General features: G+C 38.7%; 1 protein-coding gene across 5 annotated transcripts; it reads left to right on the top strand.

Moving 5' to 3' along the window:
- Nucleotides 1–56094: 56094 nt before the first annotated feature.
- elfn1a (extracellular leucine-rich repeat and fibronectin type III domain containing 1a) lies at nt 56095–125735 on the top strand. 5 transcript variants are annotated; one of them, XM_026929459.3, is made up of 3 exons: nt 56095–56692; nt 95276–95364; nt 121320–125735. In XM_026929459.3, the coding sequence occupies exon 3, from the start codon at nt 121691–121693 to the stop codon at nt 124079–124081; it is 2391 nt and encodes a 796-aa protein (XP_026785260.2). In that variant the 5' UTR covers nt 56095–56692; nt 95276–95364; nt 121320–121690; the 3' UTR covers nt 124082–125735. The 5 variants fall into 5 exon arrangements, with proteins under 5 accessions (XP_026785260.2, XP_034154247.2, XP_026785262.2 ...); XM_034298356.2 differs by having other exon boundaries at nt 56095–57299; XM_026929461.3 differs by lacking the exon at nt 95276–95364.
- Nucleotides 125736–144179: the final 18444 nt, after the last annotated feature.

Raw genomic sequence — 144179 nt, 5'->3', positions numbered from 1 at the left:
CACTCCAATGAGTAGAGCTAATTCTGGCACGCCAAATCAGGTTGTTCTGTCTTCCTTATGAATGTAATTATAGATCCATTTATAATTTCCAATTATTTTCCAAACTGCTAGAAGGAGTGGGTGCCTTTCAATTACCATCCTACCTTGTCACAACAATTTCCATTATCATTTCTATTCTGATGTCCATCCTTCATAAAGGAGAGAGACAGCTCTTGTAGGTTAGTAATGATCTCCTACACTCTGCTGTTTCTGGTGCTCTCAATATTTTCATTCTGCAAGACCTTAGTGCTGTATCAAGTGTTAAGAAGGCTCTTGTCTTCTACTGGTATTTCTGGCACATTACTTACTTAGTTTTCTGCCCTTCACTCAAGATTTGGATAAATAACTCAGCAATAGTCGTAGCCTTCCCCAACTGACACTTAGATCCATGTCCACCAGTGCTTGAACCTGTGTAGAAGAACTCGAGTGTCCTGCACAGAGCCCTGACCTCAACCCCACTGAACACCTTTGGGATGAACTGGAACACCGACTGCACCCCAGACCTCCTCACCTAACATCAGCGCCTGATCTCACTAAAGCTCTTGTAGCTGAATGAACACAAATCCCTATAACCACGCTCCAAAATCTAGGGGGTTATTATAACAGCAAAAGGGGACTTCATCTGGAATGGGATGTTCAATCACATATGGGTCTGATGGTCAGGTGTCCACAAACTTTTGGCATATTTAAAGCACTTTTAAAGTCCCTCACAGAGATATTCTGTACTTACACCCCGGCTCACACACTCAAACCCAATGTGCGAATGTGTGTTTGGTTGATGGAGATAATTCCATCTAGGGTGTATTCCTGCCTCATGACCAGTGACTAGGATAAAACGATTACTGAAGATGAATGAAAGAATATTGAAATGCCTACTTTCCAGTTTTTCTATCTGGCAATCTGAACGGCTGTCTAAAACTGCATACTGCCATATTAGATAGTATCTCAAAGTAGTGCTGGTGTATTTTGACATACCATTAGCGTATTATGGGGTGTTGAATATGCTGTAACTGGAAATGGCATCTTTTTCCATGGGGCACTTCATGCCAGTGAGCTGTCTACCCACCTAATAAACAGCAAAGAATGAACACATTCATGAGTTCATGTTTATGAGCGTGACTTGTGAAAATGGGCTATCGTTTTTTAATATCTGTTTTATGGTAGAAAGGTAGAAAGGTATGTGCCGTTTGGAGACATTTTCTGCTCTCACAACAGGGAGATAAGGCCAACTGGCAGGCAGGATTTAATTAAAAATACATTTCATCCTCAGTGTTGGTGCTGTGCTCCACCACCTACCTCCCTTCTTTGTTCCAGTTCATCTTAAAGGCGAGTGGCTTAGCTCACTCGTTTTTCTAATGAGGAGAGGGACAGTACAAAGGTGCAATGGAGGTGGCAAAATTCGCTCCTTTATGGTCAGAAACTGGCAAATGAAAGCATTTTGTCCCATTGTTCACATTAAAGAGACATGAGTATAGGGTGTTTGAAATTAAAAGGAACCCTTTTGCAACTGCCTTGTACAGTTTTTTTTTTTTTTAGTTTTATCACATTATGGTAACCTAACATTTATTCTGTGTAAAGGCTCAGCAGCTGTTTTAGCATGTGATATATGTGAGCTATAGACAAGCTCATAGTCATGAGCTATGTGAGCTATGTGAGCTTGCCCTATGTGAGCTCAGGGCAAGCCTCGGATCACTAGCAAAAAGACATCTAGAGGTCAATAGTCGAAGCTCTATGGCGTGTTCGCCTAATAGACTGCACAGAACTAAACACATAACACACATCACCCCTGCAAACAGACATCTTTCACTGAGACTCAGTGAAATGGGCATGAATGAGGGTGTTGTGAGTCCTGTATATATACCGAAAGTAATTATACAACAATTCTAAAAAGTTCCTTCCTTCCTAAATTTCTGTGCCATCATGAAGGTCTGTGATGCCCATTTGTGCCTGTTTATGCCATAAGAAATAGATCATCAGTGTCTTTGATACAATTTGAATGCACTTTTATATCTATTACGTCTCTCAGATAAATTGTGTCTCGGTCCCATAAGATGAGAAGCTTATTGATTTGTAAGACTAGATTCATGACTTAAGTGGAGCTCAACAATACAAGTAATGAAAATTGCTCGTCTGCCATCTGGATGCTACTGTCAGGCATTCATTCAAGATATAAGCGTAACTGCCTGTCTATAAAAGCACATGCCTACGCAAAACCACACATGGAAGCACACACGCACGGGCAAACACACACACACACGCACGGACACAAACACACAAACACACACGCGTGCACACACACACACACACACACAAAAGGAAACCTTTGGGCTCTTTCAGTTTTTTTTAATAAAAGCAGCAAAAAAAACCAAAAAAAAAAAACAAAAAAACTGTTTTCCTTAGCGGAGACCAGCCAAGTCCCCACAAGGTAAAACCTGTCAAGTATTCCTATCTTAACATACCCCCCCCCCCACACACACACACACACACACACATATAGGAAACCTTTTGGCTCTTTTAAGGAGCTAGGAAGGAGTTTTCCTCAGTAGGGACCAGCCGAGTCTAAGGTAAAAACTGTCAAATATTCTTATCCTAACATGGCCACACAGACACACACACACACACACACACACACACATTCCTCTAGTGACCACTAGAGTGCCATGCAGTATTGCAGATAGGACCCTCATGTATCTGTTCATTAAGACACTGTTTTTATTTTTTTTTGGTTTTTTTTATTATTTTTTTCTTTCTTTCTTTCTTTTTTTTTTTTTTTACAGACGTCCTCAAAAACAGTTTGTCCAACAATAGGTCTAGGTGTTACACTGTACACAAAACCTCCCCAGCTCATCCCTTGAAATGAATGTTGTTTGTGTGTGTATGTATATATATATATATATAAAAAGGTAATGCATTTGAAATGGTGTGTGGAATTCTTGCGTTTATGTTCAAAGTCTGCTGTAAGGCTGTTGTTGTTGGTATAGGCGGAGCTTCATTTATTATTCAAGATAGCTATAGGCCGAGTCAGCTTCAGGGAGTTAGGGAGTAGATTACACAAACTCTTCCAAATCATCCCTTAAATATGGATATGGATGCCATTGCGTGGCCCCAGGATCATGATAAACACAGTTGGAAAGGTGCCCAGCTGTGGAGCAGAGAATGCAAATCAAACTAATTATAAAAAAAAAAAAAATGCCAGCATTCTATATTGCATGAGCGTCTGGGGCTGCTCATGGAAAAATACAATTAAGCATGATGTTCAGAGACTGTTCCAGAAGTATTGCGTGATGCAATGTCAGTGTGACTGTTCTAACCTTGCTAACACAAAGGCAGTGCCTGGTTCAGTGAGTTAGTCGGAGCTCTGTCAGTCTGATGGAGAGCAGGGCGAATGGAGGTGGCTGTAAACCCACTGAGAGGTGTGCATGATGAAGAGCCTCTGCAAAGGGGGGGGGGGAGAAAGAGAAAGAGAAAGATGGAGCAACAGAGTGCACAACAGGCTGCTCCTACAGTCCTCTCTTCATGCTACAGGCTGACCTTGCAAAATCCAGCTCCAGGATGCTGGGGCTTGGCGCTCTCACTGTGGAATGAACATGCTGGCTACACAAGCCATGCCAAAACATGGCTTCCTGTACTTTTAAAATGAAATGCCTCCACCGTTAGAAGCACAAATGCAGCATTTAGTGTCATATGGTCCACAAATGCTTCGCACCAAAGGGAGTACACAGGAATCCAAGGGACTGCATCATCTATACCAAAGCTTTGTTTTGCTCTTATGAGAACATCAGCTTTATTATCTATTCGATGACTTAAAATAAACAGCCGGATTGATTTTTGTGCAGCATCCAGTGCTGGTGGTTTTGGGGTTGGTAGATGTGACAGCTCGGCTGATTAGTTTTGTGGGTCAGTCTGTGTACGAGTGGGAACCAGTGGAGCTGCATAATCAAAGCCTGTTCCCCTGCGTGCTCTCTGTCAGCACACCCCCTCATTACTGGCAAACAGCACCACCAGTGGTGTCACTATTCCCTCATCTTCTCCGCCTGCTTCTCTTGAGTGCTTGCGAGCAAAAGAGGACTGAAACACCCATGAAGTGATGAGCACTGCTTATTGCACACCTTCCATTCGGCTGGATTGGAAGAATTTCCCATGCTGCCTCTCTACACTTTCTGTCCGACTCTGTCTCTCTTATTGCACTAATTGCATGGTTACACACGGCTATTATTAGACCTGTTCTTTGTTTACTTTGTCTCTGGCTCTGCTGGCCTTAGTACATTGCAACAATGGCAGGGCCATAGGTCTCCTTGACAGTAATAGTAAGAGCACTTCCCTTGTGGACTGGAGAGAAAATTTATTAAAAGAAATAAAACACGGTGCTTAGTCTCCAAAGATACAAACTCCAATAAACAATGATGATCCTCTAAATTAAAGTGAAGCTGATTAACATTTGACAGCCTGCTGGATTTAATTCAAATGATTTCTTCAATTGTTTTGTTTTTTTAATAACATATAATATCATTAGCCACAAGAAAGGATTCACACAGGCATATTTTATTATTGATTGATAATAGTGAATTAATCCAGGACATTAATTATTTGTATGCTGAATGGACAGATTCATCATCAGAGATGGCTGGGGAGAGACATTAAGTAAGTGCAGCAGTTACGTTATTATTGTGGTTGCAAACCTGAGCTAATTAAAAAGTGCACAAGAGAGAGGAAAAACTGTATTCATCTTTATTGACTTGACAGCATACAGGATGTGTGTATTCGATGTGAAAGGATTGTGTTAAGCTCATAGGTGGCTGTTGTTGCAGATTACTCGAGCCACAGTGGCACATCTCGGAGAATCCGAGCAGGATATCGATTTAAACTGATCATGCATGACTTAAAGTACTAGAGACTTCTGTGTGAGCTCAATAACCTGTTATCTAATGCAATCTAGACTCATGTGCTAGATTCCTGCTGTCATCTGAGCCTTCACACATACACACACACACACACACACACATGCTATTATCATAGCATTAGCATTAGTGATGAGGAATGATGTGCAGATGAGCTAATCTGAATTTTGTTGATGATAAGCCTCCAGAAAAGGTGAAAAGTGAGAATTCTTTCAGTGGATGAAAGCAGAAATGATGAATCTCGCTCCTTAATTTCATAGATATAAAGATATTTTTTGCAGTGCAATATTAAAGAAAGTAGTGTGGATGCATACATTTGGCAATGGTTAATTAAACAATGTATTACACATTTTATTACTTTGAGTTACTTTAAAATTTACTGTGATCCATTCTGGGTTGACCTATAAATGGGTTACACTTTAAACCACCTACAGTATGCAATCGAATGGGAGTAAATTCTTCGTATAATAAATTGAATGTAATTCTTCTGTAAAACTACAGAAATCACATTATTTTATTTCACATTTACCTCTTGTGGCACATGTATGAATGTACTTACGCAGAATAACTACTAACCACACCAGACTCAAGTAAACAAAATGTCTCCTTGATTTTTTACACGTTGTTGAATTACATGGAAGATGCTGTATATTTACTTAAAGCAGGGTTTAAATTAGAAGGGAGCTCCCTCACCTTTTGGGTGATATAAATGACAAGTGGCACTGAGCTCTAGTACTATAATTTAATGCAAATGGAAATCATAGAACGGCATAATGGTGATGATAATGATAATGATGATGTAAGACATTGTCACACGGCTTTCCTGTGCCTCATAAATTCCCTTTTAACTCCTGACTTAAAGTACTCGACAAGTCAATTTGATTATCAGACAAGCCCTTTTGGAGAAAAGGTAAACAAATGTGCAGAAGGCTTTGCAATATATTTTATACAATCACACATGCATATATTAGTGGACTTTTTTGAAATCACTCAATAAATCTGCTACTACTTTTATCCTACATGTGAATTTCGTAAAGGCAAAGTAACAAGTACGCATAAATTATATGTTTGTTTCTTATTTTAGATTTTACATGGTAGTGCCACAGAAAGTGAAGAACATTGGGCAGGAAGCATGTGTGAATCCATGAACACATAATCTGTTTGCCATTTAGAAAGAGTCGGTTTACCATTTATCTGGTCCGGTGACTAGATATTTGTGAGCTCAAATTCAAACAGTGGAAGATGTTGGCTGGAGTGAGTCCGGAGCAGAAGTGGCCCGTGACCTTAGATTTTCATAACAACAGAGTAAAAAAAAAATAAAAAATTAAATCACAATGCTATCACACTTCACTTGTGATATAGATAACTATCTAAGGTTACTTAGGTTAGTAAAAAAAAATGAATTTTTAGACTAACCTTATGATAGGGGGTAGAGAGTCAACAATGACCTTAAACACACTAACTACTGTACGTACATCAATTTTCCAATTTGTCAAGAAATTTAGCTTTTAGATGCTTTATTGAAATAAGACGTTGTACAAGACTTTGTAAATTTATAAGCAATTGGAGCAGTTGTGATGTTTTCTCATTGCTGATAATTGCACTCCAATGACCCATTAACAACCTAGCTATTTACACAGCTAACTAAATAACAGTGTATATTAAACTAGCTAATCACATCTTTTCTAATCAGGAAAAGGACTGAAATCTATGGACTAAAAAGATCAAAGTGTTCATTTTGATAAATGAGATGAAGATGAAGAGGTAATATCATTAATGGTCCTATCCACTACTGCCCTCACACATAAACAAAATGCACATAATAGAGAGATTCCTGCACCAATGGGCCTCTCTTAGCATTTTTTATAGCTCCCATATTTGCCTACAAGGTTCAATAATAACTCTACGGAGTTCAGAAATGATTAGTCACTCAGAAGAGGTAATTAGCATTTCAATGGAATTGAAAGTCTGTGAGGTTGTGAATGAGGACTTTATGAGGATTAACATTTGCTGAATGGATATACAGTATATGCTTGGGCTCTGCCCCACCTGCCCCCATGGACCAGCAGCCTCAGGTCTGGAGGGTTGCACTAGTGCCACTTTCATGTCTTTAGGCAAAGTCCTTAACCCCGAACTGCTCAAGAGCCCAAAAGGCTGACACGAGTCATCACTTACCAATCGTGGGAAACTGTGAGAGGGCAGTTAATGCTTTTTCTGAATGTGTTTAGCTGTCATGTAGCATGAGCAACAGATAAGGTGTGGTACCAGGCTTCACGTGTCTTGGAGAATGTGAAGAGACAAATGCTTTAGCTCAGAATGTGTTGGTGCATGATTGGCCAAATCTAAAGTTTTTAGCTGCTACTACTGCTGTGGATGACACTACAATGCATCTGAGAAACAATGTATTTAATGTGTCTAACGTGTGTTGATATGCCCATTCTGAAGGACCCTCTGTTCCCATCAGACCTGACCTGCAATCCCAGATAAACAGGTCAGTGTTGCACAGCAGACCACACACTTTGAAATTATGCATCTGGCCTCTGGGAGCAACCCCAACATACTGACATGTTTGCAAAGGGTCAGAGTGTGCATGCTCTGTGTATGCCTGGTTGGATGCAGGCAAGTGGAAAGTTTTCTCACTATGATGCAAAACACTGGGCATAAATCCCTTATTTTGAAGCATGAATGATATTTTGGAGTCTTCTGCAGAGTTGTCTAGAAGCATCTCCTTCTAGGTCTAAAAATGTCATGCTGTGGCCTAACCCAGCAATCCTGCCAAAGATACTGATGATACAGTATATTAATAAACCTCTCCACCTATCTGAATTCACAGATGAGAATGTTTCCTGGCCAGTCCTGGAATCCAGTGAGGGCTTTCAAGCACAATGTGGACGAGCTGTTTGTTTGCTTTTTGGGAGCTCCATAAAGGGGCTCTGTTGTCTAATGACAGTTTGGACCATTAGGTAAAGGAACTGATTGCGGAAGCATATTTTTAACAGAGGTCAAGCGGTGCCTTGATCAATTAGATGCCATTTTGAGAATGCTATTGATACCCCCTAGAGGCAAGAAGACGAGTGTCTCTTGTGGACATTTGTGAAGCAGTGACATGGAGCACATCTCCTACCTTAGACAGTTTTTACAGAATCTAATGTTGCTTTATGGTAGCCCATGTACTCTGTGATTCTCACCCTCAATAGAGAGCAGTATCAGTATGGTCAGTGATTCTTATCCTTAGTAGCAAACAATATTAGAAAATTAAGTAATTCTTATGTTCAATAAAGGCCAATAGCACCTTGAGTGAAGGTTATCTTGAACAGAGAAGAATATCATTTTGAGCGTTTTTTTTTTAAATCTGCAACAAAGAACAGTGTCAGAACTTGTGAATCAAATCCTCAGTGAAGGATAGTATCAGCCCTTGAGTGATTCTCATCCTCAATATGAAGCATTATTTATACTGTAAGTGATTCTCGTCCTCAATAAAATATGGATATTGTCATGTTTTTTGAGTGCTGTCTGATGGAGCGGGGCCCTTCTATAGGCTACCCCTTTGGGGTAACGGTCACAAGGTAATGACTTTGCTATTTGCACTTGGCCAGGAAATAAGTAAATGGGAATACTCCACTAGTTCTGAAGCTCTCAACCCTGCTCTCTATCCATTATCTTGCTTCATATCAGCACTTTTTTAGGTGCTTTATGCTCATTATAGTGCTGCATTGGAGTGATGCCAGGTTGGCAGTCAGGCAAAAGAATTATATTACCAGTAATACTCTGAAACCCTTAATGAAACCTGCAGAAGAAAGGTCATGTGTGTCATCACAGTGTTTCTGGGTACACATCTTGACACACCTCCTCACATCAACCAATCAGGGTTTGCCTCAAGCGACAGATCAGCACCAGTCCCTGCCATTGTATCATAAACTAAAATTTTGTCCCTGCCCTTAAACACTGTGCCTACAGAGCCATGTTAACCCATCAGTGTTCCTCTGGATGTCATACTTACACATAAAGCTCCTCTCTACGTTATGACATAAATACACAAAGAGGTATCAATGCTGAAATATAAAGGAGTCTTTCAATTTTTGAAGCGATGCAGGCAAAACAGTTCTGAAATAAATCTGAATATTTCTCATGACCAGCCCTTCATATTTCATGCCATATAAAAGATCAGAACAGATAAGAAAAAAGAACATGGCCCAGAGCCTCCAAATCAGACGATGCTATTAAGTTGTTTTTTTCTCTATGAAGAACGCATTTCATCAATTAAAAAGACTGAAGTGCGTTTTTAGCTTTTAAGGCCAGGAAGTCATTCGAGATCCTCAGCCAACACATGCAGAGGCCTAAAATCAATCAATGAATAATAAAACAACACTGCTGGCTCCTCTCTGGATGGATGCTTTTAATTTTCTCCTTCAAACTAGCAGCCACACTCTCTTCAATTTTTCAGCAGTCTTTCTGAAAACTAAGCGCTTAGCAGGAGTCTCTCTTGAGAACAACTGCTGTCTGTCTCACCCGTTCTGCTGTCTATTAAGAAAGCGGCTGGATAGGTGGCTCAGAAGATGCCTGAGAAAAAAAAGGCCTCTATTAATTACCGGTGTGGTCTCAGAGCAGGGACATGACAGCAGGTAAATGAGATTCAGAAAGAACAGCTGCAGCTTCTCATCTCTGGCGCCTGCTATTCTTAGAGGGTAAGGCACGGGCCGCACGGCAAGTTCACTGAATGGGGCAAAGAAATTAGCAGTTCTGGACTGTATGTCCTTCATTAATGGACTTTTTAACCAATGGATTGGCTTTATCAATGATCTTGTGCGGGTGTGAGGTCTGTTAATAGAACAAGAATATAAATAACCAGGAAGGATTCCACATCTACAGCCCCTAAATGTGGTCAGTTTCACTTAATCTTCCTAACACAAGAGCTCATTCTAAGATTTTCAACTTTGCAGTTCCTTAGCTGAGGTTTCATCAATTATTCATAAGCTTACTTTAGTCCTTGTTGGAGATTGATTTGGTGCATATTAGAATTCAACCTGAGATGAATCAAATATTCTGAAAAGATTAAACTCCAAAGTAAAATACTGCCATTTTGAAGATGCATGGACTGAGACCTGTCTGTTCCAATAATACAGATGTATGTATATTGTGTTTATATTGTTTCATCAAATATCCTATATCCATTCACAATGATAATGCTTATTGTGCTACGTCAGTGCTCGAACATTAAAATATCCTCCATCCATCAGCTTCCCTTGATGAATCCAGTGGAAAATCTTGGCTTTATTTGGGAGGGGGGGGCGATAATGGTTTCCATATTTTGTGGAACCAGAGAGATGTTTTTGTGGGCGAAAGGTGGCGAATTTGGACATCAATCTCCCCTTCCTATGTTGATGACTGGGTGGTGTGGGGTTGGTGCTGAGCACAGGTGAACTGACAGGTCCTAGATTCTGCTGCAGCATTATTTACCGTGCCGGGAGACACACACATACATTACACACATCTGGGTAAAGGTCATAGAGAAAAATGGAGAGCTGCAGCAAATTGCCTCTCCATCACATTATTGAGTTTTCATGTAGCCAAGTCGGTCACAGCAGTTAACCAAAGGCCCAGGCAATGACTGAATATTTGACAAGTCATCTTTATTAATCGTAATAGCTGAGAGTCATAATTGCTGGCAGATGTCTTGAATTTGTAGTGCACACTCACTAATGTTAACGTCTTTCATTTCACCATCTCAGAAGCTTACTGTATGTTTAGTTTATTAGCCTATAGATCTTAAAGAAAAGAAAAATATTGACTTTGCCAGATATAGACTATAGAATATATCAATATTAGCATAGTATGCTTCACCCATTATTAACATTTTAGCATTATTAATATTTCTAGCATCACTCTTTTAGGGCTGAATCAAAAACACCACCATGCTGTCTATATATAGTGTGCTTTGGATTTTACTTCCTTTGTAGTGCATTATATCAAACATGAAGCCAAAGTGTTCTCTGTTGCTGGTCTACTTCCTGTCTTCTACACCTGGGTTTCATCATGGACTAATCAGAACATTATATTTTATTTTGAGCATCTGCACTTTGTAAATTCTTGTTTGTTTCTAATACTTTCTTGCCTTGACTTTCTGCTTTGCCCTTTTGTGTCATTATTTTTCCATGATTTTATATTCTGTCAAAATCCTGTACCATGAGAATATGTTTGTTACACAAGCATACCAAAGACTGTACCTGAAATAATATATATCACTGCATACTTTTGAAGATTGACAACATCAATTGAAAATCTGATGGAGCAAGTGCCTGGCCTGGGAGCCATACCAACATAGCTAACAGAAGATTTATCACCCGTAGCTTTTATGTATATTGTTTACAAAGGTGGGGGTTATGATTGAAAAAAGTGCAGAGACTGTTTTTTTTTTTTTTTTTTTAAATATGAGTTATTCTGTCCTCATTTACACTCAACCTTAGTGACTTGAGGCCCACCACATTATAGACACGATGTACATACGTAACAGTCTGTACTTCTCAAAGAAACTCATGTTCCTCAACTCATGCTCGTGTTTCCAGTTCCAACACTGTAATAAACCTGGCACTTCTAGGAAGAAGATTGCAATTTATTTCTTTTAAAACACTTTGATCTTTACTTCCTTAAGTTGTGTGTCTTTGATTAACCTGGTAATTGAAAAGTTTAAAGTCCATTTTCAGTCATTACCCTTTTTAAATGAATTAAATGAGTAGCTGAGTCGGATGGTTCTGTTAATATTCATGAAATCTCTAGATTTAATATCTGAGAAATACTACCTTTGGCCCACTTTGTGTCTTTGATTATAGCTATGTAAGTACTTGATGTAATTTCATCATCCCTCTCATGGACAGAGATGTTGGAGTGAAGTTACTGTATGATGTTCTGGATTTGATTGGCCTGTCTTTATGTATTAGTGAATTGTTAAGAGTCAAGTCTATTGAAATTCCGTAGCGAAGCAGGGTTTCTATACCTGGGTGTTGTGAATTTGTATCTTTGTGAATCTTCCCTGCTGGGACACACTGAATTTGTGTTACATTGCACACTGAGTGCTTTTTTCTGTGATGCTCCATTTGCAACAGTGGTTGAAGTTACAAAACTATCAGACCATCAGTGTATGAGTGTGATATACTGTTGCTCAGAGATCTGTGTGGCAGTCCCTTGCTGTGTTTGCTTTAGTCCTGGGTCTGTTTTGAAGAGATTCTCCGCTAAGCTGAACACGCTGCCGATCCACAGTTTTCTTGAGTGTATTGAGTGTCCTGAGCATGTCTGACAGAAGGAGGGTAAATCTGTCAATTTAATGTGCCCACTGAGCAGGAACATCATGTTTGATTTCACCTGTTTGTAGCTGTCCTAAAGTGCCATCGTGATTTTCCATGCACTAATTTACTCCCTCCCAAAATGGCACCAATGTAATTAAATTAGTCAAATGAACCAACTTGGAGAAGGTAAGTTCTAATTATTGATATTAAAATTAGTTCCATTAATGCTTTTCTGTGCTGCTAAACAAGCAATGCTTATAGCAGTATGGTCAAAATGGCTGGAAATCAATATGACCTAACCCTTAAACAGTGATTGGTCATTTGTTAGAGACGGTCCTTCTCATATTGATCCTGGAACATGCCTCACTTGGCAATATCAGGACATGCATAATATTATACTTTCAAATACAGTGTAATATTAACTGTTATGTCATCATATTCAGTGGTTATATTTGGAATTCCTTAAGAAGCACAGCCACACTTTTATAATGAACAGGATTAAAAGTGTCAGCTTTGATGGCAAGATCTATTGACCTCTCATGGCTTCAGCACAAACAAGATACAATCCTTGTCCTTCCAGGTCATTTTTTCTACCTACTTAGAATATCCCCATGTTCTCTTTAGCGTATGCAGTTGCATAATTCATGTAGTTGACAATGCTGTGCTGAAAACCTCTTCAGTGAATGATTCCAAAGCCCTGATATGTGTTTTGCCGGTGATAAATTAGGGGACGGTGTAGCTCAGACTTGCGTCTCTCATGTGCTCTTCATCATGGCTCTTACGAGCCAGCAAACTCAAGAGCTGAATCTAATTTATCATAACATTTCTAACAAGATTTCCTTAGATCTATTGCATTCTGAGGTTTTCCACTGCAAAACTGCATTTAACCTAAATAAACACACCTGGGCGAAAAAAAAAAAAGGACCAAGCCCCAAATGGCAAATATTAAGCTTTCAGTAACAGCAAATTATTAGTCCGGAAATTAGCAGGAATTAAACAAATGCACTCCTGAGAGCTCCCATGGCACCACTTGCTCGTTTCCTTTTGTTCGTTTAACTGTTTGGGGAAAAGCTAGAAACAAGGAAATTCACTTATATAGTCTTCTTGTACGCAAAGGTAAAATCATGATAATGATTAAAATGTTTGATGTAAAATTCAAACCAACTCATGTCTGGGTCTACAAAATTTTCCCAAAATATCATCTGGGATGTTTTTTTCCTAAAAGATTAGTCGTAAGAAGACTATATACGTGAATTTCCCTGTTTCTAGCTTTTCCACAAACAGTTCACTGCAGCAAAAGTAAACAAGCAAATGGTAGCACAGGAGATCTCAGGAGTGCATTCGTTTAATTCTCGCTAATTTCCTGACCAATCATTTGTTATTAAGACCGTTAAAAGCTTAATATTTTTGCCATTTTAGGCTTGGATCTTTTTTTTTTTTTTTTTTGCCCAGTAGTGTATAACTTTCATCGCTCATTGTACGAGTGCCTAATTAAAGTCATTTAGACCCAAACATCATTTATCTGTATTATGCGATGTGATAGATTTCATGAGAAATTCTTCAGTGTATGTAGATGAGCGATCCTACTACATCATACTGAAAATTACAACGTCATTTTATACATTTTATAACAAATTTTGAGTAAATGTTTGAGTTAAAATCCTATGAGACCTTTGCATGAGTTAAAGAACTGTAGCTATTTTTCCAGCTCTCTGTAATCCTTCATGCTGTTTGATAAGGCTGCTGTGCAGCTTCCTTATGAAGTTACAACTGTCTCCTTTAACTTTTAATTACAGAATTCCAACAATCATGTGATTATAATCAATAATTCCCTTGCACTATATTATACTTACCATCACTATATATAAAAAAAAGACAGCATGGCTATGAACATCAGCTGACAACATTAATTTATTATATTTATTAGTCTCTGTGTATCTCCTACGTATCTCCACCCTCTAATAAAAGGTGTCTATTGGTAATGAATTACTGTTCCTCCTGCAGGCTCAGGAGACTAATGCGTTTGCATGAAGTGACTTGTCAGTACAAATCAACCAGACAGGTTGGAACTTGTGTATCGAGTGCATCCTTGAAGACAGGCACTCATGGAACGGCTTGAGAGCAATGATGTTTTTTTCTTTTCTAGAAAATAGAAAAACTTTTATAGAACTACTTAGATTACTGTATCGATCCTGTAAATGAAAAGATACAGCCTTTAGCAAAGTGGGATTGCTGTGTTGAAAGCCATAATATGGCCATTTTAGGCAAATTAATTAATGAATCACTTGTATATAGGACGTGTTAACTGCTTAATTTGTATTAGCCTGGTCATGTACAATATACTGTCACCATTATTCATTATTATCTCTACTAGGCAATGCCTAGTGCTAAATGTCTATGTATGTAAATATCACTGTCCACTTGAAATGATATAAATGTGTGCTTGCAGTAGAGAATAATAATAATAATAATCCTTTTTTTAATAAATGGAAATGTCTCATTCAATTAAGCCTGCTCAGACAAATAAGCAGAGGCCAAGGACCACCGGTATGCTTCAGTTTTAATATCTGCAGTAAGGTTTTAAACTGTCACTGTGTGTGATGGAGCAGGGTGTTCAGCTAACATGGTCAATTGTGATTGATCAAACTTGTTTAGAGTTTAAAAAAATAGCAGCAAAGGTCAAAAGATATTGGTTCCAGAAACCCAAAATACATGCAGAACTTAAAATTCGGATTTTTTTCCACAGTAGTTTTTATGTTTCCACGATTCCGCAGTCTAAAAACTTTTTTTTTTCTTCTTCACTCCCTGCCTCACCTTTTCCACCTACCTCCCCCACCTGACTCCACCCCTTCGTCTCTCCACCTCCAATCACGAAAAACATTAATAAACAATCTATATCATATAATATAATAATGAATATAAACACTATAATATAAATAATAATGTAAAATAAGAGCATTCATATTAACAAATCATTAAAGTCCAACATAACATGATATACTCCACCTCTTTTTATACAAACCTAATTTTAAAACATTAAAAAAAAACAGTGTTTTTAAAAGAGCTCTGTCTGATTGATACCTGTAACTAGAATTCAGGAATCATCTTTGTCATCAGTTCATGTAACAGAAATAGCTTCACCCAGACAGCTCCACTTCCACTGATGACACAAAGCCTATATGAAATATTCATCAAACCTCTCAATTTTCACATCATGTATTTGCATAAATCCGAGGATGCCTTGATACCTTATTCATTAACTGATTGATTTAAATGTCAAAAAGAAAAGGAACTGTGGAAATAAATGCATTATTAAAAATGCTAATTAAACACATATTTACTGTTTAAAGACACCTATTTTTTGAGCCACTTTGTGTCTTTTCAGTTTTTGCATACTTCCTGTCGTTGTATTGGGAAGTACTAGTTTGCATATAATGAGGTTTCCAAATGGTGCTCAGTAATCAGCTGACATTCACTGATTCACTTTTCTATTTATCAAACAATGAACAGGTGTCATGGAGTCTCCATCCTGGGAGACTTCTTATCAGCTCGTTTGCTTGTGATTGGTCTATTCTTTCTCCAGTTTCTCCCCCTCCTCATCAACTGCACCTGTTCACAATTCAAGAGTTGCTAGGTATACTCATCTGTTTCCAATATTGTTCTCTGCCATCCCTCAGCTCCTACTAGTGTTACTGAGCTGGATTCCTGTTTCTAGTGTTTTCTGGTTATTGCCTGAGGCATTGCGGGTGTCATGACATAGAAGCAAACTCATCACTCCGTTGAAGAAATACACAGGATTTATTTTATTGGGATAGTTTATACACTGCAGTCTAAAATGCATTTGCATTCGTTAACATAAAGATTCATCATTTACTTGTATCCAGAGTCAACGTCAAGACGCAAGGGTATATTTCTTGTTCAAGTGCAAGACCGTGAGCATTACAAAACCCACTATTTTTGACATTAAAGTGTGTGAATGTGTTGTGATATTATGTATAAGTACATAAACCGGAGGCGATCATAGCTATCATAACTATTAGGCTAGCTTGCAACATCATTGCTTCCTTATGCTATACTCTTGTTGTTTTTGAAATAGAAGTCTTTACATTGTAAGCTTTAACAATACTGAAAGATAAAATGAATGAATATTTAAAAAAAAAGTACATGGTACATGCATTTATAGGGTTTTAAAGCCTGCAAGCCAACAGAACAATTTAAGAGAATTATTGGGAGCACATTAACTTGTCAACATCTCCATTCCTTAGCTGAAAGGCTGAAGTAACATGTTATTAAAATGAGGGGAAGATGAGCACTTTGGGTGAGAGGTAGACATGGCGAGATAAGAGTAACATGGGAACTGCATTAAAGCCTGGCTCTGTTCTCTCTAAATAGCCTTGTTGATGCTTCAGTGTGGTTTTCATCTGACGTCTATTTGTTAACTGAGCACGCAGAGTTTCCCTTTTACTCGTCTGTTCTGCTCGAATGACTTGTAAATGATGTCAATGTGTAAGTTAATGATTCGGAGAACACACACTAGAGAGTAATCAATAACACACACTCATACTTGATGGATTCACATACAGACACCGCACAGAGGAACCCTTACATAATGCCTCATTGATTTAAAGGTCTACCAAGTTTTCCCGGTCGAATATATTATTGGTCCAAATTTAAATTAAGCATGATTTGATCTGCTTTTGTGAGCTCTGAAATTGTCATGCTGAAAATATTAAAACCCAAAGGAAAAGCTGATATTCCGAGTCTTCAGCTGGAGCTGTTCCAGTGCATTCTGTTAGTGATCTAGGAAATGATCTTATTATTAGGCCTTGACTAATGAAAAACACCCCCTGAATCCCACTGAGACATGCTTGCGCTCTGTAAATATCAGTGAAAGGTTTAAAATAACATTGTGTTCACACCTTTGAGCAGCAGCTCCAGAGGTTAATGCGTATAGATTGTGTGTGCGCCCTCTGTGTCGTATCATTTCTGCTGACCACACTTCATCTCTCCAGTAGCAACTTTATCTTGCTGTTTAATTAGGTTTCCTCAATAAGAACTCAATAACCTAACATTAATTAGTAAGCATAACTTGGGAATGTGTCTTAACACATGCAAATTTGACAGTAATCCCAGATCCTAATTTATTTTAGGTGTCTCTAATACCTGTAGAGATTATATGTATCTGTTTAATGCTACAAATATTTGGATTTATGCTGCGTTCGACTTACCTCGGAACTCGGAATGACGTCATTTTTAACCTCATGAGTTCGAGCTCCAAAGTGGAAAAACACCATGGATGCCTCCATGTACATCTTTTGTTACTGTGCAGCCAGTGTTATAGATTTAACAAGCAAATATATCTGTATGTTGATTGATCTAAAACAAACACTAGCATATACAATATTTCATTTAAAGATAAGAAGTGCTACAGTATTTACTCTTCCGGCTGTGAGCAGCCATGTTGATTTGATGTCACTTGCTGAACTTAGGGTTGAGGAGACCATCCCGAGTTTCTGAGTAGGAATTCCAAGTTGAAGGGTGTTTTATTTGTTTTTCTTAGTTAGAGCTCAGAAATTATGAGTTATGACTGCAGTATTAACCACAAAGTGGGTGTGGCCTAAATGAGAATGTCCTTGAAACACTGCAAAAAATAAAGGTAGAAATGCCAACATTGTCAGAATAATCTGTGAATTCTGTAACAGTTCCTCAACCTCAGCTTCAGAATTGGTCTCAACCAGAGATATGTGTGTGTGTGTGTGTGTGTGTGTGTGTTTTAAAATCCCACTAACACAGTTTTATTATTGTTTGTACCTTGCCGCAATATTTTCTTCCTTTGTCCTGTGAGCTTCTTGTGAAAAAATGAATGGGCCTCATATTTAAATCTGTGTTTCTATTCGTTTAGAAGACATTATCTGTTCATTCCAAATAATGCATTTGTATTTGGTTATATCCATAATATAGAAGTTGTTTACATAAATTGTACATGCAACTATAATGTAACTACTGAGGATTTATACTCTGTTACAGTTGGATTACAATAATACATATTTAAATACACTTTAGTTTTGGCATGTACAGTAAATCATGACTGTCAGGATATTGTAAAGGAGGTGGATGCAAGTGCAGATTTTTTATTTTAATGAAAAAATAAACGATACAGACAGCGCAAACTTAGACACCAAAGCATGAACTATGGTTTCAAGGCAACAAAGGCATACGTGCACTAGAGAGTGAAATGTGACATCGAAAGACAAAAGCTAGACAATGTGTGCTGTGCAAGACGTGACTTAAATGACTTAAATGACTTAAATTGAAATTAAATCAAAACATGAGTCATGTGATGGGATCCAGCGGGGTGCAGAGGATGATGGGAACCGTAGTCCTGCACCGAAGTCAGCGTAACCATGACAATGACAATTGTGACAGCACTTTCTCTCTCAGGTTCAGTAGCTACATGTATAAGAGGTTGTGGCTTATTATATTTGTATGACCTGCTGATTCTCGAATATGTTTCTTCCTGTAGCAGGGTGTGCATAATCATATTTTCATTTATTTATTTTTTATCCAGAATTTCTTACGATTGGGCTGAACACTTAAGGGGTAGGGATTTTGCTCAAGGGCCCAGCAGTGGATTTCTGACAGTTCTGAGATTTGAACTCTAATCACTAGCACAGAATTAAAATCACTGTGATATATGATGAAAGTGTTTACCCTGCAACTGCCAAGGGAACCTCAGCTGACCTACAACCTCTCTAACTGTGTAACATGATAACCAGACAAAAATAATTATCACATATACAATTTTACAGTACCTACATACTGAATACATTATGTACAACCTATTAGTTACAACTCACAAAGACACATGTTATGCAACTTCATACAGTACAATAGTGCAGGAACTGAACAGGTCCGTATGTGTTTGGTGTGTAAGTACTGTCAAATTACATTGGTTTAGATCTTTTGGTTGTGTTACTCTGTTCCACAAACAGTACAGCTAGCTAAGTGTTAGGTAAGTTGACATTTCCAGGGCAGTTGAAATGTAAATACCCTCATTACTAGGGTAATTATGCACATCCTGTAACAAACAAGACATCTTATTGGAAAAACAGCAGCTCATACAAATGTAATTACCCTCAACCTGTGTAATTACCTGATAGAGAATGTTCTGCTGCTGGTAAAATACACCTGTTTGCTTACACGAGCCAAAACTGAAGTTGAAACACGTGTGTGTTTACATAAGATACTAATTAGGTACTGTAATTCGTATGCAAACGTGTGCACAATTGTTCTATTATAATTGCCTGTACAATTTGTGTGAAACCAGAAACTGCAAAGGTTTTAAAGATAGTAACACAAAGTGGCCACTTCGCTTATCATCAGCTCCATTGTATCAGGCAGTGAAGTGCTATTCTGAATCGCATCCATCAAAACACTGGCTGAAAAGTTGAAGACTCATCATGCAGCTGAAAGGAAGCATGAGGTGGAAGTTTCCTTTAATAGATTTTTTTTTTCTCCCCACGCACCTGCTATAAACGCCACAGGTATGCAAATGCACTCTGCATCCTCCCTAACAAATCAGCTGTGAATTGAGGCATCTCTGCTTTGAAGTCAGCGTGGAGGAGCTGTTCCCTTGGTGATACAATCGCTGGTGGAAACGGAGACCACTAGAAAATTGTCCTTGCAGGACAAAATTATCTGGCCTAAACGAAAAGTGTCACTGAATGAAGGGCTTTGCCGTAGACAGGAAAATTAGATAGCGGGGGCTATCCATTCATGACGAGGGAATACTAGGCAAAATGGCTGCTTAAAAAACATGAAAGTGCCGCCCCAGTGGAACCGGACATGTCACTGAGGTTTCAGTCAGGTACCATGCATATAGCAGGACCGTAGTTTTATCCCCGATGTCCTGCTTGAATGCGGACGGTGTCATATTTCATTTCATCAAATGACTGATCACTGATCATTAGTGTTAGAGAATCTTATGGTTCTTTGTTTACACGTCAGAATGTTAATGTGGAATGGAAATCAACTTATTGGACATTTTCAATCAGTATAAACAAACTGCAAGTCACTGCAAGTCTGTTATAAGATTAGTCAGGGCACTGTTGGGTTTCTGTGTGTAGAGTATCGTGACTTTGTGTTTAGCTACTGGTGAGCAGGGCGATGGGAAAGGGGAGGGGTGTGAGCCCTCAAACAATTCACCCCTCTCCACAATAACATTGGAACAGAGATAAAACAGACAGCACAACTAAAGCTTTTTTGATAGTAAAACACTTTACACAATTGCCACAATAAAATTATGACATGTAAACATTGGTAAAAAAAAGAAATACTGCAAATTCTTAAAGCCCTGAGTGTCTGCTTTCATATGAGCCATTAACTACTACTGTGGAGTGTCACATCACAAATAAATTCAATGCTGAACACGGGTACGCCCAAAACAGGTTTTAATAAAATAGACTATAAAAACTTTGAATAACGTTTATTCATATGGGAGATTGGGGAGGTTAAAACAAATGAAGTGATTTTAATACTGAAATGAGCAAAATGACCAAAACTCCAGATTGTAAAGCTCAAAGTAAGCCACAGAAAACTCTGTTGCTCTTGTTCTTCAATCCTGCTGGAAAATGAAACCACCCCATGTCTTCTCATCAGCTAGTGAAGGAGCTGGAACATTTGCTACTTACCACGTTTTGACCCAAGTCTCAAAACCATTAAGTAACAAAATGGAGCAATCCATGGATGTTACAAGTAATTCATTTTCACATTTTCCACTGCTTGCACTCTCACTCACTCTCATTCTTTCTTGCACACACACACACACACACACACACACGTTTTTTTTTTATGATCATTTGCCAGCTGTTCACTAGAGTTCACTACATTTTCTATTGCCATTTAATAAAATGTTCCACTGCGTAATCTTTATTTTGTTTGGATGATCATATCTGACTTTAAAATGAATCTCTCTTTTTCTATACCTTAATTATCATAACTGCGTAAACAATCAAGCGCAAAAACAAAATGATCACAGTCAGACAGTCTGACCCGTCCCGTAATATAATTACAACTGGCAATTAGAATTATCATTATCATTTTCTACATTTCCACCAATCAGCCTCTGCATGTACATAATTAATTACATTATTTACATTAATTCCATCCATCCATTCATTGCAACTCAGGAAATATTTACAGCTTGCGACGGCATGCTAAATCCATTACGGGACTCCCTCAGGGACAGAGGAGCGAGCTTAACGAAGCTGAGGAACAACAGAGGATCCTGCTGTCATGGTTGAGGAGGCGACTGATGCATGGTATGGTGTCTGGGTGTTTTTTTTACAGTAATGGCAGTGAGTGCTCACGCCATGCCATCCTGCTCTGTCACTCTTTAATTGGGATTTATGCAACGCCAAACCAAAGAGGATGTTATATAGCTGTGAGTAAACTAGAGATGACAAGATTTACTTAGCGCCAATCTTGCATTTCCTTGTCTGATTTCTCTTGAATGGATGATCGGCGTTCAGAAATAGTGAGAGCCTGTTAATGCATGACTTAATGCATCCTAAAAAAAAGAGGATTTTTAAAAAATAAAAATCAGCTGTCAGTGAGATGGCAGGTTTGTTTTTTTTTTTTTTTTTTGGTTGCTATATTTACATGCTGTTCTGCAAACATAGTTGTCCCTATCTGTCCATTTTGGTTGATGCTAGATTTGAAGCATACTGACTGCTGTTTCATGAAGTTTACATGTGCTTGTTTGATGTGCTTTCCGACAGAGTCCTCAGTGAACTGTGGATGACTTTGCGTGTGAGTCATATCCATTGGCAAGCCTTCCCCAAATCCCTCTAACTGAAACCAAATCAATTTTTAGGACAGTTACAGTAGTCACTAAACCAGCTTAACTATTTGCTTGACGGTCACTGAACATAATCAGAAGCAAAAGTAGACAGAGGGATTTTTTTTATTATTTTATTTTACTTTATGATAGTCACTTGCTCAAGAAGGAGGAAAAAAAGTTAATCTTCTAATCTCAAAGCAGCATGTGGTTCAAAGTAGGGGATTTAATCCTGACAGGTGGAAATTAAATTAAGTTGAAGCTTGAATCAAAGCTCCAAAAATGTCTCTTCTTATATGTTTTCTGATTTTCATTATTGTGTAGAAAGAGAGAGAGAGAGAGAGAAGGGGGGAGAGAGAGGGAGAACGAGAGATAAAGTATGAGTCAGAAAAAGGCATAACATAGTTAAAGGTGTAAATATTTTAAAGGTGTAAATTTTGTCCACATTTGGGGAAAAAAAAGCTCATTTTAACCTCATAGGCCAATGAAACGGATCCATAAACGTGATCATAAATCAGACACATACACTGAAACCATGGAAATATAAGTTTGTATTTGACAATTCAGTGATTTTAAGATGTTGAACCAAATCATTCATTCGTCTTCCTTCCAGTTTTCTTGGTGGGGGTCGTGCTGGACACAGTCTGAGAAGGTCAGCTCAGACTTCTAGCTGTTCTTTGAAGCTGTTGTTACTAAAACAAGAAGTCTGTAAGCTTAAACCTGCTCAGGAGCAGGTCTATTCGATAAAAAAAAAAAAAAAAAAAAAGATTTTCATTTAACACTCAATAACGTTAAATCAGAATCAACTGTTCAACTTCATTCATTCATTCATTCATTATTTATAACCTTCTAACCAAAATATCAGATAGAAACTAATTCTATTTGATCCTGACATGACTATTTCATGATTCTCTGCATTGTGTTTCCATGTATATATTTGCTTCATTGTCTAATTACAAGTGTTGGGCCTAATAAACAATGATAATGAGTTATCTAAAGGGGTGTCCTGGTGGTGTAGCCAGTAGTGTAACAGCTCCAGGCAACCTGGATTGATCTGAATGGGTTTCCTCCAGGTTCTCCAGTTTCCTCCCAGGATCATGCCAGTAGGTAGATTGACTAGTCTAAATTGCCCCAGGACTGAATGGGTGTGTGAATGTGTGTTTGCATGGTGCCCTGTGATGCACTGGGTGCAAAACCAATTAGATACACTACATGGCCAAAGGTTTGTGGACACCTGATGTTCACGCTCGTATGTGCTTTTTGAACATCCCAGTCCAGATTTAGTCCCAATAATATAGTAAGGCCTGGAGTCCAGTAAGTCAGAGGTTCCAGTTCATCTCAAAGGTGTTCAGTGGGGTTGAGGTCAGGGCTCTGTGCAGGACACTCGAGTTCTTCCACTCCTACCTTCACACACCATGTCTTCATGGAGCTCGCTTTGTGCACAGGGGCATTGTCATGCTGGAACAGGTTTGAGCCTCTTAGTTCCAGTGAAGGGAAACTGTAAAGCTACAGCACACAAAGACATTCTATACAATTGTGTGCTTCCAACTTTGTGGCACCAGTTTAGGGAAGAACCACATATGGATGTGATGGTCAGGTGTCCACAAACTTTTGGCCATATAGTGTAACTCTGCTCACTGATCAGTGCGAAGATATTCAAAAATTACATCATCTTAAGTCCTTAAATTCACACGACCCATCATCCAGCGCAGACTTAGATTCTTCACTCTTTTCCTATTCCACAAACCCTTGCTATTTGTTTCACTGATAGTGAAAAGTTTGTCGTAAGGATAAACACAGATTGGGGAAAACACGAAACATTTTTTGACTAAAGCCAGAACATCTGAAGCAAAACCTGAGGTAATAAGATAAGCTTATTTTGTTATTTAATTAACAAAATCAGGACTGATTCTCTGTTTCTCTGATTCTCCTTATCAGTAGAGTGTAAATGCTCCTGGAATTTTAACACAGCTATAATTAGACCTTTTTTTTAGGTTATAGATCCTAATCTTCTTTCGGCATTTTCATTAGAGCAGTCAACAATTACATGACTGCAGACTGTGATCATCAAAGACAAGATATGGCACCACATAGTCTGTTTGCACCTTGTAACATAAGCTGACATTGTCGACGCACTTCCATATATAAATACACAATTACCACTCATCTTCATGTGTTAAGTCTCTTGAGAGGAATAAATGAAAATGAGTTGATATCAGTGCTCATATACTATACAATTCTGATGAAATCAAGACATGATGATGGCCTTCTGACATCATCATGAAGGTACCACATGCTTTTACAGTTCAAAGTGTTATGTATTATCCAGGCTAACGTGTAGTACAAGCTCTGAAATACTGGTTAGTTAATGTGGTAGCTACATTTTACTGAAATACCATATCTGACAGATTATGTGTATTATGATGGAATGATATTTGGAACGTATTTGAATGATAGTAAAAAGGTGGTATGTACTGTAGGAACATACTCTCAATATTACGGTAATATTAAATATTAAATATTTAAATATTTCTTGACAAGTGTTTGCGCTATCATCCGGAGATCATGAGTTCGAATCCCTACAATGCCGTGGCCAGGATTCCAAGAGAGAGCAAAATTGGCCGTGTTCTCAGGGACGGAGGGGCGGCGTACTCTCCCTCCCCTGTCAATCACAGCGACACTAGCCAGAATGGGTGTCTGTGAGCTCATGTATGAGGACGAGGTTGGATGGCGCTTTACACCGCTCCCTGATGTTGCATGAAAAGATGTGGTTGGTTAAGTAAGCCCATGATAGCCTTCGCCCTTTCTGATGGGGAGAACTAACTGGAGGGTGGGAATTGGCCATGCCTAAAATTAGGGAGAAAATTTTGGAGGGAATAATGCTATGTGAGTATGAAAACCGAACCACTGCCATGGTGACGACCACTTTTTCCTTTTACAGCACAAATTCACTGTAAATTTTAATGCTGTATGTCCAAACTGTAGCCATTACTAATTACAAGCTTTAAAAATTAGTATTTCTAAAATAAATTCTTAAAATAAACAAATTTATCTGCCGCAATTTAAAGCTGGACATTAGTAAAAAAAATGCCTACAAATAGGTTTAATAATCTTATATTTGGTGTATTGGTGTCTTATAATAGGAAATACTAGACAGATTTGACAATATTAAAGATAATTTCGCATGCTAAGATCATTTTTTGGCTAATGTGCAATTTCCAGACATAACATGCTGAAATTCACTTTCACTTGTTTTTCTGAAGATGACCTGAATACTAACCTAATCACATGCGAAAAGCATATGAACGTAATGTGAAATGTATATGATTTTTCTGCAAGGGATCTCTTAGTAAAGTGGTGCAAAGTGTTTTCCTACCTGTGCTAGAAGGCTCCATTACATGTCGATGCACCGCAACATGCTTTTTAATGGAGCAGACTGCTTAGTGCGCTCTCTCAGCAAAGTACGGCGCAATTTCTCTAGCTGTAATGTATCTGACTGTTTATGCACTCTAACAGTGGAATAGAGAAAAAGACATCAGTGGTTATGAGGACTGATAAAAACGTACCACTTGTTTTTGCACTGCGGTGTTCTTTAGATTCAACGAATACGTTCAGACCTATCATCCAACCATGGCGAATAGATTTCTAAGGACCTCAAGTATTGTCGAGATGTCTGAGTGTGAGAAAGTGCCACAGCCATTAGACAGCTATAGTTCCAAACCTGCATTTATTCCAAGTGCGTACACACAGACAGATCATTTTATTCCATAAATTCATATACTCAGTGGTAACAGGCATTTCAACACTGTAGCAGGAATAAATGTACCTGATTATGTAGATATCCTCAGAGGAATGTTGTGAAGGAACTGTTCGGCAGGAGAGGAAATGCATGTTCTTGGATGCTGGTTGTGTCGTCTCTCATTAAGTCAGAGCTCTGTGAACGCTGTGCTTCTCTGCCTGACTACTCATCAGGGCTAACGAGGAGGAAGGAGCGAGGCTTTTCCTGAATATAGAATGAGAGGATGTGTTGAAGCCGTAGATGGGTCTAAACTGAGATGTCGAAAATTTCATTGCACAAACCTGTTGACACATGCTCAGTGGGAATCGTCACTTGATATCGATTCACAGCAATTCAGTTAAAATATGTGTGAAATAACAGCTCTTTGGTCCATAAATAGACTAACATGACATGACATTGGCCATCATTCAGCTATTTCAGTAGGAACCGGTTCTAAAACCTCGTATCTATTCTACATTTCAAGGTAAACGCCAGAGTTCTGGCTCTTTTTTTATTTTCAGGTCTATTTTTCTAAAGCAGTGACTCACTATTCCTCTGTTCAAGAAATGTCCTGTTGTAGATTTAATAAGCCATGGATGCATGATGAAGGGCAGTCTTAAGTGAGACGTCTCTTGATTAGGACATATGGCTGACTCCTGTGAGAAGGGGAGGAGATGAATGGAGCCCTGTGTGTGGTGTGCACAGCTCTTGCTGCGTGGCAAAAAGACGATGCACAATTAAAGCTTGTACAGCAGCCAGCAGCAAATCTCAAAACCCTAATAATGTAAATTCCCAGCCTAATTGGCAGCACACCATCTGTTTCTAGCTAAAATAATGAGTATGATTGTACTGGCTTTTTGAAGAGCCATATTTCAAGGACAACATGATATTTGGTTATTCCCATCAGCATGTGTTTGTATCATATCTATATTAGTATTTCTGTCAATGATCTGAGCGCGAGCGACAGTTTCATAGTGTTTCTGAAGCCGTCTTTGAAAAGTGGATCGGTGCTGTTATTCTCTGCGCTTCGTGGACTGATTGATTAATTTCTCGCCTGGCTGTTCCAATAGTGTCGACTCTTCATCAGTCCTGCGGCTTGTCCTCATCCTCTCGTGTCTTAATGGCTGGCTGCTCCATTTGATTGTATGCAGATGAGGAGAGCTGATGAAGTCATTATGTGCGCACACATAGACACATAACTGCGGGCTTTCTGTTCTGCCACTTGAGCTCCACTTATTAATGATGTGTAGGAGAGAGTCTTCACTTAACATGCTGAGAGATATCAAGTCTAATAAACAGCCCTGAAAAGGCTCGATTCGGATTGATTCTCCTTTTTCACTATATTTCGGTATGTATTAGCATACTTGTGCTGCGTTCGACTAGAGGTTGTAACTTGTAATTCCCAACCTCCAACCTTTTGGAAAAGCCAAAAGAAAATGCCCCCTCAACTTGAAATACCTGTGTATCAGATCAACATGGCTGCTCACAGCATCAGAAGTAAACAAAGTAGCATATTTACTTATCAAATCTATAACACTGACTATACAGATCGCTGTTTGAGGAGGAATATATACAGTATACATCACTCATCACAGTCAGCTGGCTAGCTTGTTGTTAAGAAAAGCTGAACATGGACGAGGCGTCTATGTTTTTTTTTTTTTCCACTGCGTATATAAAACGCACCAGGGTTCGAAAATGACGTCACTCCGACCTGCGAATGAGCAAGTTGAATGCAGCATTCCATTACATGTAGTACTTTGCTCCTGCTAATTAACTCCAAGCCCAAATTAAAACAATAACTGCACCAACTTTGCGATCATAATTACATGAATATCATTATTATGTTTCATATTACATAACATGATTACATGAAAATATCATACTGGGGTGCTTTCTAGGATTTTCACTGATAGTTCAGGGAAGGAGTGGGGGGTTGTAGGCATGTGAATTACTGCGTATAATAACCAATATTTATTAGCTATATAATTGTAAAGCAGTATAATGGCAATAATAAGCAAAAAAAAAGTATAATATATTACATAAATTCGGAATAAATAGAAAAATCTTGAATAAAAATTCTGATCACAATATACACCCTTTTAAGCCACTGTATTCTCCTATCATACAATAAACTGCTCTCTCTCTCTCTCTCTTTCTCTCTCTCTTTCTCTCTTTTTCTGTCAAGCTGTATGTGTACTCCAGCAGCCTGATGTGATGCCAGTGTAAGATCCTGACCGGCTTCACCCGCTGTGACTCTTCTCACCCTGCAGACCTGCCCGATGCTCTGCTCCTGCTCCCTTCTTTCTGCTTCTTCATTTGGAGTTTCTACACATATGACTCGTCTCCTGCTGCTTTGGATACTCAAAGACTTACACTTCACCAAAACAGTATACATTATGCCTAAAACTCATCTTCCTGCTTTAGTGGATAATCTGATCTGGATACAGCTAGAGACATGCACCTCCTAAAAAACTACAGCTGTAATCATAATATTCAAAATATGATCATGCATTTAGTACTTAGTACATTTCAAACGAAACATTACTGATCACTATTTTGAAACCTACAGTAGTTCAGTCTCTTGAAATTTACTTTCTTTCACACTCAAAGTGACAATGTTTACTGGTAATGTTCAGACTTTGCCTTCAAATGCTATTTTACATGGATGCACACGTTCACATTTGCCACTACATAGGATGCGACATCTATCAGATCAAAGGATTTGGTGGAATTCATATTTCTTGAGTCTTATTTATTTACCGGCTGCGTCTTCTCTCTGCTTACTCAGCATTATTGACTCTGCTGGTGATTCACTCATGAATAACGAATCCTGTACTGTGCCAACTGCTCATTCATTTCCGACTCACTCTGGGGATTCGTTCTGGTCTTTTTTATGTTAACTTTAGGCATTTCCAAGTATTATAGTAGGTTTGCTGCATCAGTCACCCCTGGCCTGCTATCCTTCAATTTTAATTGCTTTTACATAGCTATATCATTAAACTAATTAAATGAAAAAAAAAATAAATTAACAGTAAGCAAGAACTCTGTGGGAAGGACAATAAAAATACTGGGGATTAATAATACATTTAAAATGTTCTTTGAAAACTTATATTCAGCACATAATGAACCAGATTCAGAAGATCCTCGATGTCTTTCTCAATAATTTAAATCTACCAAATTTAGCAAATTTAAATCTAACAAATTGAACTTGAAGAGCAAACAAACACACTGAACAAATGAATAGCACCGAATGAGATCTATCATGCCCTTAAATAAATGCCCAATAATAAAGCACCAGAGCCTTACAATCTTATTTCTAGCCATAAAATCTTATTGATCTTATTTTAAGAATAAAATACTATGCAAGAGCAGATCGTGTAAGATTATTACGATTGTTTTAAGATTATTTATCTTTTTTTCTTCCTTAGTTAGCAAAGCTTAAAGATAGTTATTTTACCTGCAAATTAAGCTTATTTACCATCACAGGCATCATCTGAGGCCAGCCTTGTATCTTTTAAGACTTTGTTTTAGCTGTAATAACTGGTTTTAAGTTTGCCCAGTAAAAAAAAATGCTCAATAATCACACTTAGGACTTGTTCATTAGTCTTACTTATTCCAACTGCTTGTTTTATGTCAACACCAACACATTTATTTACAACCTAACAACAAATTATAAGACTCTGCAGTATTAAGTCACCACACTCTTTCCAATTATCCAGTATGGTTTTTAATTTGCAGTTTTAAGTTCAATGACATCTTCCAGATTATATTTTGCCAATGCTTACACACTGTTTTTGAAACTGACTGGATAATATGATATAGGATTGAGGAGTTTTTCAGTATCTATAAACTCTGTTGCCTGGTATTTTGAGAAGCAGCAAGGAATAATTTTGCTTTGTTTTTGCACGGTAACTAACTGTGTGTTACAAGAGTCTTCATTTGAATAAATAATTGTTGACATATGCGTGATGTATGCGTGATCTTGATTTTAATAGTCTTGTTTTAAGTTTAAATGCTTTGTCTCATTTTAAGTCAGAATATATAATGATGACAATTCTTAAATTAAGAGGAATTATCTTGTTTAGTAGCTGTGGTTTTAAGATATTTTCGGTTATTTTTTGCAGTGTATTTAATAGACTAATAGATGAAATTAAGATAATATGAGACTAACTACAGAAATGAATACTCTCACTCTCTCAGTTCAGCTAAAATACAGTACAGATCCCACCATACTCATCATTATCACTCATCAACATGGACACAAAAATTATAAGCAAGACCCCAGATACCAGAATGGAAATCATTATGAAAGGCAGACACTCAACTACTAAGACACGTAGAATAACCTGATATATTATACAACAATAAAATCAGTCATATTTGATGCAAAGAAGATCTTTGACAATGTCAGCTGTAAAATATAAATTGACACATTAAATAAATTAAGCTGTTGAGAATCATTTTTCAATATACGTCTATACACTTCGCCTATAGCCACAGTAAATAGTAAAAAAAAACCCAGAAAGTTTCAGACAGGGATGCCTATTCTGATTGTTCTTATTTTCCGTTTATCGAAGCATTAACTGCAGCTATATGCCAAAATATAAACAGGAGCAGTATCCAGATATCTGGATATCATACAACCCAAAATCTGCTACAACATAAAATTACTCTAGAAACTGGTCCAAATCCATTATCCTCCTACTCATCATGAACTTGTAGTCCAGACGTTACCTGTCCCCATAAGCACTAACCACATACATATCTAAGCATTAAAATATCTTCCTATCAATTAAAGCTACCCAAACTTGACTTACATCCATTACTCAAAACTATAACCAACCTCCAACGTTGGATAAACTGTCCACTCTCTCTCAGTAACAGTTCGTAACAGTTCGTTAATTAATACTTGTTTCTCAAAATTTTACTTGACAAGCAAACCACCTGGAATCAAATTCACCACCCTACAAATATCTAAGACTATATATATATATATATATATTTATTTATTTATTACCTTGTCAACCAACTTCAATACATCAAACAGATAAAGATGACCTGTGGATAGAAACTGAACAAACAGTGTGTAAGGAGTGTAGAATTTCAGATCTACTATCCATCAGCCCAGTGCTCAGACACCACCTTTGTTCAAAAGCCCTATCAAGACTTGATAGCAGCTTGGGGGAAATTTCACAACTCACTCACTCACACTCAGCAACCAAGTACACTCCCATATGGCATATGCCACAACTGTGATTTCCCATTCAGTAAAAATATTGAAATATATCCACAAGGGTAGAAAAAGGCATCATTTAGAACAACACTTTTATATCATTCTTGCATCTGACCCAGAATCATGGATATGAGAATTACTTGTTTATTGAATTGAACTCAGATCCATCATATGCTCATCGAAAAGAATATACATTTGACTTTCCACACCAGTATCAGATCTCATTATCTCCCATTATAACTATTATTATTATTATTATTATTATTATTTCCTCTTCCAAAATGTATAGTACAATATCCAAATCCAATCCTACAATATTCATACCAGATTTTACTGCCAGTGCTGACGTCTGGTCGCAAATATTAAAGAACACTTTCTTCATGACTAATAAATCAAATCCAGTCTTAAACAATATAAAGAAATCCAGAATATACTATTTAGGGCAAAAATGGTTAAAATGGACTTTCTGGACACTGAAATCTGTACACATTGCACACCAAACACTCCAGACAGCTACATACATGGCATATGGTACTGCCCACCCATTTTGCATTTTTGCCAACCAGTCACTATTCAATTATCCCTCCTGCTGAACCACCGCATCCCACTATCCTCAACACTATGTTTGCTTGGAGATGCAGAAATTAATCTAAGAAAAGCAGCAGAGTACTTCTAACAGTACTAACCTTTGCCAAAAAAACAACTATTGGGAGGAATTGGAAATCAAAGAATACTATCAATCTCACTCACTGAAAAAAAATGTAATCATTGACTATATGTCAGTGAAAAAGTCTATGTATCTCCATTAAAAACCAAAACCACTGAAGTTGATTCTGTCTGGGCACCTATTTAAATCACTTAAATCAGCAACCTTCTAATCTTCACTACAATAAAAAGAACAGCAAGTACAGCGAGACCAGTCTGCTATAGCTACACCACCACAGCCACATTATTATTATTATTATTATTATTATTATTATTATTATTAAGGTCCCTGGAAGACTAGTGGTTAGGCCACAGCACTCTCACTGCCACGGGGTTGCACACGACAGCGCGCTCCCAGTGCTGGTCCCAAGCCTGGATAAAATTGGGGAGGATTGGGTCAGGAAGGGCATCCGGTGTAAAAACTGTGCCAAATCAAATATGCGGACCGATGATCCACTGTGGTGACCCCTCATGGGAGCAGCCGAAAGAAAAACAATAACAACATTATTGTTGTTGTTCTACTAGCTAAGGAGAGCACTCTATGGGTGTGAACTGTCCCAAAGTGTGTGATCCAACAAGTCCTAGTGCTCCAATGACAACTACAATCGTTGTTCTATTGCTCTCTATTTCCAGGTCTTTGTACTCAGAGAGCTTCTCACTGACTTTAGTAGAGGTGTTGTGGTCAGATTGAAGTGATATATCGATGAGCCTGCACATCAACATTTTCTTGTCTTTAATGATGATGTCAGGTCTGTTGGCTTTTTGGTGTTTGTTCTTGATGTTGTAGCTCCTGGAGATGTTCCAATGCAGGTACACCACTACCTAGTTGTGCTGCTGGATGTATTCAGACTTTGCAAGTTCTATTATTATTATTATTATTAGTAGTAGTAGTACTGTGTTTGTGGGGATTTTTTGTGTTTTTTTTAAATTATTTATTTATTTATTTACTTATTTATTTATCTATCTTTGTTGTGTCATATGTCTGCTACACTTCTTCCATTTGTTTTCTTGCTGTTGGTGTTGCATTAGTCTTCACTTTATTATTAATATTTATGGGACCTCTTTACTTCGTGAAGTAAAGAAAATTCAAAGCTTAAAAAAAAACGAATAAAAATAATTGCAGTTAAATTCCCATAAAAAAAATGAAGGGGATCATTTATGCATATTACCAAATATGTAAACAAATACCTTAGCACAGGGGATTAAAGACTACACATAGAGAGAAAAGCACCCTTCCATAGCTTCTTAAATCTGAATGAAATCGGAGATGTTCGTTATGTTCCAGCATGCAGATTTACTACACTCTAGTAGGCTGTTCATTGTTTTAGGTGCTGAATTCCAAGGTTTATGTGGATCTGGGGAGACCTTTATCACAGGAGCACAACATCAGCTGCAGCACCAGAGGCAAACGAGCTCAACAATGAAACACAGTTGCTGGCATATGGGCAAGATTTTCACAGTAATTATTTCCAGGTCCATGCTAATAAATGCTTATGCTTTATGGTGTTATGCACAGTATTTTAGGCACAGTACATCTTCGAAACAGATAATGCCTGTGCTTTGCAGAACTGCCATCTGGTTTTTAATCAGGAAAATGACTTTACAGTGACCAGGGTGAGAAAATGATGTGAAAACAAAGGTCTCCATGCCTACTGGTGGATTATTTCATTAGAATATACCACAGCAGATTGTCCTTGTTTATGATAACTTCAGATCATGGCAGATTAGTCTCTGATAATACAATGCATAAACATTTATATTCATTTTATACATAAATATGAATGTCTAAAATAATATTTCCTCCATGTGTAGTGGAACATGAAAAATATTCAGCATAAACGTTGAGGATGAAATTGCAGTCATTTCCAGACTGACAGGATGAAGCAGGGTGCATCATTTGCCCTTGACAGTCATGATACCCTAACCAAATGAGTACTCGGTAACATTGTATTAGGTGTAGAGCGAGCTGCAAAATAAACAGCTGCATGCAATATTCAGTATAAGGATCAACTCATGCAATATTCAGTATACGGTTCAAAACATGTCTACCTGCTGGGCCTTATTGGGAAAAGCATGGAAGTAGAACTATTGCTATTGGCCCTTGGCCATTATAAATGATCATCCTTTAACATCAGACTGACATATAGGTATTGTTTCACGCTCTGCCTTCTCCTTGCAGACCCCCTGGCCTTTGCTTTCAATCAGAGAGACCACCGAATAAGCCTCCATTGTGGCCAAATGATATGTCTCTCAAGTGGGATGAGTTCTTTTACTGTTTCTGATTGAGTCCACACAGCAATCCCACCCTGTCTCCTGTCTTTGTATAGCTCAAAGGTGGCAGAAAAAAAGCCCGGCAAACAATCTTGAGAAGACACTGACCTTTAGCTCCCGGCCAGGGCTGCAACCAGAATCGGAATTTTAGTGAGGTCCACATAGCAGAACTGGGTTATAAACCAGGTGCTAACACTTTTTAATGCTTACCTAAACTGCTCTGACCCAAATTAGACTGTTTCATTGTATTGAGTTAAATATTTTGGTGTATCTCTCTCTCTCTTTCTCTGTGAATGTTCATCCTCCTTTTCTCTCTTGCTTCTGTAACAGGTTTTAAAGTGACCTTATTTGAAAAAATATGAATTATAATAATATGGAGCTCGTTTTGTGCACAGGGGCATTGTCATGCTGGAGCAGGTTTGGGCCTCTTCGTTCCAGGGAAGGGAAATTGTAAAGCTACAGCATACAAATACATTCTATACAATTGTGTGCTTCCAACTTTGTGGCAACAGTTTGGGGAAGGAATACATATGGGTGTGATGGTCAGATGTCCTCATACTTTCGGCCATATGGTGTAAAACTTGGATATTGAATGTACAGCAGAGGGAAATGCAGGGACAGACATGCAAAGTGGTTTTTTTTTGTCCAAAAAGCATTGTGAAACTGATGAATAGACAGAACAGCAAGAAAGAATTTAACAAACTATTAAGATTTAAGCATTCACATGATCCAGACTTTGTTCAGAAACTAAATAGCAATAGCAACACACACCTGCTGACTGGCTGATGCTCAACTTTTCACTTATTGGCTGTAGATGTTGTAAATAGTAAAAAGCTTGTCGATGGCAACTAATTACCACTGACAGAAAAACTGTACTGCTGCCCTCTTAAGACAGACATTACACAGAGTAGATGCCCTTTTCATCTGAGCACCTTCCCACTCAAGACTGTTACCAGTACAGTGACTCTACTATCCCAGGGTAACAGAAAGCAATAAACAAATCAATACTTTGTGTCTCACTCTTGCCTGGCTGACACTGACACTGATCCTGACACTGATGCTGACTTTTAGCTTAGCATAATTCGTGATAAATACTGTGATAAAACTCAGACCTGGAGAATTTGTGCTGACAGACACTGCTCCAATTCTGCATTGTATTGATCTCCTAGTTACAAATTTTATAATATCTATGGTTATTTTCTATAAATATTTATACACACATGTAATTAGCTATGGAATCCATCAGAAGCTGTTCAGTAGCTCGACATCTGGACACAAATTCAGTTGTATTCATTGTGGGCCAGGACATGTTGGCGTGTTACCTTTGTATCCACTGGGTCTCTTTCACCACACATTGGTAGCTTTCTTTTCAGCTCATGTGGTGTATAGTACACCTTGGAATGCGGTGCTTGAAAGAGAAGTGTGAGGTTGTGGATGCTGTTAAAAGATGATAAAAAGATGTCATCCATTAGAACAAGCTTGAGATAAACCTTGGTCATGTGTCAGTTTGTTATTTCACTTGACATCTACCTTAAGAAATAAATCTTGAAATCAAATCAGAGCATAGAACAACATACATTTTTCTCTGATAAGCTAAATATTTTGTGTATTTTCCAGCGTTCAGAGATTTACATATCTTGATGTTTTAATTGGCGAAAAGGATGGTTTGACCCTGCACCCCTGACAGATTCCTCTTGATAGATTCTGTTACATGTCTAGCCCACTTAATTTTGTACTCTGCTTTTTTTTTTTGTATTATGAGTCATCTTCTGCAGTATTATTTTCCAAAGTGAGACACGTACTGTTTTTATGTCAAATGCAAATACTGTTTTCATGGCAAATTTCATACAGCTGGACGATGATGGTTTGTAATAGAACCCATTACACATAAACCTCATTATAATGTTATACCTATAACACAACCAGCTTCCGATGTAAATGAGAATACATTCTCGGTACATATTTTCTGGTGAAATACCCTCCGCCCCTCCCTTTCATGTTAATCAGCAGCATTGTCTCTTGATGCAAATGTTAGTTGAAGGCCAGAGCATGTCTCTAGCAGCACACCAGAGGTGACTGTGTCAAAACATGGGGCTACATTACTGTGCAAATGAAATGCAGAGAAATTAAAGATACAATCATGTTCACAGGCGAGACAAAAGCACCGCCTCAACTTGGCGTGACATTAGACAGCCATGCCTGGCAGTAGAGTTTGTCCCATACAATTAAAACGAGTGCATCTCCAAGTGGTAGTGTGCTTCCAAGCCATTCTCTCAAAGGCCAGATCATTCTGTGAGATGACACAAAAACCCGCCTGATACACATCTAATTAGCACATGGCTGTGGTTTTGCTTGTTTGAACGCCTGCCTCTAGGCATCTCGACCTACACTGCTGGGAGAATCACAGGAACATCATACTTGATCAAGTCAATAGCTTTAAAGTTTGCGAACTAAATGCCACATGTCCGGGCGACATGCAATTATCAATATCAGAGGCTAGAGCATCAAAAGTTTCTCAGTATGTTGTTGCCTCATTACGTTATTAGACTTCAGGGCTTGATAATTAGCTGCTCCCTGATTTAACTTTGCTGTAAAACACTCTGGGGCAAATAGCTGGAGCAGTTGCATCATCTATAGGCCAGAAGATGTTACTTGCCTGTGCCAGTGGTGGTGCCAGTGGTGGGGCCAGGAATATTTTAGAGTAGTTGGTTTGGGATAGAATTACCTAGAGTATGGCCTAATGCACGTAGAGTAGATGTAAAAAAAGTCTAAACACCGCTGTTAAAATGGCAGGTTTGTTTGGGATGGAATTATCTAGAGTAGGGCTTAATGCACATACAGAAGACGTAAAAAAAAGGCGACACACCCCTGTTAAAATGGCAGGTTTTTTGTGATTTAAAAAATAAAACCAAGATAAATTATGTCAGACGTTTTTCCACCTTTAATGCAATAGAGCAACCAACACAATTCAAGTGAAAAACAAATAGATACATTTTAGGGCAAATAAAATTAAAAGGAAAACGTATAATAACCTGGTTGCATAAGTGTGCGCACCCTGTTATAATGGGGCATGTGACTGTGCTCCGAATGAATCACATTCAAACTCATGTTCAGTTGTAATTATCATACAGATGTCATCAATGAAGTGATTCTGATTAACTCCAAATAAAGATAAAGATCCCACAGAAATAAACTGTTTCTGTGGGATTTTTCTGATGAAGCCGTGGTCTGCCAAGAGCTTACAAAGCATGTACAGGATCTCGCTGCTGAAAGGTATCAATCAGGAGAGGAGTACAAAAGAATTTGCAAAAAAAATTTCATGTACCATGGAACACTGTGAAGGCCATGATCAACAATTGGAGAAAATCAGGCACCACAGTGACATAACTAAGAAAATTGGCAAAAGAACAAGACAAAACTTATCAAGGAGGCTGCCAAGGACCTACAGCAACATTTAAATAGCTGCAGGGATATTTGGCAAGTAATGGTCACTACCAATACCCATACCAGTACAATACCAACACCAATACAAATCTATTTTGGCAGAAATCCTGTGGACTTCTTTTAGACAGCTGAAGATGAAGAAAAATGTCAACTTCCAGCAAGAATCCAAGTCAACAAAGGAACAAAGCACAAATCCAAGTCAACAAAGGAACGGCTTCAGAAGAAGAAGATTTTGGGAATGTTTTGGAACGGCCCAGATCTAAATCCCATCGAAAACCTGTCAAGTGACTTGAAGAGGGCTGTGCACAAGAGATCTCCTCACAATTTGATAGATCTGGAGAAATTTTGCAAAGGAAGAGTGGAATAAATTTGCCAAAGTGACGTGCTAAATTGGTAGACACTTACCCCAAAACACTGAGTGCTGCATTACAAGCAAAAGGTGCTTTAACAAAGTCTTAGTTAAGGGTTTGTTTTTTCCCCTAAAACATTTCGATTTGTTTTGTACTTGAATTTTGTTGGTTGCTATACCACATTAAAGGTAGAAAAAAAGATCTGACATGATTTATCTTGGTGTCATTTTTTTTTTACATCACAAAAACCTCCAATTTTAACAGGGGTGTGTAGACTTTTTAAATCCACTGTACTTTATTAATGTGAACCACATTTAGAAAAATGGCGACCTAAATGGTAACTTAGTAATGATAATCTACAAACCTGCAATCTCTGACAAAAGCCTCTTCCACAGTCTGCTTGATCTGATATGCTGCTGGGATCCTGTATTCATAATTTTATAATGGCAGAAAATCATTCAGCCATGGATTTCTATTTCATTCTATTTCTATTTCTATATCTTAAACCAGATTTATGCTATTTATTTAATTTATTTAGCTTTATTAGTTGCAGGACTTAACTAATCACGAGGGTTTTTGGCCTCACGCTTGCTCTCTTTGAGTGCAGATAAGGCTGGAGTGAAACTGTAGATGGTGTTGAATTTGAGAAAATAACTAGGTCTGGTCCTTTGCAACACAGCCAGTTGTTTGATAGCTAGATAGATAGATAGATAGATAAAATCCAAATGATAAGAAAATCTATAATAGGTATATAAAAATAAATATATGTGTAAGTAAGTATTAGTAACGAATATGTATTAGTAAAAAATATATGTACAAGATATGTACACTATAGATATATAGTGAGAGAGAGAGAGAGAGAGAGAGAGTAAATAAATAAAAAACAAGGCTATGGGCAATAAATATATACAGTACCTTATTGAGCAGATAACAGTATTAATGGTATTACACTAGGTTATAATAGAAAAACTATAATAGGTATATAAATCTAAATATATGCAAGTATTAGTAAAAAACATATGTACAAGATACATACACTGTATATACAACAGTACCCAGATTATCCATATAGTATAGTATATATAATAATGTATATAATACAGATAATACACAATGTATATACATAATATATGGAACAGTATGTAAAGATAACCTAGAATATATACTGTGAATGTTATCTTTATATACTATTCCATGCTGTATATTATTTATATATTATAATATATATTCACTGGTTATATTTAGGCCTCTCTCTGTAGTGGGAGGTACTATTTAGCTTAGCCTTCATTTTAGTGGTGTAGTTTATTCTGAGATGGTGCGTATACTGTAACTAAATTCATGTTGAGATGTTAGTATACAAGAATAGTGTGGTTAAAAATGAATACATTGCAGATACATGTGTTAGGCTGCTATGGTCTCTTTGATTTTTTGAACATGCAGTCAGTCAGTCAGTGCCTCCGTCATGGACCACTCCTTCCCTTGCACAAAATGGGCTGACAGACTAACCATGTTTCAGTCAGGACATGAAATGAAATGAACATACAAGCGGAACAGAGCTGCAGAGCGGAGAAACCGGGTACGACATGGTGTGCATATTCCAAGGCTGCTGTTTAAATTTGGCTCAAATTGGATGATACAACAGATTTAATTTTAAACCCTGTAATCTGATTCCAGAATCAAAGGTGCACAAGGTTTCTAGCGTGAGGTAATGAGCAATTAGACAACTTATACAGACAATAAAGTTAGGATTAGACATATACATTGATTATCTCATTGATTAGGATGCAGGATGCATTATGGGAAGATGGCAGTGTGATGCTCTGGGTAATGTACTGCTGAGAAACCTTGAGTCCTAGCATTCATATGGATGTTACTTTGACACTTTACAGCTACCTAAACATTGTTGCAGACCAAGTACACTCCTTCATGGCAACAGTATTCCCTAATGGCAGTGGCCTCTTTCAGCCGGATAATGCGCCCTGCCACGGTGCAAAAATTGTTCAGGAATGTTTGAGGAACATGATAAAGAGTTTAAGGTGTTGATTTGGCCTCCAATTTCCCCAGATGTCAATCCGATTGAGCGTCTGTGGGATGTGCTGGACAAACAAGTCCGATCCATGGAGGCCCCACCTCGTAACTTACAGGACTTAAAGGATCTGCTGCTAAAGACTTGGTGCCAGATACCACAGCACACCTTTAAAAGTCTTGTGCGTTCCATGCCTTGAAGGGTCAAAGCTGTTTTGGCGGCACAACGGGGACCTACACAATATTAGGCAGGTGGTTTTAATGTTATGGCTGATTGGTGTATCTATAATAGTGGATTGAAGAGATGGCCGCGAGCTTGTTTTAGTCCGGCAAATCCACAAGTGTCTTTATAATGGATTATTTAAAATGACCAAAACCAGACTGACAAGGAGAAGATTACATTCTTATTCATGCATATAAAGGAACAAATAAGCCCTGCTCCATCTTGTTTGCATCAAGTGATAATGGATCTGGGCTGATTTCCTTGAGATTTGGGATTCTGAGGTTTCCTTTATGCACTGAGAAAAACACTTGGTATGTGTGTTTTTCCTGTTTTTATATAATCATCTAGCACACACACCCATGTGACAAAAGATAAGAAATTTGGTTTATCGGCGAAATAAGATGCATCAGACAGCTTACCAAAAAATTCGTACTTGTGTACTCACCTCAGACAGAGGAACAATTCACCTGTTGTGCTCACAGTGACAGTGACATTGACAAAGTGACAAATTGTTTTGTTTTGTAAAAAATGTAGCTACAAGTCACAATTGCAACAAAATTAGGAAGTTAATCGATATGACGTAGGCCTTGCAATAAAGTAAACCGATTAAATGATTACAGACACATTATGTCTGAGTGAGACTATCACATTAAGTATGTTTTATTTTTTTTAGTACAGTTTGCCAGTATTATGCCAATTTTAACAGCATTTTTAGTGATGCTATAGTGTAGCTACAGTATATTCTAGTTGTCTTTTAGCACCGCCAGTTATCGAAATGTGTTCTCCGAGCAGAACCTGATGGGTCGCCTGACTGAACCAATCACGATAATTTCTGCCCTGAGAGATTCAATAACGAAAACTCCGGTGTGCCTGCCAGTGTGTAGTGCTGCTGGAGAATGGAGTAAAACCAAGAATAACTATAATCATGAAAAAGATCTGCTTTGCCAATTGATGTCACACTTTGTGAAGGGTAACTCGATTTTTTTTGTCCATTTCAATGAACGCTGAAAAGTATTATTTTCTCACTCTAGAGTGGAGATCCCAGCCAATCCTCCTGTTTTTTTTTTTTTTTAAAAAAGCATGAGGTTATATATACTTACATTATATTTTTAATAGAGTAGTGTGCAGTAATTATCTCTACTCTCATACGCTTATAAAGATTTTCAATGTTTTCTGTGTCCAAGTAATTTTATACATTTATTGAAATGCTATGCTTGTATTCTTGTGAACAAGGCACAGTGGTTATTTTCTTTTTAATCGTTTTTATCTGTATCTTCTTAGAGGAGATTTTCCTGTCACATAGAGGCCATGTCGTTAAAGCTATACCCTTAAACCATTGAGATTGTATTGACATCATTTGAAGTACATCCATCCTTGAATTTATCACATAGCATAGACAAACATCTGTCATTTACTATAAATGGGCTGATTCTCTTTGTGGAATAAGCCCTGGTGCTCAAAACACCACAGCATTATTCTGAATTACTTCTGAGTTACTTAAGAAAAATATTTAGAGCTATATAATTTAAGGGAATCATACAGGATTACCATAAGTTAGTTAATAATTAATTAACAGTTAATTAACATAGGTGATTGAAATGTTGGCTCTTATGTGTACATGTGTATATACATACATGCAAATAAACATATAATTACATAAATTCACATAAATAGAAACATGTATACAGTACATAGACATATTTATCTGATTTGTTTTTAGCAGTACTGTTATAAGATATTGAGGAGATCATACTTGGAAAGCTGCCAGTGAGTATCAGCTGTGTGGGCTATTGTTGATTAAAAACTTTAGTGTTTAGGCTACTAGACCCCCGGCCATTGTAATTAAATTTTACATTAGAGACTCCAGACGTATCAGCTGCAATGGAGAAATCAAGTCACGTCAGGGACCAACTGACTTGCAGTGATTCCATTGTTTGTGAGTATTTGTGTGTGATTACACTCTTTAATGTTGGAAACCCTGAAAAGCTGGAGTTTGGGCAGAAAAAATAACATGTAATCATGCCTACTTTTGTGGTGCTAAGGAAGATGATACAGTGAGATCTGAAACATGACGTAGGGGATGACATGATGAGAAGGGAATAGTCTTTATTAAACTCAGGTAATCACATGGCTGCAAAACTGTGCAAAAGAAATTTCCTGTCTGTAAATATATGTATTTTCTCTCAAAGGATGATGAGTCTGAGTCCCTGGGCTCTCACTTCATCCATAATGATGCCCTCTGGATCCCAACTATTGTCTCAAGATGATGAATACGCCACAGAAAAAAAGCCAAAATAAAATTAAATGTAGCAGCGAGTGTCCAAGCACTGTTTGCGAGTAGAACCTTCTTTAGAGAGACTTTGCTAAGTTGCACAGAAGACTAAAGAGACCACAGATCAATGGACTGTTCAGGTTTCATGATGACAGCTCAATTATAGCCCAGTTATATATGAATCCATCTTTAGAAATCATTTACAGATTAGGAAAAAGATGCAGAATATCAAACTTACCAAATCAGGAGGAAAAAAAAAAAGAAAGATTGAAGTACCATTCAAGTTTCATGATGAATTAATGTGTGTGTCTGGTGCCCTGGCATCCCATCCGGAGTGTATTCCCAATTTGTGCGCAGTGTTTCTCAGGATATGCTCCGGAATCACCCAGAGACCCTGACCAGGATAAAGAGGGTATTAAAGATGAATGAATGAAAAATTAGCACAAAGATATAGCAGTGTATCAAATGTCCTAAGAAATAGTTATATCAGACTTTGCACACATCCTCAGAATCGTGTTGTGTGAATGTATTGTGTGAATCCATACAACTAAACATGGGTTTCTCAACAGGTTTCGGATAATTATTAAGTTTCAGATGCTACAGAATAATTCAACTCTAATTTTGCCCAAAATCCCAGAACTAGTTCACAAATGTATTTGCATATTTGTCAGGTCAACTCCGGTGTCCGCCGAGAACTCCCAGAACACACTGCAGCCTGCAAACATGGCCCCCCCGGCCTACACTTCCCAAAGCACACAAACTCTGTCGTTTCACAGTGACCGGACTTTTAACCATGCACACATGTTGCCAATCACACCCAACATATAAACAGGACTCACCAAACATCCATGCTTTGCAAAGTAACACTCGGTGTGTGTTTACCTGACCTTACCAAGCCGTTCATTAAGTGTACTGATATTCTGGATTTTGGTGTGTTTTGGTGTGTTTGTGTGGTTTTGCTTATCGCCTGTTCATTGCCTGTTTTCTGATTACGCCTTCTTCCTTACAATTTGGATTTGTCTGCCAGTTCTTACAATAAACTCTAACTGCATTTGCATCTGCTTCAGCCTACCCTTCATGACAATATTATGCTAAATAGCACAAAAACAAGCGACCTAATGTTCCAAATTGTGTGTTGTTTCAAAATTAGCCAAGGAATCAAAGAAAGAAAACTATTTTTTGTAGGGCTTATGGTTCACGAGTTATGGGCTAAATTGTAAAGCGCTGCACTACAGCGCCACCATCAGGTCGATCTGGTACATTTTGCTTGCTTGAGTAGCAGGTGCGAATACAAACTATTGACCAAGTTTCATGTCTGTACAAGAAAGTCCTAATGAAAACAAGATGCAATGAGAAAATACACCAGATGCAGACTTCTAATGTGTACCATAGTAGATGGTGGAAAAAACACATTTCCTAAAAAAAAAAAAGAATTAACTCTAATTTTCTGTCCTCACAGAGCTCTTTCAAAGACATGTGGTAAATATTGCATTAACATTCAAGTAATATTTGATTGTGCTTACACAGCAGATGTTTTTTTTTGAGTCCTGATTGAACAGATTTGTTAATTCCTAAGATTATTCATGCATAAATGTATTTATATGATAGATGTAGCATTGAGTCACAATTCTGAACAGAGGTCTGAGCTTACCTGCAGCTTCCTTTTGTGCAATCATAAAACTTTAAGAGATTATGCTTTTAGAGTTTCTAAAGACTCACCCATCATTAAGCCTTTGCCTATATTCAGCGCTATACAAAGACTGGCAATGTTCCCTTTTCTCTGAGTCATAACTGACCTCAGGTGAACTCTGTCACAGAGTATAGATTATTTTTGTCTGTTCATCAATCCTACATGCTTGGATCAAGTGCATCACGACACAATAATAACTGTTGCTACTAATAAGTATAGACTCTTATTAATAAGCATCTTTCTATCCAATGCTGTACATAGACACATTAAACAAACACTGTGTAGAAAAATAACAAAAGAAGCAAAAAAATGATATATTATGTATAGTATATTTCAATGTTTATCCCTATAACGTCCTCACTATTTTGAACTCTCTTTAAGCATGACAAACCAAAAGACATTTGTATTATCTACAGTCTGTGTGATGGTTTATTGTGTATTTAATTGTGTGTGTAATCGCTGTAGATAGAGGCGAGACATGTCAGATCTAAAACTAGCAGTGGAGACAAATTGCTGTCTGTCTGTGACATAAGTTATGAACCGAGTGAGTATAATAAGAGTAAAGCGAGTCATTTTTAAGTAGCATGTAATGCCACACTGTGTAAAAGGTGGCGTTAGGTTCCAGCAGGATAAGTAAGCTTAGCAAAGTCTTGGTAAAGATTGGTGTTAAGGATTACCGTAAACTTTCTTGACCAGGTCACTGGAGACAATGTGTTCTTTTAGCTGGGTCGCTAACGCACACTCGGATAATTTGCTAAGTAAGTGGGAGATAAAAATAAGTCTCTAATGCTAAGGTCCTCAGGGTCAAACCCTGGCTTTTTGGACTGATTGCAGCCAGTTTCAAGCAAAGCTAGAAAGAAAAATAATAAAGATTAGTTGTGAAAGGACTGAAAGAGAAAATACATGGCTTGAAGTAGGTATAAGACTTAGGTGAAGTGTAGTAGCTTTGAAAGCCTTGAAAATTTTATCTAGTACCCTTATATGTTACTGGATCAGTGTTCAACTAACATTTCTAATAATGGCTTGCTTACAAAGGTCTGCATAAGCAGCTGACATGACCGAATGGCGACAAAAGCTACTTTCTAATGTTTAACCATTAATGATCCGCTTAAAGTGGGTATGTTTTGTTTGTAGTGGCACTTCAAGTTACTACTTTTGACTTGGACATGGATAGTTTTGAATTTGAATATGATGGGTGGAGAATAAATGCATACTTCTCTGTCCATTCATCTTTAGACATTCTGAATTTGTTGTCAACTTAAAAAAAGCCATGGTGTCAGTTTGCAGACCAGAGAGGGTAAATAAAATAGAAATTTTTGGAAACTCTCCCCTTTCTGACCTAACGTGTCCCAGCTCTGTGACTAGCCTCTGGTCCGATGTGCTGCCTTCAGCTAAATCATTTACATAAACACACATGATTGGATAAACCACAACAGAGGATCCGCTACAGATGCAGAGCTGGTTCATGGTTAGAAAACTAGAATCACGGAGATATAGACAGTTTGTTTTCATATGTTTATCTGGGTTCATGTTCAGACCACAGTCTGCCAGCTGATGACTCCTGCACTGATGAAACCCTTAAAAGTTCTTTCTACAAAACAGTTCAGAAGTCTAAGAGCCCTTCACTATCCAAAGAACCCCTAAGGAACTTTTTCTTTCTAATAGCATGCAAGCGTACTTTCTTTGGCATTTTAAAAGGAGTTAAATGTCTGTTGATGGGAGGTGGCAGTATTCTGAAGAAGCAGTTAGAGGAAAGCTGTTAGCAGATCTTAACAATTTATTGACAACAGAGTAAAGAGCTCTAGGGTCTCCCTGACACCACTAATCACAGTGGTTTTGCCCTTTATATGTGGTGTAGGACATCTTGGCTCTCTTACAAGAAGTAGGGCATAATCTCTGTAGGCGGGTGCATGCAGTGTCAGACCAGTTTTCTCACTGAGACGCTCTTGCAGATGGCCGGCAGCTTTCATACGGTGCAGCTTAAACCAAAGGGCACAGTGAGAGAACGTCCAATCATGTGATTTAAGAGGAATGGGTTGATTTAGGGTAGCTGGAAAAGTGTTATGATAGTGGCAGAGCAAGGCCTTTGGAGATGATTATACCCTCAGACATGAGAAACTGGTCAAGCATGTTCATTACAGCAGGAAAATATACAGTATACACATAAGACAGTATTTCCAACAGAGCAAAACACCATTATGGTTTCAGCTCTGTTTAATGTTTCAAGGAAATTTCATCAAATAAAAATTGCAGAACTACAGAAGAAATTCATCTCTCAAGAATGCAAACAGTTCTCGCTAATAGGGATCAGTTAGCATGTTCTCATTTACACATTACACATGTACATCTTGCTTTCTTATGAATATTGTCAGTTTCTTAACATTATCGAGTATCTACGTGAGTCTGTGACTAAGCATTGCTGACACATTTTGAGTGCCGTATTATTAAGCGAGTTCATATTTCCAAGCATGAAGTTTGAGTAAAAAATGTGCGAAATGCACTCGTGTGACGAAATGTGTTTGCAGCACATTGTGCAATGGCACATGAGGAACATAAGTCCCTCAGGCAATGGCATGAACATCTGCTAAGCTAAATATATCATTTGATCTCACAGCAGGTACATTCTCAACAACATCTTCCTTTGTGTCGCACCAGCGACTCTTTTCTGCAAATATGCTACGGGATGTTGAGCCCACAAAAAGATGATCAAGTCAGAATATTACTACTCTGACGAAAGCAAAAAAGAAGACTCCCGAATGGCTGAAAACATGACAACAAGTTGTGCACACACTAGAGTAGCACACTGCGAAAACAAAAGGATGGCAAAATGAAGTGAAAATATCTTGAATGTAGTCAAATGTATCTATTATTTGCTATTATAAGATAACCAAACGTTAGATTATTACACATAATTCAAGAATTTTTTTTAAAACTAATTACATTCTTTTCTATTAGCAGATAATTTTGCTAATTTTAAGCATTTATTTCTAGACAGAAGCAAAATGATCTGCCAATAGAATAAGAATATTTCAAGTTTGAAATTAGCAAAAATGTCTAGAAATAAGTTTAGGAATTTAATATTTGGTGTATCTTATAATAGGAAATACTAGATAAATTCTACCATATTTAAGATCATTTCATTTGCTAAGATGTCGTTTATTGCAGTGCAAAAGTTGTTACTCTTGAGTATCTATAAAAAATATTACTGTAAGAGAAGTACTATATATGTATGCATAAATTACGCTATTATAAAAGTAACTAACTCCTAGATTAATACTTAGCAATGTTTTGTGAATGTAACTAAAATAACCTTATCTTAAAAGTTATATATTTATAATTAAAACTCAGCTGATCAAAACCAATCTCTCTCCATCTCTTCCCACAACATGTACAAACATTTCATACCAAAAATAGCTCAAGGTGGGTAAACACTGAAAAATCAACCCAGATATTGCTTCATCTGAGACAGAGTATACAGTGAAGAGTTTTGCCCTTGAATAAAGATTCACAGCGATCAGTGTATTAATGAGTGTACAAAATATTGAGAAGTGTAGTACTTCCTCATCGTAGTCTGGCCATAAGAAACGTAAAGAATGTGACAAGCCTGCCAAGAAGAAAGAACAGCAAAGCCACCTGCTAAGCATTCCCTGTGGAGATTGGATATATGTTTTAAGATGTGAAAGTCCCAGTTGGGGATAAGCTCATGCAGGACGTGGTGTGTGACTACAGAAGTGCTTGTTCTGCTTCAAATCAACTCAGACGGATGCAGTTCAAGAACAGAAATGCCAGTTTCAGTGGTAATGATGTGCTTCTGTGCGATCTAGCCACCATGGCAGTGGATAAAAGTTTGATAGGAGTTTGACTCCTCTTCCGGAGATCAGATAGTTTAGCAAAAAAGAGACAAGGTTCAGAGACAGAGACACACACACACAGAAAGAGAGAGAGAGAGGCTGATGGTAGGTAAAGTTGACCACGCACCACTTTATCTGCTCTGCAATCTGACAGGCCAGATGTGATATGAGAAGGCCTGTCACGAAACACCTTCCATCCCTTCAAGTCAGCATCAGTCATTTTTCACTACAGTTCCTCATTAACAGGGCGGATGTCAAAAAAATCTCTGCCTTTGTGAGATTCTTTTTCCTTTTGCAAGACTGCTAATAAGACGGTGTCTCAATGGCCATTCCTGAGGCGATTTGAGAAAATGGTATCTTTTCACTTCCAGTGCAGACATTTGATCTCTATAAGATCCTGGCTTTCCAGTAGATGTTTTACTGCCTGTAATCATCCTGCAGTTCTATTCTATACTGTATATCTTTTATTATCTCGATATAAGTGTAGATTCATACTATATATCCTAGGTCATACTTATATATCTGTATATTATCTGTATAAACATTGTATATTATCCATGGATAATCTGGGTACTGTTATATATACACTGTACATATCTTACATGTATTTATGACTAATACTTATATATTATATTCTTTATACCTATTTAGAGTTTTTATATTATAGTGTAATTTACCATTCATTCTGTTATCTACTCAATAGCTACTGCACAATTTCACTGCCCACAGCCTTGTTATTTATTTATTTATTTATTTACTATATATATATGTGTGTGTGTGTGTGTTTGTGTGTGTGTATGAAACCTGTACTTTACTATGTATAAAACCTGTACTTTGTTAACAATGCTACTATTTGCACTTCTTGTACATGCTAAACTGCAGTTCGTTGCTGAGTACCTGTACTGTGCAATGAAAATAAAGTTCTTTCTATCTATCTATCTATCTATCTATCTATCTATCTAGATAGATAGATAGCTGTCATGGCTAGCTATCTAGCTGTCGTGGCTTCCCAGTAGATACTTTTTCATTAAGGTGGAATTATTTATGGTATGAGCTATGCTTTATGCATGCATTTAATTCATAAAACAACACAATTTTGCACCCTTATTAAGAAAAAGAGGGAAATGTTTCATTAATTCTAATTCACTCCGTCTTTTAGCACCAAACAAATCTGCAGAGAGGGAATTCACAAAGGAGAGTTTTAATTTCAGCACATACATAATGGCACTGACCTATTAGTACGCTGACAGTTTCCAAATGAGTGCAAACAATTATTTTTTAAAACCCAGCACCCAACAGGCCCCCATGAATCAATTTGTTCTTTAATGAAGCTTGGTTAGCGTGTCAGGCTAATCTGCTTAGGAGGAGGTTAATGGACACATCCAATCTTGATTAAACTCCCGCCTCAGTCAGAGTAACACCCTCTGTTAATTAACAACCCCCAAAACAAAAGTACGACACTTTTCTGAGATTTCAAATGCAGTGTGTGTGCTTGGGTGAGGGAAAAGGGGATGCTGCAGGTAGCTTGGCTGGAGAGCTGTCATTATGCTGCCAGTGGTCACACAGCCACTTCTGTAGGTGTAGACGAGAGAAGCCGACAATCTCGGCAAATTGAGAGCATAAGCCAGCTGCTCAGCGTGATCCTCGGTTCTGAAACTAAACCTGTCATTTCAGTCTCCACTGAACTGCCAAAGTTACTCGGCTGCACAGTTCTGCAATTTAAAATGGGGAGCGTTCAAGGTCCGCAGAACGCAATTTGGTGTCATCAAGCCAGTACGAATCAATCCAGGCAAAGTCCAGTGGAAGGCCTTCTGCCCAAAACAATTATTGCACAGCAAATCTGGGATTTATTTTAAGACACTTCATCATTCCAAAGGCTTAACAGTTCTTAAAAATTCACCCTCTGCAGCAGCATCTAAAACATCTAGTCTGAAGAGGACAAATACCAAAAGTAGTTGCTTTGAGTGTCCTCTTTTGGATCTACTGTATTTCTAGCATGGCTAATTGGTAGAATAAAAATGCAGATGAGGATTTAGGTATCTGTTTTTGTGTTCACTCCCGAACGAACACTTTTCAATCTGTTGTTCGGCTGTGCGTCGTGAGCTAGGAATCACTTTGACGCTGATGTGTGGGCGGTTTGTGCCTGTTTGCTCTCATCAAGCTTGTGCAGTGTCATATAGTGTTCTGGAACCTGTTTCATGGCTGAGGACGGAGAATGAGAAGCAGGGGATGGTGGAGGAAGAAGCGGGTGGATGGTTTTGGGAGGGGGGGAGTTGGTGGGGGTGGGATCCTGGCAGGTTGTGCACAGACAGCTGCAGACTAGCGGGCATCCTGATGGGAAGGGGCCTAAAATCATCCCAGCACAGAGGAGATACCACTGAGCTGGAGCTGGAGTGGAACTTAAAACTGTTTTCCTCCTCCTCCTCCTTCTCCTTCTCCTTTTCTCTCTCTCTCCTTCTTTCTCCCTCTTTTATAGCTTTCTTTCTCTGTAATAATCTCCTGTAATAATCTGCAGGCATTAAAGAATAGCATACATTAAAAAAGTACACATTAACATATTCCATCAATGCTTGTTTGCACAGAGATGCATTTATTGCTCTTGTGCTTTGTTGCTTGTATCACATCATATGACCAAACCACACACCCACACACACAACCACCCACACATACACACACACATACACACAATGCCTACAGTTTGGTGTACCTTACTCTCCCCCATGTTTCTTAACCGAACACAGTGAATATCTCATGAACAACAAAAGACATTACACTATCCAGAGCACATTAACATGATGTTAATGCAGAGTGTCAAACCTGCTAAAATATTTACCACTGGTGTGTCTGACATAGAGATGTCCCATGCCAGCAATGCAGCAACAATGAATGAGCTCTTTAGCTGCAGCTTGCCAACAAAGTATCCTCTAGGTCCTGCAGGTAGTACACAGGGCAGCACCGTGCTAAAACACAGGTGAGAAGATTGTTGACTATATAAATGGGGGCTCTGGCAGGATGTCAGAAGCTTGGATGGTTCAGCAGATCTTCTGCCAGCCTGGCAATTGAATGCTTTATATCCCCGTAGCATTCATATGCATTCTGTCCTCACAATTGTGTGATCAGAATTCACCCCCTCCCTTCTTTCATACATGTCTCTCCTTCTTTTTGAAGCCTGTGATTCGCCATTGTCCCATGCACAATAGCGCTGAGCGCTGACCAGACAGCGGGAGTGATCACAAGCACACCATCGGTCTCCCTATAAGCCGCTAGAGTGAAAGGAGCCAGCCGGCAGATCGTTGACAAGGCTGACAGTAGGCTCAAAGGCAGCAGTGCAGCAGTCAGCATTACACACTCAATCAAGACTGAACCTCATATTCCTTTCCTTGTTCTCCAGGCTCCCATTCCCTTTACTTACCATTAAGCCTTAAAAATGAATGCGCTGAGGTTGGAGCATAAGAGAAACAGCCAGGTGAGCATTTTTTTTTACCATCTCAATTCTTGATGCTTGATGGAGAGAGAAATAAGTGAACAACAGACACAGGCTTGGCACACTTGCACTTAGCCAGGTTAAATTATGCATGTTCAGCATCTGCTGTGAAAATAACTGCCTTCCTTCTGCCCCTAGTAAGTGTATCAGTCTGAGGTCAACTAACATGGTCTCAAACCTGCACATTTGTAAGAATTTGCTCTTGGCATCTTGTATAGAAACATACAAAAGATTAACACTCAGAGGTCTGTACATACTTTTGCTCATTTTTAATACATAGGCTGAATCTACATAATATCAGAGTGAACCATTACTACTACTGAGCTGTCAGGGATGGACACCTGAATAACTGGACTTCTGAATGGTGTAATAGAATAATAAAGCACATGATTGGTCAAAAAAGTATTGTTTCCATGTGGAAACAATTTGTGGCTGTTATTGTGGGCTGTTTATACGTAGTACAATTAAATTTTTGCTTTGAAAATTGAATAAATAAAAACACAAATGCTTTTAAAATCTGGACAAAATAACAAAAAAATCTTTCACTGCTAACCTGTGAAGCTATGAGCTAACTTTTCAGCCATAATTTTTTTTTCTCCACTGAAATTCACAGGTCTCTGCGAAAAGACACAGCTTAAAATAAATATTTACCCCAAATACTCTGTAAATTATTAAGCAACATGTAAGACATGATCTTTCCACAGATTTCGATAGGGTTGATGGTGTGTTAGCAGTTGGACCATTTTTAAATGAGTTTATTCGTAATTAGCCCGACAAAATAGCTCACTCCTCACTGTAATTCCTATTAATTTTGCCAGGCGCAAGGCAGCGCGTCCTGGGAGAGTCCATTTTAGGTCTGGCCTACAGAAGAGTGAAAGGGGCACCTGCTGTTGAAAGCCTGCATGTCATGGCTTTTCAGTCAGGTTCATTGTGGACAGGGATAAAGGGGCTTCGTTCAGTAGCCAAGGCTAAGCTGGGGCACATCGTCCCTGCTGGAGCTCTTTTGTGGATATTTTTAGTAGCAGTGGTGTGTTTATCCAGACAGTCAGGACAGAGTATGTGTGCTTGGGCACCTGCACCCTTGACTGGCAGTTGTCTTTCTTTCCTGCTGAGCTGTAACTCTTATGGCTGGCTCTCTGAAGTAAAGATATTAAAATCTTGCACTCGGGTACTTGTAGGGGTTTTGTGGTGGGGTTTCTTTTTGTTATATTGGTTTAGATGTTCTTAAAATGTCAGCACACTAAGAATTTAAATGCACTTCAATATCCACGCCACGGAAAACTGCATATCGTAGTGTTCAATTTCACTTCAGTATAGAGATGGATGCGGATCAGCCTCTGAGCGGAAACACAGTCTCCACCCACTCCAGACAGTGTCCCTGCATATTCAAATCTATGCAAATGGAACGCCTACGTAATGAACTGCTGCCTCTCAGATGGTGAACCCAGTCCGGCGTTGCTCACAACCAAACATGTGTTTATGTAAATTATTGAATCACTCAAACCTCAAAAGACCACTTTGGAAAGTTTGCTTTGCCTGTGTTTTGTGAAAAATGTGCTCATTTAGAGTGCAAACGCTTTGTCTGTTCTGTCGTTTGCTAGAGGCAGATTTGTTACTCAAGCTTTTGCATTGCATCTGCATTTCTGACAGACCAGTGCAGTGGTTCTGACTGCCAACACTCTGCACAAGCCTGATAGTAAAAGCCTTAACTCTTTCAATTACTTTCAATTTCTTTTTTGAGGTCACTAAATTCTGCTTATGCTTATGTAATGAAACTGTGCAATGCATAAATGTCTATGGAGAATTATTTATACTCACTCTTAATGCTTACTGCTGTTATGCTTGTTGCCCTAATGCTGACCTATTTTCAGAAATCCAAAGAGAGGGCTATAAAATATTTATGACAATCTGTATATATATATATATATATATATATATATATATATATATATATATATATATATATATATATATATGTGTGTGTGTGTGTGTGTGTGTGTACTTAGCCTCAGGGAATACTGCTTTCTGTAACATACAGTAAGGTCCCAGACATACACACACACACACACAAAGCACAATATTCTGTTTTTTACAACATAAAGCCATTTCAAAGAAATTTCTATTCCTAGAATATAATTTGGATGCCAGGGCTTAGCAACAATCCTCTAAACATGGCTTTGCCTCATCCAATTATGGTCAAAATACCATGGAAAATGTAATAAATAATAGTAATTGTTGATAATAATACAGCTATTTCCATGCTTTATATATTTTATTATATTTTCAGACGAGACATGGAATTACAAATAAGAAACAACACAATAGATCTAATCTCAAACACAAAAATCATTAAACACTGCAGAACATTATCAGAGTTAAAAAGCCACCTGGTTTACAGGATAAATGCTGAGGTAGTGACATATCATGCTGCTGAATTGCCCTGTTCATGTGTCAGCCAACAGCCGTGTACCTGATTGAGTGTGCTTCTGACATGGATTCATCAAAAGCAAGCAGGCAGTCGACCAGTGCCGAGATGTAAATAAAGACTGTAAATACTCAAAAAAAAAAAAATCCCCCTGAAACAATACAAATGAAATATTATACATCTCTGATACCTTGACATGCAGCGTGCTACTTAATTTATGCTTTAGTGTCACTATTAAATAGCCCCATTTGCCAGTATAAGAAAACTATCTCACAGAGTTCTGCAACAGAGTCAGTGAAAAATAGAAAATCAATGAAGTAGCCATTTTAATTTACCAAATGGTGGCGTTTTTGAAGCACACTCATATTTCAGGCTTGGCCATGACCAGGATAAGGACGCATGCCTTAATTGAACAATATCCGCCTAAATATCCTGAGAGCATCCTGTGATAAATGTATGAGGTTGGTGAAGAATCAATTCTTTTCAAAAATAAAAAATAAAATTATAAACAAAATCACCCACAGTTTAAGTGAGTGTGTGGATGATTGCCATTTATTACACTCATGGCGAGTTTTTAACCCTGCTACTTCACTTCACATCAGCTTCCCAACTATAATTAGGAAATTTGCTGCACTGAGGCCCAGTGTGCCCTGAGTATGCCTCCTCCCATACATCACCTAGAAGAAAGTGCTGCCTGTGGCTAATGCTCCAGAGCCCCTGTCCTGTTCTCTGGGCCAGTGCCCACTCGGTGCCCACACACTGTACTGTGGAGCAGCAGGGCGGCAGGGTGGCAGGGTGGCACAGCCTCCATCACATGTTTCCTCCCTGTCAGAAATGGCTGCTGCTGCACCTTGCCGCTGGCTCTCAGCCCCAGCCAGCATTACGGGGGAACGACAGCGGCCATAAATCAGGCCCAGGAGAAGAGAAGTGTATTGTGTATGAGGACAGCGCAGGGATGACTGCCAGCGCAACCCCAACCCCCTATAAAAGTTTACCAACCTGTAACTGTGATGGAGTACAGGTGGAGGATGGGGGCCGGTCTGTCGGCTTGAAGCGTGTAGCTGTGCAAATACAAAGCAATGCTCAGGGCGACTGGCCATCACTCTCAAAACACTCTCAATGCTGATGTGTCCAGTTAATTTTGTGTTACTTTTCACACAGCCAGTATGTTATCATACAGTTTTTAACACACGCCATGTGGTCAGATTTTTTAAAAATACAAATACAGTGGGGTCCAAAAGTCTTAGAGAATATTGAAAATCAGTTTTTTTTTTCTTTAAAATTGGAAATAAACAGAATGTTTTGGAATTTTGAAATATTTAAAACAAAGAAATGTTCAATATTTTGAAACTTTCTGTTTAGAAATAGTGCAGAATCTTTAATATTTAATACTCAATATGTGTGATATTGATCATCTTAACTTCTTTGTAGAAAAGTTCAGATTTTCCTCATGTCTAATCTCTTCTATTGAAGTGTGTGTTCAGATGACACTCCGATGGATCTGATCTAAAATGGATCATCAGGTTTTACACAAACGTATGGAGTCCATGCCAGCTCGAGTGCGCACTGTCATTAAAGCAAAAAGGGGACGAATCTAATACTAAGAAACTCTGAAATTCATGTGAATATTTCATAGATTCTACTTTTCACTCAAGATGTTGTCAGTAATATCTGTAATGAAAAGTGTGTTAAATTAGAAAAAGACCTCATACAGCAAATATAGTCCATTAGCAAAGGCCACTTTAATATTTGCAAAACACTGACCTAACCTCAACTCATGCAAACAAACAAACAAACAAACAGAAAAAAAAACAGTAATGTGATTTAACACATGATGTGCAGCTATAATTTTTTTTCCATTTCTTTTTACACAATATGACACAAAAATGTGTTAAAATAGTTAAAGGAGAACATGATAGTTGGATATGTCACCAAATTTCATTTTTAAATTTTAGAATTTCAACATACAGTATGTGTCCAGATGCAAATATGAATGAAGGTAATCTCTGTGAAGCATCAAATGATAGTTTAACAGTTTGCAAATATTATTGTTTCTGTGATTGTTGAATAAATTGAGAAATTTCAGGACTTAATCCAGAATGTTTTTTTTTTATTGAACACACCCCAGGACTAAGATGCCCTTTGTGATATGTGAGGTAAAGTGCTCAGCCACTCTGAGTGCACTCTTCTACTATAATCTTGTTTACACCAAGAATCTTGTTCATAATAAGATTATATTGCAAGTTTCATCTCTTTCATTTTCTACTTCTAGACATTTCAATGGCCAGTGTGAGGGAAAACCTTCATAACACCTAATGCGTTTAGTGTTTTTTTATTCCCTCTCTCTCTCCCTCTCTTGGGATGGACAGAGAGGTCTAAGCACGCAGCGAACGAGGGATTTTCAATTACCCTCTGATGAATCCGGGGCGTTTATAGCCCTGCGGCCACGCACAAGCTTCTTATGAGCTTTACTTCGGCCCCAGGTGGACCTGTGGCTCAGTGAAAGAGTGCTCTGAAGTAAATAAGAAAGCGCTGGGAATGGTTAACCCGTGCTTTGTGACATGCAGAAGCGCGCGCGGTGACGGACAAACCCTGCCTCGCGCTCGCCTCGCCTCGCCACGGGGAATACTTAAAGGTGCGCAGTGAGAGCGCGCGCCACGAGCGGCTCGAGACTGCAAACCCTCGCGCGATCTTTTAACGGAGCTCAGAGAGACAGACAGACAGACAGTGTGTGAGTGTGTGTGTGTGTGAGTGTGAGAGAGAGAGAGAGAGAGAGAGAGAGGGAGGGAGTTGCATGGATTGTGGAGCCCGCCGCCTCCACGTCGGGGTTTCATGGTGACCTAGCGAGCTTCTCTGAGACTTCACGGGTTCTCCTGCTCCGCTCCGGTAAGTAGCCGATATGCAAGCACTAATGCTCCGGAATGCAGCGCCGGAACGGCACGCGCTACGGCGAAACATCCGTGAAGCGCGAGCGTGCTGTAATAGACCTGTTCGTCTCGCGCGTTTCGTGCACCATCGTACTTGCCACAAATAGCACGAGGTCTCGCTTCTTCAGGACTTCAAAACATCTGTTGTTTCCTGGGGGGCGCGAGCTGATAACCAGATGCTGATAAACTTGTATTTTTCCCTTAAATTCCCTCAATTTTAATAAAATTGCCGCGTGCAAATGGAAAAACACGTTTCACGCGCAATTTGCGTTTAGCTGATAGGTAGGTAGGTATGTGGGGATGGGGTCATCACCATATTGCACTGAACTGCTTTACTTTTTTTTTTTTTTTTTTTTTTTAACTTGCTGGTTTTGTACAGAGAGAGAGAGAGAGAGAGAGAGAGAGACAGAGAGAGAGAGAGAGAGAGAGAGAACGTTTCAGCACGTCGGTCAGCAGACTGTTAACCGCTAGAGTTCGCCTTCAACCATTAAAAGCCGGCGCAGTGCGACTGATCCTTTCCTTCCTCTGTCTCTGGGATTTCGGTGAGCTGAGCTGAGCTGAGCTGCGTGAGTATGCTGTGCGTCTCCTTTGTAGGCATGGTAATGAAATGCTGATTAAATAGCCTATAGAGCAGAATCGAGCTGTGTGCTTCTCTCTTGTAAGTTTTGTCACTCCACTTCTATCCTTATGTACTTGTATGTGATCGCACTAGAGCATGATCGCTGCTGTGCACTGTATGCTGCTCTTCTATCACTGATCTGCAGACGTCTGATGGATTTAGACAGATAAGATGCAAACAGACAGAACATTTCAGCTCTACACTCAAACCAGGTTTGTCGTAAGAGAGAGAGAGAGAGAGAGAGAGAGAGAGATGTGTGTAACTAATACAGGAGCTGGGAGTTAAAATGAAGCCCCTCTATCTTAGACTATGTCAGAGCCGAAAATGACTAGCTCTCATATCTACTAATACAGTGTTACTATGTTAACTCATGCAAATGAAGTGAAATCTGCTTCACTCTATAGCTATTATATCACGCGTGCATAAGATCCTGTACATATAACTGATATGTATGTGGTTGAAATAGAGCATGAAAAAAAAAACTTTACCTCTCTGTCCATGACTGAGGTTCAGTCTGAAGAGCTGACCGTAGTGGAGAGAGAGACTGCTTAAGGGAGACTGGGGTTTGGATTGTTGTTCGCAGGATTTTCTCTTGATCTTTTGCTAAGTGTGAAAACACATAAGAGCTGCACACACCAGCTGCCAGTGCTAAAAAGGCGCCTGTGTGTCTCCTTCGATTGAGGCATTTATTAAGGCATGGTGTGACCCACGCAGTTCATAGCGCTGTAATGATGTGTTAAGGGTGCCTCTGAATGATAATCAGCAGCAAGCATTAAGATACAAGAGGCTGCAATCCTAGCCACAATGTCACTCATGGCTTGTCAGTCTTCCCATACAGGCTATTTTGCTGACAGGCCTTTATTATTTATTTTTCCGCTGCTAAATGCCATCTTATGTGCTCACTGCCTCTCCTACTCTATTGATATTCATTTTGCGTGGTGGCTCATCTGTGCAAATCCATAGAGACAGAAATACAAGGAAGCTATACAATGTTATAACCTGCTTTCACCTGTTCATCTAATGTAAAAAAAGTACGCATCTTAATTAACTGTTTGGCAAAGTGTAAGAATGCTGCTCGGTGATTTTCCGGAGGGTTAGGAAATGAAATATATCCTTTAACTTGTGCATTCACATCTTTTTTTAAATACTAATTTAAAAAAAAAAAGTGTAACAAAACAGCTATGTGCTTTTCCTTTTGGCAACGGATCCAACCGACGGTCAAGCTCAGGTGCGTCTCCTCGCGCTCTCGTGTTGGCATTCAGACAGTGGCTTCTGGCCAAACAGTGCTTCACACCTTAAAAAGAGAGACGGGTTGGTTTGTAAATCTCCCAGCATTTGTTCGGTGCTTGTGCATTTTAGTGTCCTCGTCTTTTCTCTTTCCATCTCTAATCGTGATTATGCAGGTTGAAGATAGACTAAGCTAGTTTGAATGCACTCTGCCTGAGCCAGGCTCTTTGTCGCGGGGAGACGGAGAGAGCGTTCCAGACTCGCAAGATGGGTGAGATGGCGTGAGGTAGATGGATTTCATGAGAGCAGTGGGACACTTGCATTAACATTTTCTCCTTAAAAATAACCCTGTCAGTTAAAGTAATGCTTAATGTGTAATAAATAAATAACTGTACAACCGGTGGCTAATTTTTGGTGTGCTGTTTTGCAGGGTGTGACTCCCACTGAAAAGTTTACGAAGCAAATAACTTACTATAGATGATAAGAAGATGCTACATTGACATTTAGTACATTAAACCTAAAATATGTGTATTAGAACGGGGGGGAGGCAGTCACTCATCACGGCACACTTTATATACACGGGCCAACAAATTTAGAGTGAAAGATTGTAACATCAGTAGACCAGTTTATAGACCTCATATTCTATAGACTTCATATTCTTAAGTAGGTTCATATTCCTTTTACCCTCATAATTCATGGACAATGACAATTATTGCCCCTTAATAGCTTTTTTAATACAAGTAGCCCACTGAGTAGCTATCTAGTAAGCACGATGGCTAAATTACCAGGCTTACTTCGATACCACAGTTATAATTAGCAGTAATACTTGATTTGCAGGATTATAATTTATGCCTGTAAAAATTAAGTTGTTTTTAACATTTTAAAACCTTAAAAAAATGAATAAATTTTTGGAGCATCCGGGGGCTGTATGCAAGATCTAAAATGTTTAATAAATGTTAGAAATGTTAGTGTGCGATTGTCCGTGCTTTACATTTTTAGGTTGATAATCAAGAATAGAGATAAGAGATACAGATTTCAGATTTTGTCAGACAGCTGATTAATTTTTATAGCCAATGTAAAAAAAAAAAATACTTAACCGTTTAAACAAGTGAAGCAATTGAACAGATTTATAGATGTGTCTTTTCATAGATGGGTATAAACTGGCTTAAAAGCTTGCAACTTATCCCTCTACTGCACACATTCATCTTCATTAAGCACATTATTCTGGTGAGGGTTGCAGTGGATCTGAAATCAAACCCGGTAACACTGGGCACAAAGCGGGTGACTTCACCCATCACAGGGCACCACACACACACTCATTCACATACTCTTTATATTCTTTAATTTAGCGTAACCAGTCCACCTACATGCATGATTTTGGACAGTGGGAGACGGGAGAACACAGTGGAAACCCACACGAACATGGGGAGAGCATGGGAAACTCAGCACAGACAGTAAACCAAGCTCAGGATCAAACCCAGCACCCTGGAGCAGAGATGCAGCAATACAAATAATGTTTATTTATTCAATTTTTTTTAATTTTATGGGGTATTTTGAGGTGCGTTGCCATATGGCAACATTGTGTCATATTGGAAAAAGGCCTATTGAACATTCATTGTTTTTTTGCAGTGTTTAACAGGTTTTGCACTTTTCTTTTGTTAAGTTGAATTACTTAATGCTTATTTTCTTTCAAAATCAGTTCCTCCATCTCATTGAGATATGAGAGAGTTATTTTTTTAAATTAGAGGTACAATTATGTACTTCATCTAAGTACATAATTGGTGCAACTAAAATCCACCTACTATGAAAAGTAGAATAGGTTTTCTTTAAATGCTCCAAAAAAAAAAAAAATCCAGATAAATGGCATGTTGCCAATTGGCAACAGTGTGCAGTAGAGGGTTAATGTGGACTTCTATCAGAGAGCCTAGCTAATTAGCACTAAATGGTTTCATTTAAACAACACTTTCTTTTTCACTCCAGTTGGATATGTGTGCTTCATCATGATCTTCCCATAGCACATCTCTAATACTGGTAGCTTTGAAGTTTCATTTCTAGTCCTTTTCAGACCATAAGAGCTTTCTCTGTCTCCAGAACCATACTCGTCACTTACAGCACCTGCTTATATACTACTTATAGCAAGAAATGGTCCTACATCACACAGTGACAAAAATATTGTGTTGTCTGAAAATAAACATCTAACCCTTGAACTTTATAATAAAAATTAGCACATTTTGGTCTTTGTTCATTGTCCTGCTCTGGTTACTGATGCCTGGTCAAGCAGTGAGAGCAAAGAGCCAAACAAATTCTCGTTTAAGTAACAGAACAAGAAGTTATTCTAACACAGTAAAATGCATGAAATTTGGGGTTGTTGTTGTTGTTGTTGTTGTTGTTGTAGTATATTGCTATATCACTAACTGTTTGATTGACAGCTCTGGACTGAACATGTGTGCACGTATTTAAAACAGAATTTGCCTTATTAAAGTTTGTTTTTAATATCAGAAACATGAGTTTGGCCACCGTAACAATAAAAGGACTTCAGGGGCACAGTATATAGTCTATAATTTGCTTACACAAAGTGGTAATGAACAGTATAGGTAAATGCGTCTTGTTTAGCGTGTGACATTTCATAAAAGAAAATTGCCGTAATTTAATTTAATTTAAACATTCAGGTACGTTGGATTCAATTTCGATTTGTGTTTCCTGAAATTTAGCCTTAGTCACACATTTTAATTTCAGTTTATTGACTATAAAGGGACCCCAAACATCATAAACTGTCCTTGTATCTTTCTCATTTTTATTCACAATCAAGTAATACTTTCAGATCATACAAAATATTTTTGTGAGAAAAAAAAAAATCTGATTTTGGAGTAACTTAATGGGATGAGATGCATCAGCAAATAGCTGGCAAAAGCTGACTAAGCCTGGAAAGAAAGTGTCAGAATTCAGTGACATTTACATGTCTATTTATTTGTAAATGTATTAAGCATTTGCAGAAGCTTTTATCCAAAGTGACTTAGTGTAGCAGAATAGAGCCTCAGCATAGAGCAATTAAAGAAGCTGACAGCATAGTGCAAGTGCCACAAGACACAGTTTCCACCAATTGACATTTGGTGGTTCAGTAGATAATTAACCTTGGCGGACATTTTATCCCAGCTTTTACAAAAGGGCCCAAACAGAACACAAAGATGGTGATTATTAATATATTTTAAAATTCCCTTGGTTTTTCTCATTGACCGTACATGCTTTGACAGTTGTTCTAAAATATATTTTTACATATAGAAACCAAACTGAAAGTGCATTTTATTGCTTTGGAATCTGAAATCTCCATGTAGGATAGCTTAATTTACACTAAAGGTGCTTGTCATGTCTACTATATGTCTATTTATTTAATGGTTTAGTTCATAATTGATCATCATCATCATTTTTGAATGAGTTAAACAATTATATTGTATTTAGTGGCATATACCTGTGCACATTAATGAGTAAGCAACATCAGTATATGTCTGTTTTAAAATGCCTAAAGCGTATGTCTGCTCTGTTTACAAAGTTTATTGCATATTGCATTTTACAATTATGACAGTGCATGACAGAACTGAATTGCACTGAGCAAAATAGTCTTTCAGCTGAGATGGTCAGCCACTGATTTATAGATAATGGGAAACATTATGCAAAACGAGAGATGAATGAAGACATGGCATATTGAATTATATGGTAGATAGAATTAAGAAAAGGATCTGTCTATAGTGCTGAAAAGCCTTAAAGCAGCTGTTAAAGTGGCATACAGGATTTGATTTCCTTTGGCTCCATAGAAAGCATGCTATTTTGATACACGTTTCTCATTCACACTTTTACACGCTATCTTTTAGGTTAGCATTATAGAAAACATGCCAAAACACTGACCTGAATTGTGTTGTTGACTATTGAAACATGTTGCCTTAATCACAGCATCATCGTGTGTGGGTCTATACACGTATCAAATTAAAACAGCTCGAAACCTTTGAAAAACGATTCCCAAGTCTAGCCTTTGATGCTTCCAGACTACAGTACTGTTCAGGAGAAGTGTCTGTCCTGAGAATGTACGCCTACCTCCAGAGATGGAGGGCACAATCATTATTCATCCTACAGTGAGTGCCGAGCCTCAGGACAGCTTGCAAATGGGTAGATGAGCCATTGACAGTCGCAGAAAGCACTTGGAGAGAAAGAATAAAATAAGGCTGTCGTGCTTTCAGAGAGCCGTCGTTCTGCATTTAGAAATGCACTAGCACTTCTGGATAATGTGGAAATTATAAAGCCTTTACCACTGAGTGATATTTTATTTCAATTTAGCAAAGCAAAGATTGCACAAATTCCAAGATGTTATCTCTTCACAAGCATACCAATGGCATTAGAAAGGTTGAGTAAGCTGCTCGGGTGAGTGATTTATGTGTGTGGCATGAGATTAGCGAGCTGTTGCCTACTCTGTCCTGGCAAGTGGTCAAGCAGTGTTTACATTGGAGATTTCAGCACCAAGCCAGTGATGTGTGTCAGTGAAGGTTGAGGTGGATTTCAAGCAACCATCCAAGCCTTTCATTGAATGGTCACCACAGTTCATTCATTCATTCATTCATCCTAGATAACTGCTTTATCCTGGTCAGTGTCATGGTGGATAGGAAGCCTATCCCTGGAACACTGGGCAGGAGGTTGGAACGCACCCTGGAAGGGACGCAGGTCACCACGCAGATTAATTTGTTTAAAATGGCATAGACTAAGGGTAGGCACAATGTAATGTATTATATGTCTCTGAAATACTTTAATACATTCATTCTGTCCTTTGCAAGAGCACACATTTTAATCAGCTTCCAGTTCATTGTTATTGTTCTGGGGTTCAAAAAGCCATGTTGGCCATTCAGCTGCTGGCTTTTTTACAATGGACAAAGACCTTCCATAAATAAATGACATACTGATGACATTGTGTATGTGAAACTCCTGCTATCCTTCACATAAATTAATTAGAGGTTCCAACTACTGGGTGACATGGTATTGTACCTGCAGGCCTCAGGTCTGGGTTGATGAATATATGAATCATTTGAAACCCTATTTAAGCTGATGACATGTAATACGTCTGTCATTGCTGAATTCAGAGCCTCTTTTATTGATTGGGTTTTTGTGCAAGTGTATGGCACATGCACATTCACTCTTTAAATATGTATTCAGAGATTGCAGTACTTCAAGCATTAGAATGTCAGCACCCTGTATAGTTAACTAAACTACCATATCCGTCTTCCAGAAAGGGATACTGTAAATCACATAAAATTTATTATAGGTGGCCTCACCTATAATAAGTAGTTGTTGGCAATATACTGGTATCAGTGGGACAGCAGTAGAAAATTACTACAACACGTATTAAATTAAATAAAGCAACTACTAGTTATTGATTTAATTTTCATTTTACTTTAATTCACAATTTAATATGTAATAAGTAAGGTATAAAACATGACAGGACATGCGGGTAAAGGAAAATAATCAATGGTGGTGATGTGACTCTGTCATTCCCAAAGTTGAATAGTTTCCTATAACAGCACACCCTGAATTGTTTATTCCTCTTATACTACATGCGTTCGTCAAATTTATTAATGAATGACATGTCATACGTTATAGTTGTTTATAGTTACATTTATGTATGTTGATCAGTAAATCAGAATGTTGTAAATCTGTAGAGGTACATGATGAAGCCCAGATAGCTGCTGTGACATGCCTCTCAGTACTGCCCATGAGGATGAAACACTCCTTGTAGAATGGCCCATCATTATTCTATGCTTCGAGCCCAATTGTAGTCTGTGATGGTGGCCCATCACCAAGTGAGCCAAGCTCTACTTAGACAGGGGAGCACCTGATGTCTTGATGAATAACTGATGAATAGATGAATAACTGATTCTATGACCAATTAGCCATTGTGAGTCTAAAACAGTACCATAATGCTTGTACTGGACTGGTAGGAAATGTTCTACTGATTGACCTTTGTAGAACATTGCGTGTCAATTACCTGCTTCAAAAATTTTTAGATACATAACCTTAGGCAGGAACTCTGGGTTTGGCCACAGTGTCACCCAGAAACCATTTGGTCATCAGAGCATGTCTTGTGATTGACAGTACAAAAGGCTATCTACAAAGATACCCATTCCAGACCAGTGTGATCAGCCTGTGCCTCTCTCACTGAAACAAGGATGCATCTCTGTCAGGGCTAATTGGGGTTTAGTTGCAGGTTAAAACTCACTCACTTAATTCTAGCAGCCCCTAGGGAATGCAGTTGTTGCAGCTGTGGTTAACAGGCCAAGCATGCTAGCAAGAGCTGGAACTGCCCATAGTGGCCTACCGAAACAGGTAAGTGCAATAATGTCTGCCACACTTTGGGACAACAGGGTGGCTAGTATTCCCTCTGAATCTAGCTTTGCTGTGTTGAATCATATAATCTGCTTCAACACGAGGGATCTTCCCCAGTTCACTGTGAATCAGATCACTGGAATGTGCACAAAGAGGGTGGATGTGTCTCAGATGGCCTGCTCCCTGGTGGAGGCCTGTCAGAAGCCATTGTCCAAGTATGGTAGTACCCTTATGCCTCTGGTCATCAGAGTTGATAGGAGTGTATGCATTCCACATGCATTCCCCGAACACCCTCAGTTCTAGAGAGAGGCCGGAGGGTGAGACAATTCTTTGGAATGCCTGTCATTAATAGACAAGCCCCCAAAAATCTATGAGGGCATGAAAGGTGCACAACATACTGTAGCTAACATCTGGTAGCCTTACATGTGGAGTAGACTCTTTGTTCTGACCATGGGATTTGAACCAGTTCTTGGATCAGGACGGCCACTTGTAGGGGTTGGACCTGAGCCCTGGACCTGAAATTGGCCAGGACCTGAGCCCCAATGGCAGAATTGAAATTTATACCTCAAAAAAAATTTCAACCATGGAGCTTACCTTCGGCAGCCCTTCAGTCCTTCATGACCAGCCCCAGCTTTCTTGCTGGTCAACTCACAGGAAGATCAAGGGCATTCAGATGTCTGAGACCATAACATTTGTCCATTTAGGACTTGTACGAGGCCAACGGAGCTTATGTGGATACCAACTTCAGCAACTTGTAGCAACTTCAGAGTGCCGCCTGGCCTATCCAGTCTTCTGTTCTGGTGTCTGATTCTGAAACCTGTGCTCTTCTTTCTAGGAACTCTCTGGCTGCAAGCCTAAAGAGTGGCCCTGGTACATGAGATAGAGTTTGCAGAGTTGATTACATGTCTCCGGCAGCACAGATTGTGTCAACCAAGCCTGATGTCATCCATAAATCAAATTGGTGGAGATCCATCCTGCATCCTGTTCCGTGTGTCTCATTGCCAGGAGGTTTCGATCAGCTCTGTCACAGAGAGATCAATAGCTGCAGATTGAAGTGATCGTTCCAATGCAAACAGCAAAATTGTAGTGAACTGCTTGCATGAACCATGTGTGAGGCAATTTTTTAAGATCTCCCCAGGATATCACCAGTCGATCAATATCCATGTTTGGGCATCAGGTGCCAGAACCTACAGTAATTCTACAGTAATTTTTTTTGTCCAGTGAAGCCACCAGTGATGCAATGCAAGTGACAAAGGCAGGCTAACTGCAGGTTTTGGCATAGCCCGGTAGAGATTGTTGAAAAACTCCTTTCAGTGCTCTCTATATAGTTATTATATTGAGGCACAGTGAAATTCCCTGTGGCTGGGGCTGTGCAGAACAGCAGATGTTGTGCTATGAGCTGCTTCTCAGCCTCTGGTCCAGTCCAGGCTGTCCACTCAAGGATGGCTGTCCCAGACTGTTTGGAGTTACCTGCAGGCTGGTAAAGGATAAATCAGCTTTACTTCCAGACACAGCAATTCCAGATCATTTCTTTACTATGGTCAATGCTAAGTGGGTGGACACATTGCTGGTGTTCATTCCCAGCTTCCAGAGAGCTTAGACACAAGTGTGAGTCCTTTAGCAATCATACAGAGCCAAAGCTGTGCATACTGTATAGTGGAAACTAGTGAAGTCTGTGGTTAACCATGAAGAGTGTGTGTCATGCTGGGAAAACTCACCAAGCTAGTAGAATGGAGTCAAGCTGCTAGTCCTCAGATGCCTGGGGATGTGAAAGCTGAGTAACTCACCAAGGGAGCAAACATGGCTCAGCAAAGAAAAAACGGATGAGGAGAGGGAGGGAGAATCATCTCCTGGTATACCGAACCCTCTTCAGATGGTGCGAGTTCTCGCTGTACGTGGCTTCAACTCTATTCAACATTATTAATTTCAACTGAGCCACTGCTGATGGCAGGACATCCATACACATACGTAGACCATTGCACTTGGGTTGCACTTTGATTCGATATTTGAGTCTAAATCTGCCGAACAAGTGCACCACGTCAGCATCAGCTTGAAAAAACTCAAGAGGTTTACAAGCTGTAGCTGTGACCGAAGTCACAACCTCAAAAAAGCCCAACATGTATGAGGAGAGAAGAATAGATGGCATTTTATAGCAAATAGTACATTATATGATCATCATTTGACTTTGTGGTAAAGGACTTGATGTGCACAGGCTTACAAGAAAGTATCCAGGTGTTAAAATACTGCCCCCTGGTGATTAGGAGGGGTAAAATAAAACCAACATGAGAGTGACGTGTATAGCATTAAGGATATAATGGCAAATGAAATGTGATAAAGTCAACCTTTCTCATCTTATGTTATAGAACTTTAGCACTTTAAATGTTCTACATAGAACGATGCCTCTAACATGAATTGAGTTAACCTCTTAATAAAATAAAGCAGTCCTTATTAGTGAGTGATAATTGTTTTGCTGAAATTCTACTGGACATACTCTATACTGTCATGGTGATATTAGATCTAATTAGAGAGATTAGACAGATTATATCATCAGATTTGATTTTATTATATCTAATGGCATTGATGTCTATGTTGTACACACACACACACACACACACACACACAGGCACACACAAAATGCATGCTGCTCAGCGAAACATGCATGTCGCAGCCACTATAATTAGTCCCAGAGGGACATACAGAACCTTAGGAATGAAGACCAAAAGGACCCTAGAGTTACTGCAATCCAAATTAATTTCATGAATTTATTCATATTAATATAGCCAAGAGTGAATTAATTTAGAAACTTTATTTAACATATTCAAATTTTCTTTTGTTACCAGTTTGGCTGTTAACCTGTGCGTTAAGATTTTCTGGTGTGATTTAAGATTGAACTGACTGACGATGCATGAGAATTGTGCTGGAAACCTCTGCTTTAAGATGTAGTTTATGATACAGGGCTGTGGATGAAAAGAAGACAAAGAACATATCACTAGTGTGCTTATGGGAATGATTAAAAAGCAACACGTAACAAAGGGAAACATTTCTGTAATGCATTTTGTGTTATGCTTTTTTAAAAAAAATATTTCCCTTTCTCATAAGCACAGTAACAATATGTTCTTGTACTAAAACACAAGGCTCATGTCCTTCTTATCTGCCACCTTTCTCTTGCTATGGCTAGGAGAGTGTGTGTGTGGTTTTTAAACCAATGAATATTTGTTTGGACTGTGCTGGTGGCTGGAGCTGAAGTGCTGAGAGGCTATGTGAGAAGCAACGTGCCGAACTGAAGTGTGAGGACAGGTGCTGCTTGATGGAAGCAGCCAAACAGCCATCTGCTCTAGAATACTTCTAGCCCCTGGAAAGAAGCTGTCTCGTACTTGCAGAACTGATTAATGTCTCTGTCTGCTCACCAAAAGACATATCTGACAGATGTGAGTTACTTAGATTCTAAAAACCTGATAAAAATCAGACTGTTTTACTAAATGAAATTAAGTTAGTATTAAAGAAGGAAAAAATAATATATATTTGTTGTGCCTTACGGTGCATAAAGCGGAAAAAAATGTGTATATTGTCTGTCTTTGTGGGACATGTGAAGCTTATGCCTCAGAAAATTAGAAAAAGTCCAATATTTTATTATGATTTTATTATGCAATTCAGTGCGTATGATGAATGACAAATTACTGTGGTCCACCCTTTCAGTTTCCCTCTGTGTTTTCCCAGTGAGTCTGTGGACATCTCTGCCAGGAAATCTGGAGAAACAGCGAAGGAAGCGAATGCTCACTCCTGGATATCTTGACAGATTTATCTTGTTCACAGGTGCCGGTATAAATGTATAATGTGTTTCTCAGACAAGACCACAATGTAAGGATCCGGTGGGTTCAGTGGACCTTTCCTTCAGCTATACTGACATGGGTCAAGGATGTCTCCTGAAACAAGGACATTTAATAGTAGATGTCAAATCGTTCGTGACTCTTAAAGACAGGCAGCACATATCCAGGACGTTAATATTGTCAAAGTCACATAGATCAGAGTCGAAAGTGAAACGGTTATGTTGCAGTCTGTGGGAGGGCTGTGAGTCAAACATTAATGCTGGAAAAATAGACCGCTTCCATAAAGCAGTGCTGTGCTCTACAGTTGTAAGTACCTGTGCACAGTATTCTCTGCAAAGGAGCACTGCTGCTGAACCAGAAAGAGGCTGTTAAAATGGCAGACAGCAGTTGTTGCTCATATGTTATATCACTGTTACCTGTTTCATGAGGGTTAACTACACCATCTGCTGAGACAACAGGGGTCCTGCATTGTCAGTTTTTGATTATATACACTTCATCCAGAAAACGGAAATATAGCTAAACCCTCAAACTATAACGATCACAGATTTGTGTATACACTAAAATGGAAAGTGGTTCTTTCATTCAAGCAATGAATTGAAATGTAAAGGTACCAGGCCTTCTATGGGCAATATTTTTGTTCTGCTCTGCTAATGTGCAATATTGATCGCTATTTCCAGGGTACTATTAAGAATCCCAAGCATCTCTTAAAGTTCAGTGGGTAATTAAGTAAAATGTCTTTTAAATTCTATTGACTGAAGATTGCACCAGCTGCCAAGATAGGTTTAATGCATCTCAAGATTTTAAAGGCCTCTAAGCATTTCTTTCACGATGGGGCATAAATTTTTTGTTGTGGCAGGCAGAGGCATTGCACTTACGTAAGCAAACACATCAGGCCATAATTAAAGGCTGGGAATTGTTTTAAATAATTCATCCCATGACTATTTAAGAGATTCTATGATGAAAAAGCTGTGCTGTACTGATACTCAGCAGCAAAGTGCAGAGAAAAGCATTGTTACCATAGAAACCGCCTCCAAACTTGGAGAAAATACAGTATACTAGAATCTATTTATCGAAAATGTGCCAATATTCACATGGTTTGTTGGCAATGGTGTATACTACCAGTGACATTAGAAAGCATCTTCATGCATTACAGCATAGATGCATAGTTTTTAAAAATAATTCAGATATCTTGTGCCCTATATGTTACAGACAGCTTCTTAGCTTCATTTCAAACGGTAGTCATTACCAGTCTTTAAAGTCAACAAGTCGTTAAATTTGTATTACTTTCCCATTTGTAGGAAAGGAAATGAGACTCCATGACCATTAGGAGTAGCAGTAGCTAGCAGATATAGGCCCTATACCTGCATAATATAGACTGTTATCCAATAATCCAAACTGTTATCATAATTATTAATATAAAGCCCATACAGGATTTGTGCAAATATTTTGATGGCAAAAAGGCAAAATTGGAATGATCAAAGAGACTACAGTCACTGGTGTTCATTTACAGTGATGATCTGACTTCATTTTGGCACTGCTTACACACTTACTGATTGAGCACTGGTGATTTTTTATTGTGTGAACAGTTGTTGGTGATAGTTGATGACTGACTGAAAAAGAATGGAGAGATAGTGAAGAATAGGAAATGTATTTTTACTTTGTACCCAAAATCCATCTGAAGACATGTAGCATTTTATGTTAAAGCATGTTAAATGCACCTTCTGCTGTGGCCTCATGGGTACAGTATTGTATCTGTTTGAAAAAAACTATGTGCCTGTTGCATCTTTAGGACTTTCAAGTTTGGATTATTGGATAAACTCACTCATCCACTAATCCACTCATCTGTCTCTTCCGCTAGATTGATTCTCTTTTTTTTAGTGAGGAAAACCTTAACCTGTTTAATTCATTTAGTTTGTCTCTCTCTCCCTGTTTATCGAACTATTTTCCTTTACTATCTTCCTTTCCTATACACTTCTTCTTTGTTGAGCAAGTTCCACTCCTCCATGCATTGTAGCAGAACATGATTTGATTGGTTTATTCAACATGCATAGTAACATATAATTTCTTAGTTACCTGTTATGTAAAAGGAAACTATAAGTGTGTAAACCATATGCAAGTTCTTTTTGACCCCTGGGGTGTTTGTATGAAGCCTGGAAAGGATCGGTTCTTTTCCTGCACCTGGACTTTGTCTTCCTTTCAATCTTTCTTCTCATTATTTCTCTACAGTCAACTAATAAATGATTTTTCACATCTGTGAACAATGGTTCATGAAGTGACTACTCTGTACAGTAGTCTCAACTCCTTAATATACTGTATACACTATACAGCCAAAAGTAACCTCCACTCTTCTGGGAAGGCTTTCCACTAGATGTTGGAGTGTGGCTGTGGGGATTTGTGTTCATTCAGCTACAAGAGCATTAGTGAGATCAGGCACTGATGTTGGGTGGGAAGGTCTGGGGTGCAGTCAGGATTCCAGTTCATAACAAAAGTGATCAACGGGGTTGAGGTCAGTGCTCTCCAACCTTCGCAAACCATGTCTTGATTACCCTCGCTTCGTGCACAGTGACATTGTCTTGCTGGAACAGGTTTGAGCGTCTTAGTTCCAGTGAAGGGAAATCTTAATGCTACAGCATACTGAGACATTCTAGACAATTCTGTACTTCTAACTTTGTGGCAACAGTTTGAGGAAGGGTGAAGGTCAGTTGTCCACAAACTTTTTTCCATATAGTGTATACTGTATAAGAACAACTGTTCTTCAGGTGACTGAGAATGCCAGTGTAGGATGTGATCAGACTGTCAGCAAGAACAGACCATCCACAACTACATAGAGTGAGAGAGAGAAAGATGTTAAAGCAGAGTTGCAAAACATAAACCCCTAAGTACAAAGCACATTTGAGAGCTTGATGCAGAAACCATATGTACAGTACTCTGTCTGTAGAGATGTGATAAAAAAGTGATATGGGCAGATGAGTCATTCTTCACTACTACCTCAAGACGTGCACAAGTGCGTGTGCGTTGATACGGGTGGCATGGTACAGGCCTGAATGTCTATAGTAAGGGGGTCTGGTGTCTCTGTTCTGTTGTGTGGGTGGCATTAAAATGGTGTTAAGGACAGCTTCAGTGCACCTTGGTGTAGATTCTACAAGTGTCTACAACTATACCGTAGGGGTGGAACACTATGTATATATATATATATATATATATATATGTATATATATATATATGTATACATATATATATATATATATATATATATATATATATATATATATATGTCGTGAATGGTCAGAGTGATGTACAAGTCTGCCTCGTCTTCCTAGTCATTTCCAGCAAACGGGTCTCTCTCTGATCATGATCGATTGCAGTGTAATGAAGGCGGACGTGACGTTGAAGCTTGCGGGGCAACAACTTCAGAGAGCACCGCTGACTGAATTAAATCAATTTACCTCACTATATTTGTGTGCCCTTAGCAATAAAGCTCATCTCACTCAGTCCGCAGTTCTCTGATAGCTTTTCACTGAGTGCCGCATCACAATGCAGACTGCATCCCAGCTTCCCTTCACCTGCTTTACTTGTTTACTCTTCTCACTCTAAAAACAGGTAACTTGTGGATTTTAATGTGTTGGTAGCTGTAATTGTACCAAAGATTTTTGAAATAAAAGAATACTTCCTTTGCATAGATTGCCATTGTGGTGAAATGGAGCATGAAAGTAGTTCTTAGTGAATGGCGTTGGATGGAGAGTGATATTCAGCGGCATTTTAATGAATAGGCAGGATTGGCAGATGGCAGAAACAGAGTTGCTTCACCAGCCTCCACCTGTTGTCTCCACGTTCACAGGCCCTTTGCTGCTTGATATACCAGGCTGGCTTTCAGCCCCAATCAGAGGAGCCAGCTGATTGCCAACTGAGAGACAGAGGCATGAGAAGGAGAGCCAAAGGGGGAGCAGGAGAGAGAAATTTATGAAATTGTGAGAATTGTGACGTGTTATCCTGCAGACAAATATGGATGTCCTTGTAAACAGTGTTACACTATCTCACCTTAATGCTGGATGACAGACTGATGTTTATTAGAGACTCATGGGTGAATATTTGTGCCTGGCTCCAGTCTCCAGGGAGAAGCACAGTGTTGATGAGACTCTTCTCAACTCAGTGGCTTAACTGTACTCAGCTGAGGCCACTGCAGAATTTAACTTGTCATTCAGTGGACTTGAACATGGGAGGAAAGGGCCACTCTAATGATGTGGGTTTTTATGAGATTGTAGACTGAAGTGAAGCTGACAGCCTGTTCCTTGCTGACTTTGTGCCATTAATTTGCTGAGAGCTCACCATTTTCTTTCAGGAGAAGTGCTTTACATTCAGTCTGTCATTTAAAATAAATCAAAATGCTTCAGCTAGCTGTCACTGTCTCACTTTCTTCACAGCTGAATAGATGTGTTAATCTTGTGTTTTCCTTTACATTTCCAAATCCTAAGGCTAATTATCCAGTAACTACATGGTACAATAACTACTCTGTTAATAACTGATTAACAAAACACAATTTATCATGCATTATATACCATGGCCAAAAGTTTGCAGACACCTGGCCATTACACCCATATGTGCTTGTTTTACATCCCATTCCAAATTTAGTTCTACATTTCCTCTTATAATGTCCTCCACTCTCCTGGGAAGGTTTTCCACTAGATTTTAGAGCGTGGCTGTGGGGATTTGTGTTCATTCAGCTACAAGAGCATTAGTGAGATCAGGCGCTGATGTTGTGTGAGGAGGTCTGGGGTTCAGTCGGTGTTCCAGTTCATCCCAAAGGTGTTCAGTGGGGTTGAGGTCAGGGCTCTGTGCAGGACACTCGAGTTCTTCCACTCCAACCTTCACACACCATGTCTTCATGGAGCTCGCTTTGTGCACAGTTGCATTGTCATGCTGGAACAGGTTTGAGTTCCAGTTAGTTCCAGTGAAGGGAAATTGTAATGCTACAGCATACAAAGACATACTATACAATTGTGTGCTTCCAACTTTGTGGCAACAGTTTGGGGAAGGACACCATATGATCAGGTTTCCACATACAGTACTTTTGGCCAAATAATGTATGCAGAGGGCCAGGGAGAGAGTATGCACGCGCTGCTGGCATGGTCCATTTCATCATCAGAGTACTCTCATGGTTAAATATGTAGGAGAAGCTGTTCTGAGACATTCCCCAGAGAACCAGACCCCTGATTCATCATCAAGGCCACTCCTCTTTCTTTCCCTCTATCCTTCTGTCTCCCTTTCATTTGTGAAATTCACTGAGCTCAGTTTAGAACACACCCAGTGGTCTGCGTGTCTCTCATCATGGGTCGTGCCACCTGTGTTTACAGGAAACCGATGGACACAAATTAGAAGCCATGTAATGTGGCACATGAAAATTTTATGACACCTCTGGCTGTGTGACGCACTCAAGTGCTCTTTTTCTCCCTCCCATCAGACTGTCATAATTTCAGCAGGTAATCATAAATTCATCTGAAGGAGATATTCTTTCTACCATTATTCTGATAACTGCTCTTTTTCAACCTGTAATATTCTTACAGAAAATTGCAAAGTAAATTTATTCCTCTTGGCTTGGGTGGAAATTCAATCATTTAGATGGAAATGCCCATAAAACTGTGACCTATCAATCACTGCCCATTATAATTTTTACATAGCACATCAAAACTGTAGTCACCCAGGTCATTCGGCCATTTGGGAAATGACAATCAGGGACTGTAATTTAGGGTCTATATACACTAGGCCATTTTTACCCGACAAAACCTGTAGTTTTGAGTGAAACTGACAGCTAGTGCATTAAGGAACATATTAATAAATGGAGCAGTGGTCTGTACACGGTGCCTTGTTTTCATGATCATATCATAGGCATGCACAAATGCATAAAATCACAAGATATGAGTGTGGCAGAAATGCATTTTAGTGAAAAGTCACCTAGTACATGGATGAGGCATTCTAAAAAGGGCTTGGATCAGAACATATGCATCTTCAGTGAGCGTTGTTAGGTTATATCCAATCAAATTAGTTTTCATGATTTCACTTATGTACTTATAGATGGCTAACAACAGAATACAAATAAACACTTTAAGATGTTCATTTAAGTGTTTATATCAGCTCAATGCTTGTCCCTGTCATGATAATAAATGTCTTTTATTGATTCTTTTAATTATATACATCACCTGTTTGATTCTCATGTAACAGTCACAATTTTACTGTGGGTAGACTAAGTGGATTTGGATGGGATTGAATTTTTTAATTTTTTGGCTTTATGCTACCGTAATTGCCTCTACACTAAGCCAGCGTCTTGATAGGCGGTAAAAAATGTATTTTAAGACAAAAATACCAGTGTGCTGGTGGATTTTGAATGTCACACTCCTTGTTGTGTCAGTCCACCCACATCAGTACAGGCACTTTCAGTTCTGGCTACAAAAATAGCAAGCAGCAAAAAGAGGAAAAAAAATTGGTATATGCCTAAATGATAGAAATTAATTTTTGTACATGCGTGAGAATAGAAGCCAGTGAGTTGTGGCCATGGTTTGCTTTTTTCATGACCTGTTGTCACCATAGACATGCAGATTTTTTTCATGTTTTTTAACTCATAATATCTAGTTAGGTAAATTTCAAACTATTATCACAGTGAAAAGCACATGGATTGGATGGACTGGATGGATTGGCTTTCCACACTGCAAAAAAACAAAAAAAAAGATGTTTTAGCACATGAAAATATCTTTGAATATGTTCTAATTCACCTAGTATTTCTAATACAAGATGACACTAAAACAAATATGATTACTAAACTAGACATTTAGACTAGACATTTCTAGACATTTTTACTCATTTCAAGCTTTGAAATTTCTTATTTTATTGGCAGATAATTTTGCTTTGGGGGTACGGCGGCTTAGTGGTTAGCAAATTTGCCTGGCACCTCCAGGGTTGTGGGTTCGATTTCCTCCCCTCTGCCCTGTGTGTGTGTGTGTGTGTGGAGTTTGAACGTTCTGATTGGTTGATTGGCTGATTGGTATCTCTAAATTGTCTGTAGTGAGTGAATGGGTGTGTGTGTGTGTGTGTGTGTGTGCGCGATTGTGCCCTGCAATGGGTTGGCACTTCGTCCAGGGTGTCCTCCGGTTTGTCCCCGAGTCCCCTGTGATAGGCTCCAGTCTCCCAGAGACCCTGTGTCGGATAGATAATGTTGCTTCTTAATAATAAATGCTAAATCATGGCAAAATCATCTGGCAATAGAATAAGAAATTAGATTATTTCTAATTTATTCCAAATCATAAACTATTTATAAAATAAGACAATTTAAAGCTTGAACAAAAGGTTAGGACAAAAGGTGTAGAAATGGGTTTAATAATCTTATATTCAGTTTAGTGTAACCTTATAATAGGGAATACTATATACTATATTGAAGATATTTTCATAAAGATATTGTCATTTTTTGCAGTGTAGGACTGAGACTAAAAACTTTTAAACATTTGTACACTCTACTCTTGTTCAGTGTTAAAAACATGGCTTCACAAATGATCTACATGTGCAATTTCCTTAACATATATATGAGTAAACTATACAGTACAATTGGTGTTTACTTATTTACTATACTTCAAGTTTTATGGTATTGGCATGGCAGTGAATTTATGCAAAAACAACAGGTTTAGTGCAGTGATGCCAGGTAGTGCCAGAATCATCACTCTGTTACTGTGCTGTTTGTAGTTGAAGGTGTTGTTGTGGTGCTATATGGCCTGAGTGTGTGTGTGTGTGTGTGTGTGTGTGTGTGTGCAGAGAACATGTCGGCAGCATGTCTGGCTTTGGTGAAGAGTTCTGCCTGTCCTCCCTCAGGCTGAAGCACTCTTGAATTAACTGGGATGAATCTGCCTCTCAGTTCATTTTCTGCAGTTCCCTGCTGCCTCTGAGCACTGCTTTCTCTCTCTATTTGATTGATTATAGGTAATGTTAAACTCAACCCACTGTGTTGAAAGTGTACGTGCTTTGCTATGTAGCCAGTCGAGTTCCTTTTATTTAGCTCATGTGGGCCAGAGAACCATTCGAGCATTTCTGCATGAAAGCAATCTGTTTGGATACAGTCCTTTCACAGAATCGCGATATAAAAGAAATGTGATGTGATGTTGATGCCCCATATTTTCTGTGGAAATAGGCATACATAAACCATTGTGACCTTTCGGTGGAACACAAATTAGGCTTTTTTTTTTTTTTTTAATCAGAGAGTCTTCTGGTCAACAGTGTTGTATGATTCCTGCAGGCTGTCTCTAGAAACTCAGATCATGTATTAACACGTGTTTACTTATCTGTTTTGACAGATTTAAACTTTACAGAACTGCATTATTACAATTTTTTTTACAACGAATTGCCTTTATGTTTGGCAAAACATAGATATGGGAATACAGTAGATGACGCATTTGCTTCTGTTGCTAACTACTGCAACACGTCCACCATGATGGAAAGAGCCAGATTGAATTCCCTTGAAATATCATAACATTCGTTAAAGCTAAAATTAATGTGACAAATACAGCTTCAATTTGACCTTAGGTATTGTAAGCTACATTATAATAAACACCGGTTTATCAACAGTACACCAACTGTACACAAATCCATATCTGAATCTATCAAAATTGATGCCAAACATTAAGAACACAAATTAATGACAAGGAAAACAGCACCATCCTTAACTGCAAACCCATCGAAATAGCAGCTTAGCTAATGCTTTAACTCCTGAACAAAGCATCTCATAAAATTGAGAGAAAAATGAAAAAAAAAAAAAAAGTGATTCTTTATTCTCTTATCTGAGATTATAAAATAATGAATTTGCTGGCATTTTTGAAGAAAGTCTCAGTTCTAAATTTAAATTTAATGACTATAACCTGGAAAGTTGTCCTCTCCATAGACTGTGGACTGTCCACTGTTGGAGAAGTCATGTTGTTGTCACCGAGTGCTGTTTGCAGTGCTGTAACTTGTACTGTGGAACATCCAAACTTGTCTCTGCTTTCATTCAGCTGAGAAAGCCCAGGGTTTGTGGTCTACAAGACTGTTTTTTTACCAGTGATGCTCTGCTTTGTGTATCATGCCAAGTGACCAAGATGGTCAGGGCGACAGTAGAATTATATAAGAAAGCGTCTCAGTGGAGGCTGAAAACAAGCCAGCAGCAGACGGACAGAGCCACGCGTCTCATGTATTTCCTGGAATGCTACATGCTGTGATCTACCACCCGCTTTCCCACTACTGATAGCCTTTATTGTACTAGTAACTTAAAGTGTCTTATCTAATAAAGTCTTAGGCTTCTGGTTTTTGTTACCCAGAGCCAAAAATCATTTGTTTTAGGGCAGGAAGTAATGATTGTTAAAGCCTAATTATTCTCATTGGTTACTCAAATACATCTCCCTGAAATGTTGAGGTTATGCATTGGGCGTTGCCATGGAATTTTGTCCACTGCCTAGGTAGATTGGTTTGAGAATAAATAAGAGGCATTTAAATGCAGTCCTGCTCATCACTTCGTATTATTAGTAATCTCAGCATTGGCTCTTATGGGTCATTATCTGTTACATAATACCTGTTGTTATTGCCTGCTCTGAGTGCCTTTGATTAAATTGCTGCAGGAGTAGTTGAATGGAATGTGTGCGTGTGTGTGTTTGTGTGTGTGTGTTCTGGTTGCTCATGCTGGAGCTCTAGGCTGTAGGTGGTAAGCTCTCCCCTGCTCTTGTCTGAATTACATGTCCACACTGATTAGTAGAAGTCAGTGTGGATAGGATCTCACATTTTCCTGCCTTTATAATTAAGATAAGCTCCCATCGGGCTGTGTGCGCTGCCCCTCTTCACCTTCGCTGTGCATCTGTGATGGGAGAGGAAAAGGCTTGCTAACTACCACCACCTCTGCATTCCTGAATACTTCATCTACATCAAACCCAGTAGACTGTTCTCCCCAATCAGCCAACCTTCTCCTTACCCTTTGCCCTCTCCTGTCCTACTACCAGCTGTGTTCTGAACTGCTCTGAGGAAAAAAAAAGCCTTCATAATTGCCTTAGGAAAATTGTCTGAAAAGAAAAAAAAAAAGGTCAGATGGAATTGAAAATGGTCAATTAGCATTTAAGTGTAATAATTGAATTTGCCACTAAGCCAAAAACATAATCCAGTTTTACAGTCCCTAGGCCATAGAGAGAGAGAGAGAGAGAGCATATTAAATGCATCCTTAATGTGTGCTGACACATTCCAGTTCCATTATACAGGTTTTTCCATAGCTCCCTTAATCAGGGTAATCCCTATTCAGTAGCCACTAGCTGAGTGTCACATTTGCATTATGAGGGGAAGTAGAAAGCATCAGATGAGCCAGATTCATCTGACTCCTGTCTGACCTGCATTTAGAGCTTGTTCAGTGCAGGTTCCAGGAAGCGCCAGGCCATTTTAATTCACAGGCAAGTAGAAGATGAACAGACAGAAGGGCTACTGTCCTTCACCTCCCTCGCTACCTAATCAGTGGCGGCCACTCGCGCCTGCCTGCAGTCACTTGTTCCCAGGGGCTTGATCAGACACCCTTTATTGGACCACCTTCAAGTGTGGCGTCATCAAGTGATTTTTCTACCTTTCTTAATCCTCAAGTATTCCTGCTGTCTGCACCTTGCCTCAGACAGACGAACACCGCTGAGCCCTGCTCTGTTTCCCACACCCCATTACAGTGCCTCGAGATGCACTTTTATGCTGTTACTTCTGGGAGGGCCAGTCAACAGCTCTTAGTACTTCTATTCTGGATGACAAACCTAACCAGGGGAATACATGAGGTCAGAGAAACAACAGCGCCTTAATTGGATTCATTTGGAGACAATCATTGTCTTTATTACTGTCATTCATGCTGCATAATTTAGACTGACGCAAATGTTCTTTATTTACGTTCTGCAAGTGTGCAAGGAACTTTCAGGACACATTGTGCCTTGGTGTGTGCCTGGATTTCAAAAGAAACTTGACACATGCGTGAAGGTGGCACAGGTTACATGTTATTGACCCTTATTCTTGTCATGCAAATACACACATATACACTCATACACATTCTAGACATTATATCTGTCTAGTGCTACAAATATTCATAACTCTATCTGTATTTGGATATAAACAGGATTTTTTTTAATTACCTACCACTATGCCCTTTTTTAAATCCTGCTTGCTCAATTATTATTTTTGTTTGTACATGTCTGCAGTATTTTCTTACAAATTTAGTTGGTTGTATTTCTCAAACAGGCAGTTAGCAATTAATAATTACTATTATATTAATGAATGTGCTCATTCTTTGGCCCAAAAACTTCATATCGAACTGCTTATCTGTACCCACAGCAACCTGAATAGTTTGCCTCCTATTCGTGTCTGTATTTGCATCTGTTTAGGTCTTGTTATTCATTCCCAGTAATGTATTCTTATTGGGTTACATCCCTAATACACATAAACACACTTTTTAAATCTCCATGCACTTCACATGCATCATACGTCTAGTTCAAGGAAACATATTTTTCCGTGTTTGCCTGCCTCTAATCCCTGTAATCTATTTTTTGCTTGTTAGAATGCATTGTAAGTATTTGAGGTTTAGAAAGGAAAAGAGGATCAGGGATAGTCTGAGAACAGACTACAGAGCTCTGCAGATGTCATTACTAGATCGCAGAAGTTGAGGTAATTGCCCAGGGGTGCTATTGATTTGCCAGGTTGTCCATGCTTGACATTTGTTCAGCCAGACCTGTCGGTTGATCAGATAAGGCTGATGTCCATGTCAGGGTCTTGATTTGTATGATATTATGAGGTGTAAAGGCACATTACACAGTTTTAACGCTAAATGTCAATGCTACGACAGCTTTTCTGGAGGGGAAACAGACTGTAAAGCATTTTAATGGTAAACAGAGGTGAACGGCCAGTAAATTAGTCGAGCTCCTGCATTGGTCCTTTTAAATTAGATATTGATTTGGGTGTTTAAAATACATCAGTGAAAAGGTTTTGTATATGCTCCAAATGATTACCTTAGGGTATGTCCTGATGGTATGTGAGGTTGGATAAATTTACAAGTGAATCCAAGATACCAGATACATATTCAGGTACATAGCTCAAGCAGTGTCTCCTGTCTGGAGACCAACGTGAAGAAGTTGATCTGAATGTGTGAGGTTCAGTAAACAATAGGAGATTCAGCTCATGGTGCAGGTTTCAGAAATATTGAACCAACATCACAAATAAGTCCATAACTCAGGCTCCTGTATGTTTTCTATTGAGGCACGAGAACCTCGAATCCCATCTCACAAGGTTCCTCTCACAAGCTAAACACCTGTCAATCATAATTTGGTTTATGCGCTGTCTCTGGCTGCTTTATTTTAATCCTTTTCTTTGAGCACTATCGGAATGTGTGTCTGCAATGCCGATTGGCGCTGTGACATATGAGGCTAATTTGCAGTCTTGAATCTCAGTTGCTTAATGGATTTGAGAGGAAAGAGGACCTTACAGACTGTGCCTCGAGCCTCCTGCAGTATATCTACCAAATGTAAGGACTATTCCGGCATAAACGTGTTATTTCTCATGTTATCCAGGATGGAGTATTCTGTAGCGCAGTATTGGATTTCTCAACCTCAGCATTTTGGCACAATTCATAATTTTGTATGGTTGTAGTGTTTACATACATCAATGTCCCGGCAATGCATTATTTTGCATACTTTGCACAAATACATCATAAAATCAAATACGTTAATGAGTTAATAAAGCCTGCAAGTGGAAAAAAAATGTCTTCCCCTTTATATCCATCTACAAATTGGTACTATCAACATAAATCATTAGGAAGAAGCTTTCCCAAATTATAAACTTGGCTTCCTTTTCATACTAATGTGTCACCTCTGTACGTGAGTAGGAGTAAACATGAGTAGGAGTGTTTACAACAGATATATCAATGGTTCAAATTTTGATTTTTGCCAGAAGGTCTCTTCAAGACTCTCCAAAGCCCAAAATTAATGTCATCCCATCATCCTGAGACATTTCAAATATTCTAGTGACAATGTGCCTTTTTGCTTGGTATGGTTGTAGGATGATGAGAAGAAAAAGAAATCAGTAACAATGACTTTTGGTAGCAGCTGTCCAACATATGTCTTCCCAGATGTTTCTGAAGTTTGTAACTGAAGGCCTTTGCGCACAGGCGGCGTAATTTGTGGATAAAAAAAATTCATAGCATGAAAATTCTAACACGCACTACCCTGTGACAGCTTACACAAGGCTGGAAAATATGGTTCTGCAATGAATTAAAAAATATATATATATTCATTTATTTTAAATTTTGAATAAAATTCATTTATTGTATTCATTTTATTTAAAAAATGAAAAAAATTGCAAATCAAAAATCATTCAATTTGACTAAGTGGATGCTGAACCAGCGAAATGTGAGGCAAACACATATATATATATATATATATATATATGTCCATAAGTATTTGGACAATGACACAATTTTCATGTCATCATGTAATTTTGCCTCGGTACACTACCACATTATTTCATGACAAATTAAGGAGATGTGTGTTTATTATACGTTATATACAGTGTTATAGAACAACAGAGCAGTGGGAAATTCTTCTACCTTGGTGGAAGTATGATGTTAGTGCTGCAGTCTTAAGCCCTGCGATCATGGTAAATGTAAAAGTTCAGTTCACACACAGGTAAATACAGTGTCTGCTGTGACTTTCAGAGCTTTTATAAATAATGCAATTGTTGCAAAGGCAAACATGGGCTACTGAAGAGCAACAAAAAATACCTTTTAAGTTTCATTTCATATTACTTACTTTGTTCAATTATTCATACTCTGAAGAGAAGCTTTCGTGCCTGTTGTGGTAACTGTTAGTCTTTCATGGTTGGCACGGCATACATCTGCTTTCTGGAAAAAGCCTGTTTTTTCAAAATATTTTAAGAAAAATATACAGAACACAGAAGACGAGGTGACAGGTTAACCGAGCCTGTGGTCCATAACACTCTGTAAAGGAACAGCAGCATTATGTCACATGGCTTTGTGCCTCTGTCCTGCATCACACCCTAAGAGTGTGATACAGAAGGTACAAAATGAGATTATTTGTGTATGTATACGAGAGAGTAAGTGCGAAGGAGAGAGAGTGGAAAAAGATGTGTAGAAATTGTGTGAGAAGATTCGTAGAAACACCTCGTCTTGGGTGAGTAATAGCAGAAAGGAGATAAGAATGGTTAATGAGATGTAAATAAAGAAATGCCTTTATGATAAATGGTTGGTATGCAAGAGTATAACACATATGTCTTTATTAAAAAAAACAAAAAACTGTCCAACGTGCATTGGAGTGGAATACTATCACTGGGAAATGCCTCTGGTGTTCCCAAACTGTGCAGTATGCTCAGGTTATTGGCAGCACTGCATTACACGACAAGTGTGCAGATTTACAGAGATATTACATTTTTCATTTCAGATTTCAAGTGCTCTCTCTGGTTCATGACCGTTCATTCGGGCAGGGTCATTCTTGTGCATTAGACAAGTGAAATGATTCACCAGAATAACACCAGCGCGGAGTGACTAGGCATTACATGAAGCTTATTTAGTGACTAGATCTGGGCTACTTCTTTTCAGGCACATGCAGCTGTTTACTCTATAACCACCCCTGGACTGAAAGATCGCCACTGCATGGTCGACGGGCTCTTCAATCTCTTTTAGGCCATTGATTGGCTTTTCATTGGGCTAAGGCAGTGGAGCACTAGTCCTGATTGACACGGTGGGGGACTCTGTCTGGGCGCCGCCTCTACCAACACAGTGGCCGCCTGGCTAATGAGGAGGCCCGGTGCACGAGCACGCAAACAATCAAACGAGAGGAGAGAACCGGGGCCTGGGCCCCAGAGAACTGCACTTGTCAACATCAAAACAAAGAACTGTGCAATTTGTAGGGTGACATGTGATGCTGCTTTCTTGCATCTGTGAAACAAGAGTGGTAGAGTCGCGTCAATGTCTGTAGCTGCACCTTTTGCCTACACTCCAAACAGAATGCTTGTTTTTGTTTTTTTCCAAAAAGGGAGAGAGATTGCTCTTACTATTCCTGTCATCTAACTGTTTAAATGTGCCTCCACAGGGCTCCAATTTTCCACTTAGGAAAATTGAATTGATTTGTCTTAATGATGTCAGGTTATTAGTGAAATGCATTACCTCAAAAGACATACTTTCATATCATTCCAGCATGGCTTGATATGTATTCAGCAAGGCATAGACTTAATTGACGGCTGCTAATTGCTCATCCTCCATTTGAATAGCTGACAAATCATATTCATCGTGGTATAATCCATTTCAAGTGATTTGACTGATTTGAAAAAGAGTAAGTAGCTTAATGGACTGACCTCTGTAGGCAATTAAGATTTATCAAGGCAAAATGCACTGATATGTATGGCTGTGTCTGGAATAAGCAAGGTATCTGGGAGCGATGATGATCGTTATGTATCACGTGCCTATTTATACAGTACTTTAAAAGCTTGATCGTTGCAATCTTGTAATGGACAAAACTAATAAATTAGGATTTCCCTTTCTGATTTGAATTGTGTTTGCTGTAAGCACACTCCAATCAATGTCAATCAGTGACCACTCAGGACTTCTAAAGTGGAACACCAGGATGAATACGAAGCTTTTCTCTTCATAATACAAGAACAAGTCAGCTCTTTATCCATTATGTTAGCAGCTGTGTGTGTCCCTGATGACCTTTCTAGGCTGGATCTTTGCCCTCATCAATGCTGAGGCTCTATCTGATCCTCATATTCCTTACTAGTTCCTCTAAATCCCTTTAATGAATCAACCGTGGCATGACCCATCAATACAGAGACGTTGACTAATGCGACGAGTGCAAACAAGCGGCTTGTGAATCTTTCCATTATTGAGTGCTCTCCAAGTAAACAAGTGAAACAGACAGCATGAGAGCTACATGCAATCACTACATTATTGATTCACGAATTTCATCACACATTTTCAGCTTTTTAAGAGAAGCACTGTTTAGTACAGCGAGATACATGAGCTTTACATTTTTGCTCATTTGTTGGTTAAATCTGCTGCATAATTGCCAGAACTGCCCGTATATTTTCCAGTCAGATTTGGAGCCCTCAGTTGTACCTCTGCTTGTCATGCTAATGTTCTAGGCATGATGTTGAAAACGCTCATCTTGAAATATTTTAGACTGGCCATGACACTAAAAGGGTGTAATTATTATTTCCTAAGCACCTTTCACAGGTCCTCTGACTCCTAGGAGCGTGCCTTGTGAATAAAAATAGTTGTGTGAGGCATGTACTGCTGAAAAGTAGGCCCTAGAGTAATGCAAAGGGAGAGGGAGATAGCTTTGCTAAAGGAAGCAGAACTGAATGACTTCTCCTTGCAAGCACAGGTGTGTGGCCGTGTGCGATTACCAGCGCTCCAGTCAGCCATTTAGCTGCCTAGACCTGACGTGCTTTGACTGATGCGCACTCGCAGAAGGCTTAATGAGTGCACACTGGATGAGAATCAGCACCGGGAAATTGATTTTCCACCTTTATTAATGAGGGAATATTTAAATGGTCAAGAGTGGAATTGTGGAGAGGAGCTCTGCTTTACTCTTTCACACTCCACTCTCACAGAGACAGAGGCATGTGGGTGCATTTTTATAGGCAGTTCTGTGTGTGCAAGGGTGAGCAGAGGGCTTGTTAAGAACGTGGTATAACACTCTGGAACACCGTGCTCTGAAGTTTTTGGGCTGTCATGTCCCATAGTAATACACTGGGAAGCACTGCTGTGCTTGAAAACCAGCCTTGATCATTGATCATGGGCATTTAAAGCAACTGATCCTTGCCCTCTCCTCACTCTGAAGCTGTTCACTTCACCCACCACACTGACCTTATACATGACGAAAAGTTATTTATTTAGGAAATTCAAAAAAGCATTCCCTTCCAGTGACTGCGACAGGTTGAGCTGTGAAACTTGCTGTCGTGCCAGGCACAGCACCGTTAATGCACTTAATTTGCACTCCACATTTGTTTGGTTTACTGATTTGAAGAGCGTCCTGTTGTTTGCACTGGGACTCTGCCTGTCTGATGGCCATGGAAGACATTTTGAGGCCATCAATATGCAAACTGCTCGAGCTCGGCCCCTCTCGAAGCCTCTAATGGAAGCACTGCATCAGAGCTATAAAAGCAGGCTAGCTTGTTAGGAGCCTGCCACACAAATTTTATTCGTTACTGTTTTTTATCGATTTTCATTAGAATTAAAGTTCCTGCTTAAATGAGCTTGTAATGTGTGATTAACAGTGATAATATGATAATAACAGTGTTATTATATCTTCTTTATCTGATTTATCTTCTTAAATCCTATTAACAAAACTTCTGAAATTTTCTTTTATTAAAGAATTGTAAGAATTCAGTTGTATAAATTGTACAATCATAATCACAATCACAATCTCCTTGTTACGATAATAAACAATAAAGTCAAAAGGAAGGTGATGCTGATTTTATAAATGAGAAGAATGCTTATTACACATTAAATCTGCATTTATCCCCCCTGTGGCTAAGTTGAGAACAAAGTCCTGCTTATAGCATTTAAGCTTATCTTGCTGATCTCCTGAAGCAGTACAGGCAATCTTGAAAACTTTGCTTACCTGAGGCAGGTCTTCTGTTAGTCCAGAAGGTCAGCTGCAGCTCAGAAAGTGTTTTATCTCAAGATGTTTGGCTCAAGTTCTAATCAGCATTCGAAACACTAACTCGATGATTGTTTAAATCCAGATTAAAAGCGTAATTGTTTAATTTGGTCTCTTCTTACTTCACTGTTAAATATACTGTCCATGATTTGTAGTAATTCTCATAGATTTATAACCACTTGATTAGTGATTGTACATTGTGTGCTTTATCAGAAATACTTTGTTTTTATCTTCTAATCTTTTATATGTTAAACGCTTTGGGATATTAAAGTAAAAATGAAAAGTGCTATATAAATAACAATGATGATAATGATGATTCTTCCTATTCTTATTCTTATTATCATTAATATAACCTTGGTATCTGGTCATGTTACCCCCTGACAAACTCCATTTTTATCCTAAATCTGCCTAAAACTGCTTTTTTGTGAATATGGTCCCTGCTAATCAAGAATTGGATAGAAATAGGAACATTCAGTCACTCCTGTGTTCATTCTGCTCAAAAGAGTTCTCGCAACATAATACTTCTTATTCAGAACCTGATCATATGAAATGTGGAACCTCCAAAACCGCAAAAGTCATTAATGTTATCTAATGAGTCAAAATAATCTTTAATAGGTGATCATTCCTTTTGTATGAACCAACAACCTTCAGAATTTTATATCATTTTACTCAGCAGCAGAATGTTATTCAACAGAGCTCCATTGGCCGAGGCTGATTGTCTGCTGAATTCCCTGAACTGAATTAGAGCCCAGCTTTGCTAATGGCTATGATGACAACACTTATCCCCATCTATTCCTGGCCCAGCTCACCAGGCATTCATGCCATTCCCAGCTCAAGATTATGAGAGCCGAGCAATCAGAGCCGATGCATTTCAGATACACATCCCCCTTTCCCTCAGTCAGATGAGGAAGGAAGTCAATGCCGGAGTTAACACTAATTGCTGTCCAGTGATGCTGAAGCACGAACACCTTTATTCACTCGCTTTAAGAAGGAGCACACGATGCTTTGCAATCTGCAACATCCATATTCATTCAAAACATGGGCATAGAAACCTTGCATTCAGAATGCTGAGAATGAACTGACCGTGAATAATCTATATTAAAAGCGTGAGCATGGTTAGCCAATAGAGAATGTGAAGTTAATGTTACGCCTTGTTGTATTTCAGGGCAGCTCACCATCTTGTAAGGAGAACGGCATTTGGAGTTTGGCATTCTGGTTCAGTCACAGTATGTTTCTCATTCGTTCCTCCCTTCTTCATTAGCTCAATTTTGTAAGTCTTCAGTGTAAAACAAACTTCCAGAGCAAAGTAAATGCTGTATTTCAAGATTGCAATGCAGGATGATGTAACTCCTCATTCCCTGCATTCACTCATATGTATCTTGTTAGGGAGCTGCTTCTGTTGCATTCTGTTATTGAGCTATAAAGAATGTAAACTCTCTGAGGGGACCCACGAAGATGGGGGATAATTAGCTTTACTTTTGTTTTCTGTTTCCTGATTAGGCTCCAAAGTGCTGCACTTCTCACTTTAGCAACTGTAGGCGATACTTGAGAGGAAATTGATCTTCTACATCGCACAGCAAACACAGAAATATAATTTGAATCCATGTTTAATTAGTAGCAAATGAAACATCAAGGGTTGTTGCGAAGTAAAAAAAAAAAATCACTTTGCAATTAGTCATTAATTACTATCTTTGTATCACTTGTTTTGTTTTGTTTTGTTTTTTTCTTTCACACTAGTTAGAGCAAAGTAATGCGACAGTATAGTGAAAAATGTTTGATATAGCCTTGAGACTTGAGAGGTTTGCTGTGCAGGGTGACAAGAAGCATCAAGCTTAAAAATATTGTCCTTTGATGTCTGAGCTCAAAGGTTAATCGATTTACTAGTGAACACTTTCTTTTTATCTAGTGTTGCCAGTGGCTGTTCTGTCCCAATTTACAAAAGCATAATACCATTATAGCTTCTGTAATGCCTGTTACACCACTCCTTAGATATTGTCAGTGTCTGACAGCTTGCTCAGCCACGATTTGCTGAAAGTCCACATGGATGTGCTGACCTAAGCCTCTCCATTTTTTAAAAGAAGCCCTCTGTCCATTAGCCGCAGAGAGCCAGACTCTCTTTTCTATGCTCCAGACAAACAATCCTAGTTTACCTATTTGCCACGAATACAGTGCATCATTCTGCAGCGCTGAGTGCCCTAGAGAGAAGGTCAGAGTAGCAACAGCACAGCCCCTCCTATATGAGCCTGTTCATCTTTCCACCCTACATGTTCAGTACAATAACTAATTATGGTCTGTGTCACTCAAGGGATCCCATGTTGATTAGGGCCCAAAATCATTACAGCCCTTCAGAAAGCTTCATAACAGCACTGTTGTGACAACGGTCCTTGGGAGTAGGATGAAATAGATTGGTAGTACATTAATCTCATTGTCAAGTCACAGGATTTACGCACTTTCTTTGGAATCCATTACTATTCAAAGGCGGAAGTCACCCACAAAGCGGCACAGAGCAACTGATAAATGAATGATTCCCCCAAGCAAAGTACGCCACAAAACCCTGAAAGTCACACAATAGCTTTTCCTGTGTTCTGTAACACCATGCTTTCTTCAACTGCCTCTGGTCTCTACCTGCCTCGAGCTCTGTTAGAGTGCCAGTAACAAAAGAATGTAGCTGCTTCGGCATAAAGATGGCGCGCAGTGTAAGCTTTTACAGGTTAAAAGTTAAGTGCGCTGCTTTTAGACGCTGTAACATTTATTGTAATGGTGAGGTGAAGGGAAGCTTTAACTCCACATAATAGAATAGTGTATTCAAACTGCCAGTGTCATACAAGATAAAAAGTAGGCAAAATGAATGTTACCAGGCATCACATGCATGGAAATGCTGTTTTGATGACTTGCTCCTGGCAAAATAATGGGGGAGCATGAAAGCCGAGTGGAAAAGGCTTGAAGCTAGTCTGGTATCTTTCTGAAATATTAAAGGAGACTCTAAATGCAGTGATAAACAGTCAACAACATTTATTCTATTTAAAAGAACATTAAGATCTCAATTTTAAATGCTATAAATCATTATAAATCATAGAAATCTTGTCTGCATGAAAAAACAATTGTGTTAATGTGACTCACAGTGGGTTATGGCAGTTATGTTTTTTTGAGATGGTTAACCAGTGAGCCGTGTGCAAAATATTTGGGAAGAAAAGAGCCTATAATCAATGGGATTATAGACATTTTTATTTTCACATGAAGCCTGACTGTGGCTTTAAGCTTAATTAAATGAAGGAAATTAGACCCGGGGGCACAAATGTATTTAGGGAATGTGGTTAGGGGTAGGTCTGAGTAAGACTTGCTGTTTAGTGTGTAGTAGCAATTGCATATTTATCATTCTGTTTAGACTTGTATTGATATATTAAATTATAGGAAGACTAGAGAGGTTTATATTGCTAATAGGGAGCCAGATGTACACAACAAGCAGGCAAGTCCTTTTTGTGACTTCTTGGCTATTTGATCTCTATTCAGTAAGTTGCACAACAGTGGTTGTGACTAACAGGGGTATTTTCCAGTGCTGTACAGGTTAAGCAAAACGACATGAACCCATGCATTGTGGAGTGTGTGAGTGAACCTGGACATTATCTCTATTAGACAAAAGGCACATCACATTTTTAAAGCAGCAAATTGCAAAAGCCAACAGAAGAATCAATCTGAACATATGGTGATGTAACATCTATAATGCATCACCATTGCTCTGATGTGACATCAAAACCCCAAAGACCAATTAGTGTGTACAGAGCCGACTGCCAAATGGTATTGGCTTATGTGAAGCGATGAAACACTGCTCAATGGATCTGCTAAGGGATCTGCTATTAGACGAAATGTCTATCGTGCACAGGTGATTTAGCTCCCAATTTCAATAACAATTATTCACATCTAACAGCTGAATACAAATGATTATAAGCCAAAGCATGATCCATGATGAACTGCACTATGAGTATATAATGTAGTATTTCATATCGAACTCATTCCCCTTTTTCTGTGGTAAAATAACTGACATCTACATATATTTTTGTATAAACTGTATAACAACACAGAACTTATGATTAAATCATTTTTTATTTTGAAGATTGGATCATTTTTTTGGTAGTAGAGCAGCTTTTGATTGATGGAATATCTATTATTTGTGTTATTTTTAGCCTAAGAGCCATTTGGGGTTTGTTTTTTTTTTCTCAGTTTTGTCTGTTTGCAAGACCAGCGCAGTGAACTTTCTCTCTCTCTTTTTCTCGGCCCCTCCAGGGGGGAATCTAGCAGTGTGACTTCTCACTTCTCGCTTCTATACCTCCAGGTTGAATGGAGCGACTGACTCATTCAGTTGTGAAATCAGGTTTATGGAGATCTTCCCACTGTTTTACCCCTCCTGCTTCCATCACTGGTAGTTCACAACATTCAAAAATAAAAAAAAAGGAAAGTGACAGGACTGAAATCAAGACTGCCTTCTGCTGTAATCTTCTTCCCATCTTCCACTAAGATGATCCCCACGGAGGATGCATTATCTTTCCCAGAGACGACACTATGTCACTGTCACTTTCCTGTCCCGTAGCTAAAGGCAGGGTGATTATGTCATCTAAACATTTTTTGAGATGTTTCACTTCTGAGTCAGATATAAAATGTTTTCTGCCATTGTAAATAGGGAGGCAGGTGCTGGGCAGAATTTTTCCCCGTGGATTTGTGTGAAAAGGGTTGTAACACAATCTGAGCATGTGTTTGATTGTAACTATAGCTTTATATTCATATATGCAAGAATGGAGCTGCCACTATACTAACACTTATATCTTGAGTTTTTTTGTCAATCTTCTCTAAATCCAGCTTTTCTTCCTCATATATAAGTGTTCTGCATCCTAATGCCATACTGGACCACTTCTACATGTTCACTTGCTTTCAGTAGCCGGTTTATCCCCATCATGGTGAATCTGAAGCCTATCCCGGGAACACTGAGCGTAAGGTGGGAATACACCCTGGGTCGTACGCCAGTCCATCACAGGGCACAATGCACACACACATTCTCACCTAGGTGCAATTTCAGAGTTACCAATCCACCTATCACTTGTTTTTGAGAGGTCGGAGGAAACCTGAGAACCTGGAGGAAACCTATGCAGACATGGGGAGAACATGCACAGAAACTGTCCAATCAGATAGTAACCCAAGCTCAGGATCAATGCTACCCACGACACAATCCAAAAATATGAATAGATAATAACAAATCCAAATATATAAATAGCATAGAAGCTATGTTGAATGTCCATCTTGTCAAATGTCTAGCTCATTATAGTAGTCAATACAGCCTCGCTGACATTGTTTTCCCTCTTAATTGTTGAATCTTGTCAAGTTCTAGTGCACAAATAGACTGAGGGAGAGTGGCAGCTGCAAGCTCTTATTTGCTAATTCTGAACTGTCTATTCCACGTCCTCTTCATCTGGCAAAGGCTGCCGTTATTCAGAGGATAAGATAAGAAATGTACATAAGGCTGAGCAGAAGAACTGGATTTTCTCCATACATGCTGCTACGATTCAATGTTTGGATTGAGTAGCGCAGTGCAATAAGGTGAAGGAGACGGCGTTGCAAACATTCAATCATCATCGGAAAAATTTCACTAAATTCACTGTCACTAAATCTTGTGAGGTCCAAATGACATTTCTCATGTTCTACTGGCTTGAGTGATTTCTAATTTTTAAAGATATGAACTGAAAAATATAGAATATAGATTCCTAAACACTTTAAAGTTTTATGATGTAGAGCTAGTGTGATGTGACACAGAGCTAGTAAGATGGCTGTACTGTTGTGTGTATTATACATAATATACAACCTACAAAATAATCAAACTTAACTTTTCTGTAATTAATTATTTAGCTCTATATCATTCTTAGGGGAGATTTGTTTGTATATAGAACAGATCCCACCATAAATTTACATTTCTTTATCATTATTGACGAACAGGATAAACAGAAAGTGTCTGTGCTGCACAGTCCCGTGATGATAGAGTTCCCGTAATGAAAGAGATTCGAAAGAGACATATCTGTGTGCTGTGAAGCAAAATCTTTTACTAGTGTCAAAGTCATGGTAGGCAACTGTTCAGCTATTTTTATGCTTTGTTTCCATGAGTGCCCCTCTGCATGTGTTCGATCTGAGTGAAAGCAGTCACTCAGTGAAGGGAAAGTGGAGGAAAAACGAGGCAGAACTCACGGTCAGTGCACTCTAGATGCACTCATTCCTCAGAAACATATGGGGCTCCTTATGAGCCTGCTCGCTCCCTCTCCTGCCATCACATGTTTGTCAAAGCTAACCTCGTGGGAAGAAATCGCACATACATAGTAGGACTTAATTGTTTTTTATTTCCAACCCACAGGGGCTGTTCCTTAATTAATTAAACTCAGATGTGCAAAATGCTTTACTCCCTGTGACGAAAAGCAAAATAAGCACTAGGCATGTACTTCAAATACTCATTTAGCATCGGCTACATGTTTACAGGACACAGTCAGAGGGCTTCTCTCACCCCTCGGGTCTGGTGCAAGAGAGGGGGGTTAGAGGTAGTATAGGCCAGGGCAGCTGCGTGCTTGAACCTGCCAAGGACTGTGCTTCCCAGGCTTGCTCAGTGCCATTAAATGGGTCATTGAACAGCTAAATGGAGTCATTATAACGAGTAATTAAAAGAATAGCACCCAAGACTCCGAAACTCTCCTCTGCCTGCCTCTGGGTTCCGCCGCCTTTGGGGTTTCGTAGACTCTTGCTGCATAGCAGCTGCTGTAGGCACTTTCACTAGAATGCAAATCACATCTTTCCCAGCTAATTAAATCGCATTATCAAGGCTTTTGCATTATTGAAATTCTGACTAGGCATTAGATTTTCCATGGGAAACAAATTTGCTTTGCAAGTCGGACCTTTGAAATCACTTGTTGGTTTCATTCTCTGGTGCAGCTTCCAAGATTAATTTGGTCACAATCAGTTAATTTTGGTAAAGAATCAGGTTTTGCTTGGTTGGCATGTAGTAAAAGCATGGAAGTACTTATAATCAGAGCTAGATCATTTTCATACTTCTGTGTATCTACTTAGAAAATGTAATAAAGCAGAGTCTTTCTAAATATGTCCAGTCCCCAGTAGAGCAAGGCATATCTTTTGATTTTCTGTTGTTTTTACTCAGATCCCTTGCCAGCTGGAAGTGATCTCAGTGCAGATTATAATTGACGTTCACATAAAATTACTGAGATGCCAATCAGTGTGAAATACATAAAAATATACAAGGAGACAAAGAGCACACAGTGTAACAACAGTCTCATCTGCATATTGATAGTTTCACATTTCCAAAAGAACATGTTTATGCCTTTCATGCCTTCATCTGGGTATTACATATAATAAGACCCCAAGAGTTATGAAATATATTTACTGAATGTCAAACAAGATGTTATTCTCTGAAAGGTCAGAGTTGTCCTGATAGCATTTATAGCTTTTAATTGGGATTTTGGCTGGTGAGTTATTTTCACAGAAGATTACTTAAATATAGAGTAAAGCAGAGATTTTGAGAAGAGACACTTCATCTTGTTTTCTTGTTTACATCAAAGATTTTTTACAGTTCCTGGTTGAAAGACGTATTTCACTGAGACATACATTGTCTTGGGGCATGTTTATATGTCTCGCTTGTTCTCTCTGTGACCGTGTGGGTTTCGTCCCGGTTCTCTGGTTTCCTCCCATCTCCCAGAAATATGCTAATATGTGGACTGGCAATGCTAAATTCCCCCTAGATGTGAATGAGTGTGTGAATGAGTGTGTGAATGAGTGTGATCCTTCCGATGGACTGGCATCCCATCCAGGCGTGTGTCCCTGCCTCATGCCCAGTGTTCCCAGGATAGGATCCGGATTCACCTGGACAATGACCAGGATAAAGCGCTTACTGGAGATGAATGACTGAATGATTGAAAGATCAGTTCACAATGTAATTAGGTATTTACTAGATATTTACAATGCCTAAGTCAGTGTATCAGTGTCACACACAGGAAATATGTAATGAATAACACCGCAAGAAAAAAAATTAGAAAGCGAAATTAAAAATTTAGAATAAGTCATGTAGAAAAATTGTTCTAAAGCTCATTTTACAATTTACCCCCTCAGCTACACAGTTCAGTTCAGAGGAGTGAAAAGAGATAATATGTGCAATATGGGCGGTGCAGCAAATTGTGTAGGGCTTAATTAGTTGGTCTTGCTTGCCGATCACAGCCAGAGCTTACTCTGGTTAATTGGAGTATGGGATTCATTAGCATTAGATCAATGTCTGGGGAAAAAAAAAAGAATGGCTCATGCAACAGAGAGGTTGCGTCATGACAGGAAACATTCACAGGGCCAACCATTTCGAATCGGCCTTCATCGATCCTCTGTCACACGCTGATCTAAAGATGTTCAGGGTCAGCATGCAGACAGGTATTACTGAATAGCATCTCAATGTTCCTTTTTAATGAAACTGCGAGACAAAGAAATAGATATATTCATTGATAAACTCATTAATTTGTATACAATAACAGCATTCTTTCTATTTATGGGTGGGTTTCTAGTTTGCAATCACAGTAAATACACCATTAAATCAGGAAGGATTCAACAGTTTCACTTTGAAAGTATTTTTTCTCATCAATTAACCAAAAGCTTTCCTTTAGTTTTCTTGTACTAATTTTGGAATTTAAAGAGCACCAGCTAGGTCAAAGGCAGTTGAATAGCTATACTGAAAGACCATTTGTCTTCTCTTTTCAAATCTGTGAGGAAGATAAACAAATCTAACCCACTGGGTCTTTGTGCTTTTCCAGAGAGAAAGAGAGAGAGAGAAAGAGAGTGCTGCTGATGAAGGGGTGAGAGATGCGTGTTCTCAACGGAGTGTTTAACCTGAGCAGCGGGGGTAAGTCCGGTTTGGCACAGCTCCATCCCCCTATCTGTAGCACGGTGAGAAACTGGCCAGCTTTTTACTGGTTCAGCTCATGAATGCATACGGGAGTAGAATTGGTGTTCAGGGCATGATCAAAAACCTTATATAACTGCCGCAATGGCTGTATGGACAGTTTCAGTTAAGACATGTCTTCACTGAGCAGTCTCTGAGAGATGTAGCCTAAAAGCTGGCAGTCAGAATAAATCAGATCAAATATGAGAGTGTCGGTTGAAAATCTCTCATTTGTTTCTTTTTCTAAGATCCACTTCGATGGAGCACTATCTTTGCTTTTCTGTATAGAGGTAAATGAAAAAAGTGAATAACTTGTCTAAGCATATCTATATACTTCCTTAAGTTAAAGAATTATTAGTAGATAATAATAATAATAATAATAATAATAATAGTAATAACTGCAACTGAAAAAAGCTCATTGAATTTACTTGCATGCATCAGTTCCATGTGATTAAACTGAGTTACATTAACACAATTTGTTTTCTTACATCCAACATGATTTGATCATGCATTTTCAAAGCCCTGAATCAAACCAAACCACCTTCTCACCCAAACTGAAGATTGAACCCAGATCAATGGTGCCACATTATCGCTGCACTATTCTACCACACATGACTTAATTGTGTTAATTTAATTTAATTCTATAGTTATAGTTCCCATCAGTGCCAATTTCCTAATCACATTAAAGAATTCATAATGTAATTGGTTAATATTACATGAATTGATCATGCTCACTCTACATAATTCAATTAGAAACTTGTTTAAGTTAAGTTTAGCATAAGCAATGAAATCATGTTCTGATGAGAAAATTAATATTCTATGTAAACTATACATTATATTTTCTCTTAAATCTGATTGACCTCATAGTCGGTCACAAATGTGTGACAGAATGAAATGAAAAACCAACAAGGGTCTTAGTAAGGTACATGTTCACTACAAGAACAGCTTGAATAGATTGTGCAAGTTTCTGGAGCTGTACTGGAGATAATAGAGCACCATTCTTCCAAACAGTATTTCCCGAATGGGTGTTTCGAGGATGAAGACGCTGTCGTCCTGGAAGAGAGCACTCCCAACAGGATATAAGTGTTTCTTCTTCGGATGAATGTGATCAGTTGGTAAAACTTTGTGTTGATATCGAGTGACCTTTGGCTCTAAGGGGACAATTGGACCAGCAAGTGCCAGCAAATTACCATACAGCATAACAAAGCCTCACGTTTTTTTTTCCTTTAATATGTCACTCGTCTATAGGGAATGGTTTTAATAATTAATAAGGTAAAATAGGATAGATTTGGTTAGTTATAGGTATCTTGCAAGTTCCTATCTGCTGGCAGTCTTTTGCCTTTAAGGCCTCCTCTGTGCCGGCTGCTTGCCCACATCTGTCTTCAAGTCTCGGTTCCTGCATTCTGTCTCAAACTAGCTGATGCAACTTGGGGCAACTGCATATAGATGAGACGCAGTTTTTGGTTCTAACAGAAAGAAGCTTAGAGGAGATCACATCTAAAAGTTTGTAATTACTTCAGTGATGAAAGCATACAAAATTAAACCATGTCAGCGGTGTACATGTCAATCATCGCATACTGTAAATAACAGCATTTTACTATCTCTGACTTTCCAGTCTAATTTTCAGAATTCCAGGCAGAATTTGATGGTTTATTTACTCATTATACACAAACAAAAAAGTGAACACTGTATATTTTATCTGCTCTTATCTTTAACGGTTCATTTTATTTTTGTCAGGTGATCACTGTGCATAAAATAATGCATGCTGATTTTATAACTGTATCCTTTATGGAGTTCATGGCAGTGATTAACACTGAAAATACTGAATAGACCTAAAACAATTTTACCTGCCTGTACTTTCCACTGCTCATAAGGTCACTACATCAGCTCATGAGGACTTTCTCACTGTCTTTATACACAGTATAGATTGTATATGTACAGCACTGTGCAAAAGTCTTAGGCACCTATTTTTTTTTAGTACAAACTTTGTTATAGATTTTTATTTTAAGACTTCTACTTTATTGAGTCAGTACAAAAACATTTTCAATTTCCAAACTTTAGTTTTCCAGCACAAAATTAAACATTACAGAAAAATGTTTGTATGACAGTAAAGAAAGCAGTATATTACATAAGAGACACTTTTCAGACAAAAAACATAATGAAGGCTGCTGGGTTTCGCTGCAGAAATAAGAAGCGAGTCGACAGTCAAAGTCTCCAGAAGAACTGTGGCTGCTTCTGCAAGATGCTCAGTAACACTTCCAGCTCATTTCCTTATAAAACTGCACACACTGCACCTGAGACTACTAATTTTGTTTTAAGGCAAAGGGTCATCACACCAAATATTGACTTTATTTCATTTATTACTGTTTACTGCTCTTTATAGTATTTTTTAATTTCATTATTTTTGAAGGCATCTTTGCTCTACAGCATTTCTTTGCATGTGCCTAAGACTTTTGCACAGTACTGCATATATTTGTTTTCTTTTTTGGCAAAAAAGGAAAAAATCTGAACTACCAAATAGATCTTGTATACTGCAACTGAGTCTCTTTATATGTAAGGAAATGGACATAATGAAATGGCGTGAATATGTGATTATGAAAAGGTGTTCAGATCATAATATTTGACATCCATAAGAGGGAGGTTGAGCTAAAAAATCTGAGATGCAAAAGCATAAGATAAAGAATAGTAAACTCTAAAGGACCCATGGCCAGGTTCAGACTTAAATCCCTCTCTCTTGCAACTAAATAGTGCTTCTTACTAGTTTCACTGCAATTACTCGAACTTTCATAGTAGACCCTGGATAATAATAATAATACTAATAATAATAATAATAATAATAATAATAATAATAATAATAGTTCCTAGTGTGCTTTAAGATAAGCTATTAGCTGAATGTGGTAATTAACTGGCTTATACAAAGCACTGAATATCTCTATAGAGCCTTTTTGTTGAGCACTCAGGTCATCTGGAATCCTGGTGTGTCTATTTCATTTGATTCTTGTCTTCTACCATCTCACAACCCTGGACAGCAAATGATAAATGAGAAGAACATTGTTACAGTAGAACAACAGTATTACAGCAGTGCCGAGATTAGAGCATGCTTAGAGCTTGGCATCAGGTAACTAGGTTACTAGGCTAATATTATATGTAAGCCTAGGAACAGAGACTCAGATATAGACTCATAACTCTTAATCCTCACTGGTTTCAGGCCGTGGAGAGTAATTTCTTTAGAACAGAAGAACAGCAATACAAATGCCCACACAGACATTAGTGGAGTCTAGTCTTAGAATTGAAGTTCATGCCACATCTCAACCCTGATTTTTTTTTTTAATCACCCTGGACTTCCTGAGTGAACTGCATGTTTCCAGAGCAACATTATTTGTTAATATGATTGAAAATCCCTTTTCTCTCGAACGTCCATGTACAACGCCTTTTAAATTATTTATTCAAAGAATTTATAAACCTCTGATAACCCTTGCCAGATCTTATTTTAGGATTATTACTGATTAATATAATCGATCCTCAATCGATCCAGGCAGCAAACATTTCCTTCTATGGAACTCGAATACTTTTTTTTAATACAATAAATGTGAAAGGGATCTGGCAAATATAATGCAAATTTCATTCCATATCCACTTAGTATTGAGCCATGAGTGAAAAAGATGGATGGTCTTATTCTTTGTGTTAATAAGATGAATGTGTACACATTTAGTTCTTATAATCGTGACTTGATTGTGTGTCAAATATAATGAACCAATACAGGCTTCCTGTCATCATGAGAGAAATGGCTTCACTCTGACTTACTATTTATATGTGCAGCGCCACTAGAAAGTATTAACCCCTAGTGATTATTTCTCTTTTTGCTCTGTTGCAACAACACACTGGTATATGAGAGAATATTAGAATGGGATTTTTGTTTGCTCCTTTTGAAGTGACTCTCTACAGAAATGAAATGAATTGTGTGATTTAAACACTGTAACAACAATCGATAAGTATTCACCCCCCAGAGTCATTACTTAGTGCACTGCCCTTTTGTAGCAATTATAGGTTTGAGTTTTGAATGGGTCTCTATGAGCTTTGCACATTTTGACTTTGGCAATTTATTAAATTCCACAATGCAAATTTTCTCCAACTCTCCCAAATTAAATGGAGAACACTAGCAGACAGCAATTTTCATCTCATGCCACAGATTTTCATTAGGATTTATGTCTAAGCTTTTCAGAACACAAACCTTCTTTTTTTTTTTTTCAAGCCATTTCTTGGTAAATTTTGCCCTGTGCTTTGGCTCAGTGTTCTGTTGGGACGTAGATTTTCGCCCTAGACACAGATGTCTGGCTGACTGAAACAGGTTGTCCTCAACAATTTGCCTGTATTTGGCTCCATCCATGTTGCCCTTGCTGGCAACAAGCTTTCCAATTGAAAAGCAACCCCAGAGCACGATGCTACCACCACCATGCTTGATGTTACCTGGTCGTTGGGCTGTATTTGGCCTGTGCCAAACATAATGCTTTGCTTTTAGACCAAATGGCTCAAAATCTTCCAAAAGCTCTTGGATTTTTTTTTCACATGCCTTCTAGCAAACTCCAGGCATGTTTTTATGTTAGCCTTTTTTCAGAGGTTTTTTCTCCTGGACACTCTCCCGTAGAGACCAGATCTGTGAAGAGCTTATGATATTGTTGAGGTCTGCACAGGCTCTCCTATTTCAGCCAGTGAACTCTGTAACCCCTTCAGTGTTGTAGCTGGACTCTTGGGCACTTCTCTGTCAAGTGACCTTCTTTCCCAAGAACTAAGGTTTGGTTTGATCTTGGTAGGGTCTGGGTTGTGTCATATTTTTTCTACTTTGCTATAATGGATTTCACAATGCTCATTGGAAGATTCAAAAACAACATCATCTAGAAGCTTCACAGGCAGTTCATTGGTCCTCATGACACAGCAGGACTGATCTGATCTGCCATTTTAGCTGTGCAGCTTTACAATTGGACACAGGGGTATTTGAAATTAACACAGGTGTACCTTGTTTTTAGTGTGACTGCTCAAGAAAATTAAATACTAGTCCTAATTTGGACTGTTAAATGAAGGGGGGGGGGGGGGGGTGAATATTTATTGAATTAACAGTTTTTAGGTAGGTTTTTCAGTTTTAAATAATTCTGAGGACATCTACACATTCTCATATACTTCAATTTTATTTTGCAATACAGCAAAAAGCTAAATAATCACTACAGGGTGAATACTTTCCAGAGACACTGTGCTGTACAATTGCAAAAAAAGTTTTCGTTATTAGTAGATGCTGCACAATTGTACATAAAGTTGACAACTCAGGGCAAGTTGGTATCATCCATCCATAAAGAGCAGTGCGTGGGTAGGTACCCCTTCTTGCATGATCCAGACTCCTAGAATAGCAATACAATAATGCAAATCAGACGCTCTGCTACACATGCCTCTTTAATTGAAATTTTGTACTAAATTTGATATATTATAGCAATTATAACTAGATAATGTATCTGTTTTCTGTTCATTACTAGTTTATTAGTAATTACTATTCAGCTTTTTAACACAGAGAATATTATACCATATGATTAAAGAGCTTATTTGCATCATATGCTGTAGGAAAACTCCCTCCCCAGAAGCAGTTAGCTGTAGGTGAAGGGTGAAATTTATGGTGTGTGAAGCAGTCATCCTCTTATTGCTCTTTCTCCTCCAAAGTTACTCAGACAACCTGAACCTTCATCTGTGTTCCCTGTCCCTAGTGCCTGTCAGACATATGAGCTACAGCCCTTACACACTAAGGGTCCGTAGAACATTATTGCACCCTTTACGTGCACAACAGTTTCTAATAGGAAGCTCCATGAAACATAAGAGACCATCAAGGCCACACACTGGGAAACTTTTTCAAGGTTTACAAAGCCTTACTTTCTTCATGAACAGGTAAATGTATTTCCACTGAGGAGCTAATGTTTTTCTTACCTCCGGAAATCAGATTGCCACATCGCCTTAATGCCATCATTTCTATGTCCAGCTGAGGAGTGGTGTCCCTCATGCCGCCAGGGCCATTAGCACTCCTGTACAATCATCTTATCTACACGGCGCATGAAAAAGAGGCACGGCATGCCATATCAGCCTAAAGTAATTGTTCATTTCTAATGACTTATATTTAGAGAGTGAGCTGCTGCATTCAGTGAAAGTGAAGAGGATTAATAAAAGCCAATTGGTGGGAGCTGTGGTGCCTTATCAGCCCACATGTAATTTCCACTTTCCGGAAAGCGGGTGAATGTATCAGGGACACGTCTGCTCAGTGTAGCACTACAATTTGTGCATGGACTGTACACAACCCAGATAAGATCACCACTTTAGAGAGATTTTTTTTTCCCTTTACATATTTGTAAAGCTTCTTCCCTCCCTCCTTTCTCACATCTGGACGATGTGCACCATCTTGTAAATTCAGACATCTCTGAGGCAGTGGTACTGTCTTATTACTGGTGAGGAGGTGTGTATTTACAGAGGTCACATAGGCACATCAGTGACCTTATGATTTATTTGAAGTACCTTCATCACCAGCAGTAAAGCAAACACTTGTACCCTTTATCTAGTGCAGTCCTTTTTACCTAGCATTGACTGGAAAGGGAATGAGAGATCCAGGTTCATCAATAAGCATAGTCTAGTGATTCAGTTAGATCAGTCGAATTTTAAAAACATTGCTTTTTATCTCAGCCAAATTCCAGAAAAAGCACCTTTTGTAACATCCATAGTAAAACATCAGTGAAAGTGACTGGCCAAGGTGTGGAGTTTAATTAAAAGGATTCATTCTTCTCCTTTATATACTATAAGTTATTAGAATCTTACACTTAAATCTCCTTAAAACCTCTGCCTTGCATTTAATTAACACAGCACTCAGGAGCTTGCTTTATATAGGACAAACCTGTAGTCCAGAAGAGTTTTTAAGGCACCAGTTTTCTAAGGTTTCCATCTAGACTCCTAATTAAATGGATTTAGTTTTTAGTTAGTATCTGAGTTGCTTAAGCATGCATTCCCAGAGCTTGTTAATCTGCAAGATACATTTGTGAAACCACCAAGGTGTCTTTACATCTCCATATGTCATTCAGCTTTCATTCAACCTATACTCAAGAGTTAATCACATACTTGGGCAAAGGTAGGAGTTGTCTTTACAGCCCCCTGCATTTGTGTGTTCTCAGTTCCCCAGCAACAGCCATTTTTCAAAATGTGTGTACAATGTGTCATGATGAGTGCTGGAGGCATGGCTGAGCACACACTCCAATGCTCTGTGACCAGAGTTAATGATAATGTTGGTGAACTATCACCATGCTAATGGTCTGAATGCACTGTGACAACATTTACCCACAGCCACTTACTGTTGCTCCCTTTCTCCTGCCTGACAAGATGGATGAAGGCCTCTTTTGTAACCTTGTATGATGACCAACCATTATTAAAAAAAGGGCATGTGCTTGGTTTCTACTATATGATTAACAATGGGAACAATTGAGTTGTTCTAAACTGGTTGATGAGAGATTCGTGCATACAAAGAATTAACAGTGAGAGCGGCAATAATGAAGAGAAATATCATATGATGTATATGGACAGCCACCATAAAATTCTACAAAGCAGATGTGGTTTGGCCCCTGTCATGGGCCAGCATAGACAGGATCCTTTCATATAGAACGAACCTTTGCCATAATCTCTTTTCCCACTTTAAGCTCTCTCAGTCTAGCTCCTGCCAGACCAGTCTGTGCATGTGCAATGAAGTAAAAATCGGTATTGGCTCTGCTTTACTCCAGAATGCTCAATTAGATAACAGCAGAAGCTAGCAGGTACTTCTTAGAATGATCTGATTTACTGATCTGATACTGATCTGTATTTCAGTTCTGATAAGCAACAGTAGAATGTTTGGGTAAAGAATTTCTTTAATGCATCTGCATCAAAATGTGAACAAGAATCATGTAGGCACATATGTAATGTATCTCTGTGATGTATCAAATACATGTAATGTATCTCTTATGGCCCCAAAGGTTCAAAAACAGTCATGAGCTCATGGATATCCTGAGTATGTTTGTTTTTTAACGGCTACACTATTAAACCAAGACCTAATGTTCATTTTGGTTTAAGCTGACAAAGACTGAAACAGAACAAAGGCTTACTCCTAAAAGGAATGTCCTTTTTTTCCCCTTTGTAGCTGTGGATTTTAAATGCTAATTACTGTTATAATTAGGGATGCATTGATACTGAAACTGGTAACTCCCCGATACTGAGCTCATTACCGACATACTGACATCTGATACCAGGTGACGCTATGCGCCATAAGTGTAGTGTGCATTGGCACACAAATGAAACATGTGACACAGAATGACAGCAATCTGGATGTATTTCAAGATTAACGATCAAAGCAAAGCAGACTGCCAACTGTTCTCTGTGAAAATATCAAGAGAAAGAACTACAGCATCTCAGAGCATCTACAGCATTATTAGAGTTTAGAGTTATTAGAATTCATTATGAGTTTTGTAGTCTAAGTGTAAAAACACACACGTGCACTTGTAATGGCCACTGTTTAAACTGGGGAAACATAAACAGAGCTAAATAAAATGTTCACGGACATCAGTGATTAATCGTAAAGGCCAGATCACAAAACCACATTTTGTGCACTTTATTTAAAATCATAAACTACAAAGATGTCATGTATGTGCAACCTGTAGCTACAGAGGAAAGGGTTTGCACATTATGACACTCATTTTAAACCAACATGGGAAAACTAAATAAACACAATGGTTATTCACTGATCCACTGTCTCATGGCATGTTTTTAGGTGAATGGTTTTGTAATTACAGCTGGCAGATTGCTACGCACAAAACAATGATTTAATAATGTCTTACTGATTTAAAAAGTCTTAATAATGAAAAGAGCTGAGGAGCAAATGTGAGCAAAGTGACTCTCTTTTGGGTTTTGGGGGCTGTGCATCCAGTCTATTGTATATGCGCCCCCTTCAGGACGGTTTGGCGAATTTCAGTTTTTAGTAAATTATTAATCAATTACTAATTTCAGTAATTAGTAAAAGTAGAGCTGTCCATAGGCTTGGTTGAGAGGGGCGTGGCTTTCAGTGGGGGATTTTGTAGCTCTAGAACTAGGCTTATTCCATTGATTATTAATCAATAAACAGTTAATACTATATACTCATAATTGATCACTGAATGCTGGAATTGCCAAACCAGATTAAAACTGAAGTGCACTGATGCTCTTTCTCTTGCCAGTAGCTCGCATGGAAACACAGCAGAGACACATCTGGTATCAGAAGTGGTATCAGAAAGGACCAAAATTAACCACATGCACTCGTACTTTGTCTGAAAAACAAAATGATATCAGTGCATCCCTAGGTATAATTGATACTAATTAAATTGTATACCAATTTTTGGAAAGAATGTATGTATATAATATATGTGTGCTGTGTACAGATTAAGTACAAAGACTACAAGACAGATTAAACAGACTTAAAACTACATCATAATCATTAAAGCGGCAAATAACTTCCTTAGCCCACATTACCCTGTGGTCATTTTAAAAGTAATAAGAAGTTTTTGTTGGATAAATAGGTACAAGATTGTGCTACAGTCAGTAACACGAATAACATAAATAACATTCACTCCTGCACTAGGGACGGTTTTAAATCTAGAGTTATATGATGATGCATCCTGCTCCGTCAAACTATTACTTATTCATGTTTTTAATGCACTCTTGATAGAGAAAGAGAGTCAGGCTCAGACTCTGATCTGACTGACTGATTCTGTAATAGTGTCAGTCCTATCTGTGGTTTAGTTGCATGGGTATTGATTGTACAGATTTTTTTTTAAACTGTCTCAGGAGTATTTTCTTTCAGACAGGAGCCGTAATGGTAATAGCTGTATGATGCACACTGTGATGTCAGAGCCGAAATGAAGGAGAGGTGTTGTGTGAAGTGGGGAAAGTGCCATCTAGTGGCACTTTGGCTTTGCTCTTCGAAGTAAGTTTGACAATCATGCATGGGTTCTCTTCTTTTCATTGTTTGTCCGGTGTTAATGGCACTGTGAATGGACTCACATGTTGAAAATGGAGGTGGAGGATTTCAGTTCTCTATATGCAGACTTTACATGAAGAAAAGTCAGTCTCAAGACTCAGGATTGTGAAGATTAGCATTCTATCAATAAGGGTAGGCATTATTTAAAACATTGTTAGTTTGGCTATGCAGTGGTAACTGTGTGCATACAGTGATATTTTTCTGGCACATGGAGGAGCCTGAATTTAGTCTTCATCTTCAATGAGCCAAATGAGAGCAAAATTCATTTATAGGGTCTACTTGAGGCCATGATTTGGAAGCATGCCACATCTGCTTGGAAGGGTTAGCGGAAGCAAAGCTGATAGCCTGTGGTTGTGCTAATGTAGTGTATTGCTTCAGAAGGGGAACAGTGCCAAGTGTGATCAGGTGACGCCATCTGATATTTGAGAGTTCCTTACTATCCCTGGAAGATGCGCTGCCTTTTTTTCCATATAAGACTGATTTACAGACTTCTCTTCCTCCCAGGTACTGAAAAGAATCACTGAGACAAAACAAAGCATGGAGAGACGCTTTAACACCACATCACAATGGCTTCCCAGAATGGCCTCCATATAGTGTCAATATCAATATTGCCCACAGGATTTTAAACTCTGCTGCTCATCGAAAAAACACTCCACGTATAAAAGTCACGACTCCACCTAAAGGTTAAAATTCTGACATTTAAAAACGTTATCCATCAAATATGTACAGCTAGACCTTTTCTATGGGTATTAAACCAAGCCCCTTAGGTAACTGATCAAGGTAGATATCTACCTTCCCTTCTGACCACTACTTGTATTCATGTTCCAGCATTCGAATATAACTGAGATCCAGCAGCATTTCTAAAGACCACAGATCACGCTAAGTTTAACTCTCTCATGAGGTATGGTAAATAGTGGTGGCTTGGTGTAGCAGTGGTTCATTAGTTTGCGTGAGCAGGCAAAGTGCCTGTGGATGTAATGGCGTGAGCTTGGCTGGGGAGGAATGTGGGCTGTGGTCTCCTGGGGACGAATGGAGGCAGCAGAACAGCTGCACTCTTTGAAGGGGGTGATGGGGATAGAGAGGTTGTTTGGCTGACTCATTTCTCTGTTGGAGGATGGAACCTCAGGATGCCTGTAGGGGTATGAAATGGGTCCCACTAGTAAAATCTAACGAGAGCAATGTTGGCAGGTGTTCCAGAACAGGAAAACACAATGGCAATGGTAACAATACAGGAATGCTTTCTGCACAATAAATAGACAAGTCAATCCCTGTTTTAGCTCTTGGAGTATTTTGTTAAATCTCAAGAGTGCATCAGATATCTGATGTGTTATTTGATCTTTAAGCACAGTTTTCCTGTAGACTGCCTTGTGATAGCAAGCCCACAAATTGAACAACAGCAATAAAGATACAAAGGCTGAAAATGTTGAAATACACTGTATGTCATACTATTTTCCTTATTATGTAATTAGTATTGCCAAAAAGCATAGCATTATAATATGCAGACAGACAAATGCTATTTTTCTTTACCTGTCTCTAGCTGGTCTGTCTTCTCCTCGACTATATATTATGATAAACAAATGGCACTCGTTGTGCTGTTCTTCTCTTCCCCAGCCACCCCTGCTCATAACCTTCAGTACTCACACCTTCCTTTCCCCCACTCTGTGCCCTCAGGAATATGCCATGTCAAATGATTTCATCTTGAAAAAGAGAGGAAAAACAATCTTATTTCCCAAACCGTCCATCTGGCAAGACAGCTCGCAATGTTTATATTCACATTCAACCAATTCACTGCTTCTGTCTGCTCTCTGCAGTTTCCATCACCATGGATAGATCACATGTGGGCTGTGGAGGTGGGGGGTTGGAAATTTTCTTGCAGGCCCAATGTCCTCACTGCCACGGCGTTCTCTGCATGATTGATTCCGTTTCTCCTTCCAGCATCCACTCACCAAGCCTTTGCTTCGCTCCTTCCCTCTCAGCTACCATTTGCTATTCATACTGTATTTCCCATGCATGGAGGAAATGAATTTAAGTGAAACAGATCACACACAACACAGAAGAGGCTGATGTCTGCAAGCACTTGCCCGGCTCCTGTCTTTCTGCTGGACCCATCTTTCTAGTGTGCAGGAAATGGAAATACAGTAAGAACAATGGATAGAAAAGCAAAGCTTTTTGTAGGCTGACATCTAAAAGATGATGGTGTAGTAGCTGAGTTTATCAAATTGCAAATTTTAAATGATGTAGAATTTTAAAAAAGGATAAACTATTAAATAATGCTCTACCATCAAGACCTACTGATTATGTATAACTCCATATAGGTGATATGTCTTACACTGTAATTTTGGAAAAACAGCGAGGAGTTAGAATGTAAATGAGGAGGAATTGGTACTGAAAGATGTGTCTCTATCTGGACCTTCAGTTTTCAACCAAATAAAATGTGCCAAGCAACTGTGACTGTACTTGTAAGACTCATTTAATGGGTATTTCTTTTTAATCTTACTTGATTAAACATGTAAAGACTGAGATGGCGCCTGCTGAATGGTGCCTTTTGTAAATGCATTCTTATTTTCATGAATTTTCAGCTGAGAGTGTCCACAAGTTATAAGTATGAATGAGGGAATGTGTGTGTTAATGTGTGTGAGGTGTTGAGATGTTTAGTTTGGTGGGGTGGGGAGTTCTGGCCCAAACAATATTTGCTCTACAGGAATTTGGCTCCCGGTCAAATCGAATTGATGACCCGTGGTGTCGAGTGAATTATTTCGATGGAAGAATCACAGCTGTGAAAAATAGCTTGGAGCTCAAAGTATCATTTTGGTTGTGGTTTGAATATAAACACTGAAAAAAATAGGGGTAAAAGCTGTAATATTCTGAACAAAAGTTATGAACAAATTTACCTGTAGGCTGTTTTGTTAATGTGAGCTTAATTTTTCTGGTCATCTTTCTTTATCCTGTGGCTGCTGGGGGAATACACACCAAACAATGCAGCATGCAGATAAAAATTACACTGGATTATTTGAGGGAAGATTAAAGGAAATAGCTTGATCGAGCACTTAATAGAGCATTCAACCCCAACATTTAACCATCAAGTGATAACACCAGGGAAATTGGGGTTAAATGCTCTCTATCGCTTGCAGAAAATATTTCAGTGCTATGAACCAAATGCCCTAAATCTATTATGGGTCCATTATAATATGAATGACCAACTAGTAACATTTTGTTAAAGAGCATTTCTCATACTTTCTCACATACAGTACTCATTTCACAATGGATGTCCTGGCCACATAATTATAATCTTGCACATCTCTCCAAAAAGAAGTGCTCAAATGATTAGTTTAATTGAGTGCTTAGCAAGAAGTTTAAGAGAACAGCCTAGAAAACAGGATGGAACTTTCTAAAATGTTTCAGTGACAAAAATCTGATTTTACTGACAGTTAGCTTTTTCCATCTATAGCCTTTTGTTGCTGTTTAAAAACATTCAGTGTTCATTTATCATAAAGAATAAAATTATAAGATGAGCTGTTTTGTATTTTACGTTTTAAGAAGTCTTCTTTTTTTGTGTTCATTGTTAATCAACTGCATTAGTGTCTGCACAAGTAGTTTCAGCTGTGGAACATATAAATATATTATAAGGAATTAAACTATCCTTATGATATTCAACCTTATAATATTTATCCCTATAATAATTTGGGTCTATTGCAATTACAGTAGCACAACAGGCCATTTTTTACATTTAATCTAACCTTGCCAGTATTCACGTCAAGACATTGTTTATGGAATGAAACTTATTTTGATTTTAGACTAATCCCTGTTGTGCCCAAGAGCCTTACATGCAGGCTTTGTGTCCGTAGTCTATTAAAGGATCGCTCACGCATATGCTGAGGCTTTGTAAGAGGTTTCCATGGTGGCTACACAATGTCCTTGCATTATTTTTTGCTGTGTCATGTTCGCGTAACTAGAAATCATTACACAGGTGATTCAGTCAATGCCCTTTACTGTACGTTTAAGGTGAATGTGTGATTTTTGCTTTCTACTTTTATTTATAAATGTAGTTGATCCACTTATATGTATCTTAAATATGGATATATCTTATAAATTCAAATGCATTGTTTATTGTCTGTCAGTGTGCCCTTGATCTTTAGAACTACAGTATAGGTGTGACTAAGGCTTACAGCCAAAAAGTGTGTGTTAAATGAGAGGTCAGTTCAACGTAATCCAGTTCTGTATCAGCAAAAAACTCTGGGACAGTAAAGAGTAATCAGGCATTATAGACACCTGGGCTTATTTGTAGTAGGGCACTCCAACTGCAGAGAAGCTCTCCACTGTGTAACTCTTCTACTTGCCAGCATAACCTATGGCACAATATCTTTCCATAATTCGTAGACAATGCAGACGCATCCATGCTCAACTAGCAGGCTGGTGAAAGAGCTGGCACCTGCTCATCACGTGGGGTTGTGCATTCGGGATAGGGATTGGTGTGTGTGTGTGTGTGTGTATGTGTGCTGCCATGTCCTGAGTCAGCAGAGGAAGAGGCACCCACTTCCTCTCACCCCACCCCACCCAAGCTGCTCCTAAGAACTGACTGCTGGGTTGATGGACTGGAAAATTGCATTAAAGTCTGCAGGTTTCTTTTGTGCCTTTTTCGTGCTTACATGTGCTGAATTGAATTAACACAGAGTTACAGACTGACACCATTTTGGTGACAAACCAGGTGCATTGCAGACTGATTGGTGTTCAGCTTTATTGTAATTAGCTGAAGGGATGATTATGATGCCAGGTGGTTTGCAGGCTTCCAAAGATAATGGGTGCCAGAAGATAAATAAATTATATTTTAACTTCATTAATCATGTGTTGTTGCATTGTTTTAGTGTAATACTATATATCTATATGGTATAATAGTATATACACAGACTTTTATATATTATTTTTCCCTTTGTCGCATCTTAAATAACGATAATAATGATTATATATTGGACGTTTGATATTTGTTGAAGAAATGGATTTGTTTTTTTTTGCTGATCCTTTAATACACCTATACACATCTTGGTAACACGGTAGCTAATCTAATTCTGTATTTTATTTTATTAAATTATTGCTTTGTAATTAACATGATATGCAACACAGTGTCATGTTTAGAACAGTTGATGTTTGTTTTAGGACAGGGTGTGTTTTTTTGTAGTCTTTTTAATGAGTATAATCCTCTCTAAGTGCTCTTAATCTCCTGAATAATTAATTGTCTGACATTTAACTTTTTGCTCTGTTAAATTGTTCTGCTGCTGCAGTAAGACATTTTGAACCCATTTGGAAACACCGTGGCAAGGGAGAACAATAATGCCTAATGAGATAACAATGAAGCCATCTTCAACTGGTTTCCAAGTATTTATAGCTCCAAATTTACCAAAATAAAATAACTGTAGTTACACAGGCACGGAGATAATGACACGTTCCTCAGAAACAGTTGAACTTTATATTTAGAATTGGTTTTAGATAAAAATAAATAAACCCACATGGACGAAAATAAGTGTATGTAAGCATAAACAAGGTTCCAAAGGCAGCAATTAATCAATTAATCAATCAACCAATTAATCAATTAATTAAACAGGTGTGTTTAGGCCACCAACAACATTTGACCTTACTGTGACCTTAACCCTGTTTGGATCAATTCCAAAATCTAATCAGTTCATCTGCTGGTTAAAATGATGATTATATGTAAATCGTACAAACATTCAACCACTCGTTCTTGAGATATCACGCTAATGAGTATCTCAGACAGACACACAGATGGACGGACGGATGGACGTGTGTGGAACAATCCAAAAGCATAAAAATTAATAGAGATTCCTGAAGTCACTACAGTCTTACTGAACAGAAGTATGATTTATTTTAATCCCATCATCACTCTAGCAACTTACGGTTGACTTAAAAACCTAAATATATCCTCACACTATTTTAAACTGATCAGCTCAATCCACTCTGTAGCGTGTCTATGTTTCATTCCTGAACCAATCCTCATGTGGGCTAAGGCGTGACGCCATTGCTGACCACATCACTGAATTAATATGGCTTCCACAAGGTCACACTGAAAAGTGCCACAGGGAAAGAGGTGACTGCTCCAGCCTCCATTTATATGTGGAGGCACTGGCAGTCCATGAGGATATAAAAGGCTTTGTCTGATAAACAAATGAGTTTAAAGCACACTGAGGCAAGCACAATACTTTTCACTTATCGGAGTGCTAAAGTTAGATAAAGATAATTAGTGTGCTATGCCCTGTGGCTGTCCGTGCTCTTGACTGAAAAGTCAAAGTAAAAACCCAGCCAGGGTGGAAAAAGTGTTTCTGATGTCATAAGCGAGTGAATCACTTCTCTGTGGAGAGATCCGACTTTTGACCTGCGCCTATCTTATAATTAACCTGGTGCAAAGTGCTAGTACCATCCAAAAAATGAACCATATTTCCCACTGCTTTCTAATTCTCTGACTGCAGGTGAATTCAGGGAGCTTCTGATTCAACGTTCCTCATTTTCCCAGGAGTGCTCGCTTCATTGCAACTCAATTGTTCTAACACCTGTGGATTCTTCGTCTCTGAAGGATAGAATCAGAGACAATCATTTCTTGCACCGCATGCCACACACATACACACACATATTTCCAAATGGTTTCTGATGGATGGAGAAGACATCAAGATGGAAGCGAATGGATCAGCTTCAGTCTAAGCCAAGGGGAGTGATGAGAGATTATAGTATGAGGCGAGACAACTGAGGGAGGCAATTTGGTACAGTGTATTTTTGTAATTGGTGGGATGGAGACGGAGAGAGGTGAGCAAAAAAAATCTCAAACAAGCACATAGATGGAGGGAGATAAAAGATGAGTGCTGTTTAACCTGCTTCATGCTTCTTTTTTTTTCTGGTGGGAGGACAGTTACATTATCAATTTCATCCAGTCGATTTAGAAGAGATTCTGTTTTGAGAACAGGTTTTCATTACAGAGCACGGAGCCCCAGAGGCATAGAAAGCATGGACATGTTTGGTTTGCTCCTGTTTCAGTACAGGCTGAAATGGAGTGGCTGCTGTCAAAAGTGTTTTGTCTCAGCAAGGCCTGTGGGACACAGCCACAGCGCAGCAGGACCATCCTTCTGAAACAGCAGTTCACCTTCCTCGGCATTCTGCTGGGTCACCTCACGTAGTATCAAAGCCAGCCTGAAATGCAATATTTAAGATACATTCCCACTCACACATTTCATTTGATGGCTCTATTTGCAGATACGTTTATGACTGTTCCCTATCCTACTGTGAACCCGTTCACACTTGCACAGAACGTAGGCAGAGAACATGGTGGAATGTGACATCGCACCTACCTAGAGTGGAGCGAGGAGGTCATGCTGTTGTATGGAGAACTTGTTGTTATGACAACGATTCTTCAGCAGACAGTATTCCAACGACATGTGCATGCTCGTGTTTGCTAGAGTCTGTGCGGGCATTAAGTGTAAGTGCAAGATGCAAGATGTTCACTCAAGCAAATCATAGTTATGTCATCCTTAATACTATACAGTATATCCCTGTGTATCTGATGTACTGTACACATCTTGCTGCTATTAGAAATGAACCCATTATCAATCCCAATACCTCATACAAGGAGATAGTGACACATTCCTCAACAGTTGAACATTAGATAAAATAAATTAAAACTCAGAAAGACTAAAGCGAGTGCTTGTAAAAATATTTATACATATTACAAGTCTCAAAGTACTCATAGAGTCATAGATATTAATAGCAGTTCCTGAGCCCAATACAGGTGGGTATTTTAAACCCATCAATTAGACTCTAACGACCTATGGGTGACTTCAAACGCATCATCACATTATTTTTAGCTTGTCCAGCTTTTTTCTGTTTCATTCATGAACCAATTGTCTTGTGGGTTGGCAGTCCAGACGTGCATTCCTCACTCTCCTAACTAAATATCTTTCCTATTAATTACACTGTAGTGAGTAAATAAATCATTACAGAGAGATAAGGTGAATAACTGAATAATAAATTTAACTTTAAGTGGTTAATGGATATACTTATTTAAATTTAAGTTGACAATCTTGCAAACTTTTATTAAACTTACCACTGATTCAGTGTAAACAAATTTAGTAATGCCTACACTGTTGAAATTTATAATTTATAGAATTAGCAAGCTTTATAAATTTTTATAACAATGTTAAAGTTACAGTCAGGATAATGACACCAAACCTCCCAACCATGGTTGTCATGGTTACCCCTGACAATTCCATGTCTTGTTGCAATTAGAGGTCATGAATCAGTTACCATGGACACCCGAATCAGTTACCATGTACAATCCTATCTATTCTCTATCTATACAACCTCTTAGTCAGCATTCACCCTGACCCTCTAGCGCAATTCTAAGCTGTTTATTCTGTGTTTTATTCTGGCCTTTTACCTTAGGATTTTCTTTGCCTGCCCTATTTGCCATGATTTTGCCCATTTCCTGTCTTTGAGCCATTTGGCTCGCTACATTTCTGTATTTTTTATCTATCGTCTGCACCTGGGTCCTTCAGCACTGTTACACCTATGACTCTCTCAAATTTCTGAAGGAAGTGATGTTTACTTTTGGGTTCCCTTTTGCTTGGCCTCTATCATTTTTGGACACTTTCATTTTTTTTACTGCACTCTTCATATTCTTAGGTTGTTTTGTAGTGGGATGGTGTAGTGATAGTGGAACCACAACTTGCTGACATTGCTTATTACAGAACCCAGGACAACAGAGCACTTTCATTAATAAAAAATGAATTACTGCATTACTGTATTACATCTGGATTGGCATTTTATTCTACATGTTAATTGTGTATAAGTGATATACAGTAATGATGCTTTTTCTCCTTTGGCTTGTATTGTACAGAGCCAAAGGAGAAAAGGAAAGAAAAAAAAAAACACTGCTTGCCTTTCAGTTTCAGGGCATTGCTAATTCAACAGAGTGGAGCACAACATTATATAGAGCTGAAGACAAAGCTACAATTGATTATAAATGGTGACTTCTGCACTTTTAGAGGTTTACATTTTGTTATGGCTATGGCTCTGGCATTAAGACCACAGACCAAGGAGACACAGAATAGAGTGTGTTTTTTTTTCTACACCTTTAGTCATTCGATGATTTGGTGCATTTTTTCCCATATTCATTTCATGGACATTTGAGCCAAGTATGGATTAGGGCAAGGTTCCACTAGTCATCTCTCCTTTTCCACCTCAGTGCTCTTTGTTTTAAGTTCCCCTGCAGTATCTCAAGGTGAACTTTTTTTTTTTTTAACAGGTAGCTGTTTAGATTTTACACATACTGCAATAAAGGAAATGATAATAATGTCTTACTGCTCAGTGAGGCAGTTTGTTGGTAATTAGCCCCAGAGGATCGAAGTCTCTTGAGTTGAGTTTAGTAAATGTCATCCTCACTAAGGCTATTGCATGGACATCAGATGGCTTCAGTAACAGAGGCTCTGACATTTAAGCTTCTTGGTTGGCCTACTATGGTGCAATTTAGAGCTGTTGATGCCCGTAATGCATTTATTCTTTCCCAAAATTACTATAATTAAATAAATAGAACACATTCAAATACAAACAAGTCTTTCCACATCGCTACACAATATTGACCGTTTAATATGCCTAAAATGAATGGTTTAAAAATTAATGGCTCAAGACAATGTAGCAAACCAAAGTGCTCAGTTGTTGCAGCTTTGTGCTACTTGCTGGAGATCAGTGCTCTAGAGGGACAGACATGAAAGCCATGGGCCTGTCCCAGAGCACTGGGATTTCTGATCTCAGAGCTACACAAGCCCATGGGTCCGAGCCATTCGCCATGCACCCTCTGCCAAGCATATGGCTGCCTGTGCTTCTCCTCAGGCACTTTGGAAATGAAGTTCAGTTTTGTTAGCTTGCCCAGTGCCTGCCACTGACAGTCCACTCTAAATGATATGAATATGGATTGTTTGAAAAACTGGAGGATGCACAAGTGAAATATGGTGTCAGGTATGACAGCCTGCTTTGGCACCGGTTTTGTAGTTTAGTATCAATTTCTCATTTATGTATAATGCAAGAATAAATTGGAAAGGCAGTTATCTCTGGTTAGCTCTCCTGTAGGCCTTGTTCACTTCCTTGTACCTCTGTAACTGTACTCTTAGAGCTCTGATAGATTTGCTGTTTGCACACACTTACTTTTCATAAAATTATGACTAAATCTGTCTTATTCATGAGCTGTGAAAATGTGCCTGTATGAAGTACAAAGCCAATTTAAGTCGCTGAACAAATTAATTATAGCATTGTAAAAGTTCAAAATGTCAAGGAAGAGTCTGTGAAATGAGCATCTGGTAACCCTGACTATAGCATGACGATTAATTTAGAAACTAAGCATGGCCGGCTACAATTTGCATGGCAATGCCACACTCACACTTTAAAGTAGTGAACATTATTCCAAAGCTGCACTGTGGTAGGTACTTTATTATTATACAACAGTCTTTGCAGAATTTACATCACACCTTCTTATAGTCATCTTTAGAAATTTCAAAAGTTGCTCAGAATGAGTTTTTTTCTCCAGTATTTTTTTCTCATGTTGCATCTGCCTTGTTCCTCAGGAATCAGTGCACAGCACAACTCATGCACATGGACTATACATGCAGTAAAATATTAGCTCACCAATGTACGTTTGCAGAAGTATATACAGTTCTAAATACACCAATCAGACATGACATTAAAACCACTGACAGGTGAAGTAAATAACATTGATTATCTTATTAAAAAGTCACCTGTCAAGGGGTGGGATATATTAGGCGGCAAGTGAACAGTCAGTTCTCAAAGTTGATGTCTTGGAAGCAGGAAAAATGGGCAAACGTAAGGATCTGAGCGACTTTGACAAGTTCCAAATTGTGATGGCTAGATGACTGGGTCAGAGCATCTCCTAAAACGGAAAAAACAACAACAACTCACATTATGTACAGCAGTCTACGTAAGACAGGCCAAGGTTAGAAAAAAAGATGACCCCTGATCGCTGCAGTATATTACTGCAGATAGAGCCATAATTCCCTTGACCATATATTTCATCCCAATCATCACTTTTGCAATAGTGCAAATCAAGGTCCTACAGAGACCAGTCCCCTGCTTCTCCTCTAGAGACCTCTGTCCACGTCCCAAGAGACACTCATCTGTGACATCAGGACATCAATTTTAACATGAATAGATTTTGGATTGGGGTAAGCAACAGAAAAAAATGGCTCTGGATTGAATTATTTAAATCACTGCAGATGGTTAAAGGAGTAGTTCAGACAAAAATCTACACCATTTTCCAATTTATCCCCAATGTAGTTGATCAGCCAAGACAGATTTTGTTTCCAAAATTTACTTCCAAAAAGTAAGGTAAGTTCATAGCTACCAGTTTAGCACTGTATGTCTTAGCTATGAAATACATGCATCAAAAGCTAATAAAAAATTGTCTGTAAATAGTTTAATAAAATAGCAGACTAGACTCATTTTTTTTAAATAAATAGAAAAATCAAATGGGAAGTAAATTTTCATCTGAATAATTTTCTATTGTACACTTTTTATTAAATGAATCTGATGCTAGAACTATGTGCTGAGGGAAACAACATATTCTGGCTTAAAGATGGCTGTTACTTCTTGTTTTAGCTACAGTGCATAATTTGTCCATTTTTAAAGGTAGACAGTATGTCATATGTCAACAACCACAGAAAGAACTTGATTTATGGTTACTTTACAACTTGCCACCTTGCTTGTGATGATTGAGGTATAGTGGATTAACTTTTGGGGTGAGGGGAAAACTGGAAATTTCATTTTGTCCACCAATCAGAGGAAACCAATAACCAGTTGTTATAAGTACTAGGCTGTTTTTTTTGTTTTTTTTTTTAAAACTGTATAGCATGTCTGAAAGGATAGCATTATCCAAGGATAGCTGTTACTGGCTTGTGAACAAACCTTGAGCTCTATAGAAATAAAAGAATGACGAAAGGCAATATAAAAAAGAGCAACATTTCTTTTCCCTTAACCATTCACCCACTTTTCCACACCAGGTGTAATGGCATAGCATCTCATATTCAGGAAAGCGAATGAAGAAACAGATCTGTAATATAAAGAGAAAATTCACAATTTTCCTGCTAATGGAATTGCAGAGAGAAAATCTAATATGTTCTATATTTAGCCCACATTCCATCTTCTACTTATGTGACTGCTCTGTGTCTGTGTCACTGTTTTGGTATTTTGCAGGTTATTGAAATTTAAGAGGAAATGAATGAGTAGGGGATTCCAATCCGACTCTAAAAGGGGATTGCAAGGTTTGGAAATACAGGACAAAGAAAATAAAGAGTGGTTCTGTCTAGGAAGATCTGCCCTTGGGTTGTAGGCAGAATTACGCATGACAGGAAATCCCTCCCGGTCTGGTCGTGTGTTTAAGAAACAAATCAAGGTTTTCAGTATCTAGCACCGAGGAGATACAACAATTTTCATAAACACCTGAACACCTATAGTATTAGCTTATATCTTCTTGCTTTTCGACATACCTTTCCATTCATTCTAGCCAAAGCGAAATGATCTTGCTGTAGAATTTATATTTTCTGGCTGAGTGTGCCTCAGTGTGATTCTTTGAATCAAACATATTGTTTTTTTGTTTAAATCTGAGAGTAAGCACTGTAATCCCTCCAATTTTTAGCTCTCAGCCCAGCAAGAGAGAATCTAATCCTCGTAGCAGAGTAAATATGACGCTTGTCTAACATATAAATCTGTCAGTGCATGGGAAGCGGGAACCCAGTCTTGAACCAGTCTTGTCTGCCTTATAGAGATTTAAGAACTGCGGGTATCTGTGGACCTATAAAAGCATGCCATGCTGTATAAGTCACTTCAAGATGACTTGTGTGAGATGTAAATCAAGCTCACAACGATAGCAAAGAGTGCTCTTTGTCTCTCTCTATTGCTCTGATTTCTAAACTAGATATAGCAGCTAGGTTATATGAGACACTCATTGTGGGTCATTTGAAGTCTAATTAGAGTGGGTACTTATGCTTCTCAAAATCACACACATCAGTGCTGGGAAAATTATTTCTTCATAAATCCAAATGTAAGTATTTCAAAGTTCTCACCGATTTAAATTGAAGTTTTTTTAATGAAATTATTAAAAAGCCAGTAGAGCAAAAGCACATGAAACATTGTCACCTCATAAAGCCTAAAATAGTAATTTAAAATCAGAGCTGTAACTACACGGAATGGCCAAAAGTGGACACCTGTTCTTCACACCCATGTGTGGACCTTCTCCAAAATGTTGCCAGAAAGTTTGAAAAACACAGTTGTATAGAATGTCCTTGTATGCTGTAGCATTAAGATTTCCCTTCACTGGAACTAAGGGTCCAAACCTGTTTCATCATGACAATGCCCCTGTGCACAAAGTGAGATAAATGAAGACATGGTTTGCCAAGGTTGGTGTGTAAGAACATGACTGGCCTGCACATAGCCCTGACCTCAACCTCACTGAACACCTTTGGGATGAACTAGGACCCTAACTGTTTGCTATGCCTTCTTGCCCGACATCAGAGCCTTCCCTCAGTAATGCTTTTGTGGCTGAATGGACACAAATCCCCATAGCCACATTACAAAATTTGGTGGAAAACCTACCCAGAAAAGTGGAGGCTGTTGTAGCAGCAATGGGGGGGACCAAGTCCATATTAATGCCCATTGTTTTGGAAAAGGATGTTCAAGGGAAGATAGGGGTGTGAAAGTCAGGTATCAGGTACTCTATGGTAGATAAAATTTTGGGGCACAATAATATATTTTCTATAACTAAAAGTCCTGTACACTATATTTAGACACCTGACCATCACACCCATATGTGGGCCTTTCCCAAACTTTTGCCAGAAAGATGGAAGCACACAATTGTCTTGTTCTTGTATGATGTAGCATTAAGATTTCCCTTCACTGGAGCTAAAGGGTCCAAACCTGTTCCAACATGGCAGTGCCCTGGTGCATAAAGTGAGGCCCATAAAGAGTTGGTTTGCCAAGGTTGAAGAACTCAAGTGGCCCAGGCCCTGAACTCAACCGCTCTGAACACATTTGGGATGAAATGGAATGCAGATAGCGCACCAGGCCTTCTCACTTTACATCAGTGCCTGACTTCACTAATGCTCCATGAATGTGCAAATCCCCACAGCTATGTTCCAAAATCTAGTAGAAAGCCTGAAGGCTGTTATAACAGCAAAGCGGGGGCCAACTCCATGGTAATACGTATGGGTGTAGTAGTCAGGTGTCCACATAGTTTTGCCCGTATAGTGTACCTTGACACTCTATGACAGACACATGACACACTAATGACATTTTTGATTGTGTGCTTTGGCTAACACCATAAGGATGCTCTACTGTCTAAAGACTGATTAGGTCATTGTGGAAAGAAAGGGTTATTTGAACACAGTCAAGATGTGCCATCCTCCTTTCGATGCCATTCGACCCACACTATGGCAGTATAACTTACAGGGTGGCCCTAAGTGGAATGTCACTGACCTTAATATTACGAAGTTCACCCATTCATTTTTAACCCAGATACAGTAGAATCTTATAAGGTCATGATTTGGGAGGGGCGACCATGGAGATCATGGTCTACCTTTGCCAGATTTTACAGACTGAATCACAAGCCATGTGCTCTGTGGTGAGTTCAAGTGAAGTTTACCCTCAGTAGGAAGTAGTAGTAATCCTTGAGTGATTCTCACTCTCAAGAAAGTATGGTATGCTTGTCTGATGACACAATAACATGTCCATGAGGATGAGTTATGAACCCCCATGATGACTTTGATACACAGCCTCGTGAAATAGAACACTAATTATGTATAACCAAATGGGTTCCATGTCAGTCAGAACCAGCACCTGCCTGGTGAGAACTTGGCAAGAAGGTCCAAGTGAAAGATGGCTGTATGACAGCAGTATTTATTGTAAATAAATAATGACTTTGTGGGAGGTTTGGCATTCATGTGCACACACACATGGTGGTTGATTCTCACCACCCCTGGCATTTGTCCAGCATTTATAGAAACAGTTACATATGTAACTAGTGTTTGCTGCCAGTTTGTTAGCAAACCTATATATTGTGCTGCATTATGTATGATGGAAATATCTTCTGGTATCATGATGTGATATTCTTGTCGTATCACCCAATCGTATGACTATCAAAACTTTTCTTGCAATTTCTCTACATTGTTACTGTAACAATGAGGCTCATCTCACTGAACACTGCAGTAAAACCTTTCTTCTAAGATCCAACAACCTGTTACAAATATACTGTTCATATCTGTATTTCCTATGTGAACAAGAAATTGATTAACTAGTTTTAGAATCCATTGGCTCTTTCCAGGGAGCCATTTAACAAGGCATGGTGTAATTGATCTGATGCAGCACCTAAGCATTGGTTTGTCTCAGTCTGACAGTCTCACAGTTAATGGGGTGAAAAACGGGGACGCTTTATTTTCCCCAACCTGTCAAGTGGTAATTGGCCAATGGTGTGCTATAATAGCAATATGCCACAGGGACTGCACCTCTTAAATTGTGCACCAAATAATTGGAAGGCTGGGCAATGAAAACAAAGCTATTTCATTTAACACTGTAAAGAGTGTATAGCGAATAAATAAAAATGTGCTCACATTAACTGAATATGCTGTATATTACAAACATTCAACTACAAGTTTGTAACTGACAGTAGTACATCCATAAATCCATCCATAAGTACATCCATAGTTTATGGAATGTCAAAACTGCTTTTATATGTCTGATCAAAAATTATTTTTTCTACCAAAGTATATGTGACTGCTAACTACCATCTTCTGTATCTTTTTCATTTTCACAGGCTGTACCTTTGGGTCCATAAATGAGACTAAAGCAATGGAAAAGGGGAAAATACAAGGGGATGAGAGCCATCAGTTTTTTCCCAGGAGAAAATAAGCACAAACAAACCTGAGGTGGTGATAGACCACAACCCCAACACTTCTCTCTAAGGGAACCCTCTATAAGTGCAAATTCTATTCACAAAAGAATAACAAAGGTTAGAAACTGAAGCTGATGTGAAAACTCCTATTCGTGACTAGACTCTGGACACCTATTGCACCTTGTCTACATAAAACGATACAGCTGACTATCCTGCCAGAATACTGTGAGGCTCTGTCCAGCCTAATAGAAACTAAAAGTGACATCACTACCTAATTGTTACTACCATTGTTCATGATTTCCAGAAAGGCATCCATGGCTTGTAGTGGTGGTGTTGTGATGAGTGCCTTCATCTGGTCTATGGCCATAATCTATCTGACTCACATCGGTGGAGTGAGAGGGGACTGCTGGCTCATTGAAGGGGAAAAGGGCTTTGTGTGGTTGGCCATCTGCAGCCAAAACCAGCCACCTTATGAGGCCATCCCTCAGCATATCAACAGCACCATTGTGGACCTTCGCTTGAATGAAAATAAGATTAAAAGTATCCATTACTCTGCCCTCAGCCGCTTTGCCAACCTAACATACCTAAACCTAACAAAAAATGACATTAGCTATATAGAGGATGGGGCTTTTTCAGCTCAATTCAACTTACAAGTACTCCAGCTAGGTTTCAATAAACTGCGTAACCTAACAGAAGGGATTCTCAGGGGGTTGGGAAAGCTGCAGTACCTCTACCTCCAGGCCAACCTAATTGAGACTGTGACACCCAATGCCTTTTGGGAGTGCCCAAACATAGAAAACATAGACCTCTCTATGAATCGCATTCAGGTGCTAGATGGGAACACCTTCACCAGCCTCACCAAGCTGACCACCTGTGAGCTTTACACCAACCCATTCAACTGCTCTTGTGAGCTTCTGGGGTTTGTTAAGTGGCTGTCAGTCTTCCCCAACAGAACGAATGAAAGGATGGTATGCGATTCTCCTGCAGGCGTTTCTGGTTACAGTCTCCTAAGCCAGAATCCGAACAATCCTACTCAGCGCAATGCACTGCATATGCTGTCCACTGTGTGCACGGAGGACTATGTGACTCCGTATATCCCTGTGCCTCCTGAGACCACGACTTTCTCTCCAGATGTTACCCCTTGTGAGCTGGAGGACTGTCCCTCTGGTAGTGAGCCAGAGGAAATAAGCATTAGTCCCACTTACCCAGACCTTGATGTGAAACCAATCATGAAGCTGAAACAAGTCTCCCACACAAATGCAGTCATTAATGTTCAGATACCCCATCCCTATAAGAAAATGTACATCCTTGTTTTGTATAACAACAGCTTCTTCACAGACATTCAGAATCTGAAACGGCAGAAGGAAGATATTGAGTTAAAGAACCTGAAACCTCACACTGAATATACCTACTGTGTGGCTTCCATACGCAATTCTTTGCGTTATAACCATACCTGTCTCAAATTATCCACAGGCCCCAGAACTGGGAGAGTGAGAGAGGCTAATAATGCAACAGCCACTCACTATATAATGACCATCCTAGGATGCCTTTTCAGCATGGTAATTGTTTTGGGAATGGTCTACTATTGCTTGCGAAAGAAGAGGTACCAAGATGAAAAGCACAAAAAGGCAGGTAGTATGAAGAAGAACATAATAGAGCTCAAATATGGTGGTGAACTGGAGGGAGGGACTATATCCAGGGTGTCTCAAAAGCAAATAATGGCTGGGGAGAGTATGTCTCGCATGCCATATTTGCCTTCTGGGAGTGAGATGGATCAGTACAAAATTCAGGATATAAGTGACACGCCAAAAATGGCTAAGGGCAACTACATGGATGTAAGAACAGGGGAGCATCAAGACCGAAGAGAGTGTGAGATGCCTATGCCAAGCAATAGTCAGGGCTCTGTTGCTGAGATCTCCACAATTGCAAAGGAGGTGGATAAAGTCAACCAGATTATTAACAATTGCATAGATGCTTTGAAGTCAGAGTCAACTTCTTTCCAAGGAGTCAAATCTGGAGCTGTTTCAACAGCAGAGCCCCAGTTAGTTCTGATTTCAGAGCAACCCCAGAGCAAGTCTAGTTTTCTGTCCCCTGTTTACAAGGATAGCTACCACCACTCTTTACAGAGACATCACTCCTCAAACACCTCCCCAAAGCGACCCAGCACGGCAACTGGTGGTCCCATGCGCAGTCCAAGGCCCTACCGCTCTGAGGGGGCATACAAATCAGAGTCTAAATATATAGAGAAGACTTCACCTACAGGTGAGACCATCATGACCATTACTCCAGCAGCCGCTATACTGAGAGCAGAGGCAGAGAAGATGCGTCAATACAGTGAACATAGACACTCCTACCCTGATGCCCAAATTGAAGAGCTTGAGGGACCAGAGAATCGCAAAGCATCCATCCTGGAGCCTCTGACACGGCCTCGGCCCAGAGACTTGGCTTATTCTCAGCTGTCTCCCCAGTACCATAACCTCAGCTACTCCTCCAGCCCTGAGTATTACTGCAAACCAACTCACAGCATCTGGGAGCGTTTCAAGCTCCATCGCAAACGTCACAAAGATGAGGAATACATGGCAGCAGGCCATGCCCTGCGTAAAAAAGTGCAGTTTGCAAAGGATGAGGACCTGCATGACATTCTAGATTACTGGAAAGGTGTGTCAGCCCAACATAAATCTTAATCTTCTCAAGTGTTTCTTCAAGTGTTTTTTGTTGGACCATGAAAACAGAATGAGTTTTGAATTGCGTTTTAATGGAGGACATAGCCAACTTTGACTAATGGGGAAAGGGGGAAATTGGGAATACACTCTTAGTTTTGTAAATTTACCAAAAGGATATATACAAGAAGAGAACACAGTGCAAATTTAAAAATATATATGTTCAAGTGGATTATAAGTATTTGGTTCCGCATGGCCAAGTCCTGTGACAATGGATTTTCTACTGTGTACAGTGAGAAAAAAAAAGCATCATACACTGACAGATGTCTTATGGAAACATATTTCTTCTCACTGTACATTGATTAATGAACAGTTCTCCCTATATATTGAGTTATAAATACAAAGGGACTAATGTACAATATAGTGTTTTTATACTTGCAAAGATTGGTGGTTATAAGAAAAAAATATAGGACACGTTTGATTCAGGTTTAGATTATGGATTTTAGAATCAGTTCCTGTGACATTTGTCTATAATGAATGTTTGGAGTTCAGATGGATAAACATTGCACTTGTCACTGGAATGGTATACGTCCATTCAAAACACCATTTAATCTAGTCTGCTTTGTCATTTTTCATTCATGTCACTAAACAAAATGCACAATATTACAATGTTATTAAAGGCTCATAAATTTGGATAGCTTGTTACTTCAAAACAGATCAGTGGGAGGTATATCCGAAACATCTGCATAATTGGGATGTGGGAAAATGTACAGGACTGGGGAAGAGATCTATATAACCAAATGATGACATCAATGAAAACGCATTTCAGTGAAATCAATTTTTGTACATTGGAGATTTGTTTACTGGTAAGTTTCTTTTATTTCAGACATGTAACCTTTGTTTCAATTGTACAATGCTTGCTGTGGTAAGGATTTCCAGTATCTGATGGTCAGCTCAAGTGCTTGAGTGACAGCTCATAAACTCATATCGTGCATATGTCTCCTCTGTTCTTCAGCCCTGAGGATGAATGTATTACATACAGTACATGATAGAAAATGCAGCCCTTTTCAGCTGCATGTTTTGTTATTCATACTTCTTTTCTTATCAGTTCTCTTTCAACAGTACCAAACCGACTAGAAAAAAGACATTTACAGATCTGTGTGTTAGTTTGTTTTCTACTGTTTGACAAACACAGATTCTTTTGTAAATGTTGAAAATCAATTAATGGAAAGGAGCTGTAGCTATGGCACTGATCAAGAACGTGAGACATGCAAGAAGAGAGACACTGATTTATTCCCACCCTGACCTGTTGCCACTGGATTACATCACCAGAACAGTGTTACAGGAAGTGACTGGGGCATCCAATTTCTTATTTCAATCGCCTTAAACTTCTGAAATATATGTGTAACTGCTTTTTTCTTTCTCTTTAAGTGTTGATGGTTTTGAAAGGTCTTTATTTCTTGTCTTTTTTAAAGGAGCATTTCAATAGATTTCAAGAACTGACCAATTTATAGGCAATCTAGCAAGTAATCTATGTGTTTTTATATTGCATACTGTAGCACTCCTACTGTATATCATAAATGTTAGAAATGTTTGGACAATGTGAACTGAAGCAGCTGTTGCTGAAATACATCAAGAGACAACCAAGAGCACAATAAAGTGTTATTTTTATTTCTTATTACTATGTTACCTGCTTTCAGACTACTGTGAAGTTAAAGGGGAAATTCATGCATCCAAGACCTTAATGATAATTTCTGTCTGGTGTCCAATGATATAACTTTCTAAACAGTATGAACTGTGATGATTGTAAACTAATCAAAAAAAAAAAAAAAACTAAATGTGCTCTGTACTCTGCAATTTTTCAATTATTTTTCAATGAAATCATTCAGTTTGAAAAGACCCAAAACAAGTAACGTATAGATACATTTATACTGCCATATAAAGATGTTACAGTTTGGGCACATTATCAATTAGACAAGAATGAGTGTCAACGATGTTGCATGTGTTCAGTTTCCTGATGCATCATGATGCTGGGAGCATGCCACTGCCAGCAAGCTTTTTTTGTTCCAGTAACCACTCCAGACACTGTGAACGCAATGTGAGTCATTCAACAAACCTCATATTTGCAGCAATAATTCATATTTTCCTTTGGCAGTTTGATGTTGGACACCATGAAAATATGCCTTTAGTAATAAACAAAGCACTGTAAGAATCCTATAAAGACTGAAGACAATTGAACAATATTAAAGATTCTTCATGCCATTTGTAAAATGAAATGACAACCTTTTTGCCTCACATCAAATGAAACACTTAAAACAAGAATCAAACCAAGACCAGTTTCAGACATTTTAAAGTTAGTAGACTGCCAGTCAGTAGACTAAGAATAAGATTAGACTAGAATATGATTTATGTCTGTGCATATGATATTGGAGGAAAATGAAAAATTAAAAAAAAAAAAAACATAAAACATTATATAATTTTTTGAATAAATCGTTTCTAATGTAATTGCAAAAATAATCTAATCTCATTAGGTTGTCCTTTTACACTATGAGATCTTGGTTTAAACACAAATAGATAAATATAAGACAAGAAGTTTTTGTTATCATGTTATATTACAACAGTGAAATAACTCCCATTTTCCCTTGTAATGAAGTATTAATTTTGTAAATTTGGATTCTGTATAAGTCTTAGTCATGTCACAAATATATATATATAATATTCCTCTTCATATATATATATATATATATATATATATATATATATATATATATATATATATATATATATATATATATATAATATTCCTCTTTATATATTATACTTTTGTTTATTGTTAGTTTTATTCTAGAATTAGTTTCAGAAAAAATACAGCAACTGTCAACTCAAACTGAACTGTATTAGTATATGAAAACTAAACTATATTAATTTCTTCTTCTCTTAAATTGTATTCCAGGTCATTTTTACAAATGCACATTGTTATTATGCGCTAACTAAAACCTTCTTTTTCGGTGTGCACTGGCTACATGATGGTGGCAGCAGTGGCTAAAACTATCACATGACTACAACATACAGTCCCTAATATACAGCAGCTCCTTCATAATCAAATAGGTGCATTTACTCATTTGAGCATGTTTATTAAACTGGATACACCTGATTAATTTTAGTGACTTTAATGAGGTGTCATCAGGGATGCTAGTTCTGTATCACCCCTCCAAACTGCCTAGTCTAGTGTTTAACACCTGGATATTCTCTTTTGTGCATGGTAAGACCTTTACCCCAAGTCATATGATGACAGTGATGTAGTATTACTACAAGTACCCAGGATACTGTCACCACAGTTCCTTTTTTCCTACTTGCCACCTGTGATAGCTGTGCGATCCTGTGCAGCTTGTGACTTCAGTCAGAGCTAATGTTTTTCTGTCCTCTGAAGCTGTGATAGACTGTTTTTTTCTCTTTAGCCTGTCTTCATGAGCTCTTCTGCTTCTTCTCTAGCCATTGTTTTCTCTGTCAGAACATTGGCGCTGAATTGCTAGCTAGAATTCTCCTAGCTTAGCTTGTTAGCTTACACTTTGTGGTGTCCTGCTGCATTCTTTGAGCTGCCCATTCAGCTGCCCTGGTGCTAATGGGATTGGAGTACTGCTACCCTGCTTTTTCCTCACACAACACAAGCTAACAGTGCTAATAGGCAATAAGGTACCTCTTCCATTGCCTAACACTGCCAGCTGTGATTTTTCACTTTACCAGAAACTGCTTGCACACATCTTTCAGCCTGTGAACCATAGTCCACACTGACTGAAGCATGCAGAATGGCCCTATATAGTTTGCCCTGCATTTCTGGGCTGCTCTTTGGGCCTGCAGTCAGAAAGATCCTAGAGAGAAGAGCACAGGCTTCCGAATCACAAACCCAATGGGGCAACACAGACTACACTGTTAGAGCCAAAATTCTGGTGCACCATGAAGGTCCATAGGCCACATTGGAGATAAGGGCGCTTAAAGCCATGCTCCCATGGCCCCAACAAGCACCCCAGCACCCCTCGTCTACGTTGTGGGTCAGGCCCTGAGTTCCCCCATCGAGAAAACCACACAAAGCCCACCACTGAAAAGCGGGGGCTGCCTGTGAGATGCTTCACAGCCAACAATCTTGTATATTGGACAGTGACTACATCAGCTTCCTGGGTCTTTATAGCCTTTTTGCAGGGGTACAAATTCCAGTTCTGCCATCAGACCCCAAAAACATCACTGCACAAAGTTCATTCCCTCCTGGACAGAGGCATGATTGAGAAAGCAGACCTTGCTGTTCAGAACAAGGGGTCTATTCAGAGTATTTTGTTGTTTGAAAAAAGAAAGGTGATTTCCTTCCCAGTCTGGATTTGAGTGGACTGAATTAGTTCCTGAAAGTCCTCTCCTTTTGTTTGTTGAAGATCTTAACTGTTATTCATGCTGTGCAGCCATGGGACTGACTCACATCAGTGGACCTGCACAGGGCATACATCCGTGTTCCCATTGCCCCAGAAGACAGGTGCTTCTTGAGGTTTGCCTTCCTAGGAGAGAAGTAGCAGTTCCAAGTTCTACCCTTTGGGCTATCTCTAGCTCCTCAAGTGTTCTCGAGATGCCAGAGGTGTCAAGGTTCTCCAGTACATGGATGACTGGATCCTCTATGAGAACAGACCATGCAGGACGCATGTGATCTTCTCACACACATCTCAAAGCTCAGTCTCAGTGTGAACTTTGAAAAGAGCTCCCTAACACTGAGGCAAGTCACTCATGTTATTATCATACAGCTGGATTCAGCAAGGATGATAGCTTCCCTCAACCCCTCACTCATGACAGACATCACAAAGCTCACTTACAAAATGCAAGCAGGTCAATATGTCCGAGTCCAACTTCTTCCAACTGAGAATGCTAGGCCCACTGGCCATCGCCACAGCAGTGGTGCCCTTGAGCCTGCTAAAACCAAGGAATTTTCAGAGATGAGTCATTTTCAAAAATGAGTCATCATCCTATGTTCAGGAGAGTGGTGCTTGCACCCATAGGTGGTACAGCAGATGTGGGGAAAGTTTAACTAGACACAGATCAAAACACAGAGTTCTGCTCAAGGCCCTAATGTGGCCAGCAAAACCCTGGTTCATGATCATGAGAACTAGAGCCCTAGTATATATACAGTATGTGTATATATATATATATGTATATATATATATATATATATATATATATATATATATATATATATATACACTGTATATATACTAGGGCTCTAGTTCTCATGATATATATATATATATATATATATATATATATATATATATATATATATATATATATATATATATACGGCATACATTTCAGCCCATCATAACACAGAAGATGGCACCTAATTTTGAGGTCACAAGCTTATATCAGTATTTCTGAAGGGAGCTAGATGCCTTCACCCACCAGGACCCCTCCCTTGTGTTAGAGTCCCTTAAGTCCTCTCAGTACAAGCCCAGTAAAATGAGTATGAAATGGGTATCATCACTGGTGACCGTACCACAGAAATTTTCAACCAGGTGATTAAACTTGCAGCATCTTAATAATCTTTAAGTAAATACCTTATGATATTATTTGAACAGCAAGATAGCTATTCACCCATCAGACCAGCTATGTATCTGTCATGGTGCGACGACATGAGGTGCTCCCATGTCTAAGTAAAGACTGGCCCACTGGAAGGTCTTCAAACAAGCAGCGCATGCAGCCCCTACTGTGAAATGCCATTCTACAAGGTGTGTTTCATCATCATGGGTACTACCGAGAGATGTGCACCACAGCTACCTGGACATCACCATGTACCTTCTCTAGATTCTATGAGGTCAACATCGCTTCCCCAACGGTCCCCAAAATTAAAAGGGTTGTACTTTGTTCAAACATTAATACACTACTATACCTCAAGACTTGATTTTTCATGGTGAGTATCACACATGCTAAATGCAAAATCACAAAATTAAAGCTGACAAACAACAGAAAAAATAACTACCTGGCTTGTTACTGGTATTACTGGTATTAATCTCTAATAAATTCCAGATAGATATTTTTCCTCTCCATGTACAGCTGACTATCATGTACCGCTTATCCTTAAGGTCTGTTTTTTTTTTCTTCGTCTGTTTAATCTGAATAAACTTGCACTGGGGGAGTGCAGCCATCTTAAGAGAGCACAAGAGAGCATGAAAATGATGCTATGAGTGCTAAGATTTATGGTTTTTCTCTTTCTACCCAGAGAGATAAGCAAACATCCATCAATCTTGTCACAAGCCTCAGGAATATTTGACTTAGGATGAGCAGTTTTGCATCTGGTTTAGCAGCCAAATCAAATGACTCCTAATGTCTTCTTTTCTCTGCAGAGATTAAAAAAAAGTAGTTTATCTATACAAATATAATAAAAGTTATTACACATAGAAATTTGCTAACTGACAAGATCTGGATTCATATCAATTGTTTTGCTACATTCAAAAATTCAAATATATTCAGTTAAAATCATATGTATTGTGTAATGCCATGTACCATTAAACATGCCAACATTTTCCTATTACGTGTTCCACTCAGTAACCCACCCATACTCATGTTCCTTACACATTAGAAGGGAAAACATTGTTACAGTGGACAGGACTCTTCAAATTTGAAGATAGTACATACAGTAATCTCTATATGCATTCTTCTAATCTGAAGAGATTACATATAGTAATCCCTAGAATTGAGAAACAACATAAAATTATTTTTCCCAATTCATGCATTTCAGTCGATTCCCCATAAAGTAAATTTGGCCAAGAGCTGGTTGGCTGGTTGAGCTGCACTTAACAGCATTGCTATAAGATAAGAAAGCAATATCAGGAAAGCACCCTACACCTTCACTGGCACATAAAATGGAAACACATTACATTTTTTTTTAACATGTAGCAACTACTCTACTTTAACCAATTTAGTTGTCAACCAAAGTACTTTAAACTAAAAGTAAAAGCCCCCAAGATTGCAGAACAACTGCCAAACCTGTTTGAACAGCCAGTCAAAAGAACACCTGGAGTTTATCATGTTTTATTACATTTTAATCATAATTATTATTATTGCCATACGTCATACACAATAATACAAAATAGCAATTAAACAAAGAAAGGTAAATCTATGTGGCACTTTTTAACTGCTCACTCTCAGATCCTAAGGGACTCTAAATGAGTGCTTTATGAAAAGTAGACACACTTGGAGGTTGAACCTGTTAAACCTATAAATAAAAGACTCACAGACAGTGTTAGTATTAGCTATAAAATATATGTGGTGTGCTACATGTCCGTAACTGGAATGATAAAGTATTTGGCATTTTTTTGGTTAGATTATATTAGATTAAATCTAGAGTGTTTCATTAAAATAAAGTCCTTTCTCAATTCACTAATACTAACCTATTCCTTGGTTGGATTTTCAGATTTCAAACTATATACAATTAAATAATTTAGATTCCTAAAAATTGCTAAAATATAGCTTGTTCCTCTTGGAGAACTTCCTCTGACTTCCTTTGTCTCGCTTGCTTCTGTATCTGCAGGTATTACCAGACAGCCTGAATAATGTTTTTATTACATCTATTACTTTGTATGATCCTTTCTTTAATGGAAATTTAATTTAATGGAATACATTTTTTTGAAAATGTAACTTGCAACTAATGCAGGAGACCTAAATAAACATATCAGTGAAAAATGTGTACATTTTGTCTTAAATGTACTGTATATAGTGGTGTGTGATATGCACCCATGCTTTATTGTATTGTGCAGGGAAATTGGAGTGAATAATAGAGTGTTGCAACAGCCTTGAATCACACTCATTTCTACTGTCCAGGGGAATGTCTCTTTTTCTTAATTTCATGCCTTATGTTTTTACACAATTTGGAAACCTGTTTTCATGGTATGTCTTGCAACTTTCTTTGAGTGAATGCATCTCATGTATTCTCTCACATTTATGGTAATGAATCTGCCATGAAACAGCTGGTTTTCATCACAACTGAAAGGCAATCCTTTCATCTGGCCTCACTGCAGTGAGGTATAGGAAATTTACAAACCACATCGCACCTGCTGTTATAAATGAATCTAATAATGCAGATTTATTGTAAATACTATCTGATATTAATTACCATGATCATGAAATGAGCAGTTTGATAAGGAGCATGAAGACATGGTATTCATTTTTGATCCTTCAACCTGCATCTAGCAGTTGCAATTAGCTCATCTAATTAGAAACAAATTGTATTGCAAATGGGGAAACAACAGAATGATGGGTTATGATCATTCAATCAAGGGCTAATTATTTTGAGCTAATAAACAAAGTGTAGCCAGAATCACAAGTACAGGTGTAAATAGTTCCAACATGGCCGTAGGGTATAAATCTCTACTATGTGGGCAGGAATAGTACGCACCATTTAGTTAATATCTGACAGTTGTCGTTCATCCTCAATCACTACATCTTTAAGAGATGCTGACATCAGCCCAGTGACATTGTATGTTCCTTTTGAAGTTAATGAAATAAAAGGGTGGCACTGCAGATTATTAAGGAAAGAACTGATAAATTCACATATTTACAATATATTTTTTTTTGTGAATCCATTTATTTCTGTAAAGCTGCTTTGTGACAATGTCCATTGTTAAAAGCGCTATACAAATAAAATTGAATTGAATTGAACTGATAAGGCAAAAAAGTATGCTTTAGGGCTTTACGGAAAATAAGATAAACCAGAGCCTTCCTCTATACACACACAAGCACACTTTTCCACTGTCTTTACGTGGTTGTGCTCTAGGGTGTCTGACACAATAATAAGACAAGAGAGATTTTTTTTAAGGCAGAGGGTTAGAGAGACCAAGAGCAGCACTGGGTTTTTACGATGGGAAAATTTAGCCTACACTGAGGGACCATGCAGAGGAGAAAACGAAGTGTCGGATATACTTATGAGGATGAGGCAGACATTGGTTAGTAACCCTTTGAACAAAGTCAACTGTTCTCATCTGTGTTGAGCTAAAATCATCTCCTTCAATTTGCAGAGGAACGTGAAAGCTGTAGAAAAGCATGGACATGATGACACATTTTACCTTGTTCAAATCTGCCACAAACATTAATCTGAGATGCAGTCAAGTCTCATGACTGTATGAATGATATCCTACCTTATGGCATAGTCGGTGTCTCACTGGCATTACCCAGTACAAATGATACACAATATGCGGATAAATGTGGCTGTCATATTGAGCTGTTATTGATGCAAGTTACAAAATACACAATGCTAATCATTTATCTGTGTCATCCAACCAAGTCCTATTTACTATATTGCAATGAAAAAGTCATGATATTTAGATGAATAAGATCCAACAGTCTTTCCGCTTTCAGAAACAGAATTTGGATAAACCACATTCCTGATGCATACCAGGGAGCTGCTCTAGATCATCATACTGTAAGCTGGGCTGGGCCTCTAGAAAAACCAAGATTGTCCCAATACAAATTTTTGTAACAAAAAAAATTGGATTTTAAATGTTAAAAAAAAAAAAAAAAAAAGCACTAAACATTGAAGATGATACTATTAACTACTTTATAAATGCAAATGAATCAGGAAATTGACATATTGGCATATTATGCTCAGTGTCTGGTCCTGATAGACATGTGGTGGCAAAGATGTATAGGACAAATTCTTTGTTGTTTGGAGCAATATGAATGGCCATATTATAACTGAGTTGGCTTCATAGATGTTCTATAGCCTTAATACTCTAGGAATTTTGTTTCATATTGTTGATTATATGTTAAAGGAATGTTTCCTCATGGCTATTATATACAACACACACCACTGGATCAGACATTTGTTTGTACAGGCACTTTCAGTACAGGAACTATGGACATGGGGAAAGAACATAATAATATTGTTATATAAGGGCTGTGCTATATGATGACAGATACAATTTTGTAAAGAATTAATAAAGTATTTATTTATTTATTTATTTTTACAACACAACTGTATTTCTGGAAAATTGTTAACAAACCTATATATCATACATATCTTGTACCTTAAAAATGCCTTTGAGATTTGTGATATGATATTTTTGTAATATCAGCCACCCCTGTTCTACACTCAGAAAATGATATTGGTCTTTTTTCTGCAAATGTTAAAATGATTTTTAATGACAGGCAACTAACATAAAAATGCATAACTAACATAAAAAATTTAATATGCATAAACTAAGTAAGCACAACTATGCTTATAGTTAATATAATGCTGCTTAATATTAAATATTACAGTATCACAGGTGTCACAGACACACACAGACACACACACACATACATATATATATATATATATATATATATATATATATATATATATATATATATATATATTGTAATAACATCATTTATTTATTTATTCATGTATTCAGTAAATGGGTTTCCATCTCAGTTCATCACAATCCAATTTTACCATCTCGGTCAACGTTAATGTAAAAACCTTTGGAAAATGTTGTAATTTTATTATATATTTGCCATCTCCATCAATCTTTCCATGATGTGCCTAGAAACATAGTCAGTTACAATTAATAAATTATTTTTTTGGCGGAAATTTACAAAGGTCATTGCAATCATATGAAGCAAGTCCATGAGGAATTATAAGTCATATCAATTAACTCCCAGAACAACTGCAGCCAATTAGGCTGAAACAGTAGAGTGTGCTTCGTATGCACAAATGGAAGTCTACATGTGTGTGTCTGTGTGTGTGTGTGTGTGTGTGTGTGTGTGTGTTTTACAAATGAGACAGGAAGTCAAGCTGACATTTAAAAGAGAGTTTTAACAAGTTATAGATGATGACCAGTAAAAAAAATAATAAAAAAATCATGATGAATGAGTCATGACATTCCAGATGTCTGAATGCATGTGTATTATCTACACTTTTGCAGTAAGTAGAGGACCACTGCCCACATACACCTACAACAGTGTTATGCAACAGCAACACATCTTTGCAGTTACATCAAATACAATTCTTTTTAGGGTTAGTACAAATGGTGCACTTTTAACATTTTAAAATACATTTATAATATCTGCACTGTGTTCAAAGTAAAAACTTTGTCTAATCAACCTTACTGAAATGATTGTGCCCTATTTTCCTGATCATAACGCAAGCATAGAAAATAAGGCACAAGATCACGGCATTGATGTGTGTTAGTGTGGCAGATAATGCAGAATCTCAGTATTTTCATCACCAAAAACTGACCTAAGGCACCAAGACTTTTGGATAGGTGATCAAATCAGATCAATATGTTGATATTTTAGTGGAACAAATAACAATCTCAGAATGTATTCTTGTTTGTGGATGTTCTGTGTGAGCATTCTAGGACATAGCATTGGTGTTTAGTTTAATTCTGGTGACTCTATTAAGTATATGATGTTCAGCCAAGTGTTTGATTCATATTTAGTAACCAAAACTGAGTTGTTTTTATCTGTTACACAAAACCAAAACCAGGTGGTAGGAGTATACCTTTTGGCTCTAGGTCTGTACTAAGAGCATAATATTACTGTTTGGACTTCTTGTCAACACCAGTTAACTATAAATTAACAAATAGATAAAAAATATAGCCCAGACATATTCAAATAAAATTTGTAAAGGTCCAGTTTCATAATGGACCATCATTCATCATCCCTTCCTTATGAACATCTGGGTAAATGATTGTCATGCCTGAATGTTGGCAACAGTTACCTTTATTGTTTGATCATTAATGATTATTTCTTTGCTTCTGTTTAATCCAGGGTCCTGGGTTCGATCCTAGGGTTGGGTGTCATGTGACTTGTCCGTGTGGAATTTCATATGCTCTCATGCCCATAGGCAGATTGGCTAAGATAAATTGTTCCTAGGATAAAGGAACAGTTCCTAGGGTTACTGAAAGTGAGTAGATGAGCTGTTTAATTTTTAAAATACACTGTATGGGCAAATGTTTTTGGACACCTAACCATTACACCCATATGCGGTTCATACCCAAATGTTTCCATAAATTTGGAAGCACACAGTTGTATAGAATGTCTTTGTATGCTGTAGCATTACAGTTTCCCTTCACTGGAACTAAGAGCCCCAAACCTGTTCCAGCATGACAATGCTCCTACGCACAAAGCGAGTCCTGACCTCAACCCCACTGAACACCTTTGGGATGAACTGGAACACCGACTGCACCCCAGACCTCCTCACCTACTGTAACATCAGCGCCTGATCTAACTAATGCTCTTGTAGCTGAATGAACACAAATCCCCACAGCCACGCTCCAACATCTAGTGGAAAGTGGAGCTTTTTAAAGGTGGACTACATCTGGAATGGGATGTTCAAAAAGCAGGTGTGATGGTGAGGTGTCCACATACCTTTCACCTTTTCAAAATTGACTTGAATAGTTCTTTACACCTAACTTCGTGGGTTTAAATATGTATAACAAAGAATATGTAAAGTAAACTCAAATCTTTATAACTGCACCCTGCACCCAAAGCAATCAGTTTTTAAACGTAAATATTTTTAAGGTGATCAGTTTCCTTAATTGAGTTAAGTAAACATAACTTGTCAGGTTTTACAGTGCAGATAAGAACAGGGAAATGCCATAAGCCCAGCCAAATTAACGAATACATTTCTTATTCTCTTACCAACACTGCATGTGGAAGCATTTGAAGTCATCCAAGCTGGTCTCAGTCTCTCTCTCTCTCTCTCTCTCTCTCTCCCTCCCCACTGCGTGGGAGGAAAATTGATGCATTACAAATGTATGTAATACATTTCCAATGGTCCTTGAATAAATTCATACATATGTGGTAGGAATTTAACTAATGTACAAATCAATAAATTCTATTTTCAGATAGAAATAAGAAGCACTGCATGACTGAACATGGCATGTGTTGGAGTACAGTGCCTCTGTGGTGTTTTGTTTGGGTATATTGCAACTGGAGTAAATGGCTTCAGTTTGGTCATGTCTAGCCCTACAGTCGCATTGCTCTTCTCCCTCGCACTTTTTAAGCCTCTTTCGTTTCTGCGCAGCACTGTTTGGAGGTGGAGTCCAATGAGCTTTGCTCTGCACATGGTGTAGAGAGCATTAATCAGCTGTCTACAGAGCGTGACTACAGCTTAGAGAAGCAGGCTGACAAAGTGCAAGAGACGGAGAGACTGTAGGCGAAAAGTTTGCTGGACGTTTTTGCCGAGACCTATCATTTAATTGGATATGGGTGACTGGGTGTGGTTGGTACTGTAGCGAAGTCTGTAGTACAGGGCAGATCCAAACTGGCCTGGTCAAAAATTAAATAGAACTGATGTCATTTTTCAATACTAATAATTAGATTCTTCTTAAGTTGGTGATACTGAACCCACAGATAACATCGCTGCATGGGTTTGCTCAGGGAATGGTATTAGTATGTGTGCAAGCATGGATTGACTGATAGATCATTCTTTGAACCTTAACCTTTGAATAAGTTTCTCAAATAAAATACCAATATTGAGGCCAGAAAAGCTCATTTCAATCTCTACCATATACACATTTGTTCTTTAAAGATTCATTAGTCAAGATTATGGATCTAGCTGTTAAGTATTTGAAGAACAACATCATTGGGATGATTTTTTTTACTCATTGATTTCACCTCCCATTCCCGCCTCCCATTCCCACCCCTGCCACATACCCAGATTCTCTGGTGGCCAGCGGAGAGCTAGACCTATAATTAGAGTTAGCATTACCAAGGATTGTCATGGCATCACTTTCAAGCATCACTTTCATGACATCACTTTCAAGCAAGAGGCAGGCTATTTATTAAGGGCAATGCTTTACTTGTTATTTAGGTATAGATGATAAAAGTACTAATTGATTTTTTATGCATTAGGGGATTGTAACAAACTTCAAGGTAAAATGTAAAATTTAATAATAAACAGAACTCAAACATAACAGAAGCCACAAATGTAACACCAACATAAAACACGCGTACATCTCTCTCTCCCTCAGGCATCTCCAAGCACGCCTTTATTACTCTCTCCCACTGATTAGACACCTCAGTGCCAGACGTGCATCCTCACAGCCTGGCCCTCCCTCCTCCTTGTCACACTCCTCCATGGCCAGATTCAGACCTCTGGCCTGACGTACACCCCCTCCCACCCTTTTGGGAGGAGTGGTGCTGCCCTCTAGGCTACATCCTTCAGCCGGCCGGCCCCGCATCCTGGGAGTGAAAGGAGAGACAAGAGGAGGAAGAGGGGAGAGAGAAGGAGCGAGCATGAGAGACAGAGCAAGAGGGAGAGAGGGGAGAGAGAGAAAAGAAAAAACTGGTTCCCTGGTCCCCAGACACACTGTCACCAGGAAGCAATCCGCCACAACGCCAGGCACTGACACTGGACCTCCTGGCGGATGGCTACGGCTCCTCTCCTTTTCAGGTGGACGGCAGCGACTCCTCCCCTTTTCGGGCTGACGGCAACTACTCCTCTGTCCCCCGGCAACCACTCCAGCACTGCACTTCCTCATTGCCCTGATCCTCCCACAGTGGCGAGGGCTCTCCGACAGCGTGTCCCTCCTCCCTTCCAGGTTTCGCCATCAGTGTAACAGACTTCAAGCGTGGGCAAGAAGGAGGCGGGAACCGAGTGAACACCAACGTAAAGTTTAATAATAAACAGAACTCAAACATAACAGAAACCACAAAGGTAACACCAACATAAAACATCCGTGCATCTCTCTCTCTCTCCCTCATGCATCTCCAGCAGCTCCTTTATTACTCTCTCCCACTGATTAGACACCTCAGTGCCAGGCGTGCTTCCTCACAGCTTGGCCCCTCGCTCCTCCTTGTCACAGGGATAGACCTTTATCTCACAAGCAGATAAATACCTAGCTGACATTATGCTAACATTGCTTGATAGGAGACCTAAATACTCTACGTAGCCTACTTCATCTCATTACTGGAATTGACATTTCATAGCTAATAACAATTTCACAAGTTGTTAATCATGTAACTCAGGTACTCTTCTGGGTTTAGCATTTTAGCCTGACCTGAGGTTTTGCCAGCTAGGCTGCTCGGCTACTTAATAGCCAAGTTATAAGAGCCAAAGATATGTATGAGCCAACATATAAACACATGAAATTCGGCTCATACTGATTCGCCACTGCATGAATGGTCAAGACTGCCTTCACTGTCCTGTTTTGCTTTGTAATGAGCTCCCATGAGTTTTTCAGCTGACCGTGTTAGCTAGTTATCCAGCCATTCAAACAGTTCAATTCTTTATCCACTTTGTTTACATACGTATCTAGGAGCAACTTCACTAATTTCACATTCAGCTTCATCCCCTTCACCGGTGATAAATTTCTTACTCTTGCAAAAGCTCTTCCTGTGTTTATTCTAGTTTTACTAAGTTGCTGTTTAATGTTTTATTTTTTTTTTCTGTGCTGGGTGCTTACCGGAGTCCACCATGCTTTCTTTTCCAAACAGAGTGAAATGGGGTGTAGATAAGAGTCATTGCGGAGTGTCCATAGGACTGACAGGAAGCCCACATAAACACAGACAAGCAGTCCGAACTGGACTGAAGTTTTCCAAACAGGTTTTCTCAACCGCATAATAGACTTGTGCTGATGGCATTGCTTAAACAATGTTTTTGATCATGCATTATATATTTACAAGGATATTTGTACTAGTAAGAAATAAAAAAAAAAACATGACTAGTGTGCAATTAAGCATATTTATTAGTGAATAGTTTTAATATTTTGATAGTCACAATGTTAAAAAGAAAATATAATTCTCCAAAAGCAGCATAGATTTATTTCACACCTGACATTAACTTTGTTTACTTGAAGTGATACAGTCATAAATGTTGGTACTAAAATATGACCTTTCAAAACAGATTCTATTAAGGCATAAGCCTTCCGGGTTCCCTGCACAAATAAAAGAAAAAGGAAACCATCATGACATGATTTAAGATAAGCATGAAAGAAATCATTAGCAAAATAATTTATAATTAAATTAGAATGCACAAATTAGCGTTTGTGAAATGCACTAATATTGCCATTTATTAGCCGTGACTTCTGTATGATCAGAGAGCAAATCACTTGCCCGACTATTGAAATGTCTCTTAATGAATAAAAGAACAGAAGTGTAACCACTGTGATAAAATTTATCAAAAGTTGAAAAGCTTCAATTTAAAAAAGCAGTTTGTAGTGGATCAGTTACAGTGGTTTCTTATACTGGTTTTCTCATTTGTAAGACCTCATCTGATAGAGATGCCATTGACTTTTCAACGTAGTGTGTTTAAAAATAGGCACTCAGTATAGCCTAGATGGTTACACAAAACCACCAGATAATTGAAGTGCCAGGATGATAAATCAGTGATGTGTTAAGAGGAATGCAGTTCAACGAAGACAAACACAAATACTAGCTGGGGTGCAGGTAAATGAGTAAACATCTTGTATCAGTCATGAGCGATGAAGTGCTTGCTCCGCACAAAGGAGCGGATCTATGAATAATTCCATTATTACCATGGAAGGTGTTGGGGCGTGTGATGCATTAGGTGAGGTATCGTTCATTTGGAGCCCTCCATCACAGTTAGAGAGGAGAGGTATGGATGAATGGGTCTGAGATGCTAAAGCAGCTGAAGCCTGTTTGTTAAGCCCAGGCTCTGGAAAATGAGGAAGGTCCCACTGAGGAGAAGCAAGAAATACACTTTTCTGCTGGTGAAATAGGATTAACCATTATTCAAAATGATATATAAGGGCATGCATATCAAAGAGCCTTCACACAGGAAAAAGACGAATCCTTGCCCACACAAGTCATGTGACTTTCTGTTCCAGAAACTTTTGCAGCCACAGATAATGAGTGTGCCTGTTGCTGTTCCTCATTGGAGCCACCTTTCTATTTCCCTCCTGCCAAACAAAGGCTTTTCTGTTCATAGTGAAGTAGAAATGAGAAAAAAATGAGTGAGAAAAAGTAAATTGCACCATTCTTCTGAAAGATAAAACGCTTTTACACTTTAATTATGTCCTCCTTGTAGCTCTATGCGTTTGCTTACTGCTGAATACAGAGGTGAGAGCTTCCTAAAGGCTGCTTCGGGAAGATAAAATGCTGTCCCTTGTAACATTTGTGAAATAAAGTGTTAATTTGCAAAGACACAATAGTGTGAGCATGCAAGTTCTTGCTTTTGAAGTGCACCATTTCCTTGCCACTCACACGTAAAAGACTTGCGTGACAAAGTTAGAGAAAAGTGACTCATCATCACTAATGTGTTTTTTTTTAAATGTAAAAACATGAAAGTTTGTTCCAGCCAGCAATAGTGTGTCAAAGCCAGCCTGCTCATGTTGGCAAATATCACTTAAGTGAGCTGAGAGTGCAGGGATGATTATGAAGATGATACAGAAAGAAGTAGAGAGCAGACACGAATGTCCTCATGTCTTTGCTTCTGATACAATATTAGACCAAATCCCGTGGCATAGTAAAAACAATCCTCAACATTATGAGCAATCATGGACATCCTAGTGTGCTGTTATGTGGCAATATATCAAACCTTGCAATCTGCATCTTGACTTGGCCCAAGAGGAGCCACTTGACGATTGTTGTGGAGTTTAATTTTCCCTTAGTTGGGTGATGTTCTGATGTGTGACAAAGAGGCTCCACTTCACAATTATGTTGTTTACTAAAAGGTCCTGATTGTCACTACCTATGATTAAGGGATGTTACATGAAATCTAGGTGAGAGATGTTTTCCTTTACTGAAAAGACACTTTCTGAGGCTAATGGTGTGTTTTCCGATACCACGCAATCATGAAGGAACCTGCCCAACTACTTAGCAGTCATTGTTAACACCAATGCACATCATACGTTTTCCTTGATGTTTTTTGTACCACTATTCTGATACTTCCTCTTTTTGTAAGTTACTCATTTATCCTTTATTTTTCACCACAGATCATTTCATTTGAAACTGTTAAAAAAACCCATGAAAACATTGTAACACTGGCAATATTGTAAGCATCAAGCACAATGATACTTGTCCCTGATACCTGTATCTGAATGTGAACAAGGTATAATTTTGTTAATCCAGTTAAGGCTTTATACTACATCTTCCACCGTGGTCTTCCTGTGTGACTGCAGTACTAAACGCTTATAAAGGTGCAATTACCATATCTTGCGCACGTCATCAGGAAGGCTGCTTTATCATGTAAATTATATGCTTCTTTAGTAAATCTACCCAAGCAATCTACTGTACAGCTGCACAAACTCACATGCAAATTAAGCATTTCAGACAAAAGTGTGTTTGTAAAGACCTCCAGTATCTAGCTATATAGACTCCCGTTCTGCCGAGCTTAGTCTTCACAGACCGTTCACACAGGTTGTGAATAAACGTAATAACTGCGATTCATCATGAATACGCCTCAATTTCCAGAGCACTCCATAGTATATAATAAAAGCATGAATGAATCTGCATCTAAAGGCACGTCAAAACTGAAAAGATAGAGAAGCTATTTACATAGTAAATAGCCTGCTTCTTCCCTGCCATGCACATTCATGCACTGTGGCTAGAGCTTAGGGTTTCTAGCTGATTGCAATCGACTCCTCTGAAGTGGCAAGAACAATAAACTCTAATGATAGGGCCATCTCCAAAATATTGTGCATAGTAGAGGAATACAGATTAACTCTACATATTCAAGGCATCCATGTGTGCCAGATGCTTTCTTCAATTTCTACAGTCTTGTCGACCATGTTGTCTCCTCATTGGTGAGGCATATCTTCCCTTGCATTAAACTAGATATGGGATCATACTCAAACCTGGCAGTGGGAAGAGAAATTATTTCACAGCTCTCTATATCTGCCCTCCTCTACCTAATACCAGAACACACACAAACCAGCAACCATGGCTGAGGAGCTGATAAATTACTCCGGACTGATATAAATAGAGGGAAAGCATGAACCAAATGTGGCTTTAGTCTGGGTCAATGAAATTGATGCTGACCCAGGGACTATCATAATTGCACATTCCTGGTTTGTTAACAAGGCAAATAGAGACCCAGATGATCATTCGCTGCATGCTGTGAAGTGTGGTGAAGCAAGAACTACATTAATCAAGCATGTGCAATACTGTCATGTACTGTCTTAGTCAGTAATGCATCTGGTTTAAAACAAGGAAACTGGTGACTTCAGTTCAACAATGGTGAAATCTCACCGTCACTAACACCGTCAAGCTTTCCAACTGCTATCAGAGATGATAAGGTGATAGCAAACCATGTCTACAAATCATCGCTTCCTGCAGAAGGGAACTGGTAAAGGTGTCATTTGATGTTCAGTTCAAGCACAGTGGTTCTTGAGCATCAGCCAGCCATAAATAGGAGAGTTCTGTAGGAGAGGGGAGGAGACTAAATCCTCTTACAGCATTGCAAGCAGAGTGTGCTCTGCATTTAAAGAAGATCTTACTTTGCTTTCTGCTTTCATCCCAATTCCTCCATCCATCTTCAAGACCTTTATTAAAGATCCAGCTCATGTAGACCTTAACAGACCCCGATCACTTTTAATGGGCAATTCTTAACTTAGCTAACAGTTCTAACTTTTACATTGACATGTTTTTTCCTGTAATGAGAATGTAAATAATAATAAAGTTTAAGTCGTATTTTTTGGGTTAAGCATATAAGCTTGGAAAAACAGTAAAAAATAATATATGGCAGAAAAGTGTTCACCCTATCTTTGCGTTTTCAAATCCCGACGATGCCACAGCCATCCACAGCCAGGAGTCGAAGAGAGCAAAAGTGGCCGTGCTCTCAGGGAGGGAGGAGTGGCATACTCTCTCTCCCCGTCAATCACAGCGACACTAGCCAATCACGGGTGTCTGTGAGGTCATATATGCGGAAGTGGGTGGATAGCGCTTTCCTCTGTGTTTGTTACGCTGCTCACTGATATTGCATGAGCAGTTTGAAAAGATGCAGTCAGCTAGCTTCATGTGTCTCATAGGAAGCGCGTGATAGCCTTCGCCCTCCCTGGTTGATAGCTTTCATGTGGTAGGGGAAACCTAAATGGAAGATGGGAATTGGCCATAACTAAAATTAGTGAGGAAATCGGAGGAAAAATCCAAAAAGTTAAAAATCCAAAAAAATATAATGATAATAATATATGGTGTGATTACCTTT

Source organism: Pangasianodon hypophthalmus, chromosome 23, assembly GCF_027358585.1.
Source record: "Pangasianodon hypophthalmus isolate fPanHyp1 chromosome 23, fPanHyp1.pri, whole genome shotgun sequence".
NCBI classification, from domain to species: domain Eukaryota; kingdom Metazoa; phylum Chordata; class Actinopteri; order Siluriformes; family Pangasiidae; genus Pangasianodon; species Pangasianodon hypophthalmus.
The sequence above is the reverse complement of the archived record's forward strand: the minus strand, read 5'-3'. Positions and strand labels throughout refer to the sequence as shown.

Bases quoted from the DNA above. Each gene is read 5' to 3' on its own strand.
- elfn1a (XM_026929461.3), top strand. From the start codon at position 121,691: ATGATTTCCAGAAAGGCATCCATGGCTTGTAGTGGTGGTGTTGTGATG.